The 114813-nt window shown below is 45.1% G+C and overlaps 2 protein-coding genes, 1 long non-coding RNA gene and 7 other non-coding genes across 13 annotated transcripts; 4 read left to right on the forward strand and 6 right to left on the reverse strand.

Moving 5' to 3' along the window:
* Nucleotides 1-1822: 1822 nt before the first annotated feature.
* Nucleotides 1823-30633, reverse strand: LOC616149 (neuroblastoma breakpoint family member 4). The gene is made up of 14 exons (XM_024990001.2): nucleotides 28537-30633; nucleotides 26463-26577; nucleotides 25189-25403; nucleotides 24088-24139; nucleotides 19617-19831; nucleotides 18355-18406; nucleotides 17265-17479; nucleotides 16265-16316; nucleotides 15443-15618; nucleotides 14352-14403; nucleotides 13103-13269; nucleotides 9241-9468; nucleotides 6857-7056; nucleotides 1823-2962 (listed from the first exon to the last, which is right to left on the reverse strand). The coding sequence occupies exons 1-13, from the start codon at nucleotides 28712-28714 to the stop codon at nucleotides 6866-6868; spliced, it is 1908 nt and encodes a 635-aa protein (XP_024845769.1). The 5' UTR covers nucleotides 28715-30633; the 3' UTR covers nucleotides 1823-2962; nucleotides 6857-6865.
* Nucleotides 30634-31084: 451 nt separating this feature from the next.
* On the reverse strand, nucleotides 31085-67688 carry LOC112445960 (uncharacterized). 4 transcript variants are annotated; one of them, XR_009493875.1, is made up of 7 exons: nucleotides 67491-67688; nucleotides 66772-66854; nucleotides 55994-56064; nucleotides 51363-51462; nucleotides 37688-45214; nucleotides 37410-37556; nucleotides 31085-34276 (listed from the first exon to the last, which is right to left on the reverse strand). It is a non-coding gene; the product is annotated as an uncharacterized lncRNA (long non-coding RNA). The 4 variants fall into 4 exon arrangements; XR_009493874.1 differs by having other exon boundaries at nucleotides 67364-67688; XR_003033975.2 differs by having other exon boundaries at nucleotides 37688-40848; nucleotides 45132-45214; nucleotides 66772-67688.
* Nucleotides 67689-67909: 221 nt separating this feature from the next.
* Nucleotides 67910-68073, forward strand: LOC112446132 (U1 spliceosomal RNA). Its single transcript, XR_003034203.1, has one exon. It is a non-coding gene; the product is annotated as a U1 spliceosomal RNA (small nuclear RNA).
* A 4337-nt stretch (nucleotides 68074-72410) lies between these two features.
* On the forward strand, nucleotides 72411-72577 carry LOC112446137 (U1 spliceosomal RNA). Its single transcript, XR_003034208.1, has one exon. It is a non-coding gene; the product is annotated as a U1 spliceosomal RNA (small nuclear RNA).
* Nucleotides 72578-73202: 625 nt separating this feature from the next.
* Nucleotides 73203-73274, reverse strand: TRNAC-GCA (transfer RNA cysteine (anticodon GCA)). Its single transcript has one exon. It is a non-coding gene; the product is annotated as a tRNA-Cys (tRNA).
* Nucleotides 73275-75082: 1808 nt separating this feature from the next.
* Nucleotides 75083-75156, forward strand: TRNAN-GUU (transfer RNA asparagine (anticodon GUU)). The gene has a single exon. It is a non-coding gene; the product is annotated as a tRNA-Asn (tRNA).
* Nucleotides 75157-84267: 9111 nt separating this feature from the next.
* On the reverse strand, nucleotides 84268-90902 carry LOC107132286 (uncharacterized). The gene is made up of 4 exons (XM_059885313.1): nucleotides 90765-90902; nucleotides 89906-90528; nucleotides 88976-89096; nucleotides 84268-88504 (listed from the first exon to the last, which is right to left on the reverse strand). The coding sequence occupies exons 1-4, from the start codon at nucleotides 90900-90902 to the stop codon at nucleotides 88490-88492; spliced, it is 897 nt and encodes a 298-aa protein (XP_059741296.1). The 3' UTR covers nucleotides 84268-88489.
* Nucleotides 90453-90524, forward strand: TRNAQ-CUG (transfer RNA glutamine (anticodon CUG)). Its single transcript has one exon. It is a non-coding gene; the product is annotated as a tRNA-Gln (tRNA).
* Nucleotides 90903-92629: 1727 nt separating the features above from the next.
* TRNAN-GUU (transfer RNA asparagine (anticodon GUU)) lies at nucleotides 92630-92703 on the reverse strand. The gene has a single exon. It is a non-coding gene; the product is annotated as a tRNA-Asn (tRNA).
* Nucleotides 92704-99917: 7214 nt separating this feature from the next.
* LOC112446131 (U1 spliceosomal RNA) lies at nucleotides 99918-100081 on the reverse strand. The gene has a single exon (XR_003034202.1). It is a non-coding gene; the product is annotated as a U1 spliceosomal RNA (small nuclear RNA).
* Between the last annotated feature and the right edge of the window lie 14732 nt (nucleotides 100082-114813).

Below are 114813 nucleotides of genomic sequence, written 5' to 3' on the forward strand. Positions count from 1 at the left end.
TCCCAACTTATAAGGGGCACTGCATTACAAATGAAAGCATCAAACAGAATAGAAATGAACAAAAGATAGTGAGAAAGGATCTGAGAGAAAGTCATAGAGACCTAGGGGAAGTAGACCTGGAATGGTCAGTACTAAGACCTATCCTAGTAGAGCTGAAAGACTTTTTTTGAAGAAGAAAAAATGTCCTGAAGCTCCAGACCACCCTTTGCCCTCAGTGAAGAAAAATCAATTTACATTCTACATCTCAGCAGGACATACAAAGTAAGATATTATTTAAAAAAAAAAATCAATAGAACTCATTGTGGACAAGTTCTTTATATTTAGCCAAGGTATCTGTACTGTATCAAAGCAACAGAAAACAAGTATTAAATATATCAAACTTAAGGAGTCCTCAGTCCATCATGAGAAATCTTTAAAGATGAACTCTGCTCATCAAGAATTGACTGGAAACTATGAGTTTCGTACATCTGGTCATCACTGAATATATGTGATTGTAGATGTAAGCCACTGTGTCGTGGGCCCTGCTCTGGGGGCAGCCTAGGTACACCCTCAAACTTCTTCAGGGAGGCTGCTGGTACTCCCAGAGTGGGACAGCCATCCTTTGCCACTAGGGGGTCGAAAGGACCCAGTGGGCCCCTCCTCCAGCTCCTACCTCTACCCTACCAGTTAGCACATAAACAAAAAAAGGTAGGAAAAATATAGTATATAAAGGGTATACATTTGATTGGGTTGAAATAATACCATAAGGTAATAATACTATAAGGTAGGTAAACACAGAAAAAAAAGCAGAATAATGTCCTCAAGCATCACAGTAGTAAAAAGTTGAAGTTGACAGATAACATTTAAAACATATACTTCAAATATTAGAAATATGACAAAATACTAAAGGACTAACGTGTCAAAAATTTTAGTGCAGTAACTACCTATCCAGGTCAGACACGACTGAGCGACTTCACTTTCAGTTTCATGCGTTGGAGAAGGAAATGGCAACCCACTCCAGTATTCTTGCCTGGAGAATCCCAGGGATGGGGGATTGGTGGGCTGGTGCCTATGGGGTCGCACAGAGTCGGACACGACTAAAGTGACTTAGCAGCAGCAGGCCTTCCAAAATACCAAAAGACACACACCCACAAATATGCATACATAAAGAAAATAAAATAAGAGAGAAAGAAACACAGAAGATACAATCTATTACAAATGGTAAATATAGATGAAAAGATGTGAGAGGAGTTTAAGATACAAAACTGAACAGGAGAAACAAAGGGGCTTCCCTGGTAGCTCAGCTGGTAAAAAATCTGCCTGCGATTCAGGAGAGCCCAGATCAATTCCTGGTTTTCTAGGATTCCCTGGAGAAGGGATAGGATACCCACTCTAGTATTCTTGGGCTTCCCTGGTGGAATCTGCCTGCAATGGTGGACACCTGGGTTCGATCCCTGGGTTGGAAAAATCCCCTGAAGTAGACCATGGCAACCCATTCCAGTACTCTTGCCTGGAGAATCCCCATGGACACAGGAGCCTGGCGGGCTATAGTCCATGGGGTTGCAAAGAGTCAGACACAACTGAGCAACTAATCACAGCATGGCACATGAGAACAAGAGTATTGATATTAATAAAATCAATCATGTTAATAATGGATTGTGGATGGGGGAGAGGTGGGAAGGAGGTTCAAGAAGGAGGGGACATATTTATTCTTATGTTTGATTCCCACTGCTGTATGGCAGAAACCAACACTACATTGTAAAGCAGTTAGCCTCCAATTAAAAATAAATGTAAGAAAATAATGGAATATAACAGTGAATTTTAAAAAAGCATGAGTCCACAGTGAAACTCAAAAACATTTTTAATAATGTGTTAGGGGTAGGGATTGTCTTTTCCACAGCACAAAGCTGGCAATACCACAGATATGATAACTGACACACATCAGGGATCAATAAAGGACGGTAAAATTTTTACAGAAAGAGCATCATATAATACAATATTCATATAATACAATATTCATACACTCTCAAAATACCACTAATCAAATTACTCATTACAGACACAAAAACCTGTCTTTTCAGTGAACGGATCTTACAAGCCTCTGCATAACAGTGTTCAATGCTGGAATAATAATAGTGGTGACAGGTGAAGTGGACGCTCAGCCTCCACAGGCTGCACTAGGAAGCTCACAGCAGGCACTAGACGGTGTTCTTGGCAAAAAGGGTTCACCCGAATTAATCATGAGGAAGTGATCAGACAACTGCGAAATGTAGACCTTTGAGTAGACAACTGACCTATCCTCTGCAAAGAAGTCAATGTCACGACCATCAAAGACAACTACAGGAAGGAGAGGAGATGTTTGAGGTTCCGAAGGACTAAAGAAATAAAGTAACACAATCTTCTTAGTTCTTTGGGACCTAAAACATCTCTTCTCCTTTCTGTTGTCTTTTTGGTGCAAACATCGACTGTTTGAAGAAAGACAGGCCAGTTGTCTGGTTCAAAGGTCTAAATTCTGCAGTTATCTGATATCTACCTCAACATTAAACACAGGATGAACACTTTCAGCGAGAACAATGCATAGTAAATGCTTTGAGCACAGTCCATCTGGTGGCAAAGAGTGACCGGGTTGATATGTTGTCTTCTTGCAGTTGTTCCCATGCTGGTGTGTGGAGGATGGATATTTAGAGGAGCAAGAGTTAAGGTCTTTCCAAACTGTGTGTCCATCAAAGCATTGATCACCTTACTGAGGATTACATTCCGAGGCTGATGACTGGGATTACTCCCATCAATTCTGTCCCTTGGGGTGTGGAGAGTGGTTGTTGGTTGGGATGTTCATTCTCAGGAAAGGATCCCTCCAGTGTTGCTGAGGTTTAAATTGAGTTGCTGTTGTAGATTTTGTTTTTCATCAAATGGAAAAGGGAATTTTATAGTGTGGTTTCTCAACTTGACAATATCTTTTCTTAGTTCCTAAAATAATTGGTATCTGTGAAAGACAGAGAGAGAGAGAAGAAACGTGAGTGTTTGTTAGGTCCTGCTGAGCCTGGAGGGATGGCCACATGGTGACTGGGGCCAGGGGCAGACAGAGCTCCTGTTGACAGGACGAGCTGAAGGGAGAGCCACAGGCTGGCTGGAGAGAAAAGTGAGATCCATGAGTTAGAAGGAATAGCTCCCTAAACTTTCATCCAGCCTGTGGTGCAGCATCTAAGGACCCCAGTCCTCACCCCACCTTGCTTGGTGATATCTCAGCTCAAAGCTGCTTCTGAGCCTTAAATGGACTCCCACCACTCAATCCTCAACAGTCATTTCACCCCTGAATCCCCTTCATCTGTACACTTTCCCACATGTTCAGGGATGGACATGCCGAGCATCCCTCATACACAATTAGAAACAGACTGCTATGGGAGCAGAGGACCCTCAACTGAGAAAGACACCCTCTTCTACCTCTTCATCCTGCCTTCTGAGGAGGAGAAGCAGGCTACCAGAGAGTCCTGGATTGTGAGCACCCATAGGGACCTCAGAACGAATCCAAGTCCAGTTCCATAATTCACAGAGGAGGAGCTATGTTTTCAAGGATCTAAGGACTATCCAAAACCACATGACTTGTTACTGACAACCCAGGCCACAAGGTCCTTCCTATACATTTGCAGGAAGGGAGAGGAGAAGAGGAAATCTCCAATCTGGAGGAGTCAACAGTTAATAGAGGCTGTTTGGTCATCCTCATGGACAGGAATAAGGCTTTCCAGGGAAATCCTGCTCCAAAGAGACTGAGGAATGAATGGAAAGGGGGGAAACTCAAAATAAAATTAGCAAAAAGAGAGCAGGGAGTGTAACTGTGTCTCAAGCCATTCGCATCCCATGGACACCAAAATGCTATGAAGGTGATTTCATTTCATGCTGGATCTACCTTAAGGCATTTCTAGGAATATCCTTGACATCTACACAAATAAAACTCTGAAGTGAAAGAGCATTCAGTTTAGTTATACTGAATTTTCATCACCTTTTCCTCAAACTTTTCTCAAAGAAAGAGTCTCTCCTAGTATTTTATGCTAGTGTATAGAAAAACATAGAAAAACATCTACGTCTGCTTTCTTGACTAGGCCAAAGCCTTTGACTGTGTGGATCACAACAAACTATGGAAAATTCTTAAAGAGATGGGAATACCAGACCACCTTACCTGCCTCCTGAGAAACCTGTATGCAGGTCAAGAAGCATCATTAGAACTGGACATGGAACACAGACGGGTTCCAAATTGAGAAAGGAATATGTCAAGGCTTTATATTTTCACCTCGATTATTTAATTTTATCCAGAGTACATCATGCGAAGTGCTGGGCTGGATGAAGCACAGTTGGAATCAAGATTGCCAGGGGAAATATCAATAACCTGAGATATGCAGATGACACCACCCTTATAGCAGAAAACAAAGAGGAACTAAAGAGCCTCTTGATGAAAGTGAGAGAAGAGTGAAAGGGTGGCTTAAAACTATGCATTCAAAAAAACGAAGATCATGGCATCCGGTCCCATCGCTTCATGGCAAATAGATGAGGAAACAATGGAAACAGAGAGATATTTAATCTTCTTGGGCTCCAAAATCACTGCAGATGGTGACTGCAGCCATGAAATTAAAAGACACTTACTCCTTGGAAGAAAAGTTATGATAAACTGAGACAGCATATTAAAAAGCAGAGACGTGACTTGCCAACAAAGGTCCATCTAGTCAAAGTTATGGTTTTTCCAGTAGTCATGTATGGATGTGAGAGTTGGACCATAAAGAAAGCTTAGTGTCAAAGAATTGGTGCTTTTGAACTGTGGTGTTAGAGAAGACTCTTGAGTCCCTTGGGGTGCAAGGAGATCCAACCAGTCCATCCTAAAGGAAATCAGTCCTGAATATTCATTGGAAGGACTGATGCTGAAGCTGAAACTTCAATACTTTGGCCACCTGATGTGAAGAACTGACTCCTTAGAAAAGACCCTGATGGGAAACATTGAAGGCAGGAGGAGAAGGGGACGACAGAGGATGAGATGGTTCGATGGCATCATCTACTCAATGGACGTGAGTGTGAGCAAGCTCTGGGAGTTGGTGATGAACAGAGAAGCCTGGCGTGCTGTAGTCCATGGGGTCGCAAAGATTTGGACACAACTGAGCAATTTAACTGAACTGATAGAAGGGTATGTAAAAGGATAACTATAGCAGGATAAGGCCTAATATTCATTATGGGGTTTTTGCATAAAGAATATATTCAATGAAAAAAAATTTGTTGAACCTGCTGTTCTGAGCCAGTTAGTAGTCTGTGAAACATGTTTAGTGAATAGCTAACTGCAAGTTGCATTTTAACAGCAGAAGAGGAAATACTAAATTTTATTCTTATGGCAAGGGGAGGGTCAATTTTATACTTTGGGTTCTATGTAATTTTTTTTTAAATCTTGCACTATGAAAATTGTGAGAAATTTGAATCCAAACAGAGAGATTATATATCTAACTTAACTATCTACGTCTCCTTTTTTCTCTTTTATCTTCTTCAGGCTGTACAAATAGTTCTGTTGAGAGAAGAATGCAAATTCCCTTAATTGTTGATATTCAGCTTTTTTAGGAAGCAGCCACTCATAGGCCACTGCCATATTGGTTACTTATATCCTATCAGACCCACAGTGCTTCTAATCCTTGATGCATATTAGCAGAGCTTTGAAAGATACTGATATCCAAACCTCATCCCCAGAACTTTAAAATCAGAATTTCAATGGATTGGGTTAAGGCATTCATGTTAGCTCAAAACTCAATCCGTTTTCATTTTACAATAGCATGATTTAGAACTACTCACTAGACCTACACTATTTCACACCACTCTTTTTATTTCCTCCTTCTAGTCCAATATGGACGTCTCTCCACTGGCCTAAAGATTTTTTGGTCTTTCTCTGTTACTCGCATATAAATAATTGGCCTTCTCAATTGGATTGTCTGAAGCAATGATTATCTCGTATTCTTGTGTAGCTCCCTGGGTCTTCATAAATGTGGCCCAAAGTTAATTCAGTATAATGCTGTCCTACATTCCCTGGCCTCAGATTTCAACTCAGTTCATTTTTCTGGGCTTTTACTAATATGGAGAAGGAATAATGTGAGTAAAACTGGAGAGGTCTGAATGCCTGTCCATCTCATGCTCTGTGTATTTTGAAAACCTGGCTTCTGTATCTCCTTTTCCCCGATATCCTTTAGTGGGCCATTTACTGCCCTCCACCGAATGCCAGCTCCAGTGAGGTCCTGGAAGCCCCCTGCACGTTAGCAAAGTTCCGCCTATCAGAGGCTGAGGGGAATCATGACTCGGGCCAGTCCAGCATGCCCACCTATGACCCAGGTTCTTATTTTATTTTAGTAATCAAGGCTTTTCCCTTCAGTTCTGGCATTTCTTATTCAGGTGGAAAAGCTGAGGGTTAAGGGCCGTCCTAGGTTCATTTCTCCAGAAGCCAACTCACATGCGAGTGATTCCTTATGACGTGATCCTGGAAGAAAGAGGCAGTGGACGTGGAGGCAGGGGTGGGGAAAGTAAGGTGAAGAGACGGAGAATGTGTGTGGTTTAAGGCCAGCGTTTTCAGAGGCTTAAATGCTGCTATTCTGATGAGGAGGACCATGGATCTGGGCTTCCTTGTGGCTAATACAAAAGGTCAGAGGGAATGTGAGGACGGTAGCAGTGAAGAAACAGTAGAGGTCAGAGTGGAAACACGACACTGAGATCAAGGGCCCTGCAGGGTGGCAGCCCCCAAAAGAGAGGAAAGACCACACAGAGGTAGTGTCAGCTGTTGAGTGAATAAACGAGGAAGAGAAAAATTAGTGGGAGATTGAGCCATAACAGATCAAGAGCATAAGGAAGAAGTGCATGGGATTACCTCTGTACCCTACGCTTGAAGGCCAGGGAATCTGCAGGCTAGTCTCCACTTGCCAAACAGCAGTTTTCTTCTGATGCTCTTCTGTTTCAGGACACTTAAGCCCTTAATCCTGTTGCAGACTGGATGCTCATGTGTGCTTGCTGTGGAGCCCTCACCTTGCAGCTTGGGAGGGTTCTTCATGCTGATGGAAGCACCCAGCTCTGAAGATAAAACCACAGCCAACAGGATCCATTGTTATTCATGATTTACAAAGACTCACTCCTCCACCCAAGAAGGACATCAGGTACAGAAAGTGTGCAGGAACATGAAAGGTCATCTGAAAGCCCATGGGTAGGTGAAGACATGGAGATATTTTTGTGTTTTCTTTTTTGCTGACTTTCCTTATACTACCCAGTATTGTTAAGTGTGCCACAGGGCAAACATCTTTCCAAATGCCATAAATGAGCAAGAAAAATGAAATGGATGACAACAAAAAATTCCTAGGTAGAAAAGACAGAGGCAAGAAACACCTACAGGATGCAGTTTGTACTGTTGGGAGGGAAGAGATGAAGCAAAGTCAAAGCTGAAGGAAAACCTCATGAGAGAAAAGAAGTGGGGAAGTCTAAATTGGAAAACTTTTAAATGTGCATCAATATACACTTCATATAATGTAAACACACTACATATGATATTATACATAATTAAAATAAGGCATAGACAATATGATAAAATGGAAGAAACCTCACAAGTGAGTGTGTTTGTGATGGAATAAATGAATGAAGGATTCGAGCTATTGAATGGATCATTCTGTTGGCTTCCTGATGAGTTGACTTTGGAAAAGAAAATAGAAAAATAAGAAGAATGAGCAAGAAACTCTGTTTGGTGACAGGAACTAGGAGATATGGCGGGGGGCGGGTGGGAGTCACAGTGTGAAGGGGTGTGAAAGTAAAGGGCATTAAAACTAGCCTTGGCTGCAAAATCTGCTGTGAAGCCTGGATTCCTGCTCAGGTCTCCATGGAAGGTGAGCAGGAAACAGTGACTGAGCCAGTGGGGTTCAGTCCTGGCTGGGAATGTGGGAGGCCAAGCACAAGGAGAGACGAGAGGGAAGAGAAGACAACAAACACCACGAGACCTAGTGGCTCTTGTCAGGCTCTGCATCCCTGCCCTCCCTGAGCGCTTTCCTTGAGACTCTCCATGCTGCCACAAGGGGGCTCCTTCTCATCTCAGCTCCACCTGAGGACGTGGGTCTCTCCTCATTCCTCAGATGAGGCCACAGCCTGGGGGATGAGCGCCAGGTAGCGCCAGGCTCCAGTGGAGGATGTGGAGAGCAATGGAGGGTAAGGATGAATATGTCCCAGATGAAATGGATGTGAGGGTCTGGAAGCTCTTTTAAGGAAATTTGAACAGAGGTGGACCCAGAGGAGACTGACATGGAGATGAGTGGAAAGAATGAATTAAATGGAGTGTCATAAAAGAGACTGATGGGTGCACTTCAAGAATGAGGGTCGCCCTTTATTTTAAAATGAGGGAAAAATAAGGAAAAGAAACTGGATATGAAAAGCAAACATGGGACTGAGTTGCAGGGCCAGTGTTTACACCCCTATTGAATGTTGCTAATACAGTGTTGCTGAATTATTCTTGCTGAATCTGCCTGCAAGGCAGGACATCCAGGTTTGATTCCGGGGTCGGGAAGATCCCCTGGAGAAGGAAATGTCAACCCTCTCCAGTATTCTTGCCTGGAGAATCCCATGGACAGAGGAGCCTGGCAGACTACAGTCCATGGGGTCACAAGAGTCGGACACGACTTAGTGACTAAACCACCACCAATACACTGTTACTGAGAGCACCCAACAGAGTAAATTGCCTTGATGACGGATGTTGAAAGGAGAGGAAAATATTGGACAAGCTACCTTTCTCCGAAAGCCAGGGAAGATGGGGTCTAGAAAAAGTGGAGACTATAAAGCTTATGCTACCATAAACAACCATTGTGCAATCGTTTTGTAAGTGTTAAAGCACCAGAAAGACACAATACTTAGATATTATATATTCATAGTGGTTATCAAACAAATTGTAGCGAATCAGATGCCCTGGACATTATATTGTTTAAGATTCCCAACAATATGCAAAGGAGATAGAATTTTTCAAGAGTTCAGATGAGGGACAGAGCAAATACCTAGGAAGATAAATAACTTGGCTCAGTTAAACAAGCAAGAATTTTCCGAACCAGGGCCTGAGGCTGAGCTGGTCCTAAGTCCCAGGCTCTTGATCACCTGACACTGTTAGAGTCTCACAGGTTTCAACTGGGCTGACAGTGGGCGTGGGAGAAGACCACTGCCTCCTCCACCCACAGCTTTGTGATGACCAGCACATGGACCAGAGCTTCCTAATCCCCTTTTCTTTCTTACCTAGAAAGAGTGGTCCTTGGTTTCCAGAATCAGGGTTGGAGGTAAAGCCCCAGTTGGTGGAAGAAAGACCAAGCATGGCTTTGCTGTCACCACAGTCAAAATGCTGGTCCAGCTGCCACTGCAGACAGTCAGTCACATGGGTGCTTTCCTGAAGCTGTGCCTGTGAAGTTGGCACCTCTGACCCTGGGAAACTCACAGGTCCCCGGTGACAGTCCTCCCAGGTGTCCCCTGAAAGTAAAAGAGGGTTCAGTAGGACCAGTGGAAGCTTTTCCTTGCTAAGCCCTCCCAGACTCCCATTTCTGCTGTCCCAGCCCATGAGTGAAACCACCCAATACCCCAGACAGCAAAGGCAGACGTCAGTGTGAAGAAGATGCCATATTTATGGCTGTGACTGGGGTGCTGAGAAGGCAGGGGCTAGGCTGCAATTTCTTGAAATGAGAAATCACCCACTTGAGTCTAGAGGGTTTGGGTGACACAGGGGGTCAGGCCTCTTATTCTGTTATTAGCCTTAGTCTTGTAGCCTAGAGAGAAGGTTCTAGACAGGCCTCTAGGCATGGGGGAGAAAGAGTTGTTAATATATACCCACAGGAATAAAAGAACAGGGAGAGACATTTGGCCTGAAGGCTTCAGGTACCACTAGAAGTTGAGCTGAGAAAATACAGTACATTCCAGACACTTCTGAACTTCCTTGCTTGAAATTTTGTCTACCCTTCCACTCACCCATACATGTATATACAGAATAAACTCTATTCCCACATGGGGCAGAGTGGGGATGGATGGTATTAGCAACTAGAACTAGTGGGGGAGAGGGCTGAGACCCTATTGGGAACACCTTTGTGTCTCTTTAGAGAGATAATATACGTATACTCCTTCAATACACGTCCCTCCACTGGTGCCTGGACAGTGCTGCTAATGAAATCTGCTTATGTTTCTACTGTGAAATGAGTACATATCCTCAGAACATGGGCTAACCAAAGACGTGACGTACCCTCATCTGGTCCAGGTCAGGCTCATGTGAGGTCACGGCCCCCAGGGCTGCTCTACACTGCTGGGGGGCTCTCCTCTCACCTCTTGCTTATGCATCCGCCCCCTCACAAGGTGTGTTTCTGTAACTGTCTCTCATGTACCTGTTATCTCTTAGTCTTCCAGAGAGCATCTGTGTCTGACTCTCATCAAAGATTCATCCAACCTCCTTCTAACTGCTTTCTCTGATTCAGTCCTCTCCACACTCTCAAAGCTCACCTGTCTTATCACCCCCCAATCCTGTTTCATCACATGCCCCTCAGTTTACGGAAATTCATCCTCCCTTCCCTGCTACACAAATCTAACCTCCTCACCCGCCTTTCCAGTGCTCCTGTCTTCTAGTCCCTCTTTCTTCTGCAACATCACTTCCCACAACTCCCACTGCAAATCCTCCCAGGACTCAGGCTGGCCCCCTTCTGACCCCAGGCCTGTACCAGGAGCCTCTGTGAGCTTCCAGGGCTTTCTCCAGAAGCACTTCTCTCAGTCTGGTGTGCCCTTCATATTTCACTAGGCAAAGTTCATTAATCACTAATCATCATATTTTAGGACACTTAATCAGATTTTATGATAATTCATTTGGGCTGAAGGGTAAATCCTTGTACAATGTTTGGTGGTTGAAAGAACTGTCAAAACTACGTATCCTCTTATTCTCTAATATTATTTTGAATCAATGTCTAGGATTGTTTTTAATTATCATTGTGTAATTTCATCATCTAATTTTATTTGTCCTTTCTTGAGAATGGGTTTTTATAAGCTATGCTTTGAATATTCTCTGCATTGACAGAATATAAAATAACCAAACATTTTATCAAACATCAACAATACTGCCCATTATTGTTAGTGTGGGGGAAAGCCTCCAATAGAAGATCAACTTGTAATTTAAGAATCAAGTGTTTGTGTTGTTTCTGCAGGGTTTCTCCTTGTACAGAGAGGACGGGGTAGAGCTGATGACTTGCACCCACATGGCTGCATAATAGCTATCCACACTGTCCTCGGGTTATCATGAGAATCAAGACACAGGATGGATCCCTGCATAGATTAGATATTCTATTCACTCATCTCAATCCATCTGTGGGGATGTGGCCTTCCCTGGCCCATTGTGAACAATGGACTCCCAGGCCTGGGCCATATCACACACATCACAAACACACATCTGAGACACAAGGCTGAGCCTCACTCATCCTCTTCACAGGAACCCACACCCGGCTGTCAGTGCTTCTGAGATAGAGCTCCACAGTTTTTTAATGGCTTCAGCACAGCCAAATTCAAAGTCTACCTGGACCCGTCATGACAGCAGGTGACCTGGGGGCAGGAGGTGGGGAGAGGCACGGACTCTCATCCTGGCTGATTCTCCAGAGAGCCCTGTGGAGCTGTGGCTCCACCTGGAGGGGCTGCAGGAGCCACGGGCTCTGGTCTCGGGACAGAGTGCACAGAGGGTTTGGGAGCTGGCAGATCTGAGTGAGGGACCACAGGGTTCTCTGCAGCCCTCTGGCAACTTCTGTTGAAGATTAAGATAGTTGCAAATGATTTGGTTCAGGGCAAAAAGGAAAAGGTGAGCAACATCCTCTCTTAGTCACTGATGGTCCAACTGCTGAGAGGAGAGGACACAGCCAGAGCCAGGGAGTCAGGCCCAGGAGAGGTCAGTGTCCCACCTGCCAGTGGCCCGGAATCCAGGGCAAGTGAAGGCACCTCGCTGAGCCTCAGTGCCCTCGGCTCCACCATGAGGCACCACAGCTCCCTGAGAGGGTGCCTGGGAGGCTGAAGGGGTTGTGGTGCACTTGGAGCTCGCTTAGTAAGCAGCCTGGCAGACAACAGGCACACAATAACCGTGTGTTCCCTTTCTGGTTTGTGAACTACTGTGATCCTGAGAAAGCCTTTGCTTCTCTGCTCCTCAGGGAAGAATGGGAAATAAGAAAGAAACTGCTTCCAATGTGAAAAGGCACCAAATGACTGACGGACAGCATTTATATGCCCAATATCATTTTTAAAGAAGTCAGATATAGTCTGATACATAATGGAGTTTCTCCTCATTTATCAAGATGATCTTATGAGTCAAATTCCTAACAATAAAAATGCATCTCCTAAAGAAAAAGTAAAAAAAATAGCCCCAAAGGATTTCATACTAGGTTTTAATTTCCACACCCTATGAACTGCTACCCAAGGAGACCTGGCTCATAAATTAGGTCAATACCCCTATCATATACACAGCTTATGGATAGTTTCCATGAGATTATACCACTGAGATTGTGTAAAACATTGAAACTATAACCCACACATGGAAGACTCCTTTTTGCTGCATAAAGGATGAAACACACGGGAATTTCTAGAGGATGGAACAACACAGACATATATTTGGCTTCCTGGAAATTACAGGGCATAGGCAGATTTGATGTTCAGGATCTCGTATCTAAATGCTTCAGAGGGAGGTAGGCAGCCCAGGGGTAAGAATTGGGAGCTGGGGACAGTATAACATGCATTACAAATATGGAGCAGACTGCAATCATGAATGCAAAGTCAGAGAGCTTGCCAGAAACTATTCAAGAAATAAAATTAGCAACAAAATTTCATGACTATAAGGATTCTTATCTTGATAAAAAGAGCTCTGTTACACAAATTCCTGCAGGTGAGACAGTGGTAGCTGAGATTCTGCCCTTATCCCTCCACTTGCCTTCTCTGGTCTAATTTGCTACCACAAGGCTGTGCTGATGAGATGAGTTCAGGTGACAGAGGGCAGTCTGGGGCAAGAAGAATGCAAAGGCTCGTGATGCCTTCTAAAAATTAAAACTGAGAACATAGTTCTAATCAACCTGAGCCTAAGAAGCTGCCTGGGAGTACTCACCGTTTACATCTAGAGCCAAGAAAACTTCTCTTCTCTCTGTTGGGAAGGAGGCACTTCTATAAGGATGACAGGAGCCTGCCAGATGATGGCCAACAGAAGCAGCCAGATAACATTCATCCAGTGAGTCCGGCTGGACTTCATTCTCTTCTACCACCAGCTGCTCCACACTGAGATTTGTGGGGTTGGGAGAGCCCATGGTTAAACAAGAGGAATTAGTCAACCTGGAGCCATAGCTGGTTTTGATGGGAGGGTTAAGGGACAGGTTGCAAAACACAAATGGAGAGTCCCCTTAGAGGGAGGTACAACAATCCCCCTGACCCACAATTCCCATCTGGGGCCTGAAGGCGCTTGCAAAGGGAAAGAGAGTGAGGGACAGTGAGCATGAGATGCTCTGAGCACAGAGACGAAATGAGTTCAGAAGGAAGGAGATGAGCCACCCCAGGACACATAGTCATGTCACACACGTCCTCAGAACATCAAGGTGACTTCAAATACAACATAAGTTTTGTTGAAATTTACATGCTGCATACAAATGAACACCAGCACTGGCAGCATAATAGACTCCTAGATATCTTGCGTTTGCAAGACCAATTTTTCAAGTATGCAATGTGACATGACTGTTTTTCCTAGTTACTTTCCGTGCCGTGAAATACCTGCCAAGGTCATAACCCAGAGTGGCAGAGGCAGATAAGTATCACATGCTGGTTTTAATAAAAAGGAGAAAACAGAGGAGTACAAGAAATCCTGTGGCTGATCAGTAGCCCTGCTTCAACTGACTGCTGCTGCTGCTGCCAAGTCGCTTCAGTCACGTCCAACTTTGTGCGACCTCATAGACGGCAGCCCATTAGGCTCCACCTCCTGGGATTCTCCAGGCAAGAACATTGGAGCGGGTTGCTGTTTCCTTCTCCAATGTATGAAAATGAAAAGTGAAGGTGGAGTCGCTAAAAGTTGTACATGACTGAGCGACTTTTATCGACTCCATGGACTGCAGCCTACCAGGCTTCTCCATCCATGGGATTTTCCAGGCAAGAGTACTGGAGTGGGGTGCCATTGCCTTCTCTGCAACTGACTGCAATTTACTATAATTGAGAGGGATTCATAAAGGGTGAAAACAGACAACCTTGTTACAGGGACAATTTGTGGTTGTCTGAATGGAAGAAATAGGCATGTTCAGCACTTTCCGATTCCCCTGCATGTGAGATGACCAGGTGTCACCACTGATGTTAGACCCATGTTTCTCCATGGTTACCTAGAAGAGATGATGTCTTGATCTTCCTCGTCCTCAAGATCAGCAAGATTTTCTATGGATAAATTCAGAGAAGTTGAGAAACACTTAGCAGATCTCACTGTGTAAATTAATAATCCAGTGTCCAGTGTCCAGTATTCTGCCACAGGGACAACAATATCAGCAGTGAGATGATAGGCTTTTTTTTTTTTTTTGATGATAGGCTTTTAAGAAGGATATTCCAGATGCCTCAAATTGGATCTCAGTCTCTCCTTGGTTTGCTTTCCTGACCCATCAGGCAAGATCTCCCTGCCCTGGTATATCCTCACCACAGTATTCTCTTCCAAGACTGAGTAAAAAGTTAAAGATTTATCTTCCCCACAGAGTCTGGGGAATAGCCCACCTGCATTCTGGCAGAATACTGTAATACTCAGGCTTTTCTCATCATATACTGACTGCCTTAGCAGAATGATGAGTGGAATGAAGAAAACCTCAAATCACATGAATCCTAGTTGTTACATGGAACCTTCAGTCATTCATGGGGTGGGAAAATGCCAGGGCTCTGGCTTGCTTCATGGAAACATACAAGCAAGGTGATGGGAGGGCTCTTTGCATCCTGGGGTCCAGATGATTGGCTTGCTAAGACAAGCAATTTAGAGGAGACAAACCCTGGGGATGACAGCACTGACACCAGGGAAGCAACAAATAATTATGGCTGTGAGCATCTCTGGAAAGGCACGGAAGTTCAAGGGACAACTGGGTATGGAAATGGGAGCATTGTGGGCAAGTGGAGACATTGCGTAGGAATCAGGAAAAATACAGTCATCTCCGGACCCCTGCACACATACAAGTGAGTCAGTGTGTCGCACCAGCCGTGGGTCCATGATCTAACTTGGGGCCTGACTCATAGGCTTCACCTGAATGAAGAAGACAGCACAGCTCCCAGACCCACCTGATGTCTGTACTTAAAACTCTACCACAGAGTCTGATTCAAATCACGTCTACAGAGCTTCCAACAGGGATGACAAATCTCAGCACCCCAGAGGCAAGGAGTACAAAGAATACAGAGTCTACCTGGGCATCCAGGTGGAGGTCTATCACAAGAAAATACTCACTGGTTACATCCCGGGCATAAGAGACATCCACGTCCTCAGGTGAGAAGATGGCATTGCTCCTATAAGGCCAGAAGGAGTCTGACAGGTCAGGAAGAACCGAGTAAGTCAGATAGTATTCATCCAGAGAGTCCCGTGGGACACCATTCTCTCTCATCTGTGGCAGCTGTCTGCTGAACCTGGTCGGGGAGGGGGGGCAAAAGATTAAGCCAAGACTGAGGAGAAACTGTAGAGTCCTATCTGGTTTCGATGGAATGTTTGAGTGGTGAAGCACGTCAAGGGTCTGATCCATTACAGAGAGAAAACTCTGTTTTGTGCGTGAGACACAGCGAGGTTTTACAGGGCAGAAGAGAGAAAGAGCAGCAGGTGCTCAGTGTTCTGGCCAAATAACAGGCTGATGAACAGACTGAATTCCCTCTGATGGTACAGTCACGCCTCACATACAGGGACAGAGAACACTGGCTCTCACACTTCCATTCACATTGCATTGACATCACTATGGCACGCATGCCAGCATGCTAACACCAAACAGAAAGCAGATATGCATCTCACTCTGTAAACCACACCTGATATAAAAACTGAGTGCAAAAACAGCACTCTGACTTAGTTCACCTGGGTCAACGGACTTGGGATTTAAACTTGACAAGTAAATAAGAAATGGGAAACAATAGAAGTACCACAGTGAAAGCAGAGAACATTATGAAATAGGATAATAGTGGTGGGCAAAAGTGACGACACAATATATTCAGCACTTTCTGTTTTTCCCTGGATCAGAGGTCTGCAGATGTCATCACTGTATAGGAGCCCACAGATATGCAAACTTACCTCGGGGCAACCACCTCTGGGCTTTTCAGGTCATCGTGATCATTCTGGTTTTCTGCAAATAAATTAAAAGAAGAGTTATATCAGGCAAATACCTTTCAAAAACGCCCAATCCTGTGTCTGTCTTCACAATGTGGTAACAGGCTATTGAGACAGAAATAATACAGGAGGCCCTAGAAAGAGCCTCATAAGAAGGCACTGGGTTTCCTTCTTGAGCCATTGGATGAATGTCCTTGATATGATATGTCATTGGCAGAGTATCCTAGTCCTGAGTCTGTGCAAACAGCTAAATACATCCTTTTCCCCACAGTTCCTGGGGAACAACTTAGCTACATCCACAGCCTGCTATAACACTCAGGCTTTTTTCATCTGAAATGTTGTTTATTAATGGGATAAGTGATTACACACTGAGATATAATGGGAGTGGAACCCACACACCATCAAGTCAAATGAATCTCAAAGCTGCAAACAGCGGCCATTCATCAGGTTGGAAGTTCCAGCCCTGCCTTACCTCAGAGAAACATACCCAAAGAAGACAGTGTGGCTTACCTTCTGGTTTCAGAAGACTTCGAACAAGGTAAGTCAAAGGAAAAGAGAGAGACCATGGGTTGATAGAAGTGAACCAAAGTAGTGAGATCTCCAAAGGTATAAACAAGAATGCCAACAGCCTTGGACAGGTGTAGGAACTCAGGGACATTACCCAGAAATGAAAATTAAAGCATTTCACGTGAGATAAGAGGTTCATTCAAAATTAGGAAGCCTGAGAGGCACCTCCTGTGCCACGACTGCCGAGGTACACGTGTGTCTGGCAGAACCGCCTTGGGCAGAGTGGTTTACCACAGGGACCACTATGACAGGAAACTTAGAGAAGTTCGTTCATAGAATGTCTTATTTTAAATGCAGATATAGAGTCTGGTTCAAATCAGGCTTCAGTATGTAAGCCCAGGGTCTATCAAAGGGGATAATTCTCCCAGAGTAGACTAGCAGACACATTGAAGACTACCTGGGAGACCAGTTGGAATTTCATCCTCTTCAGCTTGAGAGCAGCCACAGGCTCCATCCACGGCAGACGCCACATTCTCTTCATCAAATGCAAATTCCCCATCACTGGAAGGCTGGTTGCAGGCAGAACCTTCCCGCAGAGTTGAAGGTACTGAAACACACTCATCCTGGGATTGCTGGAACACCACCTTCTCTTCATCATCCTGCAGGTTCACGCTGTACCAGATGGAGAAGGGATGACAGAAGGTTGAGAGGATTCGACCCCACGCTATCTGGCTGATTTTGATGACAGGCATTGGGAGTGGTCACAGAAAGCAAAAGCGCAGTCCCCTTAAGGAGGGAAGTAACTCCTCCTGATGTGGAGTGGAGGGTGGCTGCCATGGGGTGGGAGAGAGCCAGCAGGTACTCTGGGCACTGGGCACACAACCAGCGGTTGAAGGAGGAGACGGATTTTCCCTGCACGCTGACGTCCTGACCCCCAGCACACACAGAGGACCGGGACAGTGGTTCAGACTTTTCTGCACACATTGTGTTGATCTGGATATCCTGTGTCCAAGTGAACACAGCTTTTAAGAAGTTAAAGTTTTGTTTGAGTTTGGACTCTTCCATTCAATTAAAATTTTTATTTGCACAAATACAGCTTCAAAATCAGTTTTTCAGAGTTGGAGAAAAAGGAGTTATAGACTAGACATTCTGCCTTCAAGAACTATTTTTTCAATATTTTGTTGTAATATGAATATCGTTCTATTTTCTTCCCTTGAAATACAGTATTTAGCAGCAGGCTGATGCCAAACCAGTGTAAGACCCATAGGATCTCCCCCTCCTTTAACCACTCAGGAGAAAACTCATGAGTACGGGAATCCCAGGTTTAGTTATTCCACCTGGGTCAGCTCACTGTCCACTGCTAAACTTGAAGGATTAAAAAACTGAAATGCACAAACTTGAGAAACATAAATGACAACCCTGTGAATGAGATAATTGCAGTCAAATGAATAGATGAAAGAGTTACACAGAGTACTTTCTATTTTTCTCTGATCTGAGGTTTCCTGCTGTCACCACTGACATTCACAGCCCACAGATCTTCAAATTACCTGGGAAATGTGAGCTCTTGTCCACTCACTTGCTTGTGATCATTTTCATTGTCTAGTAGGAAATTCAGAGACAGCAGGTCATAATAAGCAAATCAGACCTCACACGTATCTACTCAGTAAACACATATACAACAAGGACATTAATATTTTCATTGTAAGAACATAATTCTTTAGCAAAGATATTCTAGGACACTTAAGTCTTATGAGAATTAGACTGGACTGCATCCAGACCCATTGAGGAAATTTGCTGCTTGATCTGGTATCTCTCCCAACATCCTTTGTTCTGAGTCTGTATAAGCACTTAAAAATGTATTTTCCACAGAGATGCTAGAAAATGAGCTGAGTTATTTTCTAGATTGTTTCTATAGTACTGCTTAGTCCCATCAGATTATGTGGTTGTTGATGGTTTAGAGGAATTTATACTTGAGACTAGAGTGACAGGGGAATTGTGAAAGCGTTAGCCACTCAGTAGTGTCTGTCTCTTTGTGACCGCATGGACTACAGCCCACCAGCCTCCTCTGTCCATGGAATTTTCCACACAAGAATACTAGAGTGGGTCCCATTCTCATCTCCAGAGGATCTTCATGATGCAGGGATTGAACCTGGGTCTCCTGCATTGCGAGCAGACTCTTTCCCATCTGAGCCAGAAGGGAAGCCCAGTGAATTGTATGAACCCTCAAATCAAAAGGAATCTTTGGTGCTACACAGAAACCATGGCATTTGAAGCTGGAGGAACTGCCAGAGCCCAGCCTTGCTTCATGGAAACATCCAAGCAAGGCAGTGGTACAGTTGTCTCTGTCTTGGTGTCAGATAACATCTTAGCTAAGACCTGCCAACATCGAGAAAAGGGAGACTGGGGCTGAGAGCAGTAAAACAAAACCTGGAAATCACCTCTCCTTATAAAGAGGCAAGTCTGTCATCATTTGTGGAGAGGCCAGGAACATTTACAAAAATTAGATCATTGCAGGGAACAACACACTGGCTCCAAACTAGTTCTGACAGACCCCTCTTGTGGATTTCCAGCTGAGTTGGTTGAGAGTTGTCACAAGTGATCTGGGTCAAATGCCTGACACTGGGGTCAGGATGACAGAGACAAGCCCGGAGCAAAAAGAAGAATGCAAGCTCCCTGACCCACCTGATGTCTGTGTTCCAGAATAGACCCTTTTTCCTGGTTTCAACTGAGATGTGTCTATGCAACCTGTCCTCAGAGATGACCTTCTTTGGTCTACAGAGCTTGTGAGGAGAAATAATATGGGGGCTACCTGAGATTTTGGTTGGAATTTCATCTTCTTTAGCATGAGAGCAACCACACGCTCCATCCTGACCAAGGTCTACTTCCAGTTCATTAAATTTAAATTTGTCATCACTGTAAGGCTGGTGGCTGTCAGAACTTCCTTGGAGACTTGAAGGCATCAAACCACATTCATCCTTGGATTCTTCAGGCACTTCCCTCTTTTCAACCTCCTGCAGCTCCATGCTGTGTCAGATGGGAAAGGAATGACAGAAAATTAAATGAAGAAGATCTGACCCCAAGCCATTCTGGCTGGTTTTGACAGGAGGCATGGGGAGTGGTCACAGAGAGGAAAGGAGCAGGCCCCTTAAAGAGAGAAGGAACTGTCCTCTCTTATATGAAGCAGAGTGTGTCTGTCTGGGGATGGGAGAGGGGGAAAAGCAGGTACCCTACATACTGGCCACAAACCTCTGATGAGGAAGGAGACTCAACCATCCCAGGGTGGTCCTTTCAGGAACAGGAAGCACAAATGAACTTCCACACCAAGTGCTTCCCCCGGGTCCTAGTTGAATTTAAGATGAAGTAGCCAAGTGAATAAGGGCTTCCCCGGTGGCTCAGTGGTGAAGAATCTGCGTGCCAATGCAGAGATGTGGCATCGAACCGTGGGTCAGGAAGATCCCTTGGAGAAGGAAATGGCAATCTCCATCCAGTATTCTCGATGGGAAAATGCAATGGACAGAGGAGCCTGGCATGCTCCACTCCGTGGGCGTCACAAAGATTCAGAAACAACTGAGCAACTGAGTATGCACAGTGAAGTGAATGTAGATATTAAAGCTTATAGACTCTCTGAGATGTTACTACCTTCGCTTTAGGAACTGAAAGTCCTCCAAGGCCTCTTTCACTTACTATTGTCACAGACTACCAATTTTTTTTTGGGACAGTTGTCCTGGTGTTTAATTTTTCTAGTTGCTTCTTTACTAATTCCGTTGCTAGTTACCTTCCTTCCAAGGATCTAAGACAACTGTGTACAAATATTTATCTCACTTGGACTTGCTTTAGAAGAGAACAGACGCTCTCTGTGTGTATATGAAATCCTAAGGGTGCTGCATTCGCCTTGGGTCACACATACAAGTAGCACAGAGACAGCAGACAACCAAGTTACAGGGACATTTCCATGTGGGTTGAGTGAAGTCAATTACACCATAAGCACTTCCGGCATGTGACTCTCTTGAGGTACTTATTGTTCCTGTGTGACCCTGTCCATATTTTCCCTACACATTACCAGCTCCTGATAGACAGATGGAAAACCACAATCACAGAAAACTACCCAATCTAATCACATGGTCCACAGCCTTGTCTAACTCAATGAAACTATGAGCCATGCCGTGTAGGGTCATGGTGGAAGTTCTGACAAAAATGTGGTCCACTGCAGAAGGCAATGGTAAACCACTTCAGCATTCTTGCCTTGAGAACCCCATGAACAGTATGAAAGGCAAAAAGATAGGACACTGAAAGATGAACTCCCCAGGTGGGTAGGTGCCCAATATGCTCCTAGAGATCAGTGGAGGAATAACTCCAGAAAGAATGAAGAGACGGAGTCAAAGCAAAAACAACACCCACTTGTGGATGTGACTGGTGATGGGAAGCAAGGTCTGATGCTGTGAAGAGCAATATTGCATAGGAAGCTGCATTGTTAGCTTCATGTTTCAAGGCAAATTGGAAGTGGTCAAACAGGAGGTGGCAAGAGTGAACAACATTTTAGGAGTCAGCGACCTAAAATGGACTGCAATGGGTGAATTTAACTCAGATGACTATTATATCTACTACTGTGGGCAAGAATCCCTTAGAAGAAACGAAGTAGCCATCAGAGTTAACGAGAGAGTCCGAAATGCAGTACTTGGATACAGTCTCAAAAATGACAGAATGATCTCTGTTCGTTTCCAAGGCAAACCATTCAATATCCTGGAATCCAAGTCTATGCCCCAGCCAGTAATACTGAAGAAGCTGAGTTGAAGAATTCTAGGAAGACCTACAAGACCTTCTAGAACTAACACCCATAAAAGATGTCCTTTTCATTATAGGAGACTGGAATGCAAAAGTAGGAAGTCAAGAAACACCTGGCGTAATAGGCAAATTTGGCCTTGGAGTACAGAATGAAGCAGGGCAAAGGCTAATAGAGTTTTGCCAAGAGAACGCACTGGTCATAACAAACACCCTCTTCCAACAACACAAGAGAAGACTCTACACATGGACATCACCAGATGGTCAACACCAAAATCAGATTGATTATATTCTTTGCAGCCAAAGGTGGAGAAGTTCTATACAGTCAGCAAGAAGAAGACTGGGAGTTGACTGTGGCTCAGATCATGAACTCCTTATTGCCAAATTCAGACTTAAATTGAAGCAAGTAGGGAAAACCACTTGATCATTCAGGTATGACCTAAATCAAATCACTTATGATTATACAGCGGAGTGAGAAACAGATTTAAGGGACTAGATCTGATAGAGTGCCTGATGAACTATGGACAGAGGTTTGTGACATTGTACAGGAGACAGGGATCAACACCATCCCCAAGAAAAACAAATGCAAAAAACCAAAATGGCTGTCTGAGGAGGCATTACAAATCACTGTGAAAAGAAGAGAAGCGAAAAGCAAAGGAGAGAAGGAAAGATATTCCCATTTGAATGCAGAGTTCCAAAGACTAGCAAGGAGAGATAAGAAAGCCTTCCTCAGTGATCAGTGCAAAGAAACAGAGGAAAACAATAGAATGGGAAAGACTAGAGATCTCTTCAAGAAAATGAGAGATACGAAGGGAATATTTCATGCAAAGATGGGCTCAATAAAGGACAGAAGTGGTATGGACCTCACAGAGCAGAAGATATTAAGAAGAGGTGGCAAGAATACACAGAAGAACTGTACAAAAGAGAGTTTTGCAATCCAGATAACCACGATGGTGTGATCACTCACCTAGAGCCAGACATCCAGGAATGTGAAGTCAAGTGGGTTTTAGGAAGCATCACTATAAACAAAGCTGGTGGAGGTGACGGAATTCCAGGTGAGCTCTTTCAAATCCTAAAAGATAATTCTGTGAAAGTGCTGCACTCAATATTCCAGCATTTTGGAAAACTCAGCAGTGGCCACAGGACTGGAAAAGGTCAGTTTTCATTCCAATCCCAAAGATAGGCAATGCCAAAGAATTATCAAACTATTCCACAATTGCACTCATCTCACACGCTAGTAAAGAAATGCTCAAAATCCTCCAAGCCAGGCTGCAATTATACATGAACTGTGAACTTCCAGATGTTCAAGCTGGATTTAGAAAAAGCAGCAGAGCCAGAGATCAAATTGCCAACATCTGCTGGATCATGGAAAAAGGAAGAGTGTTCCAGAAAAACATCTATTTCTGCTTTATTGACTATGCCAAAGACTTTGTGTGCATCACCACAAACTGTGGAAAATATTGAAAGAGATGGGAATACCAGACCACCCGACCTGCCTCTTGAAAAATCTGTATGCAGGTCAGGAAGTAATAGTTAGAGAACTGGATATGGAATGGACTAGTTCCATTTAGGAAATGGAGTAGGTCAAGGCTGTATATTGTCACCCTGCTTCTTTAACTTACATGCAGAGTACATCATGAGAAACGCTGGGCTGGGCGAAGCACAAGCTGCAATAAAGATTGCCAGGAGAAATATCAATAACCTCAGATATGCAGATGACACCACCCTTATGGCAGAAAGTGAAGAAGAACTGAAGTGCCTCTTGATGAAAGTCAAAGAGGAGAGTGAAAAAGTTGGCTAAAGGTCAACATTCAGAAAACTAAGACCATGGCATCTGGTCCCATCACTTCATGGGACCAGATCGGGAGACAGTGGAACCAGTGCCAGACTTATTATGGGGGGCTCCAAAATCACTGCAGATGGTGACTGCAGCCATGAAATTAAAAGACACTTACTCCTTGGAAGAAAAGTTATGACCAAACTAGACAACATATTGAAAAGTAGAGACCTTGCTTTGCCAACAAAGTTCCATGTAATCAAGGCTATGGTTTTTCCAGTAGTGAGGTATGGATGTGAGAGTTGCACTATAAAGAGAGCTGAGCACCGAAGAACTGATGCTTTTGAACTGTGGTGTTGGAGAAGACTCTTGAGAGTCCCTTGGTCTGCAAGGAAATCCAATCAATCCATCCCAAAGGAAATCAGTCCAGAATAGTCATTGGAAGGACTGATGTTGAAGCTGAAACTCCAATACTTTGGCCACCTGATGCAAAGAGCTGACTCATTTGAAAAGACCCTGATGCTACAAAAGACTGAAGGAGGGACGAGAAAGAGACGACAGAGGATGAGATGGCTGGATGGCATCACCGACTCGATGGACATGAGTTTGAGTAAACTCCGGGAGTTGGTGATGCACAGGGAGGCCTGGTGTGCTGTAGTCCATGGGGTCACAAAGAGTACGGACATGACTGAGTGACTGAACTGAACTGATAGTTAATTGTTACCTGGGGGTTAGTTTTTCTTGTGCTTGTTCATCCTCTTCATCTTCATACATTTCTGCAAACAAAATCAGTAGTGTCCAGTCAGCTTCTAGTCACCTCACCCACTACAATCACAGGGACTCATATGGTCACAGAGTCATAAATATCTATGTATGAGTTAGTACTGTATGGAAGTTTTAATGCATTGTCTTTAAACAACTGCCCAAGCATGGATTTCTGATCCAGCAGGCAGTCTGTTTCTAAACTGGTAGATCATCCTCAGGACACCCTCTGCTTGAAATTGGGCAAACATTTAAATTGTCTTTTCTTCCTTATATCACCTCACATTGTCCATCTTCCATCTCCACTTCTACAAATGTATCATCCATCCTGCCACAAATTCTGCCAAAGACACAGCCTTTATAAAGCTTCCCAGGTCCCACAAGATGCCCTCCTTTCTCGAAGGAGAACAACCATGTCCACATTCCTCCATCTGGGAACATCCTGGCTCCTCAATGTGGCTTTTGCGTGTTATCTGGGAAAGTCTCTCTATGGAAAGTGAGTGCTCCAGTTTAAACCATTTTCCCAATGCCAAGTCCAACTCTATCAAGTACCTTATCCAACACCACAAAGTGAAGGGCTTTCTTTTTTCTGCAGTGTATTTGTAAATATTCCAAAATTTCATCACTATAGCTACCATCAACAGATTATTTCATCCATTTTACAGATGAGAACAGTTACTAACATAAGGAAAAGTAATCATTCTCACATAGTTATGAACACAGCACTCAGCCTGGAACCTGGGAACTTCAAGCTTTGTCTAGGGCTCTATTGACTCTAACAAGCTGCCTCCTGTCACCTCCTCCTTTCTGTGCCTTAATGCTGGCTGGATGTTGCCTCCTGCCCCAGTGGCCATGGTCCATCAGGGAGGAAGCAGACCGTTGGGACATGATGACGTCCACTCTGTGCACTTCTCCTCTGTCCTCTTAGACAATCCTGCTCCTACATAGCCCCAAATAGGACACGAAACAGGAAATCTGATACACATTCCTAGTGGAGGTGTTCACCTTATCAACTGGGGACCTAGAAGAGGATCAGTGCTATCAGGGTCTGTGGCCCCCTCACCTGGACTGAGCTTGCAGGCAAGGCGCTTGGCCACTCGGTACCCCTCAGACAGGCTCTCTCGGAAGCCCTGCCCCTGGTGGCTGTCGGGGTCATTGCGGGTGAGGAGGTCCTCGAGGTGCTGCTTGAGCAGGACAGAGTCATCTTTCCCATCCCGTAGTGTCTGCCGTAACTGGGTCAGCTCTCTTGCCTGACTTCGAATTAGTGTGGCACACGTCCTAGGTGGAATAGAAGATGCAAGTGTAAAAGGCAAAGACTTAGATGAAAGACGGTTAGGGATTTCTGTGAGAACATCCCCAAGGAGACCTCGAAACAGAATTCTGGCACACATCTGATGACTGGCTCAGTCACTCAGTCGTGTCCGGCTCTTGTGACCCCATGGACTATAGTGCACCAGTCTCCTCAGCCCATCAGGTTATCCTGACAAGAATTCTGGAGTGGGTTGCCATTTCCTACTCCGTATGTGATGACTGGCCTGTGTCAAAGAGAAAGAAGGTAAACAAAGGTTTCCTCTGTATCAGAAAGTACTCCTGTAAGATTTTGTGACATTTCACTCATCTTGTCCTTGTGTAAAGATAACCTTATGTCTTCCCTGGTGGCTCAGCTCGTAAAGAATCTGACTGACAATTCAGGAAACACAAGAGATGCAGGTTTGATCCCTGAGTTGGGAACATTCCCTGGAGCAGGAAATGGCAACCCATTCCAGTATTATTGCCTGGAAACTTCATGGACAGAGGAGCCTGGTGGGCTAAGTCCATGGGGTCATAAAGAGTCAGACACCACTGAGTGCTCATGCATGCATCAATGTCTTCCTAACCTGCACCATGAAGTGTCTCTTCGGTTTCTCACTCAGCCATGCCCATTTTCATTAAAGAATACACAAAGTGTTTTCTGTGTTTTTAATGTGGCAACACAAAGTACTGTCCAGTGAATGGCACACAGCCAGATATAGAGTGTGGGCAGGTGAAGCTGGTGTGAATTGGAAAGAACGTAAGAACACAGAGTCAAGGAAGGATTCCAGGATGTGGTCAGTCAGGAGGGGGTGTGGTTTAAAGGCAAATAAGGTATTGATTGCGCAACATTGTGAATGAGCCGAGTGCCCCCGGTTCACTTGAATGTAGTGAATTCACAATGAGATTCAAGTCAGTAGTTTATGTAAAAGCAAAGTAAATTACTTCCTGAATACAACTGGAATCCATGGTTCACCAACTGGTGTTCTCCACCTATTTTATAATATTGTGCCCTGTGCTCGCCGTGATCATCCCTGCCCTCCTTACCTCAGCCTTTCATCAAGCGTTGGCTTCTCTGCCAGCTTCTCTGCTGGCCTCCGCACCTCAAACAGCAGCTTCTCCCCCAGCACAGATTCAACGATGTCCTTACATGCTTCACACTCTGAGGAAAGAGAGACACTGCCTCAGGGAAAGCTGGCCTTGCTGCTGTGGTCACTGCCTTCAAGGGAGGAGGACAGGCCACCTGAGTGGTGGATGTAACTCCTCCTCCAGTCTCAATGGAGAGATTTCCACATCTGATTCCTCAGCGTCTGAACCGAGGTTAGTCCCCATTGTAGAGGTGAGGAAAGAGAAGCTCCTAGGCACAGAAGGTAAATAGACAGGATGAACTGCCCTTTGACAAAGTCAGAATTCACGTCTCCTGAGACGGACCCTGAATCCTGGGCCACTGAACCAAGACCTGCAGCCTCTTAGGTGAGACCCTGAGCAGGGCCTGGGGTGGCGATTCCTGTGAGGTCAGGAAGGCCCCTAGGACTACAGGACCGCTGGTTCCCTCATGCTGGGATTTCAGGAACGAACAAGGGTCTCAAGGTATAAAACTCACCTGGACACACTTGTGTGAAATAGAATACATGAATCCATAAGGACCTAAAGAGATACGCCAAACACTGAGAAAGTCTGTGTTATTAGGAACAGTAGAGCTAAGAACTAAGTGTATTTACACTGAGCCGGGCACGACTGTCAGGGCTTTGTCAGATTTACTCAGCACTCGCTACAACTCAAACAATACTTACTACTACAGCACCACACAGACACAGGAGGAAACAGAGACACAGGAAGGTTCCCAGCAGGGAGGTGAGCCCAGGAAGCCTGGCCCGGAGTCCACGTCTTTCCACTGTGCTCTGGTGACCTCCACACCAGGCTCCTGGTGAGACATTTCTTCTTCACCAGCCTCACAATTTCTTTCCTAGAATTTTGTTACTATCATAAGGAGCGGTGCAAATAAAACTTAGTTTGTCCTTTCCCCAAAGCTCATCCTTTCACTTTCTTAAATAAGAGGCTTTACCCCTTACTTGTCTCTGTGTCCGTCATTTGTCATTGACTCCCTCATCGCTTCATTGAAAATGACTGTAGGAAAGTGACACAGACACACGTTGTCAAGATTCCTCTCATGCTCTTGTTGTGCATGTACCCTGGTCTTGACTTCTGTCCTTATGCCAGGCCGCTCTTACTGAACAGGCAAAAATGATTCCAATTGCCAGGCTGACTGTGGGTGCAAAGGGCTCCTCACACTCTGCCTGGGTTTTTACTGGGGCTGGTGATCTCCCCCACTTACCATCATCCTCATGTTTGTCACACATCTTATAGCACAGACTCAGGTTCCCCTGGACTCCTGGTCAACCTGTATCACCAAAGATTCCCCAGCTCAAGTGGGGAGATGGAGGAAAGGGCAGATTGTCTGATTTCACCAAAAACACCTTCAATCTTGCCACAGAGTCACATGGCTTTCTTGGACTCAGGAAGGAGAACCTGCACACTCAGAAAGCACAGCTTCCTTTTCACCAGGGAGTCTCTGTCTTGATGGCATCACAGAAACCATGGTTTCAATGAGAAGCAGACTCATCCTTAAGCTCCTTTAAATCCTATGCCCTCCTTCTTACAGAGTCTAAGCACACGTTACCCCAGTGTAACTGGCACAGGGCTTTGCCAATGGAACCTCAGGGAACCTCGAACTGATGGAGTTCATTAGTTTAGGTTTAGCCAAGAGGCATGCAGGATCCGATACAGAACAGAAAAGACTCCAGTCCACACAGCTTAGCTTGCTCCTGAGAGACACAGGCACTCCTGTGCCTGCACCAGGAATCACTGTCTGGGATTTTAACTCTAATGTCACCCTACACATCACTGCAAACTTGGAAAAGGCCTCCAGTCCTTGTGCCTCAGTTTTCCCAGCCTCAGGAAACTGAAGGCAAAAGAGCCACTACTACCTTTCCTGGATTGTGGTCAGAATGGAACTCAGAAGGACAAAGGGAAAAGGAGACCAATCCTGGAGACTTACAGTGTCTTAGAGGGAAGACAGTGATCGTTCATTGCTTTGGTGATCATGACCTCGAAGACTTACTGTATTTCTGCAGCTGGTTGGCCAGGGAGTAAGAAGTAGCTTGGGATATGAGGAATTTCTCTGTGAGGTCCCTGAAGTCCTGCTTGTACTTTGCCAGCTGCAACCGAAGCTCCTGGTTGATTTCCGTGAGGGTACGTTCTGCCCTCAGATCCGATAAAGAGGGAAGACACACAGCCATGGTGACATGTGGTAGAAGGGGTAGAAGCCAAGGGTGGGGAGGAGACACCCAATATATGGGGGATTAAAGATAAGCAAAATCACATAGGTTTAATCAGCACTGAGGGATGACAAAAACTGGAATTCCTGACTTACTGTTGGGAACAACTAGAGGGTTCTCAACCACAAAGAGAAGTTGAAGATGCCAGAGCTCAGAGCCAAAGGTGCTGTGTGGGGCTCAGACTCAGACAGCAGTGAAGGAGGGGGACCCAGCATGCTAGGCAACCGTCTGGAGTTGCCACAACAGAACTGGTAGGGGGAGGGGTTCATGGGATCTTGGGGGCCCCTGCCTTCCAGGTGTCTAGGCCATGACCCTTTGTGAACATCACCACTGATAGCACCCAAGCCCTCAGCAGCCACTCTGATGTTCACTGCACATGTCCAGATACCACTGATCTATCTCCTAACAAAAATTATTGAAGCTGAGTTCTCATTGTTCATTCTTCTGTGTATAAAAATATTCATGGGAGAAATACTTTGCCAGCAGGTCTTAATTTCTGTCAGGCTGTCATAAAGTCACCTCAGTTCAGTTCAGTTCATTTCAGTCGCTCAATCATGTGTGACTATTTGCAGCTCCATGGACTGCAGCACACCAGGCCTCCCTGTCCATCACCAACTCCTGGAGTTCACTCAGATTCACATCCATTGAGTTGGTGATGCCATTCACCATCTCATCCTCTGACGTCCCCTTCTCCTCCCACCTTCAATCTTTCCCAGCATCAGGATCTTTTCCAATGACTCGGTTCTTTGCATCAGGTGGCCAAAGTATTGGAGTTTCAGCCCCAGCATCAGTCCTCCCAATGAATATACAGGATTGATTTCCTTTAGGATGGACTGGTTGGATCTGCTTGTAGTCCAGGGCACTCTCAAGAGTCTTCTCCAACACCACAGTTCAAAAGTATTAATTCTTTGACACTCGCTTTCTTCATAGTCCAACTCTCACATGCATACATGACTACTAGAAAAACCATATCACCTCATCTTCTCTTTACACAGATCTTAAGGCTTTTCACAAGTGAAGGACATCAAACTTGTAAACTGTCATGAATTTCTTCTCTGGGTCTTCTCCAGTTTAGTCTGTGTCCTAAAAACTGTAGGATAAAAATCAGAGTACAATATTAAGTGGTTAAATAAGTTTTAAAAATATTTTCTGTCCCATCTCAGTATTCTTTTGCTGCATCCCGTTGTTATGTCAATGTCTTCTCTTTACTGGGCAGCATGTTGGCTTCAGAATAAACTTAAATTCGACATCCCTACTTTCTAAATTCTTCCTCTGGGTCTGGGTTGTTCTATTTGATTTTTTTAAAATGTTACTAAACACCACATTTCATACTTTCACTTATGTATTTCATTATAGCCTCACAAGAGCTCTTTCCAAGCTGTCAAAGTGACTAAGAGAGTTCACGTGTACATCCTTGAAAACATGGTGTGCTTGAGCTCAGTCACTTCATTCTTGTCTGACTCTTTGTGATCCCAGGACGGTAGCCCATCAGGCTGCTCTGTCTATGGGGATTCTCCAGGCAAGAATACTGGAGTGGGTTGCCATGTCCTCTTCCAGGGGATCTTCCTGACCCAGGGATCGAACTTGCATCTCCTGTGTCCCCTGCACCGCAGGCTGGTTCTTTACCACTGAGCCACTGAGTACATGGGGTGCCTGTCTGCTTAGGAAAGATGTGACAGCCTCGTGCTCTTGTTCTGCGTCCATCCAGTTCACCCACGTACTGAACAGACCAGGCTTCCAGAGCAGTGTTCGTGGCACACAGTTTGATCCATCTCTTTGAGTTTTCCTCATGCCATTGACCTGTGGTTGTATTCCAAAAACAGAGCATGGTTAAGTTCAAGGTCATAGGTCAGGGATCATGATGATCCAAAGTGAACATAAACATTGTGTTCACTGACATAGAAACTGAGTTTGAGGAAAGAGAGACAGGCAGGCCCTCGGATAGTGATGGTCTGAAGCACCTCCTCCCTTCCTCAGCATCTCTCCCTGCCCGGGTCTTGTGAGTCTGAGACTTGGGGAACCCCTATAGCGTCCGTCTCTTCAGTTTAGCTGTTGGTCTAACCTGGATGGAGGGTGAAATGGGTGTGACAACAGGCCACTGAGCATTTGTTCACGTTAAGGGAAAAGATACAAAACTGGAACAACTACTTCTGAAAGCTTGTCTTCCCCACATCCCCACACAGTCCTCCAACTACAATGCTTAATGACGGTGTGTGAGATTCAGCAAAGGCTCTAACGAAATCTATTTTCCGGCCCTGTGGGGCCTGACATTCTGTGGGGGAAAGAAACATGTGTCAAATTTCTTCATTTTTAATGTGATGAAACCAAAAAACCTCACAAGAGGTATCTGGCTTGAGGTCAAACAGGAATGAATTTTGCCATGCTAACAGAAGTATATAACAGGTATAGTTCATTGACTGATACCATGCCAGGCATTTCACACATATTATGATACTTTCTTTAATCATAACCATTCAAGGTAACATCATTGTAGAAGAGGTACATAAAAAAATTTATTTGACCAAAGTTAAAATTAAAAAAAAAAAAAAAAACACTTTATCAAGGCAAGTAAGCTAGTGCTTTGCATTTTGTAGGTAGGAGAAACCTATTGTTTTTATCCTGCCTTTGTCCCATTTCATTCTCTTCTTTTTCTCTGTGACCTGACTTTATTCCTAGAGCCCTACCTTTTTTCAACTAAACCATTTTTGTGCACTGAGCAATAGCAGAAGTGATGGCTGGGCCCTTCTAAAGGCTTCCTGAGTGCTTATGTGTTTCAGGACACCAGTCGCCATCTGGAGGCAAGAGCAGCCCATCTGTTAGAATGCGAGCTGTGCTAAGTTGCTTCAGTCGTGTCCCATTCTTTGTGATCCTATGGACTGTAGCCCCCCAGCCTCCTCTGTTCATGGGATTTCCCAGGCAAGAATACTGGAGTGGGTTGCCATTTCTTCCTCCAGGGAATCTTCCTGAGCCAGGGATCAAAACCGTGTCTCTTGCATGGCCTACATTAGCAGGTGGGTTCTTTACCACTAGCGCCCCCTGAGAATCCTATCTGTTAGAATGGGCAGCTGCTTGCCCAGCCCACTGAAGTTAGCAGGACGACCCAGGACAGAAAGGATCACTTCCGTTCAACTCAAGGATCTTTTCTCTCAGTGACTGTGCTCTATTGGGCCAAACTCTCCTGAAACTGAATGCTCTTGCTAACTTTCTGGTTTCTTGTTAGGTGGCTTGAGTGTTAATAAAATTTTCTAACAAACATCTTTGCTGAAGTTTGCATTTATAGCAATATGATTTATTTTTTAGAAAGTGGCAGCTTGGAGAAGATTGGTCCCATCAATGAGCAAACAAGGGTGAATTTAGCTTTCACTCAAACCAGACTGAATTTAAAATTGGGGCTCTCACTTTCCTCAAGGTGGATAGTCGGGTGCCACAGGCATGTGTCCCCAAGTGTCTCTGCTGTACACTGGACAAGAGTAAAATGGGGTCAGATGGGCCTAGTCCTTCAATGCTAGAGTCTTCCAATAGTTCTCTGCTTTAGTCATGGGATTGGAAACACCCTTATGCTTCTGCTCTGTCCTCCTTCTGTGTTTGGGGTAAAAGGTATGCAGCTCAGTTGTTCTGTCCCCAAGCTGATCACTGTAAGAATCACCTGGGAGAGTTAGTACCCAAACAAGTGCACAGTCCTCACTGTAGCAACTGTGATTCAGTGAGTTCAGATGGGACCTGGAATCTATTTGTTAAAGGTCCTCAGGTGTGCACTTATTGTTACCTACTGATTTCTTTGGCCTCCCTCATGATTCGAGGGGATGATTATTTCCTTTATGGTACTTCTAGTGTTCAAAATGGACTGGTGCCAAAAACATAACTCTCTGCTGCTTTGCAGGTGAAGAAACGGAGGCACAGAGAGGGTCTCTAACAGGCCAAGACCCCCTTGCTGTAAGGGCTGGAGCCACCCCTGGGTAGCATCCCTTCTCCTGCGAAACCCCATCCCACATTTTCCAGTTCACTCTAGTGTCAGATTCTTCCCAGTAGCTGTTTCCTGCACCTATACTGCCTTTCTACCAAAAACTTCCCAAATGTAGTAATAATTTCTCACTTGATACTGTTTTTCACAACAAATATTTTGCAGAAAAGTCTATCATTACCCCGTGATGCATATTGGTGACTTTATTTAAAAAACTGGATATGGTCACTTACTTACTCTCTCCTCTTTCATTCATCAATTTGTGTTCTGCTTACTTAAACCAGTATATTGTCTTAATCACTGTGTTTTAACCTGAGTTTTGAAATCTAGTAGAGTAAAGCCTCCAACTTAATTCTCCTTCAGTGTGTCTTGGCTAATTGAGATACTTTGATTTCCATTTACATGTTATAATTAGCCTGCAAAATATACCTCCCCCCCAATGCCAGGTGCAATACTATTGAGAATGACAAGGATTTGACATTCTAAAAATATTGTCTTCCAATCTACAAATATAACATATATTTCTATTTATTTAGGTCTTCTTTAATTTCTCAGCAGTAGTTTCCAGGAGTCATCAGTCTGTATTCTTAAGCATTAAATGATCATGGATGTTTATCTCTATTATGTTTTATTGAATTTCATTTCCTAATCCTGCTGGTATGGAGAAATGTGGTAGATTTTTATATGACTCCTCTTGACGGCACTATTTAAAACTATAGAACTACATGCGTTTGATAGATGTATACATTATGGAAACCACAGCTACCATCACGACGCAGGGTGTTTCCATCGGTCACAACTCTCCTTGTTCCCCTCTGCAGTGCATCACTCCCTCAGCGCTTAGCCCCAAGCAGCCAGTTTACATGAATTTGCCTTTTTAACAAATTTATAAAATGGAACAGTGTACATGCTCTTCCTTGTCTGCACATTAAGCACTCAACACATAGTTAAGAGAGGATGTGTGTAGAGCCTCAAAATTGTAAATGCACAAGAATATTATTACCATCTCTGCTTCAGAAATGAGTCCCATTATCCTGGCCCCTGATAAGAATGAAGATCTCTAATGTTTCTCCAAACACCATTTATCCACCTTATTGCACCCTTACTTGGAGGACATCCACGTGTGGCCACTTCCAAGTTTGAGGCTGGGAGTCTAGTGCAGAGCCTCAAGGTCCCATCGTCTTCCTCCTGGAACTGGTGCTCCCAGAAGTATAAACCTCATCCTCCTCCTGGGATTGGTGCTCCCAGCAGTATAAACCAACTGGATCCGTCGTGTGGATCTCCTCGGCAGGTGCACAAGTTTGCTGGGGACTACATTACTCTCCTGGTCCTTCCTGCTCAGCTCAGGTTGCTCCTTGAGAACTTAGATGATGCTGTGCGTTCCTCACTTCCTACTGAACTTTCCAAGCTCCACTTGTCCTTGTCCTCACCTCCCTTGGCAAACAGCTCAACCATTACCTCGCTTTTCTTTGGGTTTTCTCATCCTCCGAACCTGCTGATTTCCTTTCTTCCATCCCCTCTCTCCTTTCTGTGTTTCCAGTGTGGGGGCCCAGTTGAGGCTCCTATAGGAGACACACAGAGAAGGAACCAAGGTCAGGTCTTGGCTGCACATCCCAGTGCACATTTAACTTGCATCTCAGTCTCTGATGCACTGAGGAAAAAGTCAGCAGGAAAGGAATTTGGAGATTTTGAATAACCTTATCTTACAGATGAGGAAACTGAGGCCCAGAGAGATATGGAGATTTCGCCGAAATTCCCACGCCCTTATGCAGCAGAGCTGCCGCACAAACCTTGACTACAAGCGTTTGTATCCAGAAGCACCAGGAACCCACGGCTAAATTTCAGGGGATATTTGATCAAACTTACTTCTTATTTCCCTTCCTAAAATAAAAATACCTGACGGATATCTCCCCCTCAAAATTTCATCTCTGTCAATAGTCCTATATTTAGACTTGGCATTCCCTTCTCCAGGGTATCTTCCTGAGCCAGGGACTGAACTCAGGTCTCCTGCATGGCAGGTGGATTCTTTACCATCTGAGTCACCAGGGAAGCCCAATCTCTTTCCAATAGTCCTATATTTATACTCTGTTTTCCCCCTTGGTGGACACAATGGGACCAAGAAATGCATGAATATCAAATACATCACAGTCTTTATTTAAGAATTAGATGTGATTCTCTGTAAAACATCTGGCTCCTGTGCTAGAGGCCATATTCCTGAGAGCCAGGCGCCCTCTGTGCCTTAGTCAGCCCTCCTCCCCAGAGCCTCTTCAAAGCCTGCCACAGGGAACATTCAGTAAGTACTTGTCAAGCAGATCAATACTGGTTACCAGGAATCACTAGCTCTTACTGAAGTCTTCTACTCCCTACCCTATCTCCATCGATCCTACCCTGTGTCCATGTCACAGCCCTGGTGACAGAAGTCCAAGATGCACATTCCAACTCCACCAAAATACTAAGTCTGCTTTCCATGGTGATTTCATTGCCCTCTTTGAACACATGGATCTCGTGTATAGTGGAGAACAATGTAGCATGTAAAATAGAGAAATAGTACTAACCTTGGATGATTGACTGTGATATCATACCAGAGACAGGCCCCAATCCCTGGGTGCTGGTTGCACAGTATAGAAAATCTACACCAGAGACACTACAGGGCCTGTTATAAACTTGGGGATAAGGCTCAGAAAATGCATTTCAGACAAAAACTTCAGGGAGATTCTCATGAAGGAAAAAGCCCCAACATTAAACAAATGGCCTAGAATGAAGACCTTGAAATCTTAGCAGCAACAAGCATGACTCAGCTTAAATAAAGCAAGTCCCTTGTCAAGGTGGCTTCTCAAGGGGAAATGTCTCCTTTGCAGGATGGTGCCCAACCCTGCCCAGCCCCACTCTCTTCCAGGACAGAACTGGGCAGCAGTGGCCAGTGGTATGTGATGAGATGTCAGGAAGTGAGCATAACTGGAGACCTATCCTCAGGCTCCTCCATGTGCCAGCTTCACTCCAAACCCACAGGTAAACACAAAGCCGAGTAGGTCAGCCTGTGAAATGAAGTCTCATTTAGGACCCCCCTCTTTTCTACCAGGGCCTCCTCTTCCATTTCTCCTCTAGCCCCTGCTCACAGAGTGAGGTAAAGCGAAGGCCCCAGCAGTGCCAAGTCCTTCCGAGTGCACGCCTCATCCTCCCCACGCTGGGCCTCGGGGCGGAGCAGGGCTGTGAGAGTCAGTGACGACCTCTGTGCTCTCACAGTCACATCCTTCTCAGTCCCTGCTCCCTGGTCCCCTCACAGCCCACTCTCAGAGCCTTCCCGAATGCCAGGTGCCAACATTTGCAGAACATTCTTCCATCATCAAGAGTAATTACAGAAAGTGGGGTTGTCGCTACACAGATCCTTACCCTTTAAACGTGCCCTGAGTACAAACCCAACTCACACTCCTAGCTCCCTGGTCTCCACCTGGTGGAGAGGTGCAGCCACACAGGTGAATGCTGGGATGCAGCCCAGTTCCAACAGGAGAGAACTGGGATTCTCAGAAGGCTGTGTCCAGGCAAAATGAGGCATTTGATGGAGTCGGTCATCAGCACCCTACCCACTGCTCTTTCCTGCATCTTTTTTACTTTCCTTTGGGGTGCTTTTTCCAACTCTCTAATCAGCTGTCAGATTCCTACTTCAGTGCCGTACGGACAAAGATAATGTCACACTAGAGATGTTTTTATGCAAACCCAGGGCAGCCATTTATGGAGTAGTAGGTAACTGTGACTGAGACTGAACTGGCATTTCCAAATCAGGGTAAGTTAGGATGTTGGGGGAAGAAGAGCTAAGAAGAGGCATTTTAAGGTCTGTTTGCAAATAACAGGACATAGACTAGGCCAATCTCCTTTGGAAAAGCAGATTCACCTGGATTACCTGCTGGAAAGACTGGAGATGGAAACTATTCAAAACTTTAGCAACCAAAGGCAATGGCCTTGATGAGGCAAGGGATGGTTAGTTGAAACATTAAAAAGCAGACATGAGTACAATCATTTTTGCTCCTCTCAAACAAAGACCACATCACAGATCTCTTTGCAAAAGTTGAGTGAGCTTTCTTCCTTCCATAATAAAAGTGATTTGAGGGAATTGTTGAGTACCAGTCATGAACCACACAGGATGAGTTGATATGAGGTACTAACTTTTTAAAATGTGTTTATTTATTTCTTATTTTTGGCTGTGGTGGGTCTTCACTGCTGTGCAGGAACTTTCTCTAGTTGCAGCACGTGGAGGTTCCCCTCTGGTTACCGTGTGCAGGCTTCTCACTGTGGGGCCTCTTTCTTACGGAGCCAGGACCCTAGAGCACACGAGCGTCTCTAGCTGTGGTGAACGCACGGGCTTTGTTGCCCTGCAGCCTGTGGAATCTTCCTGGTCTGGGTATCAAACTCCTGTCCCCTGCATTGGCAGGCATCTTCTTAATTACTGGGCCACCAGGGAAGTCCATGAGATACCCACTTTTACTTTGGGCCTTCTCTCTAAGGGAGGAGGAAGGGCAGTGTTCCTTGCTAAGCAATGTTCAGTCAAGGGTCAGTGCAAGGAGAGGTGTTAAGGTTAATCGAGCTCCTCCCTAGTACCCTCAAGTCAACTCAGGCAAAGGTCACACCTGTCTAGGGTCTACACCGAGTTCCACAAGCTTCAGTTATTTTTCTAGACAATGGGGAACCCCTTACACCTACCAGTTGCCCAGGTCACTGTACATGTATTCCAACTCCCTGACACAGACCCCTGTATGGGAGGAGGCCACTGGGGCTTGCTTAGCATCACCGGTCCTGTGTTTGAAGCCAGTATGCTCTTCAGGCAAGCTCAGGTAAACTTCTGGATATCTGTGGGAGAGAGGATGGTGATAGTTAGGGATTTGGCTGGCCGAGCCCCACCCCCAGTGTGGGCCCCACTAGTGACCAGGGTGCTCCATCCCCACCTCCTCCTGTCCTGCTAGGTGGCTACAGGGGCTGACCTGCTAGAGGAGCATCTTGGTGAAATCTGGAACCTGCGCCAGCGCCTGGAGGAGTCCATCTGCATTAATGATCGCCTGCAGGAGCAGCTGGAACACAGGCTCAGTCCACTGAAGCAGTAGGAGAGGCCCAGAGCCTTCTATTTCTGGCCTATTTAGGGAGAATCTGAAGGTTGTCCTTGGGAAAACTTTGCAGATTTCAAAACACTGTGGTAGGCTTTCCGCTCCTGGCTTTTTACAGTCAGCAAGGCAGGGGGCAAGGACCATTCCCCTCCCTTTGTTGCTGTGTCTGAACTCGGAGAGTAACTCTCCTCACTGCACATCTGATCACGTCTGCTCCCCAGAATCCTGACTTCTCATCCATCCTAAACCCGCTCATTTGCTGCCTGCTAACTTCTGTGCCCTGGTCCTGTGATTGGCAAGTGGTAGAGCCAGGTCTGTAGGGCCACTCCCAGCCACTCACCATGGTGGCCTTCCTGCCCACACTCTCCCCCCAGGCTGCTGACACTTCGGCGGGGCGGGGTGGTGGGGGTTGGCCTTTCCCACGCCCTTGTCTTACCCACACCACAGCAGCAGCAGCTATTTCGGGAATAGAGCCTCCTGAACACCTCACCCAGGGCATGCGAAACGCACACAAAGAACCCACACAGAGAAGATACAGGGCCCACAAGGCTCTACATTCAGGAGTTGAGCTCCTCATGGTCTTCTGCTGGGTTGGACAAGATGTTTGGAGAATCAGAATGAGCAGAGAGCCTCTGTTACTCAAATGTGTGACTTGCCTGCCTGCATTTCCCAGGACAGGCTCCACCTTTTACTTCTACAGTCCGGGCCTGGAGTCCACACCTCAGCTCTGCAATGACAACCGAGTTCTTAGAGAAGAACACCAGAGGCTTCAGGCTCAGTTCAGTCACATTTCCAGGGGTGGGAGGGCACTCCCAGGCCCCTTTCCCCCTGACCACACCATTCACCAATTAGAGAAGCAAAGAGAGGTGGAGAGAACAGAGCTAATCAGACCCACAAACCCAAACTTCTATAGCTATTCTCAGTCTAGAAAACATCCTCTACTTCCTATGGAAGATCGTGTCTGGATGCACATGTTTCATACTAAGCACTTTTCCCTAGGGAAGGACAAAAGCCATCCTCTTGCTCTCAAGTGAACTGGAGAGTGAGCTGGCCCCTGAAGAGGGAGCCGTAGGGTCTGGCCACCTGGTGTGCAGCGGCTGTGAACAGAGATCTGACCACAGGTGGTGTGGGAAGGTTTCACTCTAATCTGGTGGCACCCGCTGCTCCTCCAGACCTCAGTGCCTCCCTTCAGCTCATCCTCTTGATAGGCTCTCAACACGATCCTGGATTCTATCACCACTCAGCCCTCTCCAGCCTGTTAGCCACCAGCAGGGCCTGATAATGGACTCTGTGTTACTTTGGTCTCCAGGTGAAATCCCTAAGGGCCCTGCCATGCACTCCAGTCCTGTGCCCCTTGCCTTCAAGGAGACATGCAAGAAGTGAAGCCACCAGAGGTCCTTAAAACAGCAGGAAGGATGGGCCTGTGCCCCTTCTTCACAGCTCCCTGTTGGCTGAGGAGGATCTGGGCCCTCCTCCACCCCTACTGGAGGGTCTGGAAGGAGTCAGAGAGATGGCCTCGTGGGCAGGGTGAAAGGCAGAGGGCCTTTCCTGCAGTTGAGGAATAACTAGGCAGGGAGCCCGCGGCTCAGCACTAAGGAAAACATGCCTAGTTCGTAGAGGACCTTGTGACACTGCTTCTGAACACGCTGGGGGCGTGGGAGCCAGCAACAGACATTTCTTGCCTCATCACGTGTCCTCAGAGGGTCAGCTCAGGGGAAGCAGGACCTGCTTCCCCACAATGCAGCATGCAGTCCCCACATTGGCGCTCCTCGGCAGATGTAAGAGCACAGAACTGAGCAGCGGTGCCCTGCAGGTCAGCGTGGGCATGGGGGCCCGACTGTCTGACTTGGGGTCGGCACAGCTGGGTCACTGTCAGGCTGGGCATCAGTCTACACTGTAGCACCTGAGTTCTTTGAATTCATGTGGTGGGAGTGGTGACTCCCAGATGTCATCTCATGTTTAGCCTAGACCTCCTGTTTCTATTGTTGTTCAGTCGCTCAGTCGTGTCCGACTCTTTGTGACCCCATGGACTGCAGCACGCCAGGCTTCCCTGTCCTTCGCCATCTCCTGGAGCTTGCTCAAACCCATGTCCATTGAGTCGGTGATGCTATCCAACCATTTCGTCCTCTGCCGTCCCCTTCTCCTATTTCTACTTCTATTAAGATCTCCAAAAAGTGTACTGACATCACTCTTAAATACGCTTTCCTATTTGGTCGTCCTAACTTCACTTTGAGATTTGGGAACTACAGGCCACAGCAAGCCAATTGGAAGTCTTGTGTAAAGCAAACCAGTGATCAGTTACAGTGATATGTAAGCAGCCCCCAGCTGTGTTAAAGCCTTGTGTCTTCACAGTGCTTTAGAAAGTGAGCATATGTGAACAAATGTAGGATATTTACTCATACACATTGCTCTAAGGGTATGTTGAAGACTCACATAACTGGTGGACAGGGTTGGTGAGAGGAAATGAAATAGTCTTTTTGAAGGCCATTAAAGCAAAATATATATATAAAGAAATAAGTTTTTCTTCCCCTACTTCATTTCTAATTTCAGCACCAGTCCCAGGGCTGAGTGGGGAAGAATAGGGAAGACAAACTGTCACCAAGAGCTCACCTCACTGACACTTAACGTCTAAGTTTAAAAGAATGATTTACTGTCTTGCCTTTGTATCTCCTATTTAAAAATATTAAAAAGTGGTTCTTAAATGTAGAGACTCTTAGAATGAGCTGTTGCGATTTAAAAAGGACTTCCTTAGTTGGTGTGGAGTCCTCGAGTCTGACTTTTTCACATAAGCACAACCATATGTTTCTGATGTGGGTAAGCTGTAGATCACAGTTTAAGACCTATTGTTCTATAACACTGATTGAAACCTATATATATATATAAGTTTGTTCTCTTTTAATTAAAAAGTAGATTAGTTGAACCACAAATTAACATTCTTCAAACATTCTTCAAAGATCTTCAAACATTCCTTGGAAAATGTCCTTAGTTACATTCTTTTGCCTTCGAGAATTAAAACCAAGCATTGATTCCACAATTATTTCCTAGTAACAGTTGAAAAAAAAACAAGCAACAACATGAACAAAAAGACTCACCACCACTACCACCAATTACAAAACGATCCTTCAAAAGACTCAGCCCTGAGGCAGAGAGACATGTCCCCTTTTTGATAGATGGAATGACCTCAACTTCTGCTTTTTACACTTGGCTAGTTACATGTTTTCCATCAGCACCTCTGGCTGTCACTATAGAGGAACTCACTGGCAGAATCAGCAGAATGGGTGAAAAGTGAGCCAAGCTATGAACTATTACTTTAGGATAAAGTAGTAAAATCTGAGTATCTTTTGCTGTGTGGTGATTCAAGCATCCCAGAAATTTTTCCTTCATCCCAGTGTTGCTGGGGCTCCTAGGAATTCATCATATAATTAGTAATTAATGGAGGACTCAAGTAATGCTTTTAAAAATCTTCATTTTGTGGACAAACCTTTTATGAAAACAACAGCATATGAATCATGTAAATTTCAGACCTGGTCAGGATCAAATCACAAATTACTTGTGGGGAAAATTGCTAAAAGCTATTTTGTGTTTCACCCTTTGAAAGGTAGTTCTTCACCCTAATTTTTTTTTAAAAGTTGCAAAAAAGTGTATCTTGAAGATGGAGTATTCTACAATATTTAACTTTTCATAAATTATATTTCCCTCTACATGTTAGAACCCATTCTAAAACAAATGAAATCCACCTGTCTCATCACCAATGTCTTCCAATTGGCTGTAAATGAGAACCATGTTGGGTACAACTGTGCAGGAAATAGGGTGAGAGTCCTTGAGGGGGAAGAAATGGAAAGGAAAAAAGACACCTAATGAAATGCTTCAAACATGTACCAGTATTGCTGGACCTGTCAGCAGACAACCTGCAGATCCATACAGTTCATTATGTCCCCATCTTATAGCTTCTAAAGTGAATGTAACAGACGCATTGAATTGATGTTCTATGTCTGTTGTAATAAGGGACCATGAGTTTAGCCTCTTAAAAGAACACACTTTTTTTATCTTAAAAGAACACACTTTTATTATCTCCAACTTTGTTGGAGGCCAACAAAGTTCTCATTAGACTAAAATCAAAATGTCGACAGGACTGCCTTACCTTCTGAAGGCTCTAAGGGATAATATGTTTCCTTGTCAATTGTAAAGTAGGAGGAGGGGAAAACAGAGGCAGAGTAAGGAGGAGGATGACAGAGCCTGAATGGCAAAGAAGGTTCTAGTCTCTGGTCCCAGAATGGCAGCTGCTCTCTCTTGAACTTCTTCTGACCTCATGGTGGACAGTTACATACTCCCACCCACTCTCTTTCATCCTCCAACCCCCTTGATTCCCATAAGAGCAGCCTCTTATCACATCGCCCTCCCAGCCCCCTTACATGCTCTGATTCTGGGGTATTTTTCTTTTTTGCCTAGGTCTCTCTAGAGCTAGCCACAGATTCCTCACCAGCACCCAAACCCTGGTCTGTGGCTCTGGAGAGTCCACACCACAGAAATCTCCCAGGAGAAGAGGAAACCCAGGCCACATGGGCTCATGGGGTCACTCTGCAAAAATCTCAATCTGGCTGCTCAAGACACGCCAGGTTGATATTTGGGAAGATGTAAAAACTGTTTACAAATAAAGAAGAAACAAAACCAAAACCCCAAGTCCTTTGTGCAAGTTATTGTTACATGGAAAAACTTACACTGTAAAATATTAAACCAGGTGATCAATTCTCTTCTAAAGCTGTGAGTACTAATTACAGGATATGAACAAAACTGGGGCAGATCCCACAAAGGCCCAGGTAGGAGAAGATGCTTAGCCAATGGCTAAGTAACCTCCTGGATTAGTCAGCTCAGGCAAGCCATACAAAATTACCATAGATCGGGTGGCTTAACCATCAGTCTGTTTTCACACATTCTGGAGGCTGGTTGTCCAAGATAAAGATTCTTGTCATGTTCGTGTCATGTCATGTCAATTCAATTTATGATGCGAACACTCTTCCTGGCTTGCCAATGTTATAGAAGATTTCTCACTGGGTCCTCTCCAGCCTTCTTCTCTGTGGTTGAGCTGGGGTAAGGTAGGAGCCCAAGCTCTCTGGTTTCTTTTCTCACAGGGACACTAATCCTATCAGATCAGAACCCCAAGGCTATGGCCTCATTTAATCTTCCTTCCTTCCTTAAAGACAGAAGGCAGGAGGAGAAGGGGACAACAGAGGACAAGATGGTGGGATGGCATCACCGACTCAATGGACTTGAGTTTGAGCAATCTCCAGGAGATGTGAAGGACAGGGAGCCTGGCGTGCTGAAGACCATGGGGGTTGCAAAGAGTTGGACATGACTGAACAACATCTTCCTTAAAATGCTTTCTCCAAATACAGCCCCACAGGGATTAGGGTTCAATATACGAATTAGGTGGGGGTGGGGGTGGGGGTGATATACACTCAGTTCCTAACAGCCTCCCCAGCCTTCTCCTCCCATGAAGGCATTTGCAGCTCCCAGCTCTAGTCCCTAGGAACTTCCCAGGCACTGGCTACTCAGATTCCTCTCCCCATAGACTTTCTCCTTCTCTCTCTCTCTCTGACTCTAGTGCCTGAGCTCAGGGCACAGCTGTTGACTGGCTGACACTAAGAAGCAGTGGACTGACTTGCTTTCACCTGGATGACTTTCAGAAGGGAGCAGAAATGTGGTCACTGAGGAGGCTGGCTGTGGTGGCAGGCTAATGCTTCCCCAAAGATGTCATATCTGGGTCCCTGGAATCTGTGATTATGTTACTTCACATGGCAAAAGAGACTTTGCAGTGTGATTAAATTAAAGATCTTGAGATGGGCACCCCATGGAATCACAAAGGTCCCTATAGAGGGAGGAAAGAGAGTTGGTGTCAGAATAATGTGTTGTGAGAATAACTTGATCAGTTGTAACTAGCTTTGAAGATGAAAGTGGCCTATGAGAGTAGAATGTGGGCATCTTCTAGAGGCTGGACAAGGCAAACAGATTCTCCCCTAGCATCTCCAAGAAGAACCACAACCCAACTGTCACATTGATTGTAGCCCAGGGAGATGCACCTTGAACTTCTGATCTCCAGAATCATAAGATAAGAAATGTGTGTTGTTTTAAGCCACTAAATATGTAGGAACAACTCACAGTAGCAATAGGAAACTCCTACAGTGGACCTCAGTGAATAAAGAATATTTAAAACCAGTTATGGTGGGAATTTGTTACCATAGCTTTAGACCAAGTACTCTATCCCCAGAAATGCAAACTGTCAAACTGCTTAATTCTCAGTGTGGAAAATGTAAATAATACTGGATGAGGTACCAACCATCCCCATATAAGAGGTTGAAACCTCACTTGCACTCAGGGATAAACGTCTAGCATGCTCCAAGACAGGATGGTGCATGCCTGGTCTATTTGACACAGGGTTGCAGGGGTTGGGGCCCTGAATTTATAATGTTCTTTACTGGGCTAGCTACAGGGCTATATCTTTGTTATATCTTGAGCACCTACTATCTGAACCCGCCTTTTCCTTGATGAGGAATTTTCCATATTCTGCAACTTCTGAGGATCACACACTTACTTAGTTTTCCGAGGGGCTAAGATGTGGATCTATTACCAGGAACTGGCCACTCCCTATAAGTAACAACTACTCCAGCATTTAACAGGTGAGAGACACAAGGAGTAGGCCCTGGGAAAATTCTTTCTGGCCACGGCCACAGAAGAATCCCCCCACCACAGATCTTCAGTTTAACAGCAGCCAGGTGCAGCGGAAGGCATGGACCCACGGGTGGTGTCTATGCCCAGGCCCAACAGGGTCAGCGCTGCAAAGCCATAGGGTTTGCCACTCAGCGGAAGGCACCAGTGTCCTTTCCATTTGGTTTGTGGGCTCGCTTTCATCAGCCTTTTTTGTTCCTCCCACTTTGTATAAATTCATTCTCCACTTTTCTGGAGATTCTCTAAGGTATTACTAGCCCTGGATTAAAACTTATGTCAGATGAAAAGAGCCAGAATCTATTTCTGATGGTTGCAGAGAGAGAAATGGGGGGTGGGGGTGGGGATGGGGGTGGGGAAGGGAGGAAGAAAGCAAGATTCTTCCTGGAAGCTAACTGCGTGCTGAGTTCCTTTGGGGTTCACCCCAAGATTTTCCAGCAGTCACCTTCCCCCTTAAGCCAAAGGCACCTCAAGGATCAAGTTACTCCATTTCCCCTGGCTCTCTGGTCAGAAAACACAAGCTGGCTGTCTTCTCCAGCCTCCCACTTCTCCGCCCTCAGGTCTAACCCAGTCTCATGCAGTAAGAGAAAACAAATAAACAAACCTCACTCTCCAAGCAAACAGGCCATCTTTCTTGCCCTTATTTTAGTCATCAGTTTCTATTTCAGAATCCTCATTTCGTGTATTCTGTATGGTAAGCAAAGGAAAAGTATTGTCCTTGGGATATCGTGAGAATGAGACAGGAAGAATCTGCACAGAAAATTAGTCCACCCAGTAGCACTTTGAGTTCAGTTCATTTCATTCGTTAAGTCGTGTCCGACTCTTGGCGACCCCATGAATCGCAGCATGCCAGGCCTCCCTGTCCATCACCAACTCCCGGAGTTCACTCAGACTCACATCCATCGAGTCAGTGATGCCATCCAGCCATCTCATCCTCTGTCTTCCCCTTCTCCTCCTGCTCCCAATCCCTCCCAGCATCAGAGTCTTTTCCAATGAGTCAACTCTTCGCATGAGGTGGCCAAAGTACTGGAGTTTCAGCTTTAGCATCATTCCTTCCAAAGAAATCCCAGGGCTGATCTCCTTCACAATGGACTGGTTGGATCTCCTTGCAGTCCAAGGGACTCTCAAGAGTCTTCTCCAACACCACAGTTCAAAAGCATCAATTCTTCGGTGCTCAGCCTTCTTCACAGTCCAACTCTCACATCCATACATGACTACAGGAAAAACCATAGCCTTGACTAGATGGACCTTCATTGGCAAAGTCATGTCTCTGCTTTTGAATATGCTATCTAGGTTGGTCATAACTTTCCTTCCAAGGAGTAAGAGTCTTTTAATTTCATGGGTGCAGTCACCATCTGTAGTGATTTTGGAGCCCAGAAAAATAAAGTCTGACACTGTTTCCACTGTTTCCCCATCTATTTCCCATGAAGTGATGGGACCGGATGCCATGATCTTCGTTTTCTCAATGTTGAGCTTTAAGCCAACTTTTTCACTCTCCACTTTCACCTTCATCAAGAGGCTTTTGAGTTCCTCTTCACTTTCTGCCATAATGGTGGTGTCGTCTGCATATCTGAGGTAACTGATATTTCTCCCAGCAATCTTGATTCCAGCTTGTGTTTCTTCCAGTCCAGCATTTCTCATGATGTACTCTGCATAGAAGTTAAATAAGCAGGGTGACAATATACATCCTTGACGTACTCCTTTTCCTATTTGGAACCAGTCTGTTGTTCCATGTCCAGTTCTAACTGTTGCTTCCTGACCTGCATACAGATTTCCCAAGAGACAGATCAGGTGGTCTGGTATTCCCATCTCTTTCAGAATTTTCCACAGTTTATTGTGGTCCACACACACAAAGCACTTTGAGATGTAACCCTAAATCTGTATGTTTATACACATGAAATATACATATGCTTTTGTCTCTGTACTATTTCTATTCACTGTTTTACAACTTATTTATTCCTTAAAAACTTTTGCATCAGCATAACACACGATCCCTAAATTTCTCTCCTCAGTGTGCAATCCAGCACGAAAGGTCAGACTCTGAAGAGGCTGGCAAATCCATCTGTATCTCCATGTACATGTATGGCTGAGTCCCTTCGCTATTCACCTGGAACTACCACAACATTGTTAACTGGCTATACCCAAAGAAAAAGTAAAAATTTTAAAGTGAAAAGAAATAAAACCCGTCTATGTCAAGGCTGTATATTGTCACCCTGCTTATTTAACTTCTATGCAGAGTACATCATGAGAAACACTGGACTGGAAGAAACACAAGCTGGAATCAAGATTGCGGGGAGAAATATCAATAACCTCAGATATGCAGATGACACCACCATTATGGCAGAAAGTGAAGAGGAACTCAAAAGCCTCTTGATGAAGGTGAAAGTGGAGAGTGAAAAAGTTGGCTTAAAGCTCAACATTGAGAAAACGAAGATCATGGCATCCGGTCCCATCACTTCATGGGAAATAGATGGGGAAACAGTGGAAACAGTGTCAGACTTTATTTTTCTGGGCTCCAAAATCACTACAGATGGTGACTGCACCCATGAAATTAAAAGACTCTTACTCATCGAAAGGAAAGTTATGACCAACCTAGATAGCATATTCAAAAGCAGAGACATTACTTTGCCAACAAAGGTCCATCTAGTCAAGGCTATGGTTTTTCCTGTGGTCATGTATGGATGTGAGAGTTGGACTGTGAAGAAGGCTGAGCACCGAAGAATTGATGCTTTTGATCTGTGGTGTTGGAGAAGACTCTTGAGAGTCCCTTGGACTGCAAGGAGATCCAACCAGTCCATTGTGAAGGAGATCAGCCCTGGGATTTCTTTGGAAGGAATGATGCTAAAGCTGAAACTCCAGTACTTTGGCCACCTCATGCAAAGAGTTGACTCATTAGAAAGGACTCTGATGCTGGGAGGGATTGGGGGCAGGAGGAGAAGGGGACGACAGAGGATGAAATGGCTGGATGGCATCACTGACTCGATGGACATGAGTCTGAGTGAACTCCGGGAGTTGGTGATGGACAGGGAGGCCTGGCGTGCTGGGATTCATGGGGTTGCAAAGGGTCGGACATGACTCAGCAACTGATCTGATCTGATCCGATCTGATTCTTGCACTTCATATGAATGAATGATGCAGTATGTTGGCTTTTTTTCTCTGTTCTTTCATTCAGTTTCGAGGTTCAATCTTAACTGGTCACGTCAATAATTTGGCTTTATTTTTATGCTAAGAAATACCCGGTTTTATGGTTATAGCACAACTGGATTTTCCATTTTTCTCATGATGAACAGATCTCTTTTTGTTTATTAGGCACAAAGTAAGTATGAATAATTGTACACAAGTTATTTGGTCTAGATATCCATTTGGGTACATATACCTACGTTGAGAAGTGCTTGATCAATGAGTAGAAACTGACCCAGACTTTGCAAAGTAGTTGTGTCATTTTACATTTCCTCTCAAATATAAGCTTGATCCAGTTTCTGTACATTCCCACAAACTTAGTATTTTCAATCTTTTAAATTTTAGCCATTCTGATGTCTGTAGCAGTTTCTAATTTTGGTTTCCAAAAGTTGATTTGTCATTTGGTTATCTTCTACTATAAAGTGCCACTTCAAATATTCAGCTCATTAATAAACTATATTATTTGTAATTTTCTTTGTGATTTGTTTAATTTCTTTATATATTTTGAGAAGTCTCTTGTCAGATATACATACTGCAAGTAATACATATGGTCTATGACTTGCCTTTTCACTTTTTGGAATATGATTGCTTTACCATGTTGTGTTAGATTCTGCTGTACAATGAAGGGAATTGGCTAAATGTTTATATATACATCCTCTACCTCTTGGACTTCCCTTCAACCCCCACCCCCATCCCACCCATCTAGGTCCTCACAGAGCACAGAGCTGAGCCACTTGTGCTATACAGCAGCTTCCCACTAGACTCTATTTTACACATGGTAGTGTACAGAAATAGCAAATTATGTTAAGTTTAAAGATTTAATATTTCATGAAATTCAGTTTAATTTTTTCAATCTATGGCAAGTGCCTCGGCATTAAGTAGAAGTACTTTTTGTTTTTGCCTTAGTCAAGAAAGGGCTTCCCTGATAGCTCAGCTGGTAAAGAATCCGCCTGCAATGTGGGAGACCCTGGTTCAATCCCTGGGTCAGGAAGATCCACTGGAGAAGGGACAGGCTACCCACTCCAGTATTCTTGAGCTTCCCTTGTGGCTTAGCTGGTAAAGAATCTGCCTGCAATGCGGGAGACCTGGGTTTGATCCCTGGGTCGGGAAGATCCCCTGGAGAAGGGAAAGCCTACCCACTCCAGTATTCTGGCCTGGAGAAGTCCATGGACTAGTCCATGGGGTCACAAAGAGTTGGACATGACTGAGCAACTCTCACTTTCACTTTAGTCAAGAAAACATTTCTACTATCCTTTTAAAAGCACTGTAATTTAAAAATAATGTTTCTAATTAACTTTATGGAGAGATGTGGTTTTAATATTAAATTATTTATAAATGAATAGTCATTTGTTGTAGCATATTTTGCAGAAAAATAATTCATTATTCCACTACACATATTGGTGACTTTATTTTAAAAAATGAAATAACTGGATATGTGTAAACTTTTTACTCTGTACTCTTTCACATTCATATATTTGTGTTTATTTACACTAGTATTATAGTGTTTTAATTGTTGTTCAGTCACTAAGTTGTCAGACTCTTTGCAACCTCATGTACTACAATGTGCCAGGCTCCCCTGTCCCTCACCGTCTTCTGGAGTTTGCTCATGTCTATTGAGTTGGTGATGCTATCCAACCATCTCATCCTCTGTTGCCCCCTTCTCCTCCTGCCCTCAATCTTTCCCAGAATCAGGATCTTTTCCAGTGAGTCAGCTCTTCGAATCAGTATCAGCAAAGTATTGGAGTTTCACTTTTGCATCAGTCCTTCCAATAAATATTCAAGGTTGATTTCCTTTAGGATTGATTGGTTTGATCTCCTTGCAGTCCAAGAGACTCTCACGAGTCTTCTCCAGCACCACAATTCAAAAGCATCAATTCTTTGGCACTCAACCTTCTTTATGGACCAACTCTCACATCCGTACATAAATGCTGGAAAAAACATAGCTTTGACTATACAGACCTTTGTCAGAAAAGTGGTGTCTCCACTTTTTAATACACTGTAAGGTTTGTCAAAGCTCTTCTTCCAAGAAGCAAGTGACTTTTAACTTCATGGATACAATCACCAGAGTCCCCTGTGAAGGAATCGGCAACCCACTCCAGTATTCTTGCCTGGAGAACCCCACTGACAGTATGAAAAGAGCAGCCTATTGTCTCAATGTAAACTAGGGATTTGCTTTCCCCCTTTTTTACTTTAGTTACTTGTTCCAAAATTAGGAATAAAACACCAAGTTCTGTAATTCTGAGAATAAGATCGGTATATAAATTATTTTTGATATGGAGAAAGTCTGGAAAGTAGCTTGTAAGAGAGGAAACCATTAATCATGAATCATTATGACAAGCACGAACCTGTAAGACAAATGAAACTTGCCTCCTTATCTCTCCAGCTGCCAAGACAGCATCAGTAGCTACTGATACTAGCAGTTTTCTCTAGAGACTGTGGCGGAGCTGACTGCTTTGAGCCAACACGGAGCCCAGGTGCTAGCTGTATCCTGAAAGGCTCAAATCTGGCTGAGAACCAGGATTTGGGGGCCAGGAAAGACATACCATTGTTGGGAAAATGAGAAGGGGGACCAGACCACCCACGAGGTCATGGTAGCCAGCACTGACCATCTCTTCCAGTGAACCCACCATCCACTACACTTCTCATGATTTTGTTGTTATTAGATGGAGAACTCCATGAGATTGGGAATAATATTTCATCCATCACTGTGTGCATGACTCCTGGCATTGATTCAAACACTGATGAGGCTCTCGGAAACATTTGTTCACTGACTGGATAAACATGGTTACAAGTCTTCACTCATCTGTTACGCTCCTGTACAAGTGTGCAGTCAGGGATGCTCTGCTTTCTCCCAGGATGTAGCGATCCCCTTCCTTAGACAGAAGCCTGCCTACACTATCCTTGCCCTAGGACACTCGCCCGAGCTGACTATGAAAACGCGACTGTCCTGGGGGATTCCTCTCAACGGTTCACACTGTCATTGGGAAGAGATGTCCTTGGTGTATCCTCCCATCCTCTGGTGGCCACGATATCCCACCTGAGGAGAGCCACCACATTTGGTGGACACTATGCACTTGTATTTGTCCTCTCACTGTTTAAATTCCTCATGGATATATTATTGATATCTGAACTCCAAGTTGTTAACACAGCATAAGGCAAATTAAACATTCAACATATAGTGAACAGATGCTGTGTGTAAAGCCCCCAAACTATAAATCCAGAAGAATATTATTACCATTTTTGCTTCAGAAACAGGGTCCCATTAATCTGGCCCCTGCTGTGAATACATATCTCTAATTCTTCTCCAAACACTATTTATCCACCTTATTGCACGCTTACTTGGAGGACATCCACTGTGTGGCCACTTCCAACTTTGACGCTAAGGGTCTAGGGCAGAGCCTCAAGGTCCCATTGTCCTCCTCCTGGAACTGGTGCTCCCAGCAGGATGAACCAACACTGACCCAGCGTGTGGATCTCCTTGGCAGATGCACAAGTTCACAGTGGACTAAGTTACTCTCCCGGTCCTTCCTGCTCAGCTCAGCCTGTTCCTTGAGGACTTGGATGGTACTGTGCATTCCTCACTTCCTCTTGAATTTTCAAAGCTCAACTTGTCCTTATCCTCACCTCCCTTGGCAAACAGCTCCTCGATCATTACCTTGCTTTTCTTTGGGGTTTCTCATCTTCCAAGACCGTTGATTTCCTTCCTTCCATCTCCTGAGTTCTGTGTTTTCAGTGTGTGGGCTCAGTTGAGGCTCCTGCAGGAGACACACAGAGAAGGGACCAAGGTCAGGTCCTGGCTGCAGGTTCCAACACACACTTAACATGCATTTCAGTCTCTCGTGCACTCAGAAAAAAATCTCAGAGGGAAGGGAATTTGGAGAATTTGAATAACCTCATCTTACGGATGAAGAAACTGAGGCCCAGAGATACATGGAGATTTCCCCTAAATTCCACCACCACTTGCCACTGTAGAGCCACCACGCAAACCCTGGGCACCAGTTTTTCTGTCCAAAAGCACTAGGAATCCAAGGTTGAATTTCAGGGAGCATTAGATAGAGCATACGTACTTCCACTCTTAAAAATAGCTGAAGGATATTTTCCGAAAAAAAAAATGTTGATCTCTGTTCAATAGCCCTGTATTTATACTGTTTTCCATCTTGGCTGACACAATAGGACCACGGAATATATGATTATTAAATACACCGCTGTCATTTGGGCTTCCCTGGGAGCTCAGCTGGTAAAGAGTCTGCCTGCAATGCAGGAGACCTCAGTTCGATTCCTGGGTCGGCAAGATCCCGTGCAGAAGGGATAGACTACCCACTCCAGTATTTATGGGCTTCCCTGGTGACTCACACCCCTGGAGAAGGGATAGGTGACCCACTCCAGTATTCATGGGCTTCTCTGGTGACTTACATGGTAAAGAACCCGCCTGCCATGGGGGAGACCTGGTTTTGATCCCTGTGCTGGGATCATATATTTAATAATATAGGATTATTAAATACATCACAGTCATTATTGAAAATCCATATGTGGAGATTCCCTGGTGGCTGAGTGGTAAAGAATTCGCCTGCCAATGCAGGAGATGTGGGTTCCCCCCTGATCCGGGAAGATCCCACCTGCCACAGAGCAGCTAAGCCCGTGTGACACAACTATCAAGCCTGTGCTCTAGGGCCTGGGAGCCACGACTCCTGAGCCCACGTGCTGGGCTCGCGAGCTGCAACAAGGAAGCCACGGCAGCAAGAAGCCCCCGCACCACAACTAGAGAGTAGCCCCAGGCCTCCAAACCAGAGAAAAGCCCACAGAGCAGCAGTGACCAGCACGGCCAAAAATAAGAAATTAATAACAATAATAGATATGTGATTCACTGTGAAAGAACCGACTCCTGTGCTCAAGGCCATCTTCCTGAGAGCAGGTGCTCTGTGTACCGTGTTCACCGAGGGCCTCCTCAAGAGCCTGCCTGATACAAGAGTCAGCAAACACTCGCCAAGCAGATCAATACAAATTATCAGGGATCACTGACTCTAACTGATGTCTTCTCTTCCCTACCCTGTTTCCATCAGATCCTACCCTAGGTCTGTGCCAAAGCAATGAAAGTACAGCCCTAGGAACAGCAGTCCAAGATGCAAACACCAATTCCATCATGTACCAAGTTTGTTTCACACGGTGATTTCATTACCCTCTTTGAGCATATGGATCTCGTACATGATAGAAAAGAGTGTATCGTGTAAAATAAAGGAAGTGGTACTAACCTTGGATGATTAACTATGATATCATACAGGAGGCAGGCCCTAATCCTCAGGCACTGGCTGCACAGTATAGAAAATCTACACCAGAGACACCACAGGTCCTGTTATAAACTTGGGGGTGAGGCTTGAGAAACTGCATTTCAGACAAAAACTCCAGGGAGATTCTCATGCAAGGAAAAAGCCCCAACATTAAACAAATGGCCTTGAATTGAGACACCCCCAAAACCTAGCAACAACAAGAAAGACTCGGCTTAAGTACAGCAAGTCCCTTATCAAGAGGGACTCTCCAGGGGAAATGTCTCCCTGTCCAGGATGGGTGCATAACTCTGCACAGCCCCACTCTCCTCCAGGACAGAACTGAGCAGCAGTGGCCAGTGGTACGTGACGAGACTCAGGAAGGGAGCATAACTGGGGACCCATCCTCGGGCTCCTCCATGTACCAGCTTCACCCCAAACCCTCAGGTAAACACAAACCCAAGTAGGTCAGCCTCTGAAATGAAGTTTCATTTAGGATCCACCCCTTTCCTACCAGGGCAGCATTTTCCATGTCTCCTCTAGTGCCTGCTCACAGAGTGGGGATAAAGGAAACGGCCCTGGGAGTGTGGTGCTGAGTCCTTCCAAGCACATCCTTCTTTCTCCCCGCCCTGGGCCTCAGGGTGGAGCAGGGGTGTGAGAGAGCAGGGCCCTCTGTGCTCTCACATTCGTGTCCTGCTCAGTCCCTGCTCCCTGGTCCCCTCCCAGCCCACTCTCAGACCCTTCCAGAATACCCGGCGCCAACATTCACAGAACATCTTCCATCAGCAGGAGTTATTCCAGAAAGGGGGTTGTTTCTACACAGATCCTCACCCCATAAACGTATCCTCTGTACAAACCCAATTCAGACTCTCCTCTGACTCCTAGCTCCCTGGTCTCCACCTGGTGGAGAGGTGCAGCCACACAGGTGAATGCTGGGATGCAGCCCAGATCCAACAGAAGAGAAGTGGGATTCCCAGAAAAAGGCTGCGTTCAAGGCAAAATGCGGGTTTTTATGGAGTTGGTCATTAGCAACCCCCCACTTCTCTTTTGTACATCTTTTTCTTTTCTTGGAGGTGTTTTTTTCCAACTCTTTAATCAGCTGTCAGATCCCTCCTTAGTGCCATACTGACAAGAATCAAGTCATACAAGAAATATTATGCAAACACAGATGCAGCCATTCATGTAGGAGATAATAGTGCTGAGATTTAAGTGGCATTTCCAAATCAGGGTTAGCTGCCATGCTGGAGGAAGAAGAGCCGGAGAAAACACGTCAATGCTGCTCGCGAATTAGCAGGAAACAGAACCACCCATGACACCCTCTGAGATGGGATGTTCACTTGAGTTACCAGCTTGAAGGGTCAAAACCGACAAGTATTCAAAACTTTAGCAACCAAAGGCAATGGCCCTTATGAGGCAATGGAACGGGTAGTTGAGACTTTAACAAGCAGACAGTAACACCATCACGTCTTCTCTGAAAGAAGACCGTACCCCAGATCCCTCTGAAAACAGGGGCGCTTTCTTCCTTTCCTATTAAAAGTGATTTAAGGGAAGCACTGAATACCAGTCACTAACCACTTAGGATGAATTCACCTGATGTATGCACTTTTACCTCAGGCCTTCACACCAAGTGTGGAGGAAGGGCTTTGTCCCTTCCGAAGGAAAGTTCAGTCAAGCCTTAGAAAGAGGAAAAGTGTTAGGTCAGAGTGAGATCTTCCCCTGTGACACTCAAAGTCAATGTAGGAAATAGCCACACCTGTCTAGGTGTTAAGCCAAAGACCACAGACTTCAGTTATTTTTCTAAGCCATGTAAAATCTTTTACACTTACTAGTTGCCATGGTAACTGTATATATATATATATATATATTTACAACTATTTATATATTTACAACTGTATATATATATATATTTACAAATATATATATATATTTTTACAACTATATATATATATTTACAACTCCCTTACACATACCCCAGTATGGCAGGAGGACACTGGGGCTTGCTTAGCATCACCTGTCCTGTTTTTGAAGCCAATTCACTCTTCAAACAAGTTCACCTAAACTCCTGATGCCTATGTGAGAGATGACAGTGATATTTAGGGATCTTGCTGGCCAAGCCACACCCCCAACCCACGTGGGCCCCACTAGTGACCTAGACGTTCCATCTCCACCTCCTGCTCTCCTGCTTGGTGGCTGCAGGGGCTGACCTGCTAGAGGAGCATTTTGGTGAAATCTAGAACCTGCACCATCGCCTAGAGGAGTCAGTCTGCATTAACAACCGCCTACAGGGGGATCTGGAACACAGGCTCAGCTCCACTGCCCGTGGAAGCAGTAGGAGAGGCCCAGGGCCTCCTATTTCTGGTCCATTTAGGGAGAATCTGAAGGTTGCCCTTGAGAAGAGCTTCACAGATTTCAGAGCACAGTAGTCTGCTTTCCTCCACTGCTCCTTACAGTCAGCAAGGCTGCAGGGGGGGTGACGGGGGTAGTGGTTGGCGGGGGTGGCGGGAGAGCGTGGGCAAGTCCCATTCCTTGCTCTTTGTTGCTGTATCTGAGCTCAGAGAGTAACTCTCCTCACTGCAGATCTAACCAGGTCTGGTCCCCAGAATCCTGATTTCTCATCCATCTTAAACTGCTCATTTGCTGCCTGCTGACTTCTGTGCCCTGGTCCTGTGATTGGCAAGTGGTGGAGCCAGGTCTGCAGGCCTCCACCAGCCCTCACGAAGGCTTACCACACTCCTCCAGACTGCTGACACTGAGAAGCCGGCCCTTCCACATGTCCTTGTCCTACCCACACAGGAGCAGCAGCAGCTACTTAGGAGAAAGAGCCTCCTGAATAGCTCACTCAGGGCATATGAAATGCACACAAAGAACCCACACAGAGGAGCCACAGGAAAGCCAGGCATTCTACCCACCAGGCCTTATGCCCAGGACATGAGTCCTCAGGGTTTTCTGCTGGGTTGGGACAGTGTCTTTGGAGACAGAGAAAGAGTAACACAGAGAGCCTCTGTTACTCAAAGGTGTAACTTACCTGCTTGCACTTCCCAGGACAGGCTCCACCTCGAACTTCTATAGTCCAGGCCCGGAGTCCACACCTCAGCTCTGCAATGAGAACAGAGTCCTTAGGGAAGAAAACCAGAGGCTTCAGGCTAAGCTCAGTTACGCTTCCAGGGGTGATAAGTCACTCACAGGCCCCTTTTTTCCCTAGCCACACCAATCTCCAATTTTAGAAGCAAAGAAAGAAGGTGGAGAGAACAGATCTATACAGACCCACAGACCCAAACTTCTGTAGCTATTCTCAGTCTGGAAAACATCCTCTCCTTCCTACAGAAGACCATGTCTGTATGCACATGTTTCATACTAAGCACTTCTTTTCCTAAGAAATCACAAAAGCCATCCTTTTGCTCCCAAGTGAATTGGAGAGTGAACTGACCCTTGAAGGGGAAGTGGTAGGTCTGGCTACCTGGTGTGCAGTGGCTAAAAATTGTGGTTCTTAAATTGAGAGTGCCTTAGAATCAGCTGTGGAGATAGAAGCTACTTCCTGGGTTTCAGTTCCCAGAGATTTAGTTGGTATGGAGTCCTAGAGTCTGAATTTTTCACACAAGCATAACCATATGTTTCTGAAGCAGGTGAGCTGCATATCACAGCATAAAACCTATTGCTCTCTAACACTAATTCAACCCTATAAATAAGTTTGTTTTCCTTTGAGAATCTTTAATTGAAAAGTGGATAAGTCACACCACAAATTAACATAAAGACCTTAAATCATTCCCTAGAAAAAGTTCCTAGTTACATTCTCTCATCTTCCAGAATTAAAATCAAGCACTCAATCCACAATTACTTCCTAGTAACAGCTGAAAAAGTAAAACAACCAACAAACAAAAATTCTACCACCACCATCAATAACAAAAAGTTCCATCAAAACACTCATGCCTGAGACTCCCCTGTGGTCCAGTGGCTCAGACTCTGCGCTCCCGATGCAGGGGGCCTGGGTTCCATCCCTGGTCAGGAAACTAGACCCCACATGTCACAACTAAGACCCAGCACAGCCAAATAAATAAATAAATATTTTTTAAAAAGACTCATGCATGAGGTAGACCATGCCCCAGGTTTATAGTGGATGAAGTGATATCAACTTCTGTTACACTTGTTCAAGTATTTTCCATAAGTGCTTTTGGCCATCACCACTGAGGAACTCATGGGCAGAAGCAGCAAAATGGGTGAGAAGGCAGCTAAACTATGAAGGAATTAGTTAAAGACAAAGTAGGAAAATTTGAGGATCTCTATCCCTGTGGTGATTCAACCATCCCAGCAATTCTTCCTTCATCCCTGTGCTGCCACGGCTGCTAGGAATTGATAATATAATCAGTAATCAATGGCGAACTCAAGTAACACTTTTAAGAACTTCATTTGATGGACATAACGTTTATGAAAACAACAGCATATGAATCAAGTAAATCTCAGACTGGTCAAAATCCAGTCACAAATTACTTTTAGGGAAAGTTCCTAAAAGCTTTTTTTGTGTTTCACACTTTGAAAAGTAGTTTTTCGCTGTAAGAAATGCCAAAAAAAAAAAAAAAAAGTATCTTTGGAATGGAGGATTCTGCAATATTTAACTTTTCATGAAGTATATTCTTTCCTTCTACGTGTTGGAATCCATTCTTAAAGGCGAATGAGATCAATATGTGTCACCATCACTGTCTTCCAGTTTGCTGTAATTCAAATGAGAAACCTGCTGCGTATACTAGGGAAAAAAATGAAAAGTAAAAAGACACCTAATGTAATGCTTCAAACATGGAACAATATCTCTTGACCTTCAACCCAAGACAGATAGAGAACCTAAAGATTCATACAGGGTTCATTATATCCCCCATCTTATTACTGCTAAAGTGAATATGCTAGACACATCGAATTGGGGCTCTATGTCTGTTGTAACAAGTGACCATGAGTTTAGCATCTTAAAAGAACACACCTTTATTATCTTACAGTTCTGTAGGTTAGGGGTCCAACAAAGATCTCACTGGACTAAAATCAAAATGTTGACAGGACTGCCTTATCTTCTGGAGGCTCCAAGAGATAATCTGTTAACTTGCCTTGTCTAAAAAGATTTTAGAGCCCTCCCGCATTCCTTGGCTCCTGCCCTCTTCATCCATCTTCTAAACTAGGTGCTCAAAGTGAGGTAGAGTCCTCACTTTGCATCGTTCTGACCTGAAGGCCCTGTGTAATTACTGGGTATCCATCTGAATGGTCCAGGGTCATCTCCTCGTCTCAAAGTCTGTGTCCTAAACACAAGTGCAAAGTTTCTTTTTCTAATATATTCACAGGTTTTGAGAATTTCAGCAGGGACAACCTAGGGGGGCAGTATTCTGCCACTGACAATGGTAGTAACTAAGGTGCTAGTGAAGTGAGTAAAGTCGCTCGGTCGTGTCCGACTCTTTGTGACCCATGGACTGTAGCCTACCAGGCTCCTGCAGCCGTGGGATTCTCCAGGCGAGAGTACTGGAGTGGGTTGCTGTTTCCTTCTCCAGGAGATCTTCCCAACCCAGGGATCGAACCCGGGTCTCCCGCATTGCGGGCAGATGCTTTACCATCTAAGTCAAGGTGCTAACTAGTATTGAAACTAAGAATAAAAATTGTTTACTTTCGACAAAGTTTAGTAAAATTAAGACGATATATGAAGGTGCAATGCCGAACAGCAAAGCAAGACAAAGTCAAATCAGAACCCTAGAAGTGCTCCACTGATGACCATTATATTACACAAGGACTAGCCAGTTTAGGTTCCTTTTCTCAGATGTTGATTACCCCGCCTCCCAGATTGAGTTTGAGGATAGAAATTTCATCTGAGCCTAAGAGCCTGTGATGGAGAAAGTGAAGGTGGTGATGGAGTCGCTGAACCTAGAACCCTGTCTCCAAGGAACAGATGGGACCATTTTCTCAGACTTACCCTTGTATGAACAAGGGGTCCTTGTGCACCTTCACCAGGAGGGGGCGCCATGGACCCTCCCTTGGAACTTGGCCTCATGAAGAAGCGGGCACCAAGAAGCTAACCTGTCTGGGACTTTAGGAACAAGATGTTCAGGGTCCCAGTGGAGAGGTTCCTGACTTTTAGTCACGCAACTGGGGGGTGGGCCTAAGGCCCGTGCGTCCTCGGTTGACTGGGGAGGGGGAGCTCCTCAGGCTGAGCCATCTTGTGCTGTCTCCTCCAAACCAATTTCTGACCAGAGACAAATGTAGCCATGCTTCTTAGGCTGGTGGAAAACACTCCCTCATTTTCCTCTCAGACTAAGGCAGCGCCTTCATATGTTGGCCTGCTTTGTGGTGTGGGGGAGGGGTGGGGAGGATGGGAGCAGGAGGAGCAGGGACAAGGAGGAGTGGGAACGAAAAAAGCCTGGGAAGATACAGGGCAGGAGGAGAAGGAAGCAGAGACAGAAGCTGAGGAAGAATAAGGAGGAGGATGACCAGAGCCTGAATGGCAAGAAGGTCCTAGTCTCTGGTCCCAGAATGGCAGCTGCCTTCTCTTGAACTTCCCCTGACCTCATGTTGGACACACACCCTAGCCTCCTCTCTCATCCACCAACTTCATTTAGTCCCACAAGAGCAGACTCCCATTGCCCCCACCCCCAACCTCCTTACATGCCTTGATTCTGGGGATTTTTTTTCTGCTTTTCCCTTAGGTCTCTCCAGAGCTACCACAGTTTCCTCCTCACCAGCAAACAAACCCTTGTCTGTGGTTCTGGAGAGTCCAAACCACAGAAATCTCCCAGGAAATGCAAGTCACATGGGCTCATGGCTTCACCCTGAAGAATCTCAATTCAGCCATCCAAGACATGCTAGGTTGATATTTGGGAAGATGCCAAACTTTTCTTGGCTTCCTCGATGGTTCAGAGGTAAAGAACCCAACAACAATGCAGGAGACTCTGGTCGATCCGTGGGTTAGCATGACCCCCTAGAGGAGGAAATGGCAACTCTTTCCAGTATTCTTGCCTGAAAAATCCCGTGGACAGAGGAGCCTGGCGAGTTGCAGTCCAAAGGGTCGCAAAGAGTTGGACATGACAGAGCACACACCCACAAACTTGGTTTTAAAAAGGAAAGCAAACTCTAAGAGACCCTTGGTGCAAGTCACTGTTACATGGAACAACTTACACTATGAAATCCTAAACCAGGTGATCAAACATCATTCTAAAGTCACAGATCATCCTTAGCAAGAGAAAGCGGGCTATAAGTACTCTGTACAGGAACAAAACTGGGACAGATCCCACCAAGGCCCAGGTAGGAGAATATGCTTAGGCCAATGGCTAAGTAACCTCCTGTATTAGTCAGCTTGGGCAGCCATACAAAATTACCGTCGATTGGCTGGCTTAACCATCAACCTGTTTTCACACATTCTGGAGGCTGGATGTGCAAATCAAGATTGATGTTTGTGCCAATTCAGTTTCTGGTGCAAGCACTCTTCCTGGCTCGCAGATAGCAGATGCCTCGATGGGTCCTCACTAGGCCTTTTCTTATTGCTTGAGCTGGGGTAGGGCACCTCTTGATAAAGGTGAAAGAGGAGAGTGTAAAAGCTGGCTTAAAACTCAACATTCAGAAAACTAAGATCACGGTCCCATCACTTCATGGTAAATAGATGGGGAAACAATGGAAACAGTGACAGACTTTATTTTCTTGGTCTCCAAAATCACTGCAGATGGTGACTGCAGCAATGAAATTCGAAGATGCTTGCTCCTTGGAAGAAAAGCAATGGACAAACCTAGACAGCGTATTGAAAAGCAGACATTACTTTGCTGACAAAGGTCTGTCTAGTCAAAGCTGTGGTTTTTCAAGTAGTCATGTATGGATATGAGAGCTGGACAATAAAAAAGGCTGAGTGTCGAAGGACTGATGCCTTCAAACTGTGGTTCTGGAGAGACTCTTGAGAGTCTCTTGGACTGCAAGGAGATCAAACCAGTCAATCCTAAAGGAAATCAGTCCTGAATATTCATTGGAAGGACTGATGCTGAAGTTGAAGCTCCAATAATTTGGCCACCTGATGTGAAGAGCTGACTCATTGGAAAAGACCCTGATGCTGGGAAAGATTGAAGGCGGGAGGAGAAAGGGATGACAGAGGATGAGACGGTTGGATGGCATCACCGACTCTATGGAGATGAGTTTGAGTAAACTCTGGGAGATGGTGATGGCCAGGGAAGCCTGACATGCTGCTGCAATCCATGGGGTCGCAAAGAGTCAGACGCGACTGAGTGACTGAACAACACCAACAAGGGCAGGAGCCTAAGCTCTCTGGTATCTTTTCTCATAAGGACACTAATCCTATCAGATCAGGGCCCCAAGACTATGGTCTCACTTAATCTTAATTACTTCCTTAAAATGCCTTCTCCAAATACAGACCCACAGGGATTAGGGTTCAAGATATGAATTCGGTGTGTGGGGGGGGGGTGGAGGGGCACATCCATTCAGTTCCTAACACCCTCCCCAGCCTCCTCCCCGCATGAAGGCATTTGCAGCTCTGGTCCCTGGGAACTGCCCAGGCTCTGGGTCCTCAGATTCCTCTCCCCACAGACTTTCTCCCCTCTCTGTGACTCCAGTGCCTCAACACGGGGCCCAGCTGTTGCCTGGCTGACACTCAGAAGCAGTGGACTGACTTGCTTTCACCTGGATCACGTTCAGAAGAGAGCAGCCACCCTTGACTGTTATGCCTGCACAAATGTGTTCACTGAGGAGACTGGCTGTGGTGGCAGAATAATGTTTCCCCGAAGACGTTCACATCCTGATCCCTGGAGTTTGTGATTATGTTACTTGACATAGCAGAAGAAACTTTGCTGGTGTGATTAAATTAAGGACCTTGAGATGGGGGGCTCATGAAATCACAAAGGTCCATGTAGATGGAGGAAGGACAGTTGGTATCAGAATAATGTGTTGTGAGAATAGCTTGATCAGCTGTGACTGGTTTGAAGATGGAAGGGAGCCATGAGAGTGAAATGTGGGCATCTTCTAGAGGCTGGACAAAGCAAAGAAATAGATTCTCCCCTAGAGCTTCCAGGAAGAAACTCAACCCAATTGTCACATTGATTTTAGCCCAGGGAATGCATCTTGGATTTCTGATCTCCAGAACCATAAAATCATAAATGTGTGATAAGCCACTAAGTGTGTGGTAATGTGTTACAGTAGCAATAGGAAACTCCTATAGCGGACATTGGTGGATAAAGAATATTTAAACCCAGTTCTGGTGGGAATTTGTTACCATGTCTTTAGACTAATTACTCTATCCCCAGAAATTCGAACTTTCTAACTGTTCAGTTCTCAGTGTAGATAATGTAAATAATACTGGATGAAGTACCAGCCATCCCCATATAAAAGGTTGAAACCCTCACTTGCACTCAGGGATAAACATCTAATAAGCTCCAAGACAGGGTTGTGCACACCTGGTCTATTTGAGATAGGGTTGCAGGGACTGGGGCACTGGATTTATAATGTTCTCCACTGGGCTAGCTGCAGAGGGCTGGGCTCAGGGGATTCTTCTGTCATATCCAGGTAGTCTGGTATCTGAATGCCCTTCCCTTCAATGATGAACTTCCCACATCTGCAACTGTTAAGGATCACATTCTTGCTTTCTTAGTTTCCCTAGGGGCTAAGTTGTGGGTCTGTTATCAACAACTGTCCAATCTTTAGCAGTAACAACTCCTCCAGAATTTGACAGGAGTTGAGAGACACAAGAATGTTTCCATGGTGACTCAGTAATAAAGAATCTGCCTGCAATGCAGGAGACACGAGCTAGAGAATCAGTTTCAACCTCTGGGTTGGGAAGATCCCCTGGAGGAGGAAATGGCAACCTACTCCATGGATTTCCCTACTCTTGCCTGGAAAAACCATGGACAGAGGAGCCTGATGGGCTACAGTCCATGGGGTTGCAAAAGAGTTGGCCTCAACTGAGTGACTGAGTACACATGCAGGAGACACAAGGAGTAGGCTCCGGGGAATTTCTTTTTGTCCCCTGCAGTGGAAGAATCCCCTCATCTCAAGCTCCTTAGTTTAACACAGACCAGGTGCAGCAGAAGTCATGGAGCCTCGGCTGGTGTCTAGTGTCCAGGGCCAGTAGTGTCACTCGTGGAAAGCGACAGCGTTTGCCACTCATCAAGGGGCACCAGTGCCCTTCCCATCTGGCCTGTGTGCTCATTTCCATTGGCCTTTCTTATTCCTCCCAGTTTGTACAGCCTGGTTCTCCAGTTTGCCGGACATTCTCTGAGCTATTAGTTTGGGGTGGCCTAAAATTTCCTTCAATTTTTTAAGTAAAAAATAAAAGATATATTTTTTATTTTCACAGAGAACTTAATTAAACCACATATGCACCATTTCGTTTCACAACCTTCTGTCATTCTTCAGGCAACCTCACAATTCCATCTTCCCCAGATATTTTTATCTTTTTGGCAAAGAACTGTTTCAGGTGCCTTTTATAGCCTCCCAAGAAATTGAAATTTTTTCCATTAAGAGAATTTTGTAAAGACCAAAATAAATAAAAATCCAAAGTCTGGTGAATAAGGCAGTTGAATCAGAACTCCCAGCCAAGCTGTAACCATTTTTGCCTGGTCATCAGAGAACATGTACTCTTGTGTTATCCTGATGGAACAGTATGTACTTTCTGTTGACTAATTCTGGCCACTTTTTGTTGAGTCTGACTTCCAGTTGGTCTTATTGGAAGCAGTGAAGTGAAGTGAAAGTCACTCAGTCGTGTCCAACTCTTTGCAATCCCACGGAATTCTCTAGGCCACAGTAATGGAGTGGGTAGTCTTTCCCTTCTCCAGGGGATCTTCCCAACCCACAGATCGAACCCAGGTCTTCCACATTGCAGGAGGATTGTTTACCAGCTGAGCCACAAGGGAAGCCCAATGGGAAGCAGTACCTTTGGGAATTAATCATTTGATTTTCCAGAGGGGCTCATAATAGAGGACTCCATTCTAATCCCACCCCATATACACAAAGGCACCTTTTGTAGATTAAGACAGCCTTTGGTGTGGTTGGTAGTGGTTCATTTTGCTTGGCCCACCATCCCTTCGATTCCACATTATTGTCCAGTTTACACTTTTCATCGCCCATCACCATTTGTTTTAAAAACAGAAAATTTCTGTTACATTTAAGTAGAGAATCACATGCAGAAATATGGTCAGGAAAGTTTTTTTCCACTTATGTGGAGGGGCTTCCCTGGTGGCTCAGACAGTAAAGAATCTGCCCACAATGCAGGAGACCCAGGTTCGATCCCTGAGTCAGAAAGATCCCCTGAAGAAGGAAATGGCAACACACTCCAGTATTCTTGCCTGGAAAATCCCATGGACAGAGTAGCCTGTAGGGCTACAGTCCGGGGGGTGGGGGGGGGGGTGGGGTCACAAAGAGTCAGACACACCTGAGCGACTAATACTTTCCATTCCTTTTAAGTGGTCTACCTGACTGGGGAGCATCCTCCAGTGAGAAATCTCTGGCACAAAAGTTTGCAAACCACTTTGGACGTGTTCTGTGAGTCACAGCACCTTCTCCATACAATGCACAAATCTTTGTGTGTGTGTGTTTCAGTTGCATTTTGACCTTACTTAACGTAATAAAGCATAATATGCTGAAAATGTTGCTTTTTTCCCTTCCATCTTCAATATTAAAATGGCTACACAAAAATTATCAACTTTGATCGCATTTTTAACTGCATGCTGATATGACAGTGTGTGACAGCTGTCACATAATAATCTAACAAACTAGTTTTGAATGATGTTAAAGACACTAAGTGCTACTAGAGCCACCTTATGGCAAAAACCAAATGAACCATTTGGCCAACCCAATAGCTCTTGAATAAAGCATATTTCAGATAAAATTAGCCACAATCTATTTCTGATGGCTGCAGAGGAAATAAAGAAAAAGGGGAAAGAAGGGAGGAAGGAAGGAAGGAAAGTTCTTTCTAGAAGTTAGCTAGCTGCTGAGTTTCTTTGTGTTTAACTCCAGGATTCTCTTCCTCCAAGCTAGTCACCTTCCCCCTTAAGCCAAAGTCACCCTCAAGGATCAAGTTACTCCATTCCTTTCTCTCTAGTCTGAAACCACAAGTTGGCTGTCTTCTCCCTCCTCCCATCTCCAGGCCCTGGAGTCTAACCGAATCATATCCAGTGAGAAAACAAACCAACTAACAAATTATCTTGAGATTGGCACCCCATGAAATCACAAAGGTCCATATAGAGGGAGGAAAGAGAGTTGGTGTCAGAATAATGTGTTGTGAGAATTACTTGATCAGTTGTAACTAGCTTTGAAGGTGAAAGTGGCCTGCTGCTGCTGCTAAGTCACTTCAGTCGTGTCTGACTCTGTGCGACCCCATAGACGGCAGCCCACCAGGCTCCCCCGTCCCTGGGATTCTCCAGGCAAGAACACTGGAATGGGTTGCCATTTCCTTCTCCAACGCATGAAAGTGAAAAGTGAAAGTGAAGTCGCTCAGTCGCGTCCGACTATGAGAGTAGAATGTGGGCATCTTCTAGAGGCTGGACAAGGCAAACAGATTCTCCCCTAGCATCTCCAAGAAAAACCACTACAATCCAACTGTCACATTGATTTTAGCCCAGGGAGATGCATCTTGAACTTCTGATCTCCAGAATCATAAGAAATGTGTGTTGTTTTAAGCCACTAAATATGTAGGAACATGTAACAGTAGTAATAGGAAACTCCTACAGTGGACCTCGGTGAATAAAGAATGTTTAAAACCAGTTATGGTGGGAATTTGTTACCATAGCTTTAGACCAATTACTCTATCCCCAGAAATGCAAACTTTCAAACTGTTTAATTCTCAGTGTAGAAAATGTAAATAACACTGGATGAGGTACCAACCATCCCCATATAAGAGGTTGAAACCTTGCTTGCACTCAAACATCTAGTATGCTCCAAGGCAGGACTGTGCATGCCTGGTCTATTTGACACAGGGTTGCAGGGGCTGGGGCCCTGAATTTATAATGTTCTTCACTGGGCTAGCTACAGGGCAGTCCTTTGTTATATCTTGAGCAACTACTATCTGAACCCCCTCTTTCCCTTGATGAGGAATTTTCCATATTTTGCAACTTTTGAGGATCACACACTTAGTTTTCCGAGGGGCTAAGATGTGGATCTATTACCAGGAACTTGCCACTCCCTATAAGTAACAACTACTCCAGCATTTAATAGGTGAGAGACACGAGGAGTAGGCCCTGGGAAAATTCTTTCTGGCCATGGCAACAGAAGAATCCCCCCACCACAAAATCTTCAGTTTAACAGCAGCCAGGTGCAGCAGAAGGCATGGACCCACGGGTGGTGTCTATGCCCAGGCCCAACAGGGTCAGCGCTGCAAAGCCATAGGGTTTGCCACTAAGCGGAAGGCACCAGTGTCCTTGCCATTTGGTTTCTGGGCTCACTTTCATCAGCCTTTTTCTTTCCTCCCACTTTGTATAAATTCATTCTCCACTTTTCTGGAGATTCTCTAAGGTATTACTAGTCCTGGATTAAAGTTTATATCAGATGAAAAGAGCCAGAGTCTATTTCTGATGACTGCAGAGAGAGAAATTGGGGGTGGGGGTGGGGAAGGGAGGAAGAAAGCAAGATTATTCCTGGAAGCTAACTGCGTGCTTAGTTCCTTTGCTGTTCGCTCCAAGATTTTCCAGAAGTCACCTTCCCCCTTAAGCCAAAGGCACCTCAAGGATCAAGTTACTCCATTTCCCCTTGCTCTCTGGTCAGAAAACACAAGCTGGCTGTCTTCTCCAGCCTCCCACTTCTCCACCCTCAGGTCTAACCCAGTCTTAAGCAGTAAGAGAAAACAAATAAACAAACCTCACTCTCCAAGCAAACAGGTCATCTTTCTTGCCCTTGTTTTAGTCATCAGTTTCTAGTTCAGAATCCTCATTTCTTGTATTCTGTATGTGGTAAGCAAAGGAAAAGCGTGGTCCTTGGGATATCGTGAGAATGAAACAGGAAGAATCTGCACAGAAAATAAGTCCACCGAGTAGCACTTTGAGAGGTAGCCCTAAATCCGTATGTTTATACACATGAAATATACACATGCTTTTATTTTGTCTCTATACTATTTCTATTCACTGTTTTACAACTTATTTATTCCTTAAAAACTTTTGCATCAGCGTAACACACGATCCCTAAATTTCTCTCCTCGGCGTGCAATCCAGCACGAAAAGTCAGACTCCGAGGAGGCTGGCAAAATCCGTCTGTATCTCCATGTACATGTATGGCTGAGTCCCTTCGCTATTCACCTGAAACTTCCACAACATTGTTAACTGGCTATACCCAAATAAAAAATAAAAATTTTTAAGTGAAAAGAAATAAAACCCGTCTATGTCTCACTTAAAGGGTGAAAGTTACATCGCTCAGTCGTGCCCGACTCTTTGCAACCCCATGGACTGTAGCCTACCAGGATCCTCCGTATATGGGATTTTCCAGGCAAGCGTACTGGAGTGGGTTACCAATTCCTCCTCCAGGGGATCCTCCCGACCTAGGAATTGAACCCGGGTTTCTCGTATTGTAAGCAGAAGCTTTACCGTCTGCGCCACCAAGGAAGTCCAAAGTCTCTTCTATCATAAGTAGGTCGATTGCTAAGGTTGATGAAATCATGACGTCACTTTCTCGTCACAGGGGACTGGCCATTGGTCATGTCGACAGGGATGGGGCGGGGCTTGGGTTGAACGAGAGGCGCCGTCTTAGAGGTCCTGAATGGGGTTGGCTTATGTAAATTTTGCAGCGAAGTGGTACTGTTCCCGGCGAGCCCCTTCCCTCGCTAAGGAAATTTTCCTAAGATTTTGTTGATTTTTTTTAGAAGAGTTATTTGGAGGGCCTGAGAGGCGTGGAAAAGGAGAGAGTGCGGTGGAGAGTGGAAGAGTTGCAGGGAAACGGCAAAGTCAGAGTGTGTGTACAGTGAACCTGTCTAAAGCTGTGCGGGGGGCAGGAAGAAGGTCAACTCATACTTACCTGGCAGAGGAGATACCATGATCAAGAAGGTGGTTCTCCCAGGGGGAGGCTCACCCATTGCACTCCGGGTGTGTTGACCTCTGCGATTTCCTCAAATAGGGGAAACTCGACTGCGTAATTTGTGGTAGTGGGGGACTGCGTGCGTGCTTTCCCCTGATAACTAAGTAAAAACTGCAGACTTAATCTGTGTTTTCTTGGTGGTGGTTTAGTCACTAAGTCATATCTGACTCCTTGACCACATGAAGTAGTCTGTTCGTAGGCTCTTATGTCTATGAAATCTTTCAAGGCAAGAATACTGGATTTTTTCTTCTCCAAGGAATCTTCTTGAGCCAGAAATCACACTCGGGTCTCCTAAGTTTATGCCAAAGCTCAAGTTTGTTTTTCCAAGGTGATAGAGTTGGAAAAGACAGATAGGCTGGGGGCAAAGTAAAACTCAGACATACATATGCAACGAAGAATGTCTTTTTTCATTTTTTTTAGGTTTTTTGTTGTAGTAGGTATGGATTTGCAACTATTTTCTTCCCATTTGGTCGGTGCCAAAAAGTTGCAAGTTATCTTTAAGAAACTGAATGAAGGGGTGTGATTACTTTTGAGACACCTCAGGCAAAACTTCTATTGACATACTTGCAGTTGTTGTTCACTCACTCAATGATGTCCGATTGCTTTGCAAGATGTTTGCTAGTCATGATACTTTGTGTGAAGTCTTGTTGTCTTGACAAATGCAGACCTCAAGAGATTTTAGTGGGAACCTGTGTTCTGTACCACATATAACTCTTTAGAGTCTTAATGGTTTTCCCACAACTTGAGTTCATAGGGTCCCCACACCCATATACAATTAATAGAAACTAAATCACTGCAGTTGGTGACTGCACCCATGAAATTAAAAGACGCTTACTCCTTGGAAGGAAAGTTATGACCAACCTAGATAGCATATTAAAAAGCAGAGACATTACTTTGCCAACAAAGGTTCGTCTAGTCAAGGCTATGGTTTTTCCAGTGGTCATGTATGGATGTGAGAGTTGGACTGTGAAGAAGGCTGAGTGCCAAAGAATTGATGCTTTTGAACTGTGGTGTTGGAGAAGACTCTTGAGAGTCCCTTGGACTGCAAGGAGATGCAACCAGTCCATTCTGAAGGAGATCAGCCCTGGGATTTCTTTGGAAGGAATGACGCTAAAGCTGAAACTCCAGTACTTTGGCCACCTCATGTGAAAAGTTGACTCATTGGAAAAGAATCTGATGCTGGGAGGGACTGGGGGCAGGAGGAGAAGGGGACGACAGACGATGAGATGGCTGGATGGCATCACCGACTTGACGGACGTGAGTCTGAGTAAACTCCAGGAGTTGGTGATGGACAGGGAGGCCTGGTGTGCTGTGATTCATGGGGTCATAAAGAGTCGGACACGACTGAGCAACTGAACTGAATTGAACTGAACTTGGTGTGGTTGGTAATGGTTCATTTTGCTTACCCCACCATCCCTTCGATTCCACATTATTGTCCAGTTTACACTTTTCATCGCCCATCACCATTTGTTTTAAAAACAGAAAATTTCTGTTACATTTAAGTAGAGAATCACATGCAGAAATATGGTCAGGAAAGTTTTTTTCCACTTAAGTGGAGGGGCTTCCCTGGTGGCTCAGACAGTGAAGAATCTGCCCACAATGCAGGAGACCCAGGTTCAATCCCTGAGTCAGAAAGATCCCCTGAAGAAGGAAATGGCAACACACTCCAGTATTCTTGCCTGGAAAATCCCATGGACAGAGTAGCCTGTAGGGCTACAGTCCGGGGGGGGGGGGGGGGTGGTCACAAAGAGTCAGACACACCTGAGCGACTAATACTTTCCATTCCTTTTAAGTGGTCTACCTGACTGGGGAGCATCCTCCAGTGAGAAATCTCTGGCACAAAAGTTTGCAAACCACTTTGGACGTGTTCTGTGAGTCACAGCACCTTCTCCATACAATGCACAAATCTTTGTGTGTGTGTGTTTCAGTTGCATTTTGACCTTAACATAATAAAGCATAATATACTGAAAATGTTGCTTTTTTCCCTTCCATCTTCAATATTAAAATGGCTACACAAAAATTATCAACTTTGATCACATTTTTAACTGCATGCTGATATGACAGTGTGTGACAGCTGTCACATAATAACCTAACAAACTAGTTTTGAATGATGTTAAAGACACTAAGTGCTACTAGAGCTACCTTATGGCAAAAACCAAATGAACCATTTGGCCAACCCAGTAGCTCTGGAATAAAGCATATTTCAGATAAAATTAGCCACAATCTATTTCTGATGGCTGCAGAGGAAATAAAGCAAAAGAGGAAAGAAGGGAGGAAGGAAGGGAGGAAGGAAGGAAGGAAAGTTCTTTCTAGAAGTTAGCTAGCTGCTGTGCCGGTGCCAGCCGGCAAAGTCGATCAGGTCCCGAGAACGTGCACAACGCGGCTGAGAAACAAAACTATAGCAAAAGAATTCTACAACAAAGATGGGGTCGAGAGGTTCAGACATGTCTCCACAAAGGGAAGCGGTCTGACCACGACTTTATTCAGCATCTTATATTTATACAGGAGAGCATGAGAAAAACAAGACAGTTAACTTTTTTCTTGGTTGACCTATACATCTTACAAAAAGTCACAAGAAATCTTGAGAGCATGGGAATGGCACCCTGTTATTATTTCTTACACCAGATAACATTTCCCTGTTCGTGAGAAGTTTGTCCAGAACTCCAGGTGTCTGCAGTAAATAATCGCCTAATCTCTGTGGTGGCGGGACAGAGAGCTATGTTTGCAAGCAAACCCTCAAGGACTGAGGCAGCTCCCAGAGCTGTGTCCTTCAGACAAAGGACCCCGTTCTCAGGGTGAGCTCCCCGCACTGCTGAATTTCTTTGTGTTTAACTCCAGGATTCTCTTCCTCCAAGCTAATCACCTTCCCCCTTAAGCCAAAGTCACCCTCAAAGATCAAGTTACTCCATTCCTTTCTCTCTAGTCTGAAACCACAAGTTGGCTGTCTTCTCCCTGCTCCCCTCTCCGGGCCCTGGAGTCTAACCGAATCATATCCAGTGAGAAAACAAACCAACCAACAAGTTAACCATACTCTTCAAGCAAACATGTCATCTTTCTAGCCCTTATTTTAGTCATTAACTTCTTTTTCAGAATCTTCATTTCTTGTATTCTATATGGTGAGTGAAGGAAAAGCTTGGTCCCTGGGATATCATGAGAATGAAGTAGGAAGAACCTGCGCAGTGAATATGCACACTGAGTATCACTTTGAGATGTAACTCTGAATCTGGCTGGAGAATACTTGAGAGTCCCTTGGACAGCAAGGAAATCAAATCAGTCAATCCTAAAGGAAATCAACCCTGAATATTCATTGGAAGGACTGATGCTGAAGCTGAAGTTCCAACACTTTGGCCACCTGATGTGAAGAGCTGACTCACTGGAAAAGGCCACCATGCTGGTAAAGACTGGGGGCAGGAGGAGAAGGAGACCGCACAGGTTGCCATGGTTGGATGGCATCAATGGACATGAGTTTGAGAAAACTCTGGGAGATAGTGAAGGACTGGGAAGTCTGGCCTGTTGCAGTCAATGAGGTCGCAAAGCCTCGGACACGACTGAGCAACTGAACAACAAATACACATGACACATACATATGCTTTTACTTTATACATGGTGGTGATTTGGTCACCAAGTCGTGTCTGACTTTTGCGAGTCCATGGACTGTAGCCTGCTTGGCTCCTCCGACAATGAAATTCTCCAGGCAAGAATACTGGAGTGGGTTGCCATTTCCTTCTCCAGGGGATCTTCCTGACCCAGGAATGGAACCCAGGTCTCCTGCATTGAAGCACTGAAGGCAGATTTTTTTACCGACTGAGCTACGAGGGAAGTTTTTTTTTTTTTTTGAATACTTGTATATATATACGTGGATACACTGTTTTACAGCTTCTTTATTACTTAAAGTCTTTTTGCATCACCATAACACACAATCTCAGAATTCCTGTTCTCCGCGTGTGAACCAGGACAAAAAGTTAGAATTTGAAGAGACTGGCAAAATTCGCGGTATCTCACCTAAGTGACAAGATGTTTCTTAGCATGGGATTGGTAGGGTCCACAAGGCGGCGGAAATAATGATATCACTTCCCCTTCATTAGCCGACCCTCCATTGGTCATATTGGCAGTGGTGGGAGGGGAGATGAGGGCTGGGCGTGGGTTGGAGGGGAGGCGTGGCCTTAGAGGTCGTGAATGGGTTTGGATTATGTAAATCTTGCAGCGAAGTGGTACAGTGCCAGGCGAGCCACTTCCCAGTTATGGAAGTTTTTCTGTGATTTTGTTGGATTTTTTAGAAGAATTGTTTGGAGGGCCTCAGAGGCATGGAAAAGAGGTGGTGAGGAGGGTAGCGGAAGGGATGTGGGGAAATGGCAAAATGAGCATGTGTACACAGTGAACGTGTCTAAGGCTGTGTGGGGGCGGGGGTGGGGAGGCAGGCGAAAGATCAACTCATACTTATCTGGCAGAGGGGATACTTTAATCCTGAAAGTGGGTCTCCCAGAGCAAGGCATATCCTTTGCACTTTGGGATTATTGACCTCTATGATTTCCTCAAATGTGGAAAACCACACTGTAGTAACTTGTGGTAGTAGGGGGCAGCATGTGCGTTCTGCTTCCGTAACTAGTGATAAAAATGCAGTTTGTGACATGATGGTAAAAACTTACTTGGCCTCTCTATTTTCCCAATTATTAACTGGTTCTTTTTCTATTTTTGGCATTCTTTGACAGTGCCAGGCCTCTGTCAGTTCAGATCAGTCGCTCAGTTGTACCGGATTCTTTGAATTAGGCCTTATCCTGCTCAATTTATCCTTTTACATACCTTCTATCAGTTCAGTTAAGTCGCTCGGTTGTGTCTGAGTCTTTGCGACCCGGTGGACTGCAGCACCGTCTGCAGGATGGCTTTCCTGTCCATCACCAATTTCTGGAGCTTGCTCAAACTCATGCCCATCAAGTTGGTGATGCCATCCAACCATCTCATGCTCTGTCATCCCTTTCTCCTCCTGTCTTCAATCTTTCCCAGCGTCAGGGTCTTTCCATTGAGTCAGTTCTCTGCATCAGGTGGCCAAAGCATTGGAGCATCAGCTTCAACATCGGTCCTTCCAATGAATATTCAGGACTGATTTTCTTTAGGATGGACTGGTTTGATCTCCTTGAAGTCCCAGTGAAGTTGCTCAGTTCTCCCGCGTGGTAGGCAGAGGCTTTACTGTCTGAGCCACCAGGGAAGATCCAAAATCTAGGCCTTAGAGGGGGCACCCGGATTTGAACCAGGGACCTCTTGATCTGCAGTCAAATGCTCTACCACTGAGCTGTACCCCCGTACAGTCCAGTGAACTCTCAAAAGTCTTCTCCAGCACCAGAGTTCAAAAGCATCAATTCTTTGGTGCTCAGCTCTCTTTATAGTTCAAATGTCACATCCATACCTGACTACTGGAAAAACCATAGAGGGGCTTTTGACTAGATGGACCTTTGTTGGCAAAGTAATGTCTCTGCCTTTTATATGCTGTCTAGATTTGTTATAGTTTTTCTTCCAAGGATCATGCATCTTTGAATTTCATGGCTGCAGACACCATCTGAAGTGATTTTGGAGACCTAAAAATAAAGTCTGTCACAGTTTCCATTGTTTCTCCATCTATTTGCCATGAAGTGATGGGACCAGGTGCCATGAGCTTAGTTTTCTGAATGTTGAGTTTTAGGCCAAATTTTTCACTTTCATCAAGAGGCTCTTTAGTTCCTCTTTGCTATCTGCCCTAAGGGTGGTGTCATCTGCCTATCTGAAGTTATTGATATTTCTCCCAGCAATCTTGATTCCAGCTTGTGCTTCATCCAGCCTGTCATTTAGCACGATGTACTCTGCATATAAGTTAAATAAGCAGGGTGACAATCAGCCTTGATGTACTCCTTTCACAATTTGGAACAAGTCTGTTGTTTCAGGCACAGTTCTAACTGTTGCTTACTGACCTGCCTATAGATTTCTCAGGAGGGAGGTCAGGTTGTCTGGTATTCCCATCTCCTGAAGAATTTTCCACAGTTTGTTGTGATCCACACAGTCAAAGACTTTGGTGTAGTCAATAAAGCAGAAGTAGATGTTTTTCTGGAACTCTCTTGCTTTTTTGATGATCCAATGGATGTTGGCAATTTGATCTCTGGTTTCTCCACTTTTCTAAATCCAGCTTGAACATCTGGAATTTCACGGTTCACATTCTGTTGAAGCCTGGCTTGGAGAATTTTGAGCCTTACTTTGCTATCATGTGACATAAGTGCAATTGTGCAACAGACCAATCTAGAGAGCATATTAAAAAGCAGAGATACTACTTTGCCAACAAAGGTCTGTCTAGTCAAAGCTATGGCTTTTCCAGTAGTCATGTATGGATGTGACCATAAAGAAAGCTGAGTGCCGAAGAATTGATGCTTTTGAACTGTGGTGTTGGAGAAGACTCTTGAGAGTCCCTTGGGCTGCAAAAAGATCAAACCAGTCAATCCTAAAGGAAATCAGTCCTGAATATTCATCAGAAGGACTGATGCTGAAGCTGATGCTCCAATACTGTGGCCACCTGATGCGAAGAACTGACTCATTTGAAAAGAACCTGATGCTGGGAAAGATTGAAGGCGGAAGAAGGGGACGATAGAGGATGAGATGGCTGGATGACATCACCGACTCTATGGATCTGAGTTTGTGCAATCTCCGGGAGTTGGTGATGGACAGGGAAGCCTTGCATGCTACAGTCCATGGGGTCAAAAAGAGTTGGACTCGAATTGACTGTACCCTGCCATTATACAGCATTCGGTTGTTGACTCTGGTAGTTATTGGAAATTTTTCTATGTATAGGAGCGCAAAGAGTGTGGAAAGTGGAGAACGTGAGCCCAAGAGAAGCTGGAGTTGTCTTGTGTAGAAGGTCAGGAGAAGGCTTGAAGGGTCGTGGGCTCCGCGTTGTTTCGTCGGACCCCAAGCTCACTAGGGCTTGGTGTCCACAGCCTGGCGTGCCCGACAACAAGACTCAATGTCTCTGGTGCCGGCGAGGCTGGACCAAGATAGAGACATTTGAATCACTTTTCCACAGCAGTTGGAAGGGACGGGGAAATCCATTCGGATTCCAGGACATTACAATAAAACCTTGCAGCAGCTGGTCTCTGTGGTGCAATTGGTTAGCACGTTCAGCTGTTAACTGAAAGGTTGGTGGTTCGAGCCCACCCAGGGACGGATTGGCTTGGACTCCAGCGATGTTATTAACTATTGTTTTTATGCATCTGCAGCGCCTGAAATCTCCACCTACTTCACCTCAGCATGTTCTTTCCTCCCTTCCGGTTTTTATCTGGTGTCCCTGGTCTCTCTGGACGCCTGCCCACACGAGTTCATCTGCCTTGTACATTCCAGGGCAGCTGCCAAAGGATGAAGGCACACGCACACAGGTGGGAATTGGGCGGAATCCCTTACTCAAGATGGGACATCGCAAATTAGGCTCTATGTCACCACGTGGGCTGGCACCCCACTGCCATGGGATCTCACCGACACCTCCACCCTTTCATTTGGGACTGTCACTTTCTTTTTTCTCTTTCTTTTTTTGTTTTCTTTTCTTCCCCACCACAAGTACCATCATCCAGTTTCAGAGCACTCCTTTCATCTTCATTTCCCTTCAGTTCAGCTGTAGATAATCCCCTTTCTTTGCTCTAGCCCCAATTAATGTTAATCTGCCTTCAGCCTCCATGAATGTCTTTTCGATACTTCAGATAAATCGAATAAATCAATATATAGTGCTTTCTGACAGGTTTCTTTCACTTAGTGCAATGTTTTTGAGGTTTATCCAGGCTCTGGCTTAAGTTTGCTTCTTATTACTGAGAATTTCATTGTGTAAATATACCACATTTCATGTACCAGCTGATGGGCATTTGAACTGTTTCCACTTTTTTTTTTTTTTTTTGCTATTATAAATGCTGCTACAAATATTTGTATAATCTCATCTGCACCTATTTCATTTTTTTTCATTTCTCTTGAATAGATTTATAGAAGTGAAATTGCTGAGTTTATAGTAAGCTTGTTTGTAGTAATACTTCCTAAGGCCAACTTGACTTCACACTCCAGGATGTCTGGCTGTGGGTGAGTGAGCACACTACTGTCGTTATCTGGGTCATTAAGACATTTTTCATATAGTTCTTCTGTGAATTCTTGCCACCTTTTCTTAATCTCTTCTGCTTCTGTTAGGTTCAGGCTGTCTCTCTACTTTATTGTGCCCATCTTTGCATGAAATATTCTCTTGGTAGCTCTAATTTTCTTGAAGAGATCTCTAGTCTTTCTGATTCTATCGTTTTACTCTATTTCTTTGCACTGTTCACTTAATCATAATATTGCCTGAATTGCCTGGCCCAGTATCAATGAAGTGTAACTGTTATTATGACATTTTTAATGAAGGAATGTGATACGTATTTCTTTCTCCCACAAAATGTCAGGGCACACAGACACCAAAAATCAAATTTCTTAAATATCTTTGTTGGATCTCACATACCAGTATCATTAAGAAGGGGAGGAGGAAGATGGTGTGGGGTAAGGGGGAAGATTAACTTTTAAAAATGTTTATCTCCATTTCAAGTGGATGTGCTCTTATGCCATTCACAGACCTTTTTAAATATCAGTTTTAACTTTTTCAAAAGTCACTGTTGGTCAAAGTCAAACCAGGCTAATCAGTGTACAAATTGATTGGCAGAACATCGATTAAATATTCAATAGCCTTTATAACCACATATATGCTAATGTGTCTTCTAAAGTCACTGTTGCAGGTATCATTATCAACTCCAAAAGCCCAAAGCCATATTTCCCTGATACCTTGTGGTCACTGTCATCACCTTTAGTCAGTGTATCCTATAAACTGAAGGTCTCTGTATTATTACATGATCTTAGAGGCAGAGATGTATGTCCAATTGGTTTCAGTGCAGGAAGAGACCCTGTTTTTCTGTGAAACAATGGAGCTGAAGAGCACTCTATGTTCCCAATAAGCCATATCAAATTTTTTTTTCCTCAAGAATTGCTGATTATTCTATTGTGGTAACATTTTTATACAGACTATATACTACTTTGTGTGCATGGTAAGTCACTTCAGTCACGTCCAACTCTTTTGATGCTATGGACTGTAGCCCACCAGGCTTCTCTGTCCATAGGATTCTCCAGTCAAGAATACTGGAATGGGTTGCCATATCCTTCTCCAGGGGATCTTCCTGACCCAGGGATTGAACCCATGTCTCCTGCATTGGCAGGTGGTTTCTTTACCACCAGTGCCACCTGGGACTATATACTACTTTGAGTCCTAGTAAGAGAATGGTTTCCATGATACAAGAAACTAGAAGCTAAAACATCACTCTGAAAACTAGCTTTTCCCCACTGAGCAAGTTCTCCCTAGGACTCCAGAAGTTTTTAATAAGCTTGGTGCTTAGTTGCTTACTGTATGGTATATGGGATTAAGGCTATTTTTTCACAGCATTTCAGATAAATTATTGCAATGTGACTTTAAGTCACATAAACCTAACTTTTATTAGGTTTCAATTTTTGAAGTTTAGGAAGAAGTTGGATGACAATTGCTTTTCTGATGTATTCTCGAGTTTCCTCACATAGCAGTGTCATCCCTCAGTTTGTATGGGGGGTTGTGAGGGAGGTGGAGCCCCAATGTTGAAAAGCAACCTGCACATTCCTTCCTTCACTTAGTCATGAATGCTTAGTGGAGCACTTGGTCATTGTGGCCATTTTCAACCTTGTGAAACCACCAGCCTAGCCAATCCCAGCAGAGTTATAGTGGCACACATATCAGGGGAATTTCCTATGGTTTGAACTTACAAACTGATAGGGTAGGATGTAGGTTAGAAGAAGACTGTCTTTCCCAGAGTAATCCATAAGCTCATTCACCTGTTACTTGAATCGTTGGTGGTCCGAGCCCCAAAATGATACTATCCTTGTGAGTTTTTGTTTTTTGACAGATCTCAGGTATTTTCATGTTATGTTTGTGATGCACAGTCTCTGTTAACTACTTCTCTGATCCTCAACCTCTCTCTTTCAATCAGATATGGAAAAATCTTGCTTATACTCCTAAAGGCTCATATTAATTACTAAAGGGTTTGGTGGAAAGAATTATTTTTTAGAAGGGTAAAAATAAGTTCTGGAGTTCCAAGCTCACTGACAATATAACCTTTCTGCCTGAGGCTGAGTCTCTGCAGCTGCTCATTCCTGGAAAGCTGGCGTCAATTCCCTGAAGCCAAATACCAGGGACACATCTCTCATTGAACAGCTTAGGTGTTTTTTTTTTTTTTTTTTTTTTAATTCCTTGAAGCCAGAAGAACACACTTCATGGTCTAAGTAAGACAGTGGTAACAAGGCTCTATTATAAGATTTGGGCTTTGGCTGGGTGATAGGGGGAGGATGGGAGGAAGCAGGGTGTGTTCCATATTGAGGACTGTTAGCTCCAGCAACTCTATGATTGAACTAAAGAAGTAACATCATTTTGTTATGACGAGGATGTTTGGGATTTTGTAGTGCAAACATATCACAGTTGCTTGATGGATGCTGTTTCCTGCTGGGTTCATACATTGTTTAGGATTTTGAGAGTGAGGGATTGATTCATGGAAAAGATTTGATGTTGGGTTAATTTGACTTCCCTTGGCAAGACAGCCAGGCTGCTGCCAACTGGGAACTCACTCATCCTGAAGAGTGAGTCTCCATGATTGAGCTTGAACAAAATAAAAATTCGAAAACTGATACTTAAGTTTAAATGTTCATTCAGTTCAGTTCAGTCACTCAGTCATGTCCGACTCTTTGGAACCCTATAGAGTGCAGCACGCCATTCTTCCCTGTCCATCAACAACTCCCAGAGTTTGCTCAAACTCATGTCCATTGAGTCAGCAATGCCACCCAACCATCTAATTCTCTGTCATCCCCTTCTCCTCCTGCCTTCAATCTTTCCCAGCATCAGGGTCTTTTCCTATGAGTCAGTTCTTCACATCAGGTGGCCGAAGTATTGGAGCTTCAGCTTCAGCATCAGTCCTTCCAATGAATATTCAGGACTGATTTCCTTTAGGATTGACTGGTTTGATCTCCTTGCAGTTCATGGGACTCTCAAGAGTCTTGTCTAACACCACAGTTCAAAAGCATCAATTCTTCGGCACTCAGCTTTCTTTATGGTCCAACACTCACATCCATACATGACTACTGGAAAAGCCATAGCTTTGACTAGACAGACCTTTGTTGGCAAAGTAATATCTCTGCTTTTTAATATGCTGTCTGGGTTTGTTATAGCTTTTCTTCAAGGAGCAAGTGTCTTTTAATTTCATGGCTGCAGTCACCATCTGCAGTGATTTTGGAGCCCAAGAAAATAAAGTCTGTCACTGTTTCCATTGTTTCCCCATCTATTTGCCATCAAGTGATGGGACTGGATGCCATGATCTTTGTTTTTTTAATGTTGAGTTTTAAGTCAGCTTTTTCACTCTCCTCTTTCACTTTCATCAAGAGGTTTTTTAGTTCCTCTTCACTTTCTGCCATAAGGCCACGTGGTGTCATCTGCATATCTGAGGTTATTGATATTTTTCCTAGCAATCTTGATTCCAGCTTGTGCTTCATCCAGCCCATCATTTAGCATGATGTACTCTGCATGTAAGTTAAATAAGCAGGGTGACAATATACAGCCTTGACATACTCCTTTCCCAATTTGGAACCAGTCCTTTGTTCCATTTCCAGTTCTAACTGTTGCTTCTTGACCTGCATACAGATTTCTCAAGAGGCAGGTCAGGTGGTCTGGTATTCCCATCTCTTTCAGAATTTTCCACAGTTTGTTGTGATCCACACAAAGGCTTTAGCATAGTCCATGAAGCAGAAGTAGATAATTTTCTAGAATCTCTGGCTTTTTCTATGATCCAACAGATGTTGGCTAATTGATATCTGGTTCCTCTGCCTTTTCTAAATCCAGCTTGAACAAATGGAAGTTCTCGGTTCGCGTACTATTGAAGCCTGGCTTGGAGAGTTTTGAGCATTACTTTACTAGCGTGTGAGATGAGTGCAATTGTGCGGTAGTTTGAGCATTCTTTGGCATTGCCTTTCTTAGGGATTGGGATGAAAACTGACCTTTTCCAGTCCTGTGGCCACTGCTGAGTTTTCCAAATTTGCTGGCATATTGAATGCAGCACTTTCACAGCATCAACTTTTCAGATATGAAATAGCTCAGCTGGAATTCCATCACTTCCACCAGCTTTGTTTTTAATGATGCTTCTCAAGGCCCACTTGACTTTGCACTCCAGGATGTCTGGCTCTAGGTGAGTGATCACACTATCGTGGTTATCTAGGTCATTAAGATCTTTTTTTTGTATAGTTCTTCTGTGTATTCTTAGGACTTTAAATATTAGATTTTTTCTTCATTTGCAGTCAAAATAAAAGGAGAGGCTGTATTCAAAGGACTTAGTGACTTAGTTTGAGGAACTTAATAACACTAGCTGATCTACTGGTCTCCTCAAATTGCTTCACCGATGCTGGTAGAGGTTGTTTGGTAATATTAAAGACACATTCCTCCACACCAGAAATGCCCTTCATAGTGTCCTTCATGTTGTGTGTATTAGTGGCTCAGTCATGTCTGACTCTTTGCAATTCCATGGACTGTAACTTGCCAGGCTCCTCTGTCCATGGGATCCTCCAGGCAATAATACTGGAGTGGGTTGCCATTCCCTTCTCCAGAGGATCTTCCTTATCCAGGAATCAAACCTGGGTCTCCCACATTGCAGGCAGATTCTTTACTGACTAAGCTACCAGGGAAGTCCTCAACTGGTACTTTGCATAAACCTTGTCTGGAGAGCCCAGGAGAACAAGGATTTAAAAACAGATCTGCCACAGGAAACAGATATATGATAAATTCATGGATAAAATTATGTGCAGTTAAGTATTGTTCCCTCTTTATTCTTTTAGAGGTTGTTTGGTAACAGAGACATACCTCCACACGAGAATGCTCTTCATAGTGTCCTTCATGTTATAAGAGCTTAAAAACAGTAACATGAAGGTGAGCCCCAAATTTTTACTGTGACTCTTTTATTTTTTTGCATACAACATTAGTGTATCTTTTTTCTGAAAAGTCAGAAAATCAGGTGAGTAGAAATAAGCATCTGAATTAGTTCCCTATTACTTCCTATTAACAGGTTACAAAAACAATAGTTTTAAACCACCAGGCTCCTCTGTCCATGAAATTCTCCAGGCAAGGATACTGGAGTGGATAGAGATTCCCTTCTCTTGGGGAACTTCCCGACCCAGGGATCAAACCCTGGTCTCCTGCATTGCAGATGGATCCCTTACCATCTGAGCTACCAGTGAAGCCCAATATATTCATTATCAGAGTTTTGCTGATCAGAAGTTTGGAAAGATGTGACTGGCTTCTCTGCTCACAAAAGTGATCAGCATGTCCTCCCCACCTGAATAGGGTGATATTAACCACGTTGTGCTTCTGACCATTTCTGATGATGTGCTGCCCTCATGGTCTCATGCTCCTCTGGGATCATATTTATTGACCTGAATTCTATAACTCCTGATTTCTTTCAGCCCACCTGAAAGAAAGTAGCTTAGGATAAAGTCTAGAACTGTGGAGCCCTTGAACTGATCTCTGCCATATCTTTCTCCAAGAGGAGAATAGAATAGCAGAGGTCTTCATAAAGATATGACCCACATAAGGGCTGAGATGCTCCAGTGATTGGAGAAGAGGAGAAAACTTAAAAGACAATGGAGGCACTAAAAGCCCAGACTGGGAAAGCAAGGTCCTCTTTGTGTCCCACCTCAGGTGGGTACTTTACTGGAAAAGAGGCATTTCCCCTGGCACAGCACCATGGACAACAAACTTGATCTAATACACTGACTTGTTCTTGTTTCTGCTAGGCTTTGGGGGTCTCCATTCTAGGGTGTTTGTTTAAAGGTAGGGCTTTTTCCTTGCATGAGAATCTTCTTGGAATTTTTATGAAATGCAGTTTCTTGGGCCTTCTCTCCAGATGTTTTTAACAAGCAGCACAATGACCGTAATGTAGGCATTCTTTAGCTGTGCAGCTAGTGCCCAGGGAATGGAACCCTATCTGCTGCATAGTATCTATCACACTTACTCATCCAAGTTTAATGCTGCCGTATCTGTTTTACATGATACATTCTTCTCTATTATACATAAGATCCATATGCTCAAAGAAGGTAATGAGATCACCATGTAAAGCAACTTGGTACACAGTGGAATGGGTATTTGCATCTTTGACGGCTGTTCCTAGGGCTGTGCTTTCATTGCGTTAGCACAGACCTAGGGTAGGATTTGATGGAAACACGGTAGGGAGTAGAGGACATCGGCAAGAGTTAGTGATTCCTGGTAACTAGTATTGATCTATTCGACAAGTATTTACTGAATGTTGTATCTGTCAGGCTCTTGAAGAGCCACTGGGTGAACGAGGCACACAGAGCACCTGCTCTCAGGAAGATGACCTCTAGCACAAGAGCCAGAAGTCTTACAGAGAATCACATATATTTTTTAATGATGACTGTGATGTATTTAATACATCTATGTTCCTTGCTCCCATTTTGTCAGCAGGGATTGAAAACTGAGTGTATATAAATAATCATACTCTGGAACTCTGATAAAAGAATTGTCACAGAAAAGGTATTCTAGATATTTTTAATAGTAGAAATACTGGTGTTGGATGTAATGTCCTCTGAAATTCAGCTGTAGTTGAAACTCAGCTGGACAGTGTATTTCATGCTTTGAACAGAGCAGCTTGTGTCGAAAACATGTGTGGTAGCTCCACAGTCAGTAAGTGACTCCTGAATTTTTAAAAATTTCCTATGCTCTTTGGGAGTCAGTTTCCTCATCAGTAAGGAATTGTTGTTATTCAAATTCTCCAAAGTCCCTTCCTGTTGAGATTTCTCTGAATGCATGAGAGACTGAGATGCATATTAAGTATGACCTGAGAACTACAGCCAAGACCAGGTCTTGTATCTTCTCTGTGTGTCTCCTGTAGGAGCCTAAGTTGAGCCCAAACACTGAAAACACATAAATGAGAGGGGAGATGGAAGAAAGGAAAGCAACAGGTTGGAAGAATGAGAATAACACAAAGAAGGGTATGGAAATGGTGGAGCAGTTGGATGCCAGGAGAGATGAAAAGAAGTACAAGTTGAGTTGAGAAAAATCAAGGGAAAGTGAACAATGTACACAGCATTATCCAAGTCCTCAAGGAGAATCCTGAGCTGAGCAGGGAGGACCGGGAGAGTAACTTCCTCCACAGTGAACTTGTGCACCTAGCGAGGAGATCCACAGATGGATCAGGATTCACTTACACTACTAGGAAGCACCGATTGCAAGAGAAGGAGGCATAGACCTTGAGGCTCTGTCCTGAACCCTGCTGCTTACACCTGGAACTGCCCCCACACTGGATGCCCAGGTAAGTGTGAGCTTAAATGGATAAAGAATATTTGGAAAAGGGCTGGAGATGCCCATTCTTTTCTTAACCAGTTCTTCCCTGAGGTATGGAGGGGCCAGGATAAGGAGACCCTTCCATCTGAAGCATGCTGCTGCTGCTGCTAAGTCACTTCAGTCGTGTCCGACTCTGTGTGACCCCATAGACGGCAGCCTACCAGGCTCCCCCATCCCTGGGATTCTCCAGGCAAGAACATGGAGTGGGTTGCCATTTCCTTCTCCAGTGCATGAAAGTGAAAAGTGAAAGTGAAGTCGCTTAGTCGTGTCCGACTCTTCGAAACCCCTTGGACTGTAGCCCACCAGGCTCCTCCGCCCATGGGATTTTCCAGGTAAGAGTACTGGAGTGGGGTGCCATTGCCTTCTCTGCATCTGAAGCATAGATACTAATAATATTCTGCATGCATACTTTGAAAGGTTTTACACACAATATTTCTTAAATATTTATAAGAACCTATTTTTCCTTACGCTTTGTTAACAACTTGGAGTTCAGATTATCAATAAGGTTTATCTGAAGATATCAAAGTAGTGGGAAGAAGAATACAAGTGGAGCATTTCCACGTAATGTGGGGCTCTTCTCAATTATGGTGTTGAGGCAGCCCACAGGGTAGGAGGGTAAGCTAAGGACATCTCTTCCTAATGGCCTACTTATGACCTTCCTAATGAACCACTGAGAGGAATCACTGAGGAGAGCAGGGTCTTCATCAGAGTCATCAAAGTTCAGTGTCAAAAGGGAGCAGATGATGTAGGGTAGGCACCTCTTTAAGGAAGAAAATTTGCTGCATCCTGGGAGAAAACAGAGCATCTCTGATAGGATATTTGGATAAGTACGTAGCTGAAATGACTAAAGATTCTAAAGACCTATATACAGAAATACAACCACTTTTATTCAGTTAGTGAACAACCACCACTGAGACCCCCTCAGCGCTTGATTAAGTGCCTGGAGTCATGAATACAGAGATGATTAATAGTATTTCAACTTTCCTGGAGCTCTCAGTCCAGTAACCAAGAAGTCATGAGAAGTGTAATGGTGGTGGATTCACTGGGGGAAGTGGTCAGGGCTGCCTAGGGATGACGTCAGTGTTTGTCCAGTTCACCCTTCTTTCTTTTCCAACAACTGGTGACCTACCGTGGCTCAACAACCCTGGTTCTCACCCAGGTTTCAGCCTCAGGATAACTAACACCTGGGATCCATGTTGGTTCAAAGTAGTCAGTCTTGCCAAGGTCTCCAGAGAAAATGCTGACATCTGTCTCTACTGTCTGTGTCTTGGTCAGCAAGAGAAATTAAGAGGCAACTTTAATAAGTCTTATAGATTTATCATTGTCATAACAATCAGGAACAATTTGTCTTCTCTCTGAAAAGGTAATGCCTTTTGGACTTAAAATTCTCACCCCGTTTCAAAGACAATGTAAATATCAGTCATAGTCCTAGAATTGTAGGACTTGGTATTTTATCCTTAAATTTTAGATCAAATAAGTAAAGTTAAAAAAGAGTAAAGCAACTTCACGTTTTTCAGTAAGAATGTATGGAGGTCTGGCACTTTGGTTGATATGTCTTTAGTGTTGTTAGAAACAGAATAGCCTAATGCTCCTTGATTCCCTCCTCTATCCCATCATGTTCTATAAAATATAATATCTCTGCTCATCTAGACAATATGAATCCTAAATTAGCTGAGTTCCATGAAGGCATTTATGGAACCCTGTGGGTAAAGCGTTCTGCAGTTTCCATGGCGGGATACAGAATGAGGATACACATTCCTTACTGAAGGCAGTTCAAGGAGGACTGTTCCCAGTTCAGCCTGGATATCTGTCTGTAGATAGAAAGGGAAGATAAGGATGGGGAACAATAACTCAGCTCAGTGTCCTCAACTCAACGAGGCCCACTGGGCTTCTTTTCAGTTGCCTCTCCCCAGCCACGCTTAGAAACTCTCCAAGTGGTGAACTGGAGCAACTGCAGGGCTTATCTGCTTGTTTTTCATTTCTCAGGTCTCACTCCCTGACCTTTACTGCCTGATGCCCAGTCTCTTGAAAATCTTTGTCTCATCTATTTTGTTCAGTTTGTTGCTGTTTTTTTGTTTTGCTGTTTCAGGTGGGAGAGTCAATCCAGTTTCTGTTAGTTTGTGTTTGTGTGGCATCCCTTTTATAAAATCAGTTGGAAAATATCTATCAAGATCCTGAAAAGACACTTTTACAAAATAAAGAACACAGTCACAAACATGGTGAAACTGTGAACTAAGGACCCTTAGTTCCTTAAGGAACTGTGAACCCTTAACACTTGACCAATAGGGTGTTAATATACAAATATATAAGCAGTTCATACAACTCAACATCAAAAACCCCCAAGCAACCCAATTTAAAAATGGGCAAAAGAACTGAACAGACATTTTCCCAAAGAGAACATGCAGATGGCCAATGGAAAGGAAGCTCAACATCATCTATCATCAGGGAAATGCTAATCAAAACCACAATGAGATATCACCTCATGCTACAGAATGGTTATCATCAAAAAGAACACAAATTACAAATGCTGGTGAGGATGTGGAGAAAAGGGAACCATGGTCACTGTTAGTGGGAACTACCATGCTGCTGCTGCTGCTGCTGCTGCTGCTGCTGCGTCGCTTGAGTCATGTCCGACTCTGTGCGACCTGAGACAGCAGCCCACCAGGCTCCCCCGTCCTTGGGATTCTTAGGCAAGAACACTGGAGTGGGTTGCCATTTCCTTCTCCAATGCATGAAAGTGAAAAGTGAAAGTGAAGTCGCTCAGTCGTGTCCGACTCTTAGCGACCCCATGGCTCCTCAGTCCATGGGATTTTCCAGGCAAGAGTACTGGAGTGGAGTGCCATTGCCTTCTCCAGGGAACTACCATATAACTCAACAATCCCACTGCTGGGTATGTATTTGGAAAAAAAGTCAAAAAACCAAACAGAAACACTAATTTTAAAAGATACATGCAACCCAATGTTCATAGCAACATTATTTACAATTGTCAAGATATGGAGGCAATCTATGTCCATCAACAGAGGAATGGATAAAGAAGATGAGGTATATATAATAAATGGAATAGTTCTCAGCCATAAAAACAATGAAGTTTTGATGTTTCCAACAACATGGATGGACTTGGAGAGTATTATGCTAAGTGAAGTGAGTCAGACATCACTTATATGTGGAATCTACAAAAATATAACAAACTAGTGAATGAAACTAAAAAGAAACAGACTCACAGATATGGAGGACAAACTAGTGCTTCCCAGTGAGGAGAGGGAAGGGGGAGGGGCAAAATAGGGGTAGAGATTAAGAGGTACAAACTACTATGTATAAAATAAGCAACAAGGATATATAAAACAACACTGAAATTATACTCAATATTTTATAATAAGTGGAATATACCCTTTAAATTCTGAATCACTATATTGTACATGTGTATGCTATGCTATGCTAAGTCACTTCAGTCATGTCTGACTCTGTGCGACCCCATAGACGGCAGCCCACCAGGCTCCCCCGTCCCTGGGATTCTCCAGGCAAGAACACTGGAGTGGGTTGCCATTGCCGTCTCCAATGCATGAAAGTGAAAAGTGAAAGTGAGGTCGCTCTTCGAGACCCCATGGACTGCAGCCTACCAGGCTCCTCCGTCCATGGGATTTTCCAGGCAAGAGTACTGGAGTGGGGTGCCACTGCCTTCTCCATACATGTGTAAATTATGTAATAATTTACATCAACTATACTTAAAAAAATACTTTTATTTTAAATGCACCGTACCAGTCCTAAGGACAATGTTTGCTTAACTATATGTTGGGGAATGCAGTCCTCACAGCCCCTTGCCCAAAGGCTGAGGGGATGTTCCTCTGAGGTTTGTTGTGAAAACTATTCCTTTGTGAGTCAACATGCCTCTTTATTTTTTAAAATTAATTTTTATTGGTGTATAGTTGCTTTAATGTGGTTTCTGCTGTATAGGAAAGTCAAATAGTTATACATATATCTCCTCTTTCGTGGACTTCCTTCCTATTTAGGTCACCATAGAGCACTGAGTAGAGTTCTCTGTGCTACATAGTAGGTTCTCTTAGTTATCATTAGTTATGAATTCTCATTAATTATCAGTTATTTTATACATAGTAGTTATATAGGACATGCCTCTTTAAAAGCATGTCACCCTTGATTATTTCTAATCTCCAAAAGGTCCTTCAAAGGAAAGGGTGAACATGACTACAAAGTGGCCCGATGGAAAGTTCCAGCTTTGAAGCTTTTGTGGAGAGTCTCTCAGGAAACACTGCCCCCAGGCTGACTTATGTTCCCTGGAGAGCCAGAGAGAGAAGCCAGACATTTCAAATCCTTAGGTTACAAACCAGGCTCTGAAGGAGGAATAGAGATTCCCAAACCCTCTCTCAGGAACCTCATCTGTTGCTCCAAAAGAGATCCCAGAAATTCCTCCTCTTGGTGGTCTAAAATGATCCTGTGACTTAGTTACTAAGCAGGGGACACAGCACTAGATACCACCATTTGTTGGTTGGGAGTATGGCCATGCCAGTTATAGAGAGAAAAGAAAGTAGGGAAAGTCAGGTGAGATGTTAGAAATATCTGTCCTCCCCAGGATGGAAGAGGCACAGGTCATACAGGTCTCCCTGAGTTCAAAATCTCTGGTGTTTCTGCAGTAAAGGAATAATGTGATCCACTCCCTTTCCAGGGGAAAATGGGAAATGCAACTGCTCTGAAATAAAGTATTCTGGTTGGCTGATTAGGGCCTTAATCCTCATGAACTATGATGGCTGTCAATTCACAGTCTGGCACTGGAAAGGAATACAGCATTTTTATTTCCCAAAGCAACGTAGAAGGGGAGCAGGAACGTTTGTCTTCCAGGAAAATTAATCTAGGAAATGCCCCCAAAAGTACACACAGACTACTGTATATATATATTTAAATGGTCTGTTATTAACCATTAGGGCTTCCCAGGTGGCTTAGTCGATAAAGAATCTGCCTGCAATCCAGGAGACCCAGGTTCAATCCCTGGTTCCGGAAAATCACCTGGAGAAAGAAAAGGCAATGCACTCCAGTATTCTTGGCTGGGAAATCCCACAGACAGAGGAGGCTGATGGGCTATAGTCCATGGGCCTGCAAGAGACGGACACAACTTAGCAAAACTAAACTACCACAATTAACCATTAACTGTCAGGGGAGAGTACAAACTCAGTCCCCCATTACCACAAATTGTGCGTTGGAGTTTCCCAAATTTGGGGAAATCAAAGCGTTCGGCACATCTGGAGCGCAATAGATAAAACTTCACTTTTTGGAAAACCACTTTCCTGATCATGAGATCTTTGACCACCTCCCGCCCCCCTATCCACCCGCCTCCCCTCCCCGCCATGACACTAATGCAAGAAATTGGGTTAGGAACAACAGAGTATGTGTGAAAACTCTCTACTATGTGCTCAATTTACCTGTAAACCTAAAGCTGTCCTGAAAAGTAATGTCATTAATTTTTTAAAAATGTAAGGATGCAACACCTCAAATCAAAGTGTTGATGGCATCCTGTAAGGGCATACTTAATACTAGCTGTTGATGTGCACCAACCTGGAGACTGACCGTGGTAAGTCCCATGCCTGTGCCTTCAGCCTCTGCAGCCTGGTAGTTCTCTGGAATCGGTGTGGAATCATGCAGGTCAGGGTAGTTGCAGGGCTGCAGATAGTGCAGAGACCAGTTGCACCTGATGAGGGCGGGGAGAAACCATCCTGGGGCCAAATAGTGAAGATCCAGGAACTACTGAGTTTCAGCAGCTGCCCGCCTGTGTCTACAGAGCAAAGGACAGTGAGAACGGGAACTGAGAGCTACCTCTTGAGGTTGCTGCCTGGAGCATACAGGCAGCAGGGGAGGCTTTGGTCAGTTTTGAGACTTGGAAGCAGGAAAATGAGTTGAAGTAAGACTAGAACGTTCCATGGTGGCTTCAACCACCAGTTTTCCCAATTAACAGTCATGCTCGTGTACGGTACTCACAGAGCAGGATTATAAAATCTTATGCTGTTAACATGGGGTGAGAACGAGCTCCCCAAGCCCTCCCTCCTGTGCTGAAAACACAAACAACACAGCGCTGAGTCTTAACAAGCGGATGTCTGGGCGCTGACACCAGCGAGCAGCCCTCGACGTCCCAAAGCCGGGCGCACGGCCCTGGCTGCCTGCTTCTCGCCCAGGTGACAGGCGACGACACAGCCTCTCTGGCTGGAGTCAGCTACGTGCCCCTCTTACTCGTGCATCCCCCTCTGCAGAATGGGAGGATGTGAAAGGCTTTCAAGCGTGGCCGCTGTTCAAAACTTCAAAACTGGCCGCTGAAGCATATAAACGTCGGGAGAATGGAAACGTCTAGAGGGCAGCCCGTGGGCGCTGAGCTCCCCTTTCGAAACCGAGAGGGTGCCGCCGTCTTGGGGACGCGGGTGGGCGGGGATGGGGTGAACCCTGAAAGCTGAGGAGAAGGAAGGTTAGGAAGGAAACAGCCCAGAAGAAACACTGTCAGCTGCTCACATCCGACCACACCCCACTGGGCGCCAGCGGCGTGGGTGCTCGCGGTGAGATGTGCGGGGCCGCTGTCGCTTTGGCTTCGATCGGGTTCCCAACACAGAGAGGACGTTCTGTCCCCGAACGAAGCTGGCAGTGCCCCCCGATTTTACTACCCTTGGACCTGGGGTCCCAGGAAGCGGACATCCCACGAAGTCCGAAGGGCTCTTCTGGGGATGTTTAGCGCTCCTAGGGCAGCGGGAAGAGGACAACTGCAAAAAGAAAAGGAACTTTTTTTCTGGCGAGAATTTTACTTCTGGATAGAAAACTCTAGAAATGCCGGCAGAGGAGGCCCAAAAAGCCCTTCCCTGTTGTTCCCCTCGAATAGGTTTCGTCTCATTCCACGGAGTCCAAACCTGAAGAGACGGCTGCAGGCCGGCGAGGCAGGCGCCCCCTGGCGTTGTGGAGGAAGCTGCTCGGGGCGGGGTGATGAGAGCGCCGGGCGGGAGGCGGGTCCTGGGCCGGCGCGGCTGCGCCAGCCCTGGCTCAGCGGCGGGAATACAGGGCCGCTGGCGGTTCCATGGTGTAATGGTGAGCACTCTGGACTCTGAATCCAGCGATCCGAGTTCGAATCTCGGTGGGACCTTTCTCTTTAGGCTGAGCTAAGTGTCTTTTACGCGCTTAGCCCGAACTCAGTCTCCTAGTGAAAGCGAACTCGCGCCTCAGATGCGCGCTGAGTGAGTGGACCTACTCTCCCGCCCCAGCGTCCCCCTCCCTCCTGCTCTCGGGACCAGAACTTCTGGGTCCAGCGAAAGAGGCCACGTGTCCCCCGTGCTCTGCAGCCTCCCCCTCAGCAGCCGAGGTCCCGGAAACCTATTATTCGAGCTGTGTAGGTCCGTGATCCTCGGAGAGGTGGCGGGCAGGTGGGGGTTGAGCCCGGGGCGTTCCCGATGGACCTAAACGCTCTGCTCATCGCTGGCCATCGGAGGCCCGGCCCCGCCAAGAGGCGCAACGACCGAGCCATTGCCACCTCCACCCCATCGGGTCACCTTGGGTCTCCGGGGTGAAAGGCAGAAGCTGAGCCCACTAAGGGGGCTTCTCACCGCACGTCTTGTCCCTGTGAATAAATGGTCGCGGGGGCTATGTCTTTGATCAGCCAGGTTGACAGCTTTCCGGTGAGAAGAACTGTATTTTAATCCATGTGCCCAATTCTATTTCGCGTTTTAATTGATCCTATAAAACTCTGATGCTGGGAAGGATTGGGGGCAAGAGGAGAAGGGGACGACAGAGGATGAGATGGCTGGATGGCATCACTGACTCGATGGACGTGAGTCTGAGTGAACTCCGGGAGTTGGTGATGGACAGGGAGGCCTGGCGTGCTGCGATTCACGGGGTCGCAAGGAGTCGGACACGACTGAGCGACTGATCTGATCTGATCTGATTTCAATTTATTTCGATTTATTCGATTTTTTTTTCAGAATTTCTCTCCCCTAAGTCTCCGCTGGACACGAAAAGCCGCTGCCAGGCTAAGATTTGAACTGACTCCAGGAAATCTAGTCCTTTCCTCCCAAGTTCAGGCAGAAAGAAGAGCCAGGGCCGCGGATCCAGCGTCTCTGGAGACCAAGGGTCCCTTATCCAACTTCATCCTGGCCTTTATAGTCAAGGCTAGATTATAGTGAATATACCTTATTTAGTTAGATTTAAGTTGGAAGCTACATCCAATTATAGTTATAAAATTAAAATAAAGCAACAACTTATGTATACCTCAGGACAACAAACCCCAAAATTGCTTTCCCCAGTATCGTTGTTGAGGACGACAGAGGATGAGATGGTTGGATGGCATCACCGACTCGGTGGACATGAGTTTGAGCAAGCTCCGGGAGTTGGTGATGGACAGGGAAGCCTGGGGAGCTGCAGTCCATGGGGTCGCAAAGAGATACAACTGAGTGACTGACCTACAGGACTGAGCGGTATTCAGCGAATGAATACCGTTGATAGCGGTATTTTTGCTATTATGTATTGTTTTGTCTATGCAATGTGAAAAAAAGTGAAGGACTTTCTGGAATATCCTATTTCTATTACTCCCAGTAGTACCCTTAAAAACAAAAATACTTGGTGTTAGAGAAAGAGATTCACTTAAAAGATAGATATTCAATAAAAACCCTGTAGTTCCGAATTGGAATTGGGTGTTTGTGAATCTTTGTGAATTCATAAATACATACAAATACATTCAATACATACAAACACATTCCTTGGGGCTAGAGGAAAGAGCGGGAATTGTCTGCAGCGGGGCTGGAGGGAATGGAAGATGACAGTAGTGTTCTGAAACTGGATTATGGTACCTGCGATGGGGCAAGAAAAGAAAGAGAAGGAAGGAAGAAAGTGATAGTTCCACAAGAAAGGGTGGAGGCATCGTGAGACCTAGCATTGCTGTGCCCCTGCAGGTGGTGACATAGCGCCTAATCTGCGAAGTCATAGCTTGAGTAAGGTGTTCCCCCTCCCCCCACCCCCCAACCCCTGGTGCGTGTGTCTTCATCCACTGGCAACTGTCCTGGCAGGTTCAAGGCAGATGGCCTTAGTGAGGGCAGGCCTCAGGGTGGTGCAGAGAGATCAACGGCACCAGGTAAAAACCAGGAGGAAGGAGCACAAGAGGAAATCTACAGCCTGGGGATTGCAGGTGCTGGGGGACGAAGTCAAAGAGCAGATGCATAAAACTAACGGCTGAGACATCGCTAGATTCAAAGCCGAGTTCGTCCCTGGGTGGGCTTGAACCACCAACCTTTCGGTTAACAGCCGAACGCGCTAACCGATTGCGCCACAGAGACCAACTGCTACAAGGACCTCCTGTAACATCCTGCAATGAGAATGGATTTCCCCGGTCCCTTCCAACCGCCGCGAAAAAAAGATTCAAACGTCTCTATTTTGGCCCAACCTCGCCGGCACCAGAGACACTGAGTCTGGGCGCCGAGCATGCCAGGCGGCGGACCCGAAACCCGAGTGAGCTGGGGCTCGGACGAAACAACGCGGAGCCCACAGCCGTCCTCGCCTCCTCCTGGCCGCCTCCAAAGCTGCCCGCTACCCGATACAACTGGAGCTTCTCTCGGGCTCAAGTCCTCCACTTCCCACTCGTGATCGGCCTCACCGGTCGCACTCACGGCACTTGCCCCAGGGCCCTGGAGGTCGCAAGGGGCAAGAACAGCAACTGGCTGTGTCCCCACTGCACTGCCCCTTCTCGGCGCCTCCAGAGAATAAACCACGGGGCACGACCTGGAATTGGCTCACCATGCCCGGAACGGGGCCTGGCACCCAGCAGTCGCCCAAGAAATGCTGGGCGGTGGATGCATTCCGTCTCAGCGGCTGGGAGCGGTCGGTAGACCGAGAATTCTTATGACTCCTGCAAATTTTCAGTACTAGAGAAACCTAGATTTTTCAGGTCAGTCGTTTTCAAAACCTTCTTTCTAGCACGTGATTTTAGGAACAGATTAAAGTTCTAGAAAGTCCAAGATGGCACCACCTGGACCGGCTCTGAGCTCCCCACCCAAGACGGTTCCGCGCCTCGTTGCTTGGGTCTGAATTCGTATCCTAACAAAGAACGGGCTTCTCTTGCCTGATCACCGCCAGCAACATCGTGTGGGTCCACCTTTTGGACTTGGTGGCTTGTCCCTTACTGCCCACCTAACAGGTGGGATGGCGAGGCGGACATCGCGCCAGAGAACTCAAGCTCTGAAGCAGCCCAGACCCCGCCCGAAGCCCCAAGACCTGGTCAGCTTACCCTTCAGCTTCGGCCTCGCTAGGGCTGCAGGTGCCCCCCGGAGGAGGATGCCTGCTGCTGCTGCTAAGTCGCTTCAGTCGTGTCCGACTCTGTGAGACCACATAGACGGCAGCCCATCAGGCTCCCCCGTCCCTGGGATTCTTCAGGCAAGAACACTGGAGTGGGTTGCCATTTCCTTCTCCAATGCATGAGAGTGAAAAGTGAAAGTGAAGTCGCTCAGTCGTGTCCGACTCTTCGCGACCCCAGGGACTGCAGCCTACCAGGCTCCTCCGCCCTTGGGATATTTCCAGGCAAGAATACTGGAGTGGGGTGCCATTGCCTTCGCCTGCCGCACCGTAAATAACCTCCGCTGTCTAATGGGGGCATTTGGCTGAGCTGATAGGAATCCGCCCTTTTCTGGCCTCAAGGGTCCTGGAGGGGTCGCCCTAATCCTGCCGATTGAATTTGCTTGCAAAGAGAGAGGCTCCCCGCCTATCTCCATTTCTCTGGCCTAGGCTGTGCATACTGGTCCAAGACTCAGGGGTTACTGGTAACCCAAAACAGGTAACCTCCTGTCTGTCTTTCTCTTTGCAGATAGGTGCTCCTGTACATATAAAATTCCCCAATAACCCTGCACACAAGGAAACTACCACAGTCAACAACTGAATTCTGCATAATGGGTACACTACAGGCAAAAATCAGCTGTGTTTCTATGCAATAGGAGTGAACAATCTGGAAAGGAAATTAAGAAAACAATTCCACTTATAATATCACTTAATTATTTATTAAGGGAAGTGAAAGACTTGAACGCTGAAAACTGCGAAACATAGCTGCAAGAAATTAAAGAACCCCTAAGGAAATGGAAAGACAGCCTCCATGGATTGGAAGATTCAGTGTAGTTGAGATGCCAGTACTACTCGAAGTGATCTGCAGAGTCAGTGCAATTCCAATCAAAAATAATCCTCAAATGGGACCTAATTAAACTTAAAAGCTTCTGCACATCAAAGGAAACTATTAGCAAGGTGAAAAGACAGCCTTCAGAATGGGAGAAAATAATAGCAAATGAAGCAACCGACAAACAACTAATCTCAAAAATATACAAGCAACTCCTACAGCTCAACTCCAGAAAAATAAATGACCCAATCAAAAAATGGGCCAAAGATCTAAATAGACATTTCTCCAAAGAAGACATACAGATGGCTAACAAACACATGAAAAGATGCTCAGCATCACTCATTATCAGAGAAATGCAAATCAAAACCACTATGAGATACCATTTCACACCAGTCAGAATGGCTGCGATCCAAAAGTCTACAAATAATAAATGCTGGAGAGGGTGTGGAGAAAAGGGAACCCTCTTACACTGTTAGTGGGAATGCAAACTAGTACAGCCACTATGGAGAACAGTGTGGAGATTCCTTAAAAAACTGGAAATAGAACTGCCTTATGATCCAGCAATCCCACTGCTGGGCATACACACTGAGGAAACCAGAAGGGAAAGAGACACATGTACCCTGTTTATAATAGCCAGGACATGGAAGCAACCTAGATGTCCATCAGCAGATGAATGGATAAGAAAGCTGTGGTACATATACACAATGGAGTATTACTCAGCCATTAAAAAGAATACATTTGAATCAGTTCTAATGAGGTGGATGAAACTGGAGCCTATTATACAGAGTGAAGTAAGCCAGAAGGACAAACACCAATACAGTATACTAACGCATATATATGGAATTTAGAAAGATGGTAACGATAACCCTGTATACGAGACAGCAAAAGAGACACTGAAGTATAGAACAGGCTTATGGACTCTGTGGGAGAGGGAGAGGGTGGGAGGATTTGGGAGGATGGCATTGAAGCATGTGAAATGTCATGTGTGAGGCGAGATGCCAGTCCGGGTTCGATGCGCGGTGTTGGATGCTTGGGGCTGGTGCACTGGGACGGCCCGGAGGGGTGGTGTGGGGAGGGAGGAGGGAGGAGGGTTCAGGATGGGTTCTTAAATTTGTAAGGAATATATTAAATTAAAAAAAAAAAATCCTCTGCATTTTCTAAATGGTCCTTGATGGGCTCGATAAAGGACAGAAATGGTATGGACCTAACAGAAGCAGAAGATATTAAGAAGAGGTGGCAAGACTGCACAGAAGAACTGTACAAAACAGATCTTCACGACCCAGATAATCATAATGGTGTGATCGCTCACCTAGAGCCAGACATCCTGGAATGTGAAGTCAAGTGGGCCTTAGAAAGCATCACTACGAACAAAGCCAGTGGAGGTGATGGAATTCCAGTGGAGCTCTTTCAAATCCTGAAAGATGATGCTGTGAAAGTGCTGCACTCAATATGCCAGCAAATCTGGAAAACTCAGCAGTGGCCACAGGACTGGAAAAGGTCAGCTTTCATTCCAATCCCAAAGAAAGGCAATGCCAAAGAATGTTCAAACTACCGTGCAATTGTACTCATCTCACACAGTAGTAAAGTAATGCTCAAAATTCTCCAAGCCAGGCTTCAGCAATACGTGAACCATGAACTTCCAGATGTTCAAACTGGTTTTAGAAAAGGCAGAGGAACCAGAGATCAACCTGCCAACATCCGCTGGATCATGGAAAAAGCAAGAGAGTTCCAGAAAAACGTCTATTTCTGCTTTATTGACTATGCCAAAGCCTTTGACTGTGTGGATCACAAGAAACTGTGGAAAATTCTGAAAGAGATGGGAATACCAGACCACCTGATCTGCCTCTTGAGAAATCTGTATGCAGGTCAGGAAGCAACAGTTAGAACTGGACATGGAACAACAGACTGGTTCCAAATAGGAAAAGGAGTATGTCAAGACTGTATATTGTCACTCTGCTTATTCAACTTCTATGCAGAGTACACCATGAGAAACGCTGGACTGGAAGAAGTACAAGCTGGAATCAAGATTGCCGGGAGAAATATCAATAACCTCAGACATGTAGATGACACCACCTTTATGGCAGAAAGTGAAGAGGAACTCAAAAGCCTCTTGATGAAAGTGAAAGAGAGTGAAAAAGTTGGCTTAAAGCTCAACATTCAGAAAACGAAGATCATGGCATCACTTCATGGGAAATAGATGGGGAAACAGTGGAAACAGTGTCAGACTCTATTTTTGGGGGCTCCAAAATCACTGCAGATGGTAACTGCAGCCATAAAATTAAAAGACACTTACTTCTTGGAAGGAAAGTTATGACTAACCTAGATAGCATATTGAAAAGCAGAGACATTACTTTGCCAACAAAGGTCCGTCTAGTCAAGGCTATGGTTTTTCCAGTGGTCATGTATGGGTGTGAGAGTTGGACTGTGAAGAAGGCTGAGTGCCGAAAAATTGATGGGTTTGAACTGTGGTGTTGGAGAAGACTCTTGAGAGTCCCTTGGACTGCAGGGAGGTCCAACCAGTCCATCCTAAAGGAGATCAGTCCTGGGTATTCTTTGGAAGGAATGATGCTAAAGCTGAAACTCCAATACTTTGGCTACCTCATGTGAAGAGTTGACTCATTGGAAAAGACTCTGATGCTGGGAGGGATTGGGGGCAGGAGGAGAAGGGGACGACAGAAGATGAGATGGCTGGATGGCATCACCGACTCGATGGACGTGAGTCTGAGTGAACTCTGGGAGGTGGTGATGGACAGGGAGGCCTGGCATGCTACAATTCATAGGATCGCAAAGAGGTGGACACGACTGAGTGACTGAACTGAAGTGAATCCCCTGCAATACAGTTCATTTCAGACATTGTCGATTTCATCTCTTAAAGTTAGACTGGGTCTTTGTTTATGTTTGCATGTGTCTACTTAACTGTTTGAACTTATGTAATGTTGTTGTTGTTCAGTCCCTCAGGCATTGCCGACTCTTGGTGACCCCATGGGCTTCAGCTCATCAGGCTTCCCTACCCTTCATTAACTCCTGGAGTTTGCTCAAACTCATGTCCATTGAGTCAGTGATACCATCTCATCCTCTGTCGCCCCCTTCTCCTCCTGCCCTTAATCCTTCCCAGCATCAGGGTCTTTTCTAATGAGTCTGCTCTTCACATTAGGTGACCAAAATATTGCAACTTCAGCTTCAGCATCAGTCCTTCCAATGAATGTTCAGGGTTGATTTCCTTTAGGACTGACTGGTTTGATCTCCTTACAGTCCAAGGGATTCTCAAGAGTCTTCTCCAGCACTACAGTTCAAAAGCATCTTCAGCTCTCAATCTTCTTTATGGTCCAACCCTCACATCTGTATTTGACTACTGGAAAAAACAGGCTTCCCTGGTGGCTCAGATGGTAAAAAAATCCACCTGCAACGTGGGAGACGTGGGTTCGATCCCTGAGTTGGGAAGATTCCCTGAAGGAGGGCATGGCAACCCACTCCAGTTTTCTTGCCTGGAGAATCCCCACGGACAGAAGAGCCTGGAGGACTATGCACAGTCCATGGGGTCTGTAGAGTCGGGGACAACTAAGCGCACAGCACAGGAAAAAACATAACTTTGACTAGAATATAGTTGGAATAAAAGTTTAAATGTCCTTCCCTGGTTATTCTGACATCTGTGTCAGCTCTTGGTCACTCATAAATGATCAATGTGTCCCTGCATTGTGAGTCATTTCCCTTCCTCTTTGGATATCTAAAAATCTGATGGAATGTCAGACATTGTAAATGTTATCTTGTTGGGTGCTGGATAGTTTTGTGTTCCTATAAATGTTGAGTCTTGTTCAGGGTTGCTCTTAAGTTATTTGCAAACAGTTTGATGGTTTCAGGTCTTGCTTTTATGATTTGCTAAATGGTCTGGAGCAGCTGAACACTCAGTCTAAGGCTAACAAGTTCCTGCTACTGAGGTAAGACTTCCTTGAGTACTCCACTCCACGATTTCCTTAATTACAGGAGTATTATTATTATTTTCTAGTCTACCTGTGAGGCCAAGCATGACTGTGAGTGCCAGGCTCTCTGTTTTCTCTGACCCTATCAAAGATTTCCCCCTGACTTTGGGGAATTTTGTCCCAGGGCTGCACTGATCAGTACTTTGCTGCCCATTGGAGGAGTCTCCTTTGCAGGGCTCCCCTGCTTACCTTCAGCATCTCTCTCCTCCCTGGGAGTTTGTCCTATGCACTCTAGCTCCTTTGGCATCCAGGAACTTGTGTCCTGAGCTCAGCAAGGTCCTCTGAGCTAATTTTCAGTTTGCTCCTGGTGCCTCGCTTGGGAACTCTCCATGCAATAAGTTGGAGCCATTGTTTCCCATCTCTCAGGGATCACTCCCTGTCCTTCACCTGATGCCAAGTCTCCTGAAAAATCTTTGTTTAATGTCCCCAGTCTGACTTTGTTGTTTCGGCAGTTAAGTAAACTTAGTTTCTATTAATTGTATATGGGTGTGGGGACCCTATGAACTCAAGATGTGAGAAAACCATTAAGATTCTAAAAAGAGTTAGTTATACATGGTACAGAACACAGGTTCCCACTAAAATCTTTTGAGATCTGCTGCTGCTGCTAAGCTACTTCAGTCGTGTCCGACTCTGCGCGACCCCATAAACGGCAGCCCACCAGCCTCCCCCGTCCCTGGGATTCTCCAGGCAAGAATACTGGAGTGGGTTGCCATTTCCTTCTCCAATTCAGGAAAGTGAAAAGTGAAAGTGAAGTCGCTCAGTCGTGTCTGACTCCTAGCGACCCCATGGACTGCAGCCTCCCAGGCTCCTCTGTCCATGGGATTTTCCAGGCAAGAGTACTGTAATGGGGTGCCATTGCCTTCTCCTTTGAGGTCTGCATTGGTCAAACAACAAAAGACTTCACACAAAGGATCACGACTAGCAAACATCTTGCAAAGCAATCGGACATCATTGAGTGAGTGAACAATAACTCCAAGTATCTCAATAGAAGTTTTGTCTGAGGTGTCTCAAAAGTAATCACACACCTTCATCCAATTTCTTAAAGATAACTTACAACTTTTGGCACCAATGGGGAGAAAAATAGTTGCAATCTTACCTACTACAACAGAGAACCTATTTTTTTTTTAAACACACATTTTTGGAGTTTAATTTTATTCCCACCCTAGCCTACCCGTCTTTTCCAACTCTGCTGCTGCTAACTCATTTCACTTGTGTCCGACCACCGCGATCCCATAGATGTCAGCTCAACAGGTTCCCCCGTTTTTGCGGTTGCATATACTGAAAAAACCCGTGTGTGGTTTCTGGATCAAGAAGATTTTTCAGAAAAGAAAATAACCTATTTCAGGGTCCAGTATGATTTAGTAACTAAACCACCAACAAGAAAAGATACTTAAGTCTGCAGTTTTTACTTAGTTATCAGGGGAAAGCGCGCACGCAGTCCCCCACTACCACAAATTACGCAGTCGAGTTTCCCCTATTTGAGGAAATCGCAGAGGTCAACACACCCGGAGTGCAATGGGTGAGCCTCGCCCTGGGAGAACCACCTTCTTGATCATGGTATCTCCTCTGCCAGGTAAGTATGAGTTGGTTTTCCCACTGCTCCCCGCACAGCCTTAGACAGCTTCACTGTACACACACGCTGACTTTGCCGTTTTCCCGCAATTCTTCCATTATCCTCCGCACCCTCTCTTTTCCACACCTCTCAGGCCCTCCAAATAACTCTTGTAAAATAAATCCAACAAAATCTCAGGAAAATTTCCGTAACCGGGGAAGTGGCTCGCCTGGAACAGTACCACTTCGCTGCAAAATTTACATAAACCAACCCCATTCAAGACTTCTAAGGCGGCGCCTCTCCTTCAACCCAAGCCCCGCCTCACCCTGTCGCGATGACCAATGGCGAGTGCCCTGTGACGAGGAAGTGACGTCATGAGTTCATCTACCTTAGCAATCCACCTACTTAGAACGATAGACGAGACCTCGGACTTTGGTGGTTCAGACTGTAAAACGTCTGCCCACAGTACGGGAAACCCAAGTTCGATTCCTGGGTCGGGAAGATCCCCTGAAGAAGGAAATAATAACCCCCTCCAGTACGCTTGCTTGGAAAATCCTATGGACGGAGGGTCCTGGTAGGCTACAGTCCATGGGGTTGCAAAGAGTCGGGCACGACAGAGCGGTGTAAATTTCACCCTTTAAGTGAGACACAGACGGGTTTTATTTCTTTTCACTTTAAAATTTTTATTTTGTATTTGGGTATAGCCAGTTAACAATGTTGTGATAGTTTCAGGTGAATAGCGCAGGGACTCAGCCATACATGTACATGGAGATACAGACGGATTTTGCCAGCCTCCTCGGAGTCTGACTTTTCGTGCTGGATTGCACGCCGAGGAGAGAAATTTAGGGATCGTGTGTTAGGCTGATGCAAAAGTTTTTAAGGAATAAATAAGTTGTAAAACAGTGAATAGAAATAGTATGCTATGCTATGCTAAGTCACTTCAGTCGTGTCCGACTCTGTGCGACCCCATAGAGGGCAGCCCACCAGGCTCCCCCGTCCCTGGGATTCTCCAGGCAAGAACACTGGAGTGGGTTGCCATTTCCTTCTCCAGTGCAGGAAAGTGAAAAGTGAAAGTGAAGTCGCTCAGTCGTGTCGGACTCTTCGCGACCCCATGGATTGCAGCCTAACAGGCTCCTCTGTCCATGGGATTTTCCAAGCAAGAGTACTGGAGTGGGGTGCCATTTCCTTCTCCGAGAAATAGTATAGAGACAAAATAAAAGCATATATATATTTCATGTGTATAAACATACGGATTTAGGGTTACATCTCAAAGTGCTACTCAGTGAATTTATTTTCTGTGCAGATGCTTCCTGTTTCATTCTCACGATATCCCAAGGACCATGCTTTCCTTTGCTTACCATACAGAATACAAGAAATGAGGATTCTGAAATAGAAACTGATGACTAAAATAAGGGCAAGAAAGATGGCCTGTTTGCTTGGAGAGTGAGGTTTGTTTATTTGTTTTCTCTTACTGCATAAGACTGGGTTAGACCTGAGGGCGGAGAAGTGGGAAGCTGGAGAAGACAGCCAGCTTGTGTTTTCTGACCAGAGAGCAAGGGGAAATGGAGTAACTTGATCCTTGAGGTGCCTTTGGCTTAAGGGGGAAGGTGACTTCTGGAAAATCTTGGAGCAAACAGCAAAGGAACTCAGCACGAAGTTAGCTTCCAGGAAGAATCTTGCTTTCTTCCTCCCTTCCCCACCCCCAACCCCACCCACCATTTCTCTCTCTGCAACCATCAGAAATAGACTCTGGCTCTTTTCATCTGACATAAGTTTTAATCCAGGGCTAGTAATACCTTAGAGAATCTCCAGAAAAGTGGAGAATGAATTTATACAAAGTGGGAGGAATAAAAAAGGCTGATGAAAGCGAGCCCACAAACCAAATGGAAAGGACACTGGTGCCTTCCGCTGAGTGGCAAACCCTATGGCTTTGCAGCGCTGACCCTGTTGGGCCTGGGCATAGACACCACCCGTGGGTCCATGCCTTCTGCTGCACCTGGCTGCTGTTAAACTGAAGATTTTGTGGTGGGGGGATTCTTCTGTTGCCATGGCCAGAAAGAATTTTCCCAGGGCCTACTCCTTGTGTCTCTCACCTGTTAAATGCTGGAGTAGTTGTTACTTATAGGGAGTGGCCAGTTCCTGGTAATAGATCCACATCTTAGCCCCTCGGAAAACTAAGTAAGTGTGTGATCCTCAGAAGTTGCAGAATATGGAAAATTCCTCATCAAGGGAAAGGGGAGTTCAGATAGTAGTTGCTCAAGATATAACAAAGATATAGCCCTGTAGCTAGCCCAGTGAAGAACATTATAAATTCAGTGCCCCAGCCCCTGCAACCCTGTGTCAAATAGACCAGGCATGCACCATCCTGTCTTGGAGCATGCTAGACGTTTATCCCTGAGTGCAAGCGAGGTTTCAGCCTCTTATATGGGGATGGTTGGTACCTCATCCAGTATTATTTACATTTTCCACACTGAGAATTAAGCAGTTTGACAGTTTGCATTTCTGGGGATAGAGTACTTGGTCTAAAGCTATGGTAACAAATTCCCACCATAACTGGTTTTAAATATTCTTTATTCACCGAGGTCCACTGTAGGAGTTTCCTATTGCTACTGTGAGTTGTTCCTACATATTTAGTGGCTTAAAACAGCACATATTTCTTATCTTACGATTCTGGAGATCAGAAGTTCAAGATGCATCTCCCTGGGCTACAATCAACGTGACAGTTGGGTTGTGGTTCTTCTTGGAGATGCTAGGGGAGAATCTGTTTGCCTTGTCCAGCCTCTAGAAGATGCCCACATTCTACTCTCATAGGCCACTTTCATCTTCAAAGCTAGTTACAACTGATCAAGTTATTCTCACAACACATTATTCTGACACCAACTCTCTTTCCTCCCTCTATAGGGACCTTTGTGATTCCATGGGGTGCCCATCTCAAGATCTTTAATTTAATCACACTGCAAAGTCTCTTTTGCCATGTGAAGTAACATAATCACAGATTCCAGGGACCCAGATGTGACATCTTTGGGGAAGCATTAGCCTGCCACCACAGCCAGCCTCCTCAGTGACCACATTTCTGCTCCCTTCTAAAGTCATCCAGGTGAAAGCAAGTCAGTCCACTGCTTCTTAGTGTCAGCCAGTCAACAGCTGTGCCCTGAGCTCAGGCACTAGAGTCAGAGAGAGAGAGAGAAGGAGAAAGTCTATGGGGAGAGGAATCTGAGTAGCCAGTGCCTGGGAAGTTCCTAGGGACTAGAGCTGGGAGCTGCAAATTCCTTCATGGGAGGAGAAGGCTGGGGAGGGTGTTAGGAACTGAATGTATATCACCACCACCCCCACCCCCACCTAATTCATATGTTGAACCCTAATCCGTGTGGGGCTGTATTTGGAGAAAGCATTTTAAGGAAGATGTTGTTCAGTCATGTCCAACTCTTTGCGACCCACCGTGGTCTTCAGCATGCCATGCTTCCCTGTCCTTCACATCTCCTGGAGATTGCTCAAACTCATGTCCATTGAGTTGGTGATGCCAACCGACCATCTTGTCCTCTGTTGTCCCCTTCTCCTCCTGCCTTCTGTCTTTAAGGAAGTAATTAAGATTAAATGAGGCCATAGCCTTGGGGTTCTGATCTGATAGGATTAGTGTCCTTGTGAGAAAAGAAACCAGAGAGCTTGGGCTCCTACCTTACCCCAGCTCAACCACAGAGAAGAAGGCTGGAGAGGACCCAGTGAGAAATCTTCTATAACATTGGCAAGCCAGGAAGAGTGTTCGCATCATAAATTGAATTGACATGACATGACATGAACATGACAAGAATCTTTATCTTGGACAACCAGCCTCCAGAATGTGTGAAAACAGACTGATGGTTAAGCCACTTGATCTATGGTAATTTTGTATGGCTTGCCTGAGCTGACTAATCCAGGAGGTTACTTAGCCGTTGGCCTAAGCATCTTCTCCTACCTGGGCCTTTGTGGGATCTGCCCCAGTTTTGTTCATTTCCTGTAATTAGTACTCACAGCCTGCTTTAGAATGAGAATTGATCAACTGGTTTAGGATTTTACAGTGTAAGTTATTCCATGTAACAATAACCTGCACAAAGGAGTTGGTTTTTTGGTTTTGTTTCTTTTTTTTTTTGTAAACAGTTTTTGCTATGCTATGCTATGCTAAGTCACTTCAGTCGTGTCCGACTCTCTTCGACCCCTTAGATGGCAGCCCACCAGGCTCCCCCGTCCCTGGGATACTCCAGGCAAGAACACTGGTGTGGATTGCCATTTCCTTCTCCAATGCATGAAAGTGAAAAGTGAAAGTGAAGTTGCTCAGTTGTGTCCGACTCTTAGCGACCCCATGGACTGCAGCCTACCAGACTCCTCCATCCATGGGATTTTTCAGGCAAGAGTACTGGAGTGGGGTGCCATTGCCTTCTCCGTTTTTACATCTTCCCAAATATCAACCTGGCGTGTCTTGAGCAGCCAGATTGAGATTTTTGCAGAGTGACCCCATGAGCCCATGTGGCCTGTGTTTCCTCTTCTCCTGGGAGATTTCTGTGGTGTGGACTCTCCAGAGCCACAGACCAGGGTTTGGGTGCTGGTGAGGAATCTGTGGCTAGCTCTAGAGAGACCTAGGCAAAAAAGAAAGAACCCCTAGAATCAGAGCATGTAAGGGGGCTGGGAGGGTGATGTGATAAGAGGCTGCTCTTATGGGAATCAAGGGGGTTGGAGGATGAAAGAAGTGGATGGGCCTGTGTAACTGTCCACCATGAGGTCAGAAGAAGTTCAAGAGAGAGCAGCTGCCATTCTGGGACCAGAGACTAGAACCTTCTTTGCCATTCAACCTCTGGTCATCCTCCTCCTTACTCTGCCTCTGTTTTCCCCTCCTCCTACTTTAGACAAGGAAACATATTATCCCTTAGAGCCTTCAGAAGGTAAGGCAGTCCTGTCTACATTTTGATTTTAGTCTAATGAGAACTTTGTTGGCCTCCAACAAAGTTGGAGATAATAAAAGTGTGTTCTTTTAAGATAATAAAAGTGTGTTCTTTTAAGAGGCTAAACTCATGGTCACTTATTACAGCAGACATAGAACATCAATTCAATGTGTGTGTTACATTCACTTTAGAAGTTATAAGATGGGGACATAATGAACTGTATGGATCTGCAGGTTGTCTGCTGACAGGTCCAGCAATACTGGTACATGTTTGAAGCATTTCATTAGGTGTCTTTTTTCCTTTCCATTTTTTTCCCCTCAAGGACTCTCACCCTATTTCCTGCACAGTTGTACCCAACATGGTTCTCATTTACAGCCAGTTGGAAGACATTGGTGATGACACAGGTGGATTTCATTTGTTTTAGAATGGGTTCTAACATGTAGAGGGAAATAATATAGTTTATGAAAAGTTAAATATTGTAGAATACTCCAACTTAAAGATACACTTTTTCTGCAACTTTTTTTTTTTTAATTAGGATGAAGAACTACGTTTCAAAGGGTGAAGCACAAAATAGCTTTTAGGAATTTTCCCCAAAAGTAATTTGTGATTTGATCCTGAACAGGTCTGAAATTTACATGATTCATATGCTGTTGTTTTCATAAAGGCTTTGTCTACAAAATGAGGATTTTCAAAAGCATTACTTGAGTCCTCCATTAATTACTGATTATATGATGAATTCCTAGAAGCCCCAGCAACACTGGGATGAAGGAAAAATTTCCGGGATGCTTGAATCACCACACAGCAAAAGATACTCAGATTTTACTACTTTATCTTAAAATAATAGTTCATAGCTTGGCTCACTTTTCACCCATTCTGCTGATTCTGCCAGTGAGTTCCTCTATAGTGACAGCCAGAGGTGCTGATGGAAAATATGTAACTAGCCAAGTGTAAAAAGCAGAAGTTGAGGTCATTCCATCTATCAAAAAGGGGACATGTCTCTCTACCTCAGGGCTGAGTCTTTTGAAGGATCGTTTTGTAATTGGTGGTAGTGGTGGTGAGTCTTTTTGTTCATGTTGTTGCTTGTTTTTTTTTCAACTGTTACTAGGTAATAATTGTGGAATGAGAGCTTGATTTTAATTCTCGAAGGCAAAAGAATGTAACTAAGGACATTTTCCAAGGAATGTTTGAAGACCTTCATGTTAATCTGTGGTTCAACTAATCTACTTTTTAATGAAAGATTTTTAATTAAAAGAGAACAAATATATACATATATATATATATATATGCTTGAATCAGTATTATAGAACAATGAGTCTTAAACTGTGATCTACAGCTTATCCACATCAGATATATGGTTGTGCTTATGTGAAAAAGTCAGAATCGAGGACTCCACACCAACTAAATCTCTGGGAAATGGAAGCCAGGAAGTAGCTTTTTAAATCACAATAGCTCATTCTAAGATTCTTTAAATTTAAGAACCACTTTTTAATATTTTAAAATAGGAGATAAAAAGGCAAGACAGTAAATCATTCTTTTAAACTTATATGTTAAGTGTTAGTGAGGTGAGCTCTTGGTGACAATTTGTCTTCCCTATTCTTCCCCACTCAGCCCTGGGACTGGTGCTGAAATTAGAAATGAAGTAGGGGAAGAAAACTTATTTCTTTATATATATATTTTGCTTTAATGGCCATCAAAAAGAATATTTCATTTCCTCTCACCAACCCTGTCCACCAGTTATGTTAGTCTTCAACATACCCTTAGAGCAATGTGTATGAGTAAATATCCTACATTTGTTTACATATGCACACTTTCTAAAGCACTGTGAAGACACAAGGCTTTAACACAGCTGGGGGCTGCTTACATATCACTTTAAATGATCACAGGTTTGCTTTACACAGGACTTTCAATAGGCTTGCTGTGGCCTGTAGTTCCCAAATCCCAAAGTGAAGTTAGGACGACCAAATAGGAAAGCATATTTAAGAGTGATGTCAGTACACTTTTTGGAGATCTTAATAGACATAGAAATAGGAGGAGAAGGGGATGAAAGAGGACGAAATGGTTGGATAGCATCACCAACTCAATGGACATGAGTTTGAGCAAGCTCCAGGAGATGGCGAAGGACAGGGAAGCCTGGTGTGCTGCAGTCCATGGGGTCACAAAGAGTTGGACACGACTGAGTGACTGAACAACAATAGAAACAGGAGGTCTAGGCTAAATGTGAGATGACATCTGGGAGTCACCACTCCCACCACATGAATTCAAAGAACTCAGGTGCTGCAGTGTAGACTGATGCCCAGCCTGACGGTGAGCCAGCTGTGTCGACTCAAAGTCAGGCAGTCAGGCCCCCATGCCCACACTGACCTGCAGGGCACTGCTGCTTAGTCTTGTGCTCTTAGGTCTGCCAAGGAGCGCCAATGTGGGGACCACATACTGCATTGTGGGGAAGCAGGTCCTGCTTCCCCTGAGCTGACCCTCTGAGGACACATGATGAGGCAAGAAACGTCTGTTGCTGGCTCCCACGACCCAGCGTGTTCAGAAGCAGTGTCACAAGGTCCTCTACGAACTAGGCATGTTTTCCTTAGTGCTGAGCCACGGGCACCCTGTCTTGTTATTCCTCAACTGCAGGAAAGGCCCTCTGCCTTTCACCCTGCCCACGAGGCCATCTCTCTGACTCCTTCCAGACCCTCCAGTAGGTGTGGAGGAGGGCCCAGATCCTCCTCAGCCAACAGGGAGCTGTGAAGAAGGGGCACAGGCCCATCCTTCCTGCTATTTTAAGGACCTCTGGTGGCTTCACTTCTTGCATGTCTCCTTGAAGGCAAGGGTCACAGGACTGGAGTGCATGGCAGGGCCCTTAGGGATTTCACCTGGAGACCAAAGTAACACAGAGTCCATTATCAGGCCCTGCTGGTGGCTAACAGGCTGGAGAGGGCTGAGTGGTGATAGAATCCAGGATCGTGGTGAGAGCCTATCAAGAGGATGAGCTGAAGGGAGGCACTGAGGTCTGGAGGAGCAGCGGGTGCCACCAGATTAGAGTGAAACCTTCCCACACCACCTGTGGTCAGATCTCTGCTCACAGCCGCTGCACACCAGGTGGCCAGACCCTACGGCTCCCTCTTCAGGGGCCAGCTCACTCTCCAGTTCACTTGAGAGCAAGAGGATGGCTTTTGTCCTTCCCTAGGGAAAAGTGCTTAGTATGAAACATGTGCATCCAGACACGATCTTCCGTAGGAAGTAGAGGATGTTTTCTAGACTGAGAATAGCTATAGAAGTTTGGGTTGGTGGGTCTGATTAGCTCTGTTCTCTCCACCTTCTCTCTTTGCTTCTCTAATTGGTGAATGGTGTGGTCAGGGAGGAAAGGGGCCTGGGAGTGCCCTCCCACCCCTGGAAATGTGACTGAACTGAGCCTGAAGCCTCTGGTGTTCTTCTCTAAGAAGAACTTGGTTGTCATTGCAGAGCTGAGGTGTGGACTCCAGGCCCGGACTGTAGAAGTAAAAGGTGGAGCCTGTCCTGGGAAATGCAGGCAGGCAAGTCACACATTTGAGTAACAGAGGCTCTCTGCTCATTCTGATTCTCCAAACATCTTGTCCAACCCAGCAGAAGACCATGAGGACCTCAACTCCTGAATGTAGAGCCTTGTGGGCCCTGTGTCTTCTCCGTGTGGGTTCTTTGTGTGCATTTCGCATGCCCTGGGTGAGTTGTTCAGGAGGCTCTATTCCCGAAATAGCTGCTGCTGCTGTGGTGTGGGTAGGACAAGGGCGTGGGAAAGGCTGACCCCCTAGTGTCAGCAGCCTGGGGGAGAGTGTGGGCAGGAAGGCCACCACGGTGAGTGGCTGGGAGTGGCCCTACAGACCTGGCTCTACCACTTGCCAATTACAGGACCAGGGCACAGAAGTTAGCAGGCAGCAAATGAGCAGATTTAGGATGGATGAGAAGTCAGGATTCTGGGGACCAGACCTGATTAGATGTGCAGTGAGGAGAGTTACTCTCCGAGTTCAGATACAGCAACAAAGAGAGGGGAATGTTCCTTGCTCCCTGCCTTGCTGACTGTAAAAAGCCAGTAGCGGAAAGCCTACCACAGTGTTTTGAAATCTGCAAAGTTCTTCCCAAGGGCAACCTTCAGATTCTCCCTAAATAGGCCAGAAATAGAAGGCTCTGGGCCTCTCCTACTGCTTCAGTGGACTGAGCCTGTGTTCCAGCTGCTCCCGCAGGCGATCGTTAATGCAGATGGACTCCTCCAGGTGCTGGCGCAGGTTACAGATTTCACCAAGATGCTCCTCTAGCAGGTCAGCCCCTGTAGCCACCTAGCAGGACAGGAGGAGGTGGGGATGGAGCACTCTGGTCATTAATGGGGCCCACACTGGGGGTGGGGCTCGGCCAGCCAAATCCCTAACTATCACCATCCTCTCTCCCACAGATATCCAGAAGTTTACGTGAGCTTGCCTGAAGAGCATACTGGCTTCAAACACAGGACCGGTGATGCTAAGCAAGCCCCAGTGGCCTCCTCCCATACAGGGGTCTGTGTCAGGGAGTTGTAATACATGTACAGTGACCTGGGCAACTGGTAGGTGTAAGGGCTTTCCCATTGTCTAGAAAAATAACTGAAGCTTGTGGAACTCAGTCTAGACTAGACAGGTGTGACCTTTGCCTGAGTTGACTTGAGGGTACTAGGGAGGAGCTCAATTAACCTTAACACCTCTCCTTGCACTGACCCTTGACTGAACATTGCTTAGCAAGGAACACTGCCCTTCCTCCACCCTTAGAGAGAAGGCCCAAAGTAAAAGTGGGTATCTCATGGACTTCCCTGGTGACCCAGTGATTAAGAACATGACTGCCAATGCAGGGGACAGGAGTTTGATACCCAGACCAGGAAGATTCCACAGGCTGCAGGGCAACAAAGCCCGTGCGTTCACCACAGCTAGTGACGCTCGTGTGCTCTAGGGTCCTGGCTCCGTAAGAAAGAGGCCCCACAGTGAGAAGCCTGCACACGGTAACCAGAGGGGAACCTCCACGTGCTGCAACTAGAGAAAGTTCCTGCACAGCAGTGAAGACCCACCACAGCCAAAAATAAGAAATAAATAAATACATTTTAAAAAGTTAGTACCTCATGTCAACTCATCCTGTGTGGTTCATGATTGGTACTCAACAATTCCCTCAAATCACTTTTATTATGGAAGGAAGAAAGCTCACTCAACTTTTCCAAAGAGATCTGTGATGTGGTCTTTGTTTGAGAGGAGCAAAAATGATTGTACTCATGTCTGCTTTTTAATGTTTCAACTAACCATCCCTTGCCTCATCAAGGCCATTGCCTTTGGTTGCTAAAGTTTTGAATAGTTTCCATCTCCAGTCCTTCCAGCAGGTAATCCAGGTGAATCTGCTTTTCCAAAGGAGATTGGCCTAGTCTATGTCCTGTTATTTGCAAACAGACCTTAAAATGCCTCTTCTTAGCTCTTCTTCCCCCAACATCCTAACTTACCCTGATTTGGAAATGCCAGTTCAGTCTCAGTCACAGTTACCTACTACTCCATAAATGGCTGCCCCTGGGTTTGCATAAAAACATCTCTAGTGTGACATTATCTTTGTCTGTATGGCACTGAAGTAGGAATCCGACAGCTGATTAGAGAGTTGGAAAAAGCACCCCAAAGAAAAGGAAAACAGATGCAGGAAAGAGCAGTGGGTGGGGTGCTGATGACCGACTCCGTCAAATGCCTCATTTTGCCTGGACACAGCCTTCTGAGAATCCCAGTTCTCTCCTGTTGGAACTGGGCTGCATCCCAGCATTCACCTGTGTGGCTGCACCTCTCCACCAGGTGGAGACCAGGGAGCTAGGAGTGTGAGTTGGGTTTGTACTCAGGGCACATTTAAAGGGTGAGGATCTGTGTAGCGACAACCCCACTTTCTGTAATTACTCTGGATAATGGAAGAATGTTCTGCAAATGTTGGCACCTGGCATTCGGGAAGGCTCTGAGAGTGGGCTGTGAGGGGACCAGGGAGCAGGGACTGAGAAGGATGTGACTGTGAGAGCACAGAGGCAGTCACTGACTCTCACAGCCCTGCTCCGCCCCGAGGCCCAGGGTGGGGAGGATGAGGCGTGCACTCGGAAGGACTTGGCACTGCCGGGGCCTTCGCTTTACCTCACTCTGTGAGCAGGGGCTAGAGGAGAAATGGAAGAGGAGGCCCTGGTAGAAAAGAGGGGGGTCCTAAATGAGACTTCATTTCACAGGCTGACCTACTCGGCTTTGTGTTTACCTGTGGGTTTGGAGTGAAGCTGGCACATGGAGGAGCCTGAGGATAGGTCTCCAGTTATGCTCACTTCCTGAGGTCTCATCACATACCACTGGCCACTGCTGCCCAGTTCTGTCCTGGAAGAGAGTGGGGCTGGGCAGGGTTGGGCACCATCCTGCAAAGGAGACATTTCCCTTGAGAAGCCACCTTGACAAGGGACTTGCTTTACTTAAGTGGAGTCATGCTTGTTGCTGCTAGGATTTCAAGGTCTTCATTCTAGGCCCTTTGTTTAATGTTGGGGCTTTTTCCTTCATGCAAATCTCCCTGGAATTTTTGTCTGAAATGCAGTTTCTCGAGTCTTATCCCCAAGTTTATAACAGGCCCTGTTGTGTCTCTGGTGTAGATTTTCTATACTGTGCAGCCAGCACCCAGGGATTGGGGCCTGTCTCCGGTATGATATCACAGTCAATCATCCAAGGTTAGTACTATTTCTCTATTTTACATGCTACATTCTTCTCCACTATACACGAGATCCATGTGCTCAAAGAGGGCAATGAAATCACCATGGAAAGCAGACTTGGTATTTTGGTGGAGTTGAAATGTGCACCTTGGACTTCTGTCACCAGGGCTGTGCTTTCACTGTTTTCACATGGACACAGGGTAGGATCGATGGAGACAGGGTAAGGAGTAGAAGACTTCAGTAAGAGCCAGTGATTCCTGGTAACCAGTGTTGATCTGCTTGACAAGTACTTACTGAATGTTCCCTGTGGCAGGCTTTGAAGAGGCTCTGGGGAGGAGGGCTGACTAAGGCACAGAGGGCACCTGGCTCTCAGGAATATGGCCTCTAGGACAGGAGCCAGATGTTTTACAGAGAATCACATCTAATTTTTAAATAAAGACTGTGATGTATTTAACATTCATGCATTTCTTGGTCCCATTGTGTCCACCAAGGGGGAAAACAGAGTATAAATATAGGATTATTGGAAAGAGATTGGGCTTCCCTGGTGACTCAGATGGTAAAGAATCCACCTGCAATGCAGGAGACCTGAGTTCAGTCCCTGGGTCAGGAAGATACGCTGGAGAAGGGAATGCCGAGTCTAAATATAGGACTATTGACAGAGATAAAATTTGGGGGGGGGGAGATGTCTGTCATGTGTTTTTATTTTAGGAAGGGAAATAAGAAGTAAGTTTGATCAAATGTCCCCTGAAATTTAGCCGTGGGTTCCTGGTGCTTCTGGATACAAACGCTTGTAGTCAAGGTTTGTGTGGCAGCTCTGCTGCATAAGGGCGTGGGAATTTCGGCGAAATCTCCATGTCTCTCTGGGCCTCAGTTTCCTCATCTGTAAGATAAGGTTATTCAAAATCTCCAAATTCCTTTCCTGCTGACTTTTTCCTGAGTGCAGGAGAGACTGAGATGCATGGTAAGTGTGCACTGGGATCTGCAGCCAAGACCTCACCTTGGTTCCTTCTCTGTGTGTCTCCCATAGGAGCCTCAACTGGGCCCACACACTGGAAACACAGAAAGGAGAGAGGGGATGGAAGAAAGGAAATCAGCAGGTTCGGAGGATGAGAAAACCCAAAGAAAAGCGAGGTAATGGTCGAGAAGCTGTTTGCCAAGGGAGGTGAGGACAAGGACAAGTGGAGCTTGGAAAGTTCAGTAGGAATTGAGGAACGCACAGCATCATCTAAGTTCTCAAGGAGCAACCTGAGCTGAGCAGGAAGGACCAGGAGAGTAATTTAGTCCCCAGCGAACTTGTGCACCTGCCGAGGAGATCCACACGATGGATCCAGTTGGTTTATACTGCTGGGAGCACCAATCCCAGGAGGAGGATGAGGTTTATACTGCTGGGAGCACCGATCCCAGCAGGAAGATGATGGGACCTTGAGGCTCTGCACGAGACCCCCAGCTTGAAACTTGGACGTGCCCACATGTGGATGTCCTCCAAGTAAGGGTGTATGTAATAAGGTGGATAAATGGTGTTTGGAGAAACATTAGAGATCTTCATTCTTATCAGGGGCCAGGATAATGGGACTCATTTCTGAAGCAGAGATGGTAATAATATTCTTCTCCATTTACAATTTTGAGGCTTTACACACATCCTCTCTTAACTATGTGTTGAGTGCTTAATGTGCAGACAAGGAAGAGCATGTACACTGTTCCATTTTATAAATTTGTTAAAAAGACAAATTCATGTAAACTGGCTGCTTGGGGCTAAGCGCTGAGGGAGTGATGCACTGCAGAGGGGAACAAGGAGAGTTGTGACCGATGGAAACACCCTGCGTCGTGATGGTAGCTGTGGTTTCCATAGTGTATACATCTATCAAACGCATGTAGTTCTATAGTTTTAAATAGTGCCGTCAAGAGGAGTCATATAAAAATCTACCACATTTCTCCATACCAGCAGGATTAGGAAATGAAATTCAATAAAACATAATAGAGATAAACATCCATGATCATTTAATGCTCAAGAATACAGACGATGACTCCTGAAAACTACTGCTGAGAGAATTAAAGAAGACCTAAATAAATAGAAATATATGTTATATTCGTAGATTGGAAGACAATATTTTTAGAATGTCAAATCCTTGTTATTCTCAATAGTATTGCACCTGGCATTGGGGGAAGGTGTATTTTGCAGGCTAATTATAATATGTAAATGGAAATCAAAGTATCTCAATTAGCCAAGACACACTGAAGGAGAATTAAGTTGGAGGCTTTACTCTACTAGATTTCAAAACTCAGGTTAAAACACAGTGATTAAGACAATATACTGGTTTAAGTAAGCAGAACACAAATTGATGAATGAAAGAGGAGAGAGTGAGTAAGTGACCATATCCAGTTTTTTAATAAAGTCACCAATATGCATCACGGGGTAATGATAGACTTTTCTGCAAAATATTTGTTGTGAAAAACAGTATCAAGTGAGACATTATTAATGCATTTCGGAAGTTTTTGGTGAAATGCAGTAGAGGTGAAACGAACAGCTACTTGGAAGAATCTGACACAAGAGTGAACTGGAAAATGTGGGATGGGGTTTCAGAGTAGAAGGGACGCTACCTGGGTGTGGCTCCAGCCCTTACAGCAAGGGGGGTCTTGGCCCATTAGAGATCCTCTCTGTGCCTCAGTTTCTTCACCTGCAAAGCAGCAGAGAGTTATGTTTTTGGCACCAGTCCATATTGAACACTAGAAGTACCATATAGGAAATAATCATCCCCTCGAATCATGAGGGAGGCCAAAGAAATCAGTGGGTGAGACTAAGTGCACACCTGAGGACCTTTAACAAATAGATTCCAGGTCCCACCTCAACTCACTGAATCACAGTTGCTACAGTGAGGACTGTGCACTTGTTTGGGTACTAACTCTCCCAGGTGATTCTTACAGTGATCAGCTTGGGGACAGAACAACTGAGCTGCATACCTTTTACCCCAAACACAGAAGGAGGACAGAGCAGAAGCATAAGGGTGTTTCCAATCCCATGACTAAAGCAGAGAACTATTGGAAGACTCTAGCATTGAAGGACTAGGCCCATCTGACCCCATTTTACTCTTGTCCAGTGTACAGCAGAGACACAAGTCCTTGGGGACACATGCCTGTGGCACCTGACTATCCACCTTGAGGAAAGTGA

Source organism: Bos taurus, chromosome 3 (genome assembly GCF_002263795.3).
Source record: "Bos taurus isolate L1 Dominette 01449 registration number 42190680 breed Hereford chromosome 3, ARS-UCD2.0, whole genome shotgun sequence".
Lineage (NCBI taxonomy): Eukaryota > Metazoa > Chordata > Mammalia > Artiodactyla > Bovidae > Bos > Bos taurus.

Bases quoted from the DNA above. Each gene is read 5' to 3' on its own strand.
- LOC616149 (XM_024990001.2), bottom strand. From the start codon at position 28,714: ATGGCTGTGTGTCTTCCCTCTTTATCGGATCTGAGGGCAGAACGTACC. The intron at 25,404-26,462 runs GTAAGGAGGGCA...TATTCCACCTAG, and splicing joins ACGCTTGATGAAAGGCTGAG to GACGTGTGCCACACTAATTC. The intron at 16,317-17,264 runs GTAGTCTTCAAT...ATTTATTTGCAG, and splicing joins AATTCCAACTGGTCTCCCAG to AAAACCAGAATGATCACGAT.
- LOC107132286 (XM_059885313.1), bottom strand. From the start codon at position 90,902: ATGGCTCGGTCGTTGCGCCTCTTGGCGGGGCCGGGCCTCCGATGGCCA. The intron at 90,529-90,764 runs GCTCGAATAATA...CTCAGCCTAAAG, and splicing joins GAGGATCACGGACCTACACA to AGAAAGGTCCCACCGAGATT. The intron at 89,097-89,905 runs GTGAGCAGCTGA...CGCCCTCATCAG, and splicing joins CCAGTGGGGTGTGGTCGGAT to GTGCAACTGGTCTCTGCACT.